At 28.4% G+C, this 144,179-nt stretch overlaps 2 protein-coding genes and 2 long non-coding RNA genes across 7 annotated transcripts; 2 read left to right on the top strand and 2 right to left on the bottom strand.

Moving 5' to 3' along the window:
• Positions 1-3,769: 3,769 nt before the first annotated feature.
• On the bottom strand, positions 3,770-9,058 carry LOC114128923 (uncharacterized). The gene is made up of 4 exons (XR_003592795.2): positions 8,801-9,058; positions 8,376-8,447; positions 4,901-5,003; positions 3,770-4,309 (listed from the first exon to the last, which is right to left on the bottom strand). It is a non-coding gene; the product is annotated as an uncharacterized LOC114128923 (long non-coding RNA).
• An 11,667-nt stretch (positions 9,059-20,725) lies between these two features.
• Positions 20,726-29,015, top strand: LOC114128764 (uncharacterized). The gene is made up of 5 exons (XM_027993350.2): positions 20,726-21,490; positions 24,140-24,284; positions 24,390-24,529; positions 28,262-28,447; positions 28,643-29,015. The coding sequence occupies exons 1-5, from the start codon at positions 21,301-21,303 to the stop codon at positions 28,819-28,821; spliced, it is 840 nt and encodes a 279-aa protein (XP_027849151.2). The 5' UTR covers positions 20,726-21,300; the 3' UTR covers positions 28,822-29,015.
• A 13,509-nt stretch (positions 29,016-42,524) lies between these two features.
• LOC114128847 (putative inorganic phosphate cotransporter) lies at positions 42,525-114,272 on the bottom strand. Of its 3 annotated transcripts, none has more exons than XM_027993441.2 (10): positions 89,508-90,356; positions 80,516-81,022; positions 65,787-65,977; positions 64,330-64,575; positions 63,038-63,125; positions 61,888-62,114; positions 57,729-57,878; positions 57,390-57,522; positions 50,604-50,845; positions 42,525-45,364 (listed from the first exon to the last, which is right to left on the bottom strand). In XM_027993441.2, exons 2-10 carry the CDS (start codon positions 80,922-80,924, stop codon positions 45,167-45,169), a joined length of 1,884 nt encoding a protein of 627 aa, XP_027849242.2. In that variant the 5' UTR covers positions 80,925-81,022; positions 89,508-90,356; the 3' UTR covers positions 42,525-45,166. The 3 variants fall into 3 exon arrangements, with proteins under 3 accessions (XP_027849242.2, XP_050054456.1, XP_050054457.1); XM_050198499.1 differs by having other exon boundaries at positions 80,516-81,018; XM_050198500.1 differs by lacking the exons at positions 80,516-81,022; positions 89,508-90,356 and adding an exon at positions 113,583-114,272.
• A 13,950-nt stretch (positions 114,273-128,222) lies between these two features.
• Positions 128,223-141,103, top strand: LOC126548927 (uncharacterized). 2 transcript variants are annotated; one of them, XR_007603042.1, is made up of 3 exons: positions 128,223-128,483; positions 128,814-128,967; positions 140,895-141,103. It is a non-coding gene; the product is annotated as an uncharacterized LOC126548927 (long non-coding RNA). The 2 variants fall into 2 exon arrangements; XR_007603043.1 differs by lacking the exon at positions 140,895-141,103 and adding an exon at positions 139,730-139,832.
• The last annotated feature ends 3,076 nt before the right edge of the window (positions 141,104-144,179 follow it).

The following is a 144,179-nucleotide window of genomic DNA, read 5'->3' as shown; positions in this document are numbered from 1 at the left end:
TTTAGATTTTTATATTATTAAGGAGTAGGTATCATACACATTTTTTTTTAGAAAATTTGGATGTATTTAAATCAAAATTTTAATTTCTGTGTTATAAACATTTATGTTATACAGTAAACCTAAAAATCGTTAAACGTGGTTTTATAAAAATACAAAATACAATATGTAGTATTAAATCTAGTACCTATTATTTATTATACTCGGAAAATTTTTACAGATAAAACTACTCGTTCAGATTTTAAATTAGATACATAAAAAATTTCCATTAATCATAATAATAATATATAAAAAATACATGGGAAAAAAGGAAATGGTACCGATATAAAATCCAAGTATTTGAAAATCTAACAATTCTATATGATTCCAAAAAAAAAAAAGTAAAAAATTCAGAATTTAAATAAAAATTCACCGTTAAAGGATAAAATACACATAAGGGTTGTTCGTGGGCAGCTATATAATATTATTATGATATGCTTGTGCATTATTATAACGTTTTGCGTTATCATTATATATCGGTGTACGAAATCTTCTGGTCGACGACGATGTAAAAATTTGCAAATGTGACGGATGTGTAGCGCGGAATGTAATATTAACGTGGTCCGGGGAAAGGCGTTTACAGTATATAATATAATATTATATTATATGACCGGCGAAAGTATGTCCGGCTTGCCGCTGCCGTGTGTGTGTGTGTGTGGTGTGTGTGTGTGTGTGTGTGTGTGTGTGTGTGTGTGTGTGTATGTGTGAGTTATAGAGAAAAACACACACCGGTCCGGCAATGGTAGGCCGGTTTTCTGGGTCAAAGAATGCGGGATAAAGACCTTCGGAGGTCGTTCACTCACACCGCGGCGCGCAGACGACGGCGGCAGACCGTACATAATAATAATAATATTATAATATATAATATATATCGCACATAACGTTATCCTTGCTCGGTATATATTATTATTATTATTATTTTAAATGTTGTTTTGCGCCCTGGCCAATAGCGTCGTCCGTGTCGCGGCTGCAGCTAGCCGCCGTAGTGTCTTCCTACTCCGCCGTTGCGTCTCCGTAATAATGTTCATTGAAATCGAATTTTGAAAAATACGACGTACGTCCACCGCGGACGATTGACGTCATTTCTAAAATTATACTTCTAAGTCCTGCCCGACGTCACTAAATATATCTAAAAAAAAAAAAAATCAATAATATAATATAATATCTAACTCGTTCGACGTCGTCGTCCGTGATGATAATAAATTGCTTTTTATAATAGGCACGTTGCGTGTTGTCTTAACATCACATGTATCATTAAGAACTATGATGTATGACGGGTGAATAATTAGTTCGTCGAAAATGAAAACGTACCATTGTTATCACCTGCACTTACCTGTAACATTCACAATTGATTTGATAGAAATACATCATATACATCTTGTATTATAATATCCCTACAATATGCATTTATGTCATGGTTTGAGACGTTTGAGTAATAGTTTAAGTTTTGTTTTTACTTTGAAAAATAATTTTTTCATGCAAACAATACATCGTGATGTTGATAAAATATTTTTAAGATATACATATATATTGTAGACTATGTAGACTAACAATTTAATACAATTTTATATCGTTTATAATCGTTTAAACTTCAGGAGTTTATTATACGTTTCTAAACTGCAAATAAACTTTCTTTCTGTATATAAATTTATACATTAAATAAAAAATACTTTCTTGTTATCTATCGATCGATACGACGAATTTGTTTTTCAGTATCGAGAAATATTGAATGAGAAAAATCGTTTGTAATTTATAATTGTGTTGCTATGTGATAAAAACCATCGTTTGGCTAAGTGCAAGTACATGCCGTGCTAAAAAATAGTTTTTCTTTTCCTTAAAATATAAACGATTGAGAACAGAATCGGAGAAAAATAACATACATTACATAATGACTAAAAAAAAAAAGAAAATTTTTCAGACATGAGATTATAATATAATATTATAATTACAAATGTTTTACAGTTCTCAAAAAGGATTATCAACATATTCGTTGTTTCAAAATATAAAGAATGATTAAAGTATAATATTATATACGAGTACAATCATCGTTTCTATGCGTAATAAACGTTTACGTCAAAGGTACGGACGTTTAAAAAATAATTTTTGAATCAGTTAGACGCTTCGAAATAATAGTACAGACACTTAAGACATTTTAGAGACTTGTTGGAAATGCCATTGAACGTTAAGATCAATCGGTGTTCGTGTGTGTCAGACATAAATGAAGTGGCCACTGAATTCGAGATTATTGTTTAAAGAAATCGCGCTGTGTCAGCAGAATGAATTAAGTGTACCTACGTATTTTGTTCCGGATGCCATGAAACGTCCTACTACTTTTCTCTTTCTTTCTCTCTCGCTCTATCTCTCTCTCGAATGAACTATGCATTTCGTGCGAACAACAGCTGTTTCTTGAAATCAGATTTATAACTGTTTCCATCAGTAAATGCGTATATCATACAGATAGATACGTAAACGTAAAACATTGCGAGTTTGGTATTAAAACGTCGCGTATGCGCATCACGTAGGCGGTATTCTCAAAACACTATAATAAGTAAACTAGTTTATTGCCTTTTTTCTCCGGCCGTTTCAAATTATTGATTTCCAAGATTCGTTGTATTTTTACCGGAAGCGAGGACACGTCGAAATAACGCGTGATGCATAATATTATTATTATTGTTTCTATATTTACATCGATGACACATCCCACGCGACGGCAGTCGTCTCATTCGTCTGAGTATGATATCATATTTTATACATAAGTTTCCTACAAAGAATATAAAAAGAAACTGAAAATGTCACCATAAATATATTTCATGACCTTTTATCGTTGATTTATTATCATGTTTTCGACGTCGTTTTATATTTCAATCGCGAAGTAGATCAATAATATTATGTCACAATATTTGACTTGGCATCTGAGCCAAAATATACAGTCATACAGTATATTATGTTATATTTCATAAAGGTAGAAGATAAAGCAAGGTACAATAAATAAATAAACACTACATCTATAAGTTATTATTTTAATAAAATAACGTGTTTTTAGTGTTCTCTGTATACGCTATGTACTATATAGTGTATGGGTATTGATTTTTCTTGAATATCCGACCACAGACAGTTTGATAAATTCACAACCATCATAAAAACTGTTCTCGGACTGTTTTGTTCACGACATTTCGACCATTTTTTTTTGCCCATTCATTTATTAAGTACCCAATTTGTTTTTGATCATGCCAAGCTGACATTAACAACAGCGCCACAACCCAAACATTAATCAATGCACTTAAATGTGTTTTTTTTTTTAAATATAAAGCATACTAGGTCATATTTTACTGTTATGGTAATATACCAAATGTTTAAATAGATAGTATGATTTATATACTCGTATTCGAAAATTTATTTTTATTGTAGTAAGTTTTTAGTTTATTATTTATAAAAAAAAAATAACAGTAAGAAATATTATGTAATGTTAAAAAATTGTTAAGCAATTCTTAAGCACACAATGAAACTAAAAAGTTATATTTAATTTCTTTTCACAATATAAATTATTGTTATCTAATATAAATTAATAAAAAGTTTGCTAACTTCAGTAAAAAATATAATATATACATATATATTTTTTGATTGATTAAATATTTCTATTTCAATAAACTGCATAAGTTAGAGAAAAATATAATGCGCAAACCCATGTATCTAAAAAAAAAATAATAGACTCAAATACACATAAGCCATTAAATAGTGATAAATAAAATATATTGTAGTTTATTCATGTTAGATTATGAGAGTATAAATCATAAAAATTGTTAAAATGAAACTATATTTATTTATTTCCATTCATATTACGCATAAGTCTATAAATATAGTATAGGTGTAATAATATAAATATGAATGTGTGTGACATACGTCTAAGACGCTTACAAAGTACGTATAGTATTATTAAACATTCAAAGATGTTTGAGCTTTAAATTTATAAAAAAAAAAATATATGTGTGACATAAAATTATTTTACAACAGATAGATAATACATAATATATTTCTATTATAGTTGTTCTGCACTCTAAACGTTACAAAATATGTTTGGTCGTTGAATAAATGAAACGTGATAACATTTGAGGTAAAATTAACACGATCATTATTATGTAAATATAAAATGAAATTATGATGTGTGTTATAAATTACAATAACAATATTATAGTGTACCTACTTAAAGAAGTATGTTTGATTACGAATTACTGTGTTGTTATCATTTTCAGTGAAAGTGCTAAAAAAATAAAATCTGAAACAAAAAACAATTATTATTGTATATTATTGAAAATGGTGAAATATGAACATTTTTTTAATATGATGCAATGTATTCATTATGTGAATTAAATCTGAAAATAAAAAATGAATCAATAGTTCTTCGTAAACCTATCTTTACCTGAATTGTTTTTTATTTCTCAAAATATTATATCAATAATATTTTTAGATTTTTAAATAAAGTATTAAAAAGTTATTTTCGTCTGATATTGTTAATAAGAGTGGGTACAAACAAAAAAAGTGAAGATTAACAGAAATGAGCAGTATAATAACTCATTTTAAAAGCTCAATATTTATATTTTATGTTATTCAGTTTCACGCAAATAAATAAGCTGCAGTTAAAATTGATTTTTTTCTAATTTCATAGGTATTTATTTATATATTTAAACAAATGACTTGTAACAAAGTTAATTACTGCACGCATAATTTATATGAAAACAATATGACAAGTGTGCATCATGGAAAATGAAAAATGTAATGATATATTATTGTGCAAGTACATATGTTTATTGTTAAAATTTTGACCACAAGTAAACGTATTATTATACTATTATTATGTAAATAATACCTTTAATATGTGAATATTGTTTTTCATTTTTCTTGTTTTTTGGTCTCAATACTTGGTGCTTTGGATAACGTTTTGTCTGATGATTTTTGCCGTTCTACTTTGCCTATAAAAAATTGATTTTTATTAAAATGCCTAAATTCAAAATCTATCTTGGCTTAAATGTATATACATATATAACATATATTAAATAAGTTTTTATTGAATAACCTACTCAAATATGAAACAATAAGTGAATATGTATGAGGAAAATAATATATAGTTCACAGAGACACAGAATGAAGAAGCCGTTCAATGGAGGAACTTTAAACGCATAGCCTATAATTTAATCATAATATTTTCGCAAAAAATATTACATTAGACTGAATATTTTATAAAAAATTGAATTTGTAGATCATTTAGAAATTTAAGTTAACATAATTCAGATAATCCGTTATGCTCATAAACATTAAATATATTAATATCTGATACATATTTTATTTATTGTATACAAAATATGCACTTTAATATTACTACAGTTTAATGCACTATTATATTCATACGATATTTATATAACATCACAGCGTAAAATAAATATAAAATACATGTATAAAAGCGTTATTCAACTGTTATCATAGTAATTTGATATGACATTATTCGAGTAAGGGTGAAAAATACGATGCCAGTGAAAATAACATTCCGATACTGATCGCTTAGGTTAGCGTCCAGTGCAGGTTTTCATTATTCATAATAGTATATATTGAATAATATTGACAGTTTTGTTTTATGGACATTCAAGAAATAATACTAGTCCGATTTATGGTTTCCAGCTGAACATAAATTTAGACGAATACAATAACAGTTTAAACTTTGAATCAACAACCGATTGACAAATGTTCCCACATATCATCCAACCATGTAAGCTAATTCAAATAACAATTATTAACAATGCACTCTAATGAAAATCCACGTTATTCATATAAGTAATTTTCCGTATAAAATGTTTTGTGTATAATATATTGGTAACATATAAAATATAAAAGATAAAAATAATGAATAAATCTACTCTTACAAATAGTAGGTAATATAACAATTTTTAAAGTGATGTCGAGTTGACTGAGAATATAGGTATTCTATTGTTGTCCATAAATCATAATATTATATTCTCGCATGTATATTTTGTGTACTTTGCATAAAAGATCTTTGAAGATTCAATACATTACAGATCAACAAATATATGTTTATCAATTATGTATTAGTATTGGGTTTATATTATATTAATATGATAATTTACTAGACATACATCCAACAATGCCCTTACCTATGTAAAAAAAAAAGAGTTAATTGATTTAATATGATAAAAAAAAAAAAAAACTATCTTACTGTAATGTTATAACTACTAAGACGTAAAGATTTTAATTTTTAAAATTTTATCATAATAATTTATATCTTAATTGAATTAATTAATTTTGACTAGATAGATACGACATTCTATACTTCATATGTATATTTGTGATAAAAATATTTGAGACTAATAATGCCCTATTGAATTTTAGAATAGAAAATATACATAAAAAATCTATTTAAAAATAATATGTTGTTATTAAATAATAATATTATAAACTAATATACAATATTTTAATTATGATCTTTTAAGTTTTAAAAAATAAATGTACATAATTCAATTAAGTACTTGAAATTATTTTATTCAAATTTGTAAAAAATTAAGCTATTTTTATTTTTTATTATAGATTTTTTAATAAGTATATGTATCATATATTTATTTATTATATATATATATACATGTATATATAATGTAAATGTATAGTATGATTGTTTTTTCACAATGAATCATTAATGTCTATAATGCCCATAGTTATTTTTATGTTTTTTTTTTTTTAATAATTCTGTGAATTATAATTTATTTCGTTAAACTTCAAACGATGACTGGTTTTGCTTAGTAATTATTTTAAATGTCAAGTACCTGTGTATAATTTTAATTTACTTCTAAGATAGGCACTTTTAATGTAATAATTTACACAAAAAAAAAAACATTTTACATTTATTTGTTTATAGAATAATAACTGCGTAATTAATAAATAATAATAATCTGAATTTCTAAACGTATATGAATGTGACATTCTTTGCACCCTGAAAAACATCAGTAAACATGCACACACACACGCACACCTGAATTCCACAAATTGCTCACGTTACCTTGACCTAACATTAAGAAATTACTTCACCTACATTATCATTACTACGCATCATCAAAATAAAACACATTACTGGATTATAAACTTCGTCGTTTTTGCAATATTTATACGAAACAAATCCCATTTTGATTCCAAAATCAAATCAAATCATTATAACTATGGTAGAACGATACCCATTGTAAAATATATAGTACAGATTAAATGCACTGTATTTAAAACTTTTACAGGTTTTAATATTTAATATTTAACATTATTTAAATGAATAAATAGTTAAAGTCTTTCATGTTTTATCACTATTTTTAAAATGCATGTACATAATAAAACATATTAAATTGCATAAATTATTTTAATAGTATGTTCATAATGATTATTATTTTTTTCGAAACAAGGATTTGATATTATAATAATATGTGGAAATTTTGTTTAAATGAGATGTATAACACTCCAGGTATAGAAAGTGTGTTAAATTTCTTATAGTTTGATAATAAATATGTATGGTGTTTCTTAGGAAGCATTGGGTCGTTTGTATGTTAACATTATAGTCCGAATGACCTTTTAAACGCATAAAATATGATTTTGAGTACGGATTTTTGGACGTCATGATCTTTAACATCACAACAAGGCAGTCGAGTATTAACAATATCACAATCACAATGTACGAAATTGTTTAACATAATGTTTTTCATAAGCGAAAAATAACTATCGTTATAGTTTTGTATTATTTTTCTACGTAAACATGACTTTGATTTCGCGAGTGGAAAACGTCAGCAATCTTCCAATCATATATGTATCGTTCAAACGGAGGGTGAGTGCATATTATAACGTGTTATTGTGACTGTATATAAGAACGCTGAACTATAAACTTTCGCGGTTAACGACTGTACACGATATTAAATCGCAATGAAAGCGGAATAACAATTATTACGAACCGTACAGCGACGTTAACTATATTATATTGTATTATAACGTAACAAAACGTAGAATCAGGGAGTAAGAGCGAAAAAAATTGACTAGTCAACGGGTATTGGAATTTAGTGCCCATAAGATTGATCTAACACAATAATAATATTAATATATTCCACGATCATCGTCGTTATAGTTGTTGCCATCGTCGTCGTGTATGTGATACATGTGTGTGTGTGTAGGTGGGTGTGTGCAGTCATGTCCATTTAGTCTACTTATAGGTATCCAATTTCGGCGAGACGTGTAGTAGGTAAATAATGTTAATATTATCATCGTGTTATCGCAACAATAGATTATTATTATTATTATTATACACTCACTGTTTTGTTTTTTTGCCATATGTCTAGCCTTGGCCCTCTCCACTTCTTGCATTGCGACGTTCGGGAAGGTGCCTGCAGCAAACAAACATAACAACAAGTCAACAACAGTTGCAGTAAGTTATACAATAGTATAGGTGATACTGTCATGAGACGACTATATCTCATTTCGATCTGAATTTTTATTATTTTTATGTTTTCCTGGAAAACAAAGTACAGTGGTGACACACTGCTGGTTGTGATAGGTTTGAGGACGAAGACGGGCTAATAACAAGTGTTGGTGGGTGTTTGAAGATGGAGAGGGGGTGGGGTGAAATATACGATTTTCAATAAAGGAAAGGGACATAAGGGAGAGCTATTTGTTACCTATACCTACATGTACCTATAGTACCTATATATTATAAATATCATAGCATTTCACCCTGTACCTCTCTTTCCACCCAGCGCTGACGGTCCATAGTTATGTCTCCCAGTGGGAGACGACGAGCTCAACCAACAGTAAATGGTGATGGCGTTTGTAGTATCGGTGGAGCGTTTAAACGTCCGCCACTGTCGGCGGATAGAAAACTCAAATGTCACGACAAAGGCCTACCGCAAGTCATCGGCAACGGTGGCGGCGGCGTCGGACGGTCGCATCTCGCAAAGCCTCGGAGTCGCACTGACCGCCGACGCCGTCCGGGGAAGGAGCTGTCGATATGCGCGCGAAACGCTCGTCGAGCGCAAGCGCCACCACCGCCCGCGCCATCGCCGCGAACGCAACCTCCGGACGGCGGACGACGCCTTCGTCGTGTGAGTCTCGTCGTAATATTATGTTGTTGTCGTAAGGCGAAGACGGTTTTTATTATTGTTATTTTTTTTTTTTTTTCACTCGACCCTTCAAATTTATGCGCATATAATAATACAATAATATTTTTATTATACGATTTCACAGTCAGACTATTTTTCAAGCAGTCTTACTGGAATATAATACGATATATATATATATATATATATAGCGTGCGCATATATACATATACGTATATTATACTCATGTTGCACGAGAGCAAATGCGCCGTTATGGTTTCGTTTAATTTAGTTTTGTCCATTTCCGGAGATCCTTACTCCCACTGCAGTAGATAAAAACAATATTATCATCGTAACAGCGAGTATAATACAACATTGACTCCACCGTTCACTGATATTGTATTATGTTTATCATTATTATTTTTGTTATTGTAAGTACCTACCAAATGGTCTCACAAATCGAGTTGTTCGTGTCTTTATTTCTTTCGTTGTTTTCCTTTTCCCTGACAGATCAGAATAAATCATTCTTTGTTCCGTTACATCTCACTACTGTCGTCAAAATCTAATCGAAAATCGTTTACTATATTATTATACGTGTAAACATTTTTTAACTACCGCTTGTGAATAAACACTATTATATTATGAAAAAAATGCATTTTTAAAAATATCACCCCGTTATTTATTTTTTATTTTTTACAACACTCTTATTAAATTTAAGTAATAAGTCACTCTGTATATGCAGAAAGTAGCTTCATCGCAATGTATATAATAGAGTAGACAGGGAAAAACAAATACAGTCGTTGAGGATCCTCTTAAAGATATTTCTTATCATTTGTATTACGTTCAATGATTTCAAATACTTTTGTGTTCAAGTGTATTTATACTTAGCAGCTATCAAAGAGGCTACTGAAAATAATCTCATTTCCGTACGAATTTCACTAAATTTCAAGTCTTAGAATCGAGTATTGTTGTACTTCTTAAGTACTTGACAATGCTTGTTTACCTAAAAACGTATCTACTAAGAGGGTGAAAACTGTGTGTTATTTAAGTGCCATCTGGTTCAAGGAATTACGAATATTATCTATTTTATGATATAATTGTTGTTCATTGCTAACATAACAATACAAGAAGTAAAAGTCTATACAAAATATTTATATCGACTTTAGTGATTTCATATTAAACAATCTGAGCCATCAAACTGTTTTATATTGAGTTTTATATGAAGTTAACAAATTAGGGACAAACTCATTTTTTATGTATATTTTTAACAGTTTTGTGTAACTTATTACAACTTAAATATTTAACTTAATATTGTTTATTTAAAGCTTTATCATGAAAATAATTTATTAATTTAACAAATTTAGACAAATTCTGTAAGAGAATTTTGCAACAAATATCTTATAACTCATCAGGCACCAACAATCGTTAAATAGTAATATTATTACCACCTAACCAAGTAAAATTATTTACAATAAAACATAGTAAATTATTACTCATAATATATAGAATCATGTAATATCCTGTCATTAGAAATTAACTTGAAATTGAATGAATTATTTTTTTTTAACTTGATTCCCGATTCTTATAAATAAAATACATTTTATTTTTAGTAATTCAATTATGACTCATTCGAGAGAGACTTAATCTACCGCAAGTAGCTATTTAAAAATGCTTAATTTCGTTAAATTGAATTAACAATTACATACAATATAATAATTTATTACTAAAAAATGTTTGATCGTTGTATAAATAACTAATTCATTCAATACAAACTGTGAATTTTATTACTAATAGCAAAGGAATTTTAAAAATAAATCAGGTAACACAATTTTCAAATTTTTATCAATTTTACGATATATTTTATTGAATGCTATTGTACATTCACATAGTTAGACAGCAAAAAACAAGATTCTAGAAAAAGAGTAAAGTCGAATCAAAATATGAATGAATAATGTGGTATCGTCGTTTTTGTAGATTAAATAAAGTTGGATAGTGGACGTAACAATGCTGATAAGTGATATTATGTTTATAGACATGAGGAATGACACTTTAGGCGAAGATAAACTAAAAATTTATAAAATTTTTCCATTAAAATGTTATTGTATTTTACAGAAACCTGATATTTAGAACTACGTTTATAGTTATCTAATAATAATGCAATAAAATTTCGGTTAGATTGTTTCTCTTTGAGTTAATAGAATTTTAAATTTTAAACATTTTAGTAATAATAAACATATTTGTATAAATTTATATAAACATATTTTTTGATTTATTCAATTCTTAGTAATTATATTATTATATTTATATTATGATAAAAATGTATTCAAATATATTATTAAATACAATTTTTTACAATTTTTTTCAACTAATTTTTTTTTTGTTTTTATAAACAGTTATTTCAACAGTTCAGTATTACTAAGAAATGCTAACGTGATTTTAAATATTATACAAAAACAATATTAATATTAAATACCTGTACAAAAAAACCTTGTATTTATGAAATTTAAATAAAAACAATTGTAATTAAGGTTTTAGATCAAACTAAAAATATAAAATAAACAAAAAGTGATAATTCATAGTTTTTCAGGAAATAAATTTATTTACATAAAAAAAGTTCTGTAGCTCAACGTATAGATGCATCGTTAAAATACTTTTGAAAGTAGTTAAATGTGTACAATAATTCGTCGTGCATGGATAATTTTTACATTTATTTATGAATAGTGTTGGCACAGTATTTTTTTTTTAATTTTCCAAAAGTTTTATTTTTTAAATTTAACTCCATTCATAAATGAATGAATTATATTATGTAATATAATGTACTGTTTTTGTAAGTAATCTATTTTAATACATGTTTTGTGAATTCTTAATTGTTTGTTTATACTATATAATGCAGAATATCAATTGTTTTTTATGTGATGCCTATCTATTTATGAATGTAAAATCCAATACATATAGTGCAATATTTTAAAATACTTTTAAACTTCTTTGGACATAATTGGCATAAAAAAGTGAAAATGAAAATATATTCTGTGAAAATGTAATTGATTGACAAAATCTAAACGCTTTATATTATTTTTGCACTTATACGCAACCTAATCAATTTTATCTGATATTTATTTGTTTTTAGAAAAATATTTTTTTTTTTTAATTTGATTTTATATGAATGATAAAAATATAAGTTAATTATTCTTAAAATTCACCGTCGGAATGTGAGAAGTCTATCACTCAACCAATGTTCATTATAATAAAGAATTGTCTATAGATAACTGATTAGTAAAGACCATGTTCTAAAATACTTTTACAATTCAAATAAAATAAAGAAATAATATTGACAAAACATAAATAATACCACATTAAAAATCAAAACACACATTAGTGTTGTAATAACGAGGCAGTTACATCCTGAACAAATTTGCTCAATATGATATTTTCTAGATTATGTCATAAAAAATATAAAATAAGTCAACACTAATAGATAAGTTATTAAAAACAAAAAACGTACTTTAACCTAACTTAACTTAACCTAACTGATAGCACAATTATTATGGTTGAATTTAGCTAATTATTCTCAGTGCATATAATTTAAATTGCAAAATTTTTAACGATCATAAAAAATTAACTATATTATATAGAAATTGAAAAAAAGTAATTAAGGTAATTGAAATTATTTATATATTGTTGTAACTAACGGGTTTTATGTTTATCAAATTAATTGATTTGGGTACTCAACAATTAAAAAAAGCGTTGAATTTTTACTAATACAATATTTTTTTGTTTAAAATATTTGACTAAGACTGTGATGAACTAATCAGTACACATAAATACTGCATATTCCTGCAATACTGTGTAGAGTATATAATATTATGATTTTTGTTGCTCCGTATCATTAAACCGTTAACCAATTTACCTGGGATATATGTTGTGTGAACATTTTACTAAGCCGCGAGTATGGCTAATACACGAAGGTTATTATGTCATTATAGCTTATTGTTTAATGTACGATTTGCAATGCTCAATATCATACTTTGATAATTAAAGATTTTGACGGTTGTCTAAACATTGGACAAGCAAATTGACAAGTCATGTTTTGTTCGTTTTGAAAAACTTTACTTAATCGACATTTCGTATAGCTTTATTATTGTCTGCAGACAAACACATTTCATTGGGTTCGCTTAATTGTTAAACGAAACTAACAATATTAAAACGTACATTGAAATATTATTAAGTGTATTGAATGTTATCTAGCGCTGAAGGAAAAAATGAATGCACATACAAATTTAATTTTTTTGGTAATTCAATTTTTTTTATCATGGTATTTAATTAGACATTATCAATTTTTTATGATCATTCATTCGTTAGATTCTTAAATAGAATTTTTTTTTAAAAAAAAAACCAATATCTGTTGCATGTACGAGGTTTTATTAAAAATAAAATTATAAAAACGTATATTCAATTTCATTATTATATATTTTACTGAGAAAAGCGTAAACAGACTTCTTACAGTAACAGAAATGCACCGCGACTACTGATTATTAATTCGACTATCATAATATAATTCATTAATACAATATGATATGATTTAAGATAAAATTCGATTTCATATAGTTATTACGAATATTTTTTTGTGTAGTGTAAAATTGTAATAATTTTTTTTCATTAAAATAAAATGTATAAATCGGTTGATTAGTTCAATTAAAAATTTTAATTCATCGTATAATCTATTTTATGTGATTTTATGATTATTTTAAAAGTAGGTATGTAATCATTAAGAATATATAAATTTCGTATCGTACAATAAAACGATAGGTATTATAAATGTTAGTTTATTAAACTTTTCAAAACTAACAAAATATATGTAATCGTTACATAACGTATACCTATATATTTTTATTAATTTGTATTCCCTCCAAAAATGTTATAAATTCATAAACTATATTTAATTGGTGCCATCATTACTTGATGTGTATTTTGTTATGTTTACAAATTATCAGCGTTGTAAACTTGTAAATATTCATTATTAAATAAGTATTTAAAAACAGTAAAGCAAATTTTTTCTAATACTAAGAATCAAGTGTATTCATCAAATATATAATATACAATTTTACATTTTGCTATTCACATTCTTCATTATTTTTTGATACTCATTTAACATTTACAAAGCTAATCATTTTTAAATACAATAACATACTCATCAAGTAATCATTGCATCCAAATAGATATAGGTTATGATAATACCACCATATACTTATGCAAATATTCATTATTAGTTTGCTTATATAGAATATCTTAAAATAGACATCTTAAATACATATAATACATATAAATATATAATACGCTATTCTATGTACTTTGGTTTAAGTTGTTCACATCTGTAATAAGCTTATTTTTATATTTAATATCATAAACGGTGTAGCATTATATATAGATATTTTATTGATAATATATTTTGCGGTTATGTCATACCCACAGGCGAAACTAGACCGATAGTTTTGGTAATGCACAAAAAGTGAAGATTTACAAAAAGCTGAAAATTTAATAGGTGCTTATTTTTCTCAATATAATAATATGGTTTATAAATATTTTAACGAATGATAATATTTACTTCAAAACGATAAAATAGAAATAGAAAAACTTTTTAATTTCTAAGGGTGCAGCACAAGTCGGCCAAACGGTTTGCACACTAAGAACCGTCACCAGTTTTATTAATGGGCATAATATTCCTAGGTATATCAATGTCGTCGAATCAACGAAAACCGATCAAATATTACGTATGTTGTGTGTCCATCTTGATTTTTGAAAAGCAATACTATACAGTCGTAGTTGCGTAACATTGAAATCTGTTCCAACGTTGCGCGCGTACGACAGCATGTTGTTGACGGGTGAATTCGATCTGTTGAACGCAAAACACTACACTAAATGTATAGGTGCCGTCGTGCACCGGTGTGGGTTAACTTGTTGCGCGTGTGTGGCGGCGATGCAGTGCACGGGCACCGAGACAATATTATTATTGTAATAAATTCTAAGAAAATAATATAATCGTGGTCATTGATCGTTTCCACCGGATTTCGAAATGTGCAGTAAGACACGTCCCGCGGATTTCCAACCGACCAAACGCGTCGTAACAGTGTCGGCTAAAATGAAAAGTAAAAAAAAAAAAACGCGCGCACACACACAATTCGGTGGTATTCGATAACCGGATATGATGTGGTCGCGTACGCCATACCGCTGGCTGTACGAGTGACGCAGACGTACGCGCGCCGTCGCGACCACGTTCTTTGAAGACTTCCAATCGCTTTCGAGACTCCTGCGGACCGACGATAATTATTATTATTGTTTTAAACTCCGATTTATATCGAGAGGTATAATATTATAATATGCCCTGTACCGGATCGTCGGTTATTACCGTATACCGTATCGGCGCAACGGCTGTAGTTGGTTCGGTGCTATGGCACAGACGACGACAACGAGACGATTCAACGACAACGCATTGCGCAATCGTTTTTGTCGATCGTCGTGTTGATATGTTATTATTACAGTGATCTCCGCCGGTAAGGATACGTCATCCAGTCGAAGTTATTTTCACGAAATAAATTAATATAAAATACAAATTAAACAATGTTCGAACGCCACGACGCTAGAAAACATCAATGTACGTACGTCCGTAATATCTAATTTGTAATGACATTTCAATTTCCATAATACGTAGGTATGTGTTATTACATTCGTAACATCGCACTCGCAACCTATTTGCATTCGAGTCAGATAATAATATAATATATGCAGCTATATAAGTCTATTAATGCGTTAAAGATGTCCCGAGAAAAGTATTAAATTTTTCAACCTGTTTGTAAGTATAAAACGATATCGGATTCCATGAATATTTAGTCGAAAACAAAAAACTTAGCACTTAATTTTCATACTGATATGTTATTTATGATTCGTTGAATGAAACTAATAATGATATTTAATGCGTTCTATAGTTGAATAATTTCACATTAATTGAGTTAGTGTTCATGCTACATAATATTATAAGTAATTATTTATGGTTTGATTTGAATAGGTTATCGGAAAGTATAATTAAAACCACACACACACACATACACACACATATATGTATATACATTATACGTATACAAAAATACATTTTTCTATGTTTCAACATTTTCAAATTTACATCAATAAAATAATATACAAAATTAAATAAATAATGCATTTTATTATGCTCACTAGTTTAAGAATGTAAAATAAAATAAAATAGCACACACAATAACTGATTTTTAATTATTTAATTATATTATACGTTATGGAATGTAATGGAAATAATAATTAATGGTTAAATATTTAATTATTACTAACATGTGTTCTAATATTAGTTTACTTAATTACACAGAATTTCTTTAAATATTGAATAACTTATACATTATAATAAATATCATAATTATATTATCTAAAGTTTAAGCGAATAGTTTAGGCCAGATATTATTATTGTTAGTGCAAAATATTTAGACGTTCGTATAAGAATATTCAATTATAATTGTTGATATATTGCCAACATTTATTGCACACATCAAACTATAATTTTATTTTTGATTTAATTATTTAAATAGCCATTTTAGTTGTAATAAAACAACGTTGACGATAAAATAATTGCTGTAACCTGTTTACGTTCCATAAATTCAATTATCAATGTACCCAAGTTGAGAACGTTAAATTTGTACAAATGTTCAAAACCTTTCGTATTGTTAGTATTTATTCAGGAATATTAAATAATTTATAGCTAAATACGAGATTTTCATCTATCTAGTAATAATATGCTTACACTGTATGTAAAATTTCTGTTTGAAACTCGACCAATTTATTACAATAAATCATAATTACAAGTTTCAACAAATCCATTGATTAATTGCACTGTGGGTACCACAACAAAAGTAAATCTGTATAATATATGGTCATTTTATCAAATAAATTATTCAGTATCTAGTAAATAAAAACAATTTTAAAAGTTAAATTTGTCCTATTCATTATGTATTGACCATAGATACGAAAATATTTTTGATACTAAGGGATCCATTAATAATTCACAGTTTATAAATTAATCAAAATGTACACACTGTTTATTTTTAAAAAAAAGAAAAAAGGTTGTTTGTATCTTATACCGATTATATCATAATAAATTAACATTATTTTTAGTATTTTTTAGTTTAACTACCTATAATTTTTACGTATTTAATTGGGTGTAATGATTGGTCTGATTTAAATAAAAATGTTTATTGTGGTTTTATACACATGATTGATATTCTAAAATATTAATTTAAAGTTTAAAGTTATGCAAGAAAATGATAATTAATACTGGTGATAAGTATAATAAAAAATGTTTTTTAAGTTTTACTTTCCAGTAGATTAAGCCAATTCATAAAAATAATAAATTAAAATAGTTTACAATATTATAATGATAAAAAACTGAAATCGTAGGCTACGCAAAACCTAATTACTTATTTCAAATTTATCTAATAACCATATATTACCTATAAAGTTGATCTTAAAACTAAAAACAAACGCCTTCTTACATACATTTAAAAAAATCAGATAAAATAGAAATTGTTCATTTGATTTTTATTTTCAATTTATGACTGAATTACAAGATTATAAAATATTATTATACAATACAATACTATGATAGTATGTTTAACATTTTAAAAATATGAATGGAACCTAGACTTTCAGTGTAGCACACCCGCTGTCGTAGTATAGGTATATAATCCGCTTGAACTCAATGTCTCGACACGTAGAAATAAAATTGAACATACGACACAACAAAAATGATTTGACACGTTTCAAAGACGTATACGAAGTAATTCATTATTTGCTCGCCTTAAATTATGAATTAATAAAAATTCTTATTTTTATAATCTTTTTTTGTACAATACCTACTAAAAAACTACTTTCAAATAATTTAATATAATTCAAAATTGAAACGAGCAGTTTTTTATTATTTAAATCTTTATACAAAGATTAAAAACCCTTAAAGACAGCAAAACAAAAATATAAGATTTATGTAATATCGTACTAGGTCATTTTTACAAATAATTAATATTGATAAATTATTAATTACTTAAATTTTGAAGTGATCACTATAACTCTCATGTATTTTGAATTCATTATCATGAATTATTGAACAACTAAAAAATACTAGTTCAAATTTGATTTTGATACGTCATCTACAATTAAAAAAATATTATTCATCAAATAATAATAATAAGTTGAAAATAAAGGTTATATAAATTGAAATAAAGACTTCATTGACATTACATTAAAAGACACTACTTAAGCAGAACAAATAAACCATAATAATTTGTATAATACGACCTTTAAGCAGACATTATATTTAAGAATATTCCAAAAGTCCGATTTCGAATTACTGCATTGTCGACGATAAAAAGAGATTAGCGTGCTTTGGAAATCATCTAGTACAGCGTATAATAGGTAGCTTCGCATAGCTCTATGACAGAAGCTCATTTCACACATAGGAAAACACAATATAATAAAAACAATAATAATAACATTATCAAACGACCACGACAATAATAATATTATGTCCGTCGGACGTATGCAAAGATCGTTACAATAATATTTATGGTGTCGAGTGGCGTTTTTTTTTTTTTCAAATCGTATCGAAACTTTGCGTCGTCGTTCAAGCCCCAGCCCGAGACGGGCGCGAAGAAGCGTCTTCCGCGATCACGTATAGAGTATTGTCTTACGGAAAATTTACCGGTATTTCCGGTATACGGTCGGTCGTTTTCATGCCGTTTTCGGATACGACCGACATCACGCACACGCTCGCAATACCGGTTGCTCGCGGTTTCCCCGCGGTATATCCGGCTGGGTATATAATATTTATATAGTCCGCGACGCGTTTGTACGGTCGATATTACATTGCACAGGAGTTAAGTAGTGGTACTAATAGTAGTAAGTCGTAGTAGTAGTAGTAGTCGTTGCAGTAGTGGCAAATATAATATAGTAGTAGTAGTAGAAACGGACTATAAACGGTCAACCAAACCGGCCAGGAATCGCGTACCTATAGCGAGTGTGTGTGTGTGAGTGAATGTGTGTGTGTGAATGTGTGAGAGAGTCGTAAGTGAGTGAGTGTGTAAGCGTGAGTTGTTCAATGAATGGATATGAGTTCAGTACGCGTATGGACACTGGGCACGCGCACACGACATTACACGTCGAACCGCTCGACCGACGTATCGCAATCGCAAAATCCATTACAATTTTATTTCAATGTACCTATCGTTATTTGATTCGATTTGATTTTTAATTTTAAATTTTTCATCGCAGTTAACGTCCCCGTACGTTTAAGTTTAGTTTTTAACTTTTCATTCATACAATATTAAAAAAAAAAATAATAATAATAATTCTGTCAATTACGCGTACGTGTTACACAACGCACGGCGACATGTCTCGAGTGCGTCACGGACGGACGAAGGTTTCATCAATCGTGTTACAGATAATCGTGTCGGTCGGTGGGACTTTCGTTCGTTTGGATCGCTCTCGCAATCGTCAGCAGAAATTTTGTTTTGTTTTATTCCGTTCTTCTCACTATCATAATGTTCAGTGATACGTAATAATGATATTATAATATTATATTCGCGTAAGTGTAAATCATTATTTCAACGCTCCACCAGTCGCCGGAGACGAAAACTTTCTCAACTCAAACGGATATTCCCAAAATATGTAAGGCGTCGAAAGTGTTTTGAAAAATTAAGTTATTATTATAACGAATATAACGCCACGAGATGAATTTTTGTTATTTACGACTATTGCTACTTAATTGTACACTGAATCATTAAGCTATATTTTTTTGTTTTTAGACGTTTGATTATTAAACAATGCACATATATTATTATGATATAGTAAAGTTGTAAACATAATATTATAATGTCAACAAAATGTAAATATTATGTAATTTTAAAAGTACCTATTTTTTAGTTTTTGGAACACAAGTCCAAATGTATACTATAATTTTATATTTTATGGCTTTCTATTTTTTAATTAAGTAGACACACAATATTTTAATTACTTATTCCGTTTTTACTTTATCACATCTTAATTTTACAACAGAATTCGATAAAAATATTACCGTATAAACGTTATGCTATCTCTTACTGTTGCCAGTGATGAGAGTCGTTGATTTCGAGATGTTCTTTTGTATTTTATTTGGACTTTGAATTTTTTGATTAGAGTGTTCAAACACGATGTACTTACTGTATTTAGTCTAATTATCTAATGACCTATTTTTGTACAAATTTCCATACAGGTATAGGCTCTAATACGAATTTGATTATTATCCATATCAATTACAAACACTTAAACTTGGAACACTTCACACGCATCGTTGAACAATAACCGTAGAATAGAAACTATGACCGAATATTGTTGTCTCGTGTCTACCTGTACATTATATTGTTATGATCGATAACGGTAATTATAATAATAATAATAATGATCGGAATAAAAATCGAGCCGTCGAATGTTTATTAGTTTTATCGATATTTCTGTGTACGCGTTTATTTTAACGACTGCACGTTACATGTATTATTATTACATTGATGCATTTTAATCTGCGGACGAGCTCTTGTGAGCGCGCGTGTGTTTTAGGATTCAATAATTTCAGCGGTTAAATAATGTTTTTTTTTATCTATTAAAATAAAAAATATCGAAATAATAAAACCACCCGGGAAGTTATGTCCCACCGTAGTTACGTCCGGGTCTGCGAGAGATACATAGCGATGTAGGCACGTTACGGTGGAACGCCGAAGACGGCCGCTGACGGAGGCGAAGGCATTCGGTTTATCGCGACCGGCATCGGCTTATCTGAATGTCAATGTCCAAAGACGGTTCTTCCACCGTCTTCACTCATCCTCTGGTCTTCTCCCACCCACAGACCGCCGTTATCGCTTCGGCCGGTGCGTCCGTTAACACCGTTGTTTGCGATCCGTTCGAGAAAGTCTCGAGTCGCCGACTGGCCGTTTACCCACATTCGCGGTACAACATTTTGATAATAAATTACAGTAATATTCCGTTTTCGTCGCAATATTATAATACATTATTCCCGTACGAGAAATTATAGGACGGCAGAACCATAATGGCACATTCACTGCGATTGATCACATACCTGGTGCCCAGCCACCCCGTCGAGTTGTACGAGTGCATCGCTCATTTCCTGGAAGAACAGCTGAACGTCAGCGCGACGCTCGTCTACGAATCCAGAGACCCCATCGACCTGTACACCGAAGACCGTCCCGATCCTTTTTGCTTAAAAGAAGTGGACATAGGTACAAAAATAACCATTAACTTAATATAATACATTTGAATGTATGTTATTAGTCAATCAATTGGAATATAATAATAATACCAATATAATATTATAATTAACAAAAAAAAAACTCAAATTTGAATCAAAATATGATCTTATATTAAGATTAATGTGTAGGTAGTTGAGTTATGTATATCATGTATTCGTATTTCGTTAGGAAAATGTATTATTAGTTATTACCTAGTTATTTATTTTAACGAAATCAGAAAAAGCTGTTTACGCTGGATGTCGTGATACTTTGGTTTCACCAGTATTATTAATGGCACGAATACAATATTACTTAGATAAAAACGTTTCGTGTTTGACGGTGTTCACAAAAATTTGTGATATTTAATTTTGCATAAACGCTAGTTTTTGATGAAATATTTTACTGTATCATACTGGTATTTTCCCTAATAATATCATGTTATGGTTTTTTTTTTGAATGAATGAATGAATGATGAATGAACAACTATTGTAGTACATAAAAATTTAATTATTTTATTATATTTTCACACACGCCTAGTTACAGAGCAATCGATATATTTTATTTAATGAACGCCTTGACGCAGTTTTATTGATAACAAAATGCTTCAATAAAATGTTATTATGTAAGGTTTATCACGTGTATCATAAATGTGCATTCAGAGTGTTCAAAAATAAACCTTAAATAATTGCAGCGATATTGGACAATGAACTTTAAAACTTATGAACTTTCTTATCGACATTATAGTGCTATTTGCACCTAATTTTAAGAAAAAAAAAACACTACACTTTCTAATTTTATTTATTTTTAGTGTGTTTCACACGATTAAACATTATTTTATTATCTTATTATTAGGACTTTACAGTTATAAATTATTTTGAATTAGTTATTAAAAATAATCGGGCACACTATTATCCGGGTAATTATCCATTAAAATAAAGTAATAATAATATTTAATGTAGGTATGCCAAGCAGTTTATCTTCGGCTAGTTTCACCTAGGTAGGTAGAACGTATCTTGTTTGTATTCTCGTACATATCGAAAATTCTCCATTGACAGGATTAAGATGTATAAAACAGAACTTGGATACGAAATTATAATACATTTAAATATTTGATGGGAAAATAATACAACATATTTTAATAGGACATTTTGAGTTATTGTTACCAACGCATTTTAATGCAAACTGTTCATACATAATATGTAGTGTGAACATTCGTACTTTTTATATACTTTATGATTGCACTATTCCAAATGGTTAGGCTTTTTGAATTAAATAGTTTTATAGGAATTGCGTTTTAATCACTTTACCAACAAATTGATATCAAAGCATATATGGATAACTGGCCAGCTTTTTTCAAATGACTTTGTTTTTGATTTTTTCATATTTTAATATATTATTATATCTTCCTTTTCATTCTAAATATTTATCATTATCATTTTAGTTCTTCTTTTTAAATATAGTACATTGATCATAGTTATTATGACATTTTGAATGTTTATGATAAATAACATTATTTATTATTACAAAATTTATTTTGTTTTAATCTGTTGCTATTAGAATTAATTTTATTTAAAATATTTCACATGAAAAACATAAAAATTAATGTATTTTTTAATGTCATATAAAAATTAATTGTTTACATATTGTATATATTAAAAAATAGATAAAAAAATAGAAAATTTAAAACTAAAAATTTTAGAATAATAACAAGAAACAAATAACAATAAACAGAAAATAAGAAAATATAAGATGGATATTAAAGAATTCTATACATTTGATACTTCTATATTATACAAACATCACCTCCTTGAATAATTTATTTAATTTTAATCTTTAATATAAAACAATTTGTATAAAAACACACTAGCTACTCAATGTTATAAATTTATATGTCTAAGATTTGTGTATTGACGATTTTTATCATTTCATAATTTACATTAACTTTGACAGAGAACACAAATCAATCATCAGTTTCTTTCCATAATTACAATCGTCATCATCATCTTCTTCGTTGTCATCGTTAGCAGATAATTTCAAATGTCTAATGATCTCATTAAAATAACCATTAATAGTGAAATGAGCCAAAAACAAAATTCTCAATACAAAACATATGTAGGTATATGATTGGTATATGCAATCGTTTTTAATTTTTTGTTTTTATGATCGACATTTTAAATATTATTTTAGTTACAATCGAACCGTTAAATCGTTATGTTTACAATATTACTGTACAAATATACGGGAGTTGATTAAGACCAACATATTAAATTTAAAAATTATGGCCATACAATAATGAGTAAAATATGTTTGTCAAAAGAGATGAGAGTTTTCGTTTAAAAACTATACTTATAACAGTCTTTGATGAGAATAATATTTTATAAGTATTATATCATATTGATACTACCGCCGACAAAGATATTACTGATCGAGATATATTTTGAAGTATTTAATAAATTTGTTATACGCTTAGTGAAATAATATAACACCTACTCACTGCGTCGCTTTCTCTAAATATAAATGTGCACGTAAAATTATTAATATATTAAAATAGTAACAGTGTACCGGTATTCGGTATACTATAATAATATATATTATGCCTATATAAACAACTATACCATTTCTTCGCGTTTTGATGTATAGGTTTTTTGAGCCCGACGCAGTACTTGAAAATGAAAATGACGAGAAAAATCGAATTGCTGCCGATTACACCTGTGTTCGTGCATCCCAAGAACGAGGCACAAAAACGAGGATACTACGTGGACATCATTATGCACACGGATGTCGAGTTAGCTAGCCCACAATATCAGCGGGACATATTGAAATATAAGCAAAGCAGCCACTAACCCTATTGTATTTGTTTTTTTTTTCATTCAAACAACCGAAAATATAGAAAAACCGTCAAGTCGTTTCTGGACCTGAGAGGCAGCAGTTGGGGATATACGGGAGACAATTCGCTCAGCAGCAGCCTCACCATACAGAAGTTGCTCAGGGCGCATGGCGAAAACTCTTCATTTTTCGGCAATACGATAAGTAACTATATGATTTTATTACAATTATTACAATATTTTGCACATTAAGTATCGATGGAACAGCATGCTACGTCTGTGTGCAGGCTGCAGGTAATACATATAGTATTATAGTGTGTACACGACAAAACGTTTAACCAACAATATGTTTTCCTTCCGCCAATTTTAACAAATTCAAACTGATAATTTAGCACAAAATATTTAGGTCAGATTTAGTAATTAAGTACGCAATTTTTTTTTGTTTTTCACGGAACAAATAATGATAATAAAAAAAAAGATACATTCCTCAACATTTTTAAACATAAATTATCCCACATTGAAAATATTTTTATTATTAACGTACTATCTATACAATAGTAATATATACAATTATGATGTCTTCATTGTGCATAAAAAAACAACAACATATATAACATATATAATCATAACAAAACAATGTTTGGTTGACAATAATATTATTAGAGTCATTACTTCAGTGCAGCTAACTCGACAGTAAAATAAATTCTGGAAAAAAATTGCGAGTCAAGACATTCCGATGGTCATACTATATATATAACAAGTCCAGGTAGCTCGAAAAGTAAAACAGAAATAATTATAAAATAATAAACACGCATATATTATTGCAAAATATTAGATGCAATTGCATGTATGAACTATACTTAATGAAATGTCTAAATAAATACGAATATGCCTGTTACATCTTAATTCCGTATAAACAAATTTATAACAACTAAGTATACAAATAACATATTATAATAATATGTAAAATAACAAAAAATCTATATAAATACTACTATAAAAATATAAAGTTATTATATTATTATTAAATTTAAATTTAAATTTTACGTACTTAATTGCATTTATTTTTCAAATTATTTACATTTAGTATTAAAAAAATATTTTGTGATGTTCAATCGTATTATTCTATTATTATAGAAAATATGTATATTATTGATACCTATTTAGTTACAATTTTATTTTCCATTCTTAAAATAAGTTTAATTTTACCATTTTTAAAATTTTAATTTCAATATATTAAAACTTTAAAATACTTACTGTATATAAACTATCTCAATATCACTACAAAATAATAAATGTCCTTTGGTCGTTTGGTACTTATGCGGTTTAAATATTTTTTGAAACTCAAAATATTTGTATATTAAATACGGGATTTATGTGAACAATGAACAAAAAGTTCAATGAAAAATTACAATGAAATAAAAGTTGATTCATTGGTTATTCACTAAACAATGAATGCATGTATAATGTATATCAAAAGTTAAAAAAAAGTCATTGATGATAAAAAATAACTTACTTTGAAACTAGTTATATATTTATGTGCAAACGTTTCACATTTAGTCCTCAGTGTGGTTTACATTTTAACAAATAATCAAAAAGATTTCACTGAATAAAAACCAACCTTACTTTGCACTATTTATATGTATAATATTTATGTAGTTTATCTTTTTTTCTAGCTAAGCAAACTAGTTTTAATCATAGTTTTAATCAAAATATATTTATATTTTATAAATCTTCATATAGAATTAAGATAACACGAATTGGAAAAATAAGATTTATTTTATTTTAAATTCAACTTTGTTTATCCGTTAATCATAAACTAATATATCAGAATAGATAAACAAAAATTTGTTTTTTTTTTATTCGAAAATATGAACTATGTTATTCCTAACGTCGACATTGTTTATTTTTATGTATTACTCATTGTACCTTGGTATATGAGACATTTTAAAATACATTTATACGATTGTTTTTCTCTGAAATATATATTATACATTTTTAATTAGATTTACTTATAGTAAAACTTAAAAGTAAGAAAATTTATTTTCTGATTTATATAGGAATATACCAATGTATATATTTTTACAATATTTTGGATAGAAAGTTCACTTAATTTAAAATAGAAAGTACCTCCAACGACAATGACAAACTAATTTATAAACACGGTTCTTTCACTCAATTGTTCATATCGATTATCTTTTTATTATAATGTGGTTTTTAAAGACAATGGGTATAATTAGTCGTCTTGGTAAGGGGGGGGGGGTAATTAATTCGAATTGTAAACAAAGTTTAATGCGGGAGTTAAATTAAAATGTTTATTATAAACATCCAAAAAACAATGAATAGAAAAATAATTAAACCATAGCATAAGAATATGTATTTATGTGTACATAAGTACATAGTATCTATTTTAAATGCTTAAATATAATTTATTGGAAATTAATAGCTTTTTAAGTTGTTTACCAAATCATCACTGTCGGACTATTGGTTGATTGATTTTATAACAAAAACCTTAACTAAACATTAAAAAGTTTGAAATTGTTTAATTGTATTTCTATTTTTTATAGAAAAATATAAAAGAGTACAGTACAATTTACATATTATACAAAATCAATAACAACCTATACCTATTCGGTTGGTCACCCTGAAAAACAATTATTTAGTCAATTAAGTTATTGACGATTATTAATATTTTTATAGTGTTCTTTTTAAAAAACTTGATGCATAATCTCCAAGGCATATTACCTATAATTTTATGTTAGGATGATTATCAGTATTAGTCGTATCTACTTATATATTTTATCATGGCACTTTACCTGTTATTAAAATACACGTAAAACGATTTGCTTAATTATTTTTTGAGAGTAGAGTTATTATACACAACACTGATAATTATTATATAGTTACAAAAAATCAAAGTGAGTTCATTAAATATAATTTTGAAAACATCAGACGTTTTGTATAAAATACCAAGGCTATTAGATACTCCAAACATGCAATATTAATTTCAAAACATTTTTTTTCTTTTTCAATTAATTTTAAGTAGCATGTTCATAACTACACATATATTTGTATATATAAAAATAAATATATGAAATGATTTACAAAGTATGCTCACCACCATTGTTTCTTCCATAATAAATTAGTTAAATATTTAAAAAATAAATTATTGGAATTTTTAAATACGTACTTAAGAATTATATTTTAAAATACTAAGATTTTTATATAATTAAAACGGTTTCCTGTTGTGATATAAACTTCTTTTTCAAAATAAAACTATGGTATTTTATTGTAAATTATCATTATTATTATTATTTTTTTTTAATATTAATGATATAATATTTAGAGCAAAATCAAAATTATTAGTTCCTAAATAATTAATTTTTAAGTGCTCAATAAGGATAAAGTGATTTCAAAATTGTAGTACCTAATCAATATTAATTTATTCAAATATGATAATTTTTGAAAATTGATAGAGTAAAAATAGTTAATAAACAAAATATTATACATATTACATATCTCATATTTTTAGTAAGCTAATAATTGTAATGTCAATTTTTCTTGATACATAAAGTTAAATAACTCGGAAACAGCATCGATATTAAAACAAATTAACTAATAATTTTGCATCATCGCAGGATACTAATTAAAATAATTAAAAAATCAGGTATAAGAGATCTAATCATTTGAAAATATGATTTTCAATAGATGTATCTATTTACTGATCTAAAACTTATAATTTTAACAGAACAGTGAAAATACGAAAATAATGTTAAAATAATAGGAGATATGGGTATCACTCTGTTTACACGTGTTATGACTGTAATGTACATCAAACCGTAACTACTACAAGTTAAGACTATACGACAAATGTGAATCATAAAAATATAGTATAATAAGTGTTTAACGACTGGTGTTGTACGCGTGCGTGTTACAGAGACCGGAAATCATTTGTTGACAATAGAGAAGGTGCAAGATAAACAAGTGACCGCCGCAGCCGTTGACTCAGTAGCCTTTTACAATTACAAAAACGTTTTGCACAAGGACTCGGACGACATAACCGTTTTGCAAAGCGTCGGAGCACTGCCACCATATGCGGTTGTTTGCGGAAAAAATTTAAACGGTAATAAACAGTTTGATCTGCCATTACGTAATGCGTGATATTATTAAAATATCGGTTTTAATTTCGGTCGTAATATCATAATATTATGATATTATTAATATGCGTAATACTCATATATATATATTTATTTTAATTAATGTCCAAGCGCAGTTAAAAAACATTCTAGTAATAATATTATGTTTATGTGTGGTTAAGGAGATCTGAAATCAAAAATAGTGAACGTCCTGTTGAAAGCCACAACTACTCGGAAATGGAAAGAAAAGTTCGAGAAGTTCGGTTTGATTAAATTCGTGGAAAACTCTCCCGACTCATACACTGAACTAGAATTCAGTGAGCCTCTGGACGGAAACGGGTTATCTTCAATCTATTATTGAGGAGACTTCGGTACTCATAAAATAATTACGTCATAATATTATCACAGATCCATTTACCTATTATCGATAATTGCCGTTTGTTTTGAGTTGGACGATCAATAGTTTTTTTTTTTAACATTATATACTATTATAAATTAGTTTAGTTTTGTTGTCCTATGTTATTTATAATAAACAATTTTCAAACAATAATCAAACTTTTAATTATTATTTTATTTAATGTAATTTATTTAATATAATAAATTAGACAGTGTTATAAAAAAATGAAAAATTAAACTAAATACAGATAAAACTTAAAAATAATATAAAAGTGACGTTGTAGTAAGTAACCACTAGATGGCACGACAAGAATCAAAAAAAGAAAAAAATACTAATGGTTGTAAATAATTGTAGATAATAACATAATATATACCTATATATAAATATATTTTTTTTTTTTTGGTAATTTAACGGAACTTCGGTAATTTGAGCACATCTATTAATTAGGGCAAACTGAACTTATTTTTAATTTAGTTTCATTAAATATATACTATGCGCAGTTCATAAATATTTAACGAGACTATTAAGTTGTATTTTAATTAATTGCAATAGAAAATAAAATATAAATTAAATTAAATCTCCTCAGTCCTTTCCATTAAAAAACTAAAACTAAACATCTATTAGTTACACAATATGTACTTATTTAAGATATAATTTTTACGTTATGTGTATAATGTTGTAAATTAAAATTGTGAGATTCACATAATCACATACATCTTATTATCACCATTGACTAATATAAATGGTTCATTAATTATCTAATGAAAACTCCGTCAAAATAAATAACCAGCTAGCTTAAAAATGTTATAATGCATTCTTTTCGAGATATTATTATTTATGAGATTAAAATTTTAGGAAATTGTATATTTGAAAAAAATTTAAAATAGAAATTTTGAAGTTAAAAACCGATAGATGGTCTTTTGAATTAAAACTCATCAAAAAAAAGTTTCAATTTTTTTTAGCTACATAGACTAAATAATGAATTAATTTTAGAGCAAAACAAAGCTTTTAATTAATTTTTTGATTATAAATATGATATAGCTAACATATACTTATAGGTTACAGTTTTTAAAGGATATATTATTGTCTAATATCTAGTCAAATAATATTCAAAAGTAAAAAAAACTTAAAAAACCGATTGCAGCCACGTAAAAAAAATGATGGGTAAAGATATAATATATAGCTTATTAATTGTGAAGTAAAAGTATTAAGATTTAGAAAAATAAAATGTATACGATTACTATGTAAATAATTAATTTTATTAGTTTTATTCGTTAACGAACGTGCGAATATTTATAACAAAGTATAATTAATAAAGCTTTAGAGTTATTACCAATAATTAACATTAGTGTTACTAATTAATACCTCAAATAACCAATTCAACAATGAAACATAAACATGAATGAAAGATTGCTGTTTTAGTACCTAGATGACAATATTGAATAACGACGTGAATGGGTAGTAAGTATTTAAATGTACGCTCCCGAGTGAATACAATATAAAGCAAGATTGATTTTGATTATTTAGAAAATAATTCTATCAAGTTGAGTATTATAACGATACTAAATAAATGAATAGTCGATCACTTAAAATAATGTTAAAACTTGTTTGTATTAGAAACTTCAAATATAAATAATATTTACTTACAAAATATTAGATAATATTTTAAGATTTTGAATGTTTTTTTAAGAATGCATTGATGTAAATAATTAAAAACGAATGATTTTAATGAGTTGTGGGTAATATTTTAATTAAAAATTAATTTAATTACACATTTATTTTGATATTATTAAATTATGTGATTTTTAAAAACATACTTGTAATTTATAAGCTTTAACACGGCGTAATGAATAGGCAATATAGGATCATACTATGTTAAAATCTACTATATTCATTGTACACACTTTTTTCTCTTGAGCTTTGTACATAATAAATGTTTAATATGACCCTTTATAAAATATATATATATTTATGTAAAATCTAGCACAATATTAGGTCTCTAGCTCCATGATGCTCAATCCACTTGTCTAGAAATTTATGCCAAGCCTGGCTGAAGTTGTGTAATGTATTGGATTAACATCTTGTTGAAATACATTATTTCGGTATATAGTGTGTTCACCAATTTATAGAACACTGAATTTCTCAGTCAAATTATCTTGGAATAAATCGATTTTTTTTTTTACAAGCTGGTGGTATATACATATATGTTTATAGATAAATTTAAAAATGTATATCATTTTGGTCTGCGCTTGCATAATAAAAACTTTTTAATGGCAACACCTATTTTGAATACCATATTCGGATAGAAATATATTTTTTTAAGTAATTTTGATGATTCAATTATGTTTATAAATTCAAAATTGACTAAATAAGAACCATGTCAATTTTAATAAAAAATAATTTCTACTGTCTAATAAAAATGTTATCAGTGTGCTCACCCATGACTTTCTTTGATGATCATTTATTGTAATGTTCCGATGTGAATAAAATGTTTAGTAATTTAGATATATACCATGGTACCAAATACAATTATATTATATTAATATGTATCTAGGGTGTCAAGTTACTCACTCCCTCATCAAACATTTCTCTTTATCTATTTCACTGTCCTATACGTTTCCCCGTCCAATAGTCTACATTGGAATTGACTAAGCTTTAAAGAATAATAAAATTAACTTAAAAACCGTACTTGCCAATATACATAGCGACGAATAGCTATTGTTTCATAGAGTACAATACTGTTAGTATGCAATTCAGTAACCAATACAATGAATATCGGAATTTTCGTCAAAAATGAGTCAAACATTAGCTATTACTGCATAATAATATACTCCCCCCTCCGACGTGACTTGCAATATAAAATAAAAATATACTCAATAATTATAATAATATGTATAACAGGTATATATTAGGTATATCAATATGTATATTATGCCCGTATGCTTGAACCTAATCACTAACGTCTTGTCCGCCATCAGCATGACGACGATAGAAGTATCGAGTGTGATACCTTTGGTGGCAAACTTGTTTTCAGGAAAAGTAAGACATCAATTTTCTTTTCAACTTCATTGTTATTGAATACTTGCACTTTGGTCTATACTATTCATTATTTATTATATCTATATTTACTCAAGTACGCGTTATATTTTATAATATTATCATGTAAGTATTCACGGGAACGGGAAGAACTCATATAATATCTACTATTATTAGTAAAGTAACATGTAATTATGGTTAAATTTAAAAACGAGGCTAGATTATGAACATCACAAACTGTTTTGATTTTGAAGTAGAAATAAATATTTACAAAATAGTAAATTTAAACTACCTAAAACAAAAATAAAAATTACTGTGCAAGTATAGGTACAACTGAATTGAACCAAGTCTTGAGCAATATTTGTAGCTCCGATAGTAAATGTTTTTCAATACAATCGTTAATTTTAAACAATGGATGCGTTAAATGCAAAAAAAAAACAACCAAAAGTACATATAGTCATGATTTTCACATGCCATAAATTAATTTTACCATAGTGTTTTGGAATTTTATACTATTTCACCTATATCAAATAAAAACCAATTAAATTACTTAACGAAATTATTTATTTATTTAACGAATCAATGAAATACTTTGGTGACCATGTGGCATAAAATACATAATTTCAACAACAATCAGCTAATATAGTTAGTATATTTTTGTGTTGTGCATCAGAGGTGTAAAGTGTTTGTTATAATATAACAGGCAGTTTTTTTTTTTTTATGGTTTACCTGTTATATTAAAATAAACTTTACACCTCTAATGCATAAAACAAAAATATACTAATTGATACCTATATTAGCTGATTATTTTTAAAATAGTGTATTCTATGCTCATGGCAACCAAAGTATTTCATTGGTTCGTTTATTAAAAAAATCAAATTAAATATTTAACAACGCGAAAAGCTCCAATTATAAAATTAAAAAAAGCGTGATCAAGTGTGTACCGCTCTGTTGTACAGTTGATCACTATTATTTGTGTGTTAAACTTGAATCCAATGATTATTTTAAGTTGTATAATTTTTTATCCATATTATGTTAGTTTTATTTTTAACATTTACAAAAAAATAAAAATAAAAAAATACCGTACAAATATTTAATTAGTAACCAAAAATAATTGATTATAAATTATTTTATACATATTTTAAAATAATAAAAATAAATATATCAAGTCAACAAGTTGGCGAACAGTAAAATGTCAATACAATAATATTAATATGTGATATAACGTGCTAAACGTGGATTTGAAAGTGATCGCTGAGTGCTGACTATCATTTACTAATAATAATATAAATGTAGTTTCAATAATAGGATTAGCTATCGTAGTTATACTGTTCGGGTGACGATTCTTGCTAGAAGACCAAGCTTGCCACCCTTTACGACGATATATTATATAGTGAATATTACACAGCACTGTTATAATATTCATTACGTCGTGTTTTATGTGACCATTATGTATTAAAAAAAATTTTTTTATTAAAGTTAATAAAATATTTTGATTTATTACTTATTTAATATTAATATACTGTGCATAATATTAATTTTAAAAAATATTATCTTATCCCTAATAATACTTCTATAACATACTATCTGTTGGTTAAATTTTAAACTTTTGTAATTAATAAAAAAATAATTGCATTCTCACTTAGATGTTTCATTATTAACTTTAAAAAAAGAACAAATGAATGGATTGGTCCACTAATTTTGGTCGAGTCAACTTTACGATTTTTGTTTTTATGTCGAAGAACACAAACAAAAGTAGAACAGTTTTTATGTAAATTCTGAAAGTTTTCTATTCAGTCAAAGATAAAATTAACTTTGCTTAATTTTATTTGTCTGTGGGATATAAAACTAAAAGTCTTGTAAAATTCATCAGTGGAAGTTAGGTTAAAATATATTTAAAAATGATAAAAGTGTAAAGTGTATAAATTATAAATATAATAATTTCAATATTATTTTTCGAACATCTTGAATCGAGCTACTCATTCTAACATGCTGTTTATAATTTAGTATTTACTGAGAAATACTAACTTACATAGTGTGAATATTTTATTCATTTTTATAAACAAGCCTATAATATTGGCTTGAAATAATAAAATATAGGCTATAGCCTATAATATAATAATAATATTATTATAGGCTTGAATATTATTAATTCAACTAAAAATATTGTAATATAATACTATAAATATGTTTTCCTCAATTTTAGTAAAAAAATAATTATTTAATTTTTTTTATTTCTAAAGTACAAAAACAGTTTTATTTATTCATTCTATATATTTTCATTATGATTTTTGTTAGTATTTTATTTTTTAAATTGTGATATACTTACCAACAATCTATGCTTTATAAATACAACAAACAACCATCGTAGACCATTTGCGTATATGTCATAATATAAAATGAGTAGAAGCTATGCACTTGGAGCGTTATATTTGTGTCAACTTCACGAAATATTCGATGGGACGGTTAGTTAATGATGTTTATTTTTTAGCATTCGAAGTAATGGGATTCGCCATTACTCCACCGGCTACACTTCACAAACCGTTAACCCTACTTATCATGGCGCGTATGCTTCTATAGCGTATTTGTTATACCGCAATATAAGTGTCACAAATTATTATTAGATTTGTATGTGTGGTTTTTTTTTAGTAAGTGAACTCTTTTCATCAAGAGGGTTGTAATGATTAGTTCGTAGTATAATTTGGCTGTCTGAGTATTTCATCATAAATAAATAAGCAACGTGGACTATACTACCTATCTGAGTGTAGCACGTGTACTGTGTAGTATTATAGTGAGTACCTACAGTTTTTAAATCGGGGGTTTACTTTTAAATAATTATTATTACTATTCAAATGAATCTGAGCGAATTTTAATATCCAAAAACTGTGTTCATATTAATTATATTATTATTCCGTGTGGGTTTTAAGCTGACGGAGGTTCCTAAGCGTATTGATTTCGCATGTCGACGACCAACTCAAACACCTTCTAAAAACATTTCATGCAGTATATATATATATATATTAGTTAACAACTAAAATCACGTCCTTGTTTGCTTTATAAAATCGGTTCATGTTTCTGTGTATAGCCGCATCTGCAAGAACTTTACTTTAAACCGTATTTATATTGCTATTGATCTGTAAAAACTTTACAATACTTTTATATATTGTTTAATATCAATTTGTTTATTTTAAAGTATTTTTTTCTTTTTTTTTTATCCATCAAGATTTTTATTTAAGAAAATATGTATCTGTCCATTCACCGTCTTGTCAGTTCTGAACAGTATTATTCTTATCCATTTCAACCATCAATATTCTTGAGTAATAATAAAATATTTTATTAAATGTCGTAAACATTTAAAGTTTTTTATTTACATATTATAATTTATTTACTCACATGCTGTTCTATAAACAACGTGTTTGTTTACTAAAAGTTCGGTTAAATATAATATGGGATGGATTTATTTAACGTCAAAACAGTCGTCATATATAAATAACACTATCGAAGATGTTATTATATTATAATGGTATACAGCGACAGTGTTAATATTATTTTAATTTGGTTTTCGTTTACATCAATTGAATTGTACTTAAAAATAGTTTATTTTTAACTAAATATATACATACATATAAATATATATATATATATAATATATATATATATATATATATATTATTGTGAGACCTTGCAACAATATAGTCAAAAACGAATAAAAATATAAAATATAAATCGCATTCACATGCTGTGCCCGTTATGACCTATTATTATATGATATTATACACAATACACGGAGAAAATAACGATCGACCACGTATTATGTTGCTGAAGAACATAAGAACGACGATTGAGTAGGTGCTAACAATCGGTGTCATTCGCAAACCGACTCATGACCAGATGGCGCAAACGTAGTTCGCACTGAAAGTGCCATAATATTACAGGCGATGGCGAAGGACCGATATAGTAATATGCGTACGCTCAAATAATAGGTAGGTTAGGTACATATCATTTTTATTCCCAGTATTCCGTGTATTATATTGCATACACAATGCACCTCGTCAGCTTTTTAATTTGTTCCAATAGTGTGGTATTACGACAAAAGAAAAACGTCATAACACAATAATAATACACAGTTCTGCGCAAAGCGGGAACGGAATAATTTACCATCAAACGAAGGAACAAACGCTCGACCGCCCTTATTTTTCGTTTTTAAATGTGAAGGTCATTCAAGCTAAACGCATTAAGGGAAATGTATTTTTTATTTAAAATTGTATTTTGCGCGTAAAAAGAAAAAAAAATGAATAAAACGTGAGGTCATAATATGACCCGAGAACGCGACGGCGACAGAGTGTTTTTAATACGGCCGATTTTTATTTAACAGAAAACGTTTTGATTTATTACAAGCAGTCACGAGCAGTGAAATTTTCCAAATCTGATTGCAAATACCATGTTTCTTGGGCACGCGAAAAATATATGCAAAAATTATAAGGAAATACAATCTAACTCTAACGTTTTAATTTTTCTTTTTTTTTTTTACCCTCTTGAGAAGTGTAATACAATTTATTTTAGTGATTAGTTTTTCAAACCAATTAAAACTTTGATTAGTAGGTATATAATAACACATTAGGTCATACTGGGTGGGTTTTTTGTAGTTTTTTCCGCGATATTAAACTTTTTTCATTTCATTTTTCCGCGTATATGGACAGAATATTCACCGATAACCGATAATGTTTTGACGTTGCATGGAGTGGCGGAAATAATATTCGCAGCAAATACTACGAGCCATTGGTGGGTAGATGAAGGTATACGTTATACTTTGCACAGTGTAAAATAGTTCAAACAACAGTATTTATAAGTCCAAGTACAGAATAAAATAATATATATATATATATTATATGTGTAATGATAGTTTGTAAGTCACATAACTTTATGTCGAATTTAGCAATAGCCTACCACGCGTTTGTATATTTTGTATAAGTATGGCTTTTGAGATTTACCATTTAATACCTCTAGAAAATAATATGTATGATACCTATAGTGCATGACGTGTCTTTCGAGCGCACCTAGTAAGTTATGTACTGTGCTTCATTTTAATAAATGTCTGCAACGCCAAACCGTTTATCATATTTTTTATAATATTATAATATATTATTGTTATAATAACGCTATTATATGATATATTTTTCTGAGCAGTGTATATTAATAGACACTGGAATACGAACAGGAATTGAATTATGCTCAAAACGACAAACGTTTTTGAAACAAACGGTTATTATTTCGACGAACTCGAAACAATCTGCAGGAAAAAGGAAAATAATATTATTCAACGCGAGTTTGTAAAAACACTTATAAAACGCGTGCAACTCACTAAAGGTGAACAAAATTATTGAGAGTGGTAAACCTTATGTTCCACACACGGTGGCCAGCGAAACGCTAAAAATGTACCGTCAGGTCGGATCGCACGGTTTTAATGCGAATCCCGAAATGATTCCCGCGGGAAAAACAGCAGCGTCAGTGGCGGGATAAACGGATTGAACGGAAATTACGTTTCATTCATATATCACACGAGCGCACACACTGGCATAAGAGAGAGTGTAAGGGTCAGTGGCGGAAAATCGGATTTCCAGTCGTTTTCGGGTTCGTACTTTCGCCGGCATCTGTGCGTGTTACACAGTATACACTTTTCGGGCGTAGAAAGGATAAACGACGTGCGCAATAAGTATAACGGCGATAATACTGTTGGATCAGACGAGTTTGCCAAACCGACGCTCATTCGAAACCCATACCCATACCTGTATAATGAACGGTATACACACCGCCGCCGTAAACGTTCACTGATCAAATTTACATTATCCGTCTGTTCGTTTTGTATTGTTGTCTGCATTATTAATAACTCTGTTGCAAATTTAAGAGCACCTACCCTACGTACGTCGGTGTAGTCGTCGTTATTTATATTATTGTAAAATAAATGAATCAAAACGATTATGTTTCACCATTCGCCGAGTTTTAATCAAACGCTTAAAAATGTCAATATTAATTATACAAATTACTGATACCTATTCATATCGAGTAAACTGTTTGCTACTGATCACTTTTAATCAGTTATAGCAACTTTAGTTAGCATATAAATCGGTGTATTATTCGGTAATACGTTTGCATATCATTTTGTTATTAAGTGTAAGAGTAAAAAAATAATAATTTTCATTGAGATGAAAACATTGAAAAAAAAAAAAAAAACTATATTGAATAATCTTTATTAATTGCTATATGTTTATATTATATAAATTATTATATCTATCATAGATAGGTACAATATTATTGTAAAAACTATTATCGGAATATGTAACGAATATTTAAAAAAATTGTATTGATAAATAATCAAGTAAATACCATATACTTTTTTATTCAAAATCAGTAGTGAAATACAATATTAAATAATATTGATTAGTTTTTATCAATAATTTATTATTTTAAGTTATTAAATCACTGAATATTATTGATTATGTTAATACATAACTAAATACATTTTTTTTTTTTTAATAATATTAAATTGATTAAAATTGTGAAATACAACATAAATATAGTATTATTCAGTTGTGTCCATTAAAAATATTATTAATTATTGTGATTAATGATTAAACTGATTGTTAGTACTGGTTCAATATATACAATACGTGCCTTTCCATATAGACTTACATAAATATTCTGGCTTCAGTATTTCATATTAGCTATTTAATTAACAATAGTTTGGTACAAATATTATTATCGTAGCAATATATCGAGAAATAATGATGGAGCATCAAACTATTCGTTCTCTCATGTATGATTTTATATTATATAGGTACCTATTATGTTCGTAAAAAGTTTCTATTCAGCGTTTTAAATTTGTAAATGGTTTCTCGATAAGCTGACTTCCAACGAACAATAATGAACTAATAAAAATGCAGTTGCATTCTATTGATTAAATGATAATAGTATACCGAGTTGACCTAGAGAATCGATATCCAATGGTCGTTATTAATAATGAAAACGAAACAACAAGATCACAAAAAAAAAAAAAAAAAATAAAAATTATATACATTTGCATAACTCATTAAAGCCAATGGATCTCAAAACCATTTTGTGTGTTAGTGTTTAAATTTTTGGCAGAGAAAATAGCTAAACATGTATAAAATAAGTTAAATGTACTTAGGTATTGGAAGATGGGAAGATTTCCATTTGCTATTAATTTTTATGATTTTAGTTGGAATTACGGGAATGAATCGGGTGGTTCTGGGTATATATTATAATACACTTAGGTACCCAAACAAACGTTATCAAGCGAACAAAAATAATGATTTGACAGCTCTGACGACAATTACCTTTTTGTATACCTATATTGAATCAAAAATAAGCGATACAAATAGTGCATGCAATAATAAATGAGTGTTCGTTACTACGCTTGATACGCAATTGATTAAAATCTTAGTGATTTTAAATTTCAAGAGAAATTCGATTGGGATCTTTGTATTATTTTATTATTTATATATTTAATATCACTAAAGTTATCTGTATATCTGTATTATATACTTGTTTAATTTTATTTTTCAAAACTATGTAGGAATTTCCTTCAAAAAAAAAAAAAAAAAACACTTATTAAACAATGGATACCGATAACTAAAACAAGAATAGTACCTACGTTGAAATTCTTAAGGACCCAATTAAGTACAGTTAAATGTTTATGTTGAAAAGAGACATACGAATAGTATTTGTAGTTGTGAAAGATATTTGAAAAAGTATAAGAGCTCAAATACCTATTCTTAAAATGAATTCTTTGAGAAGAAAATTTATCAGTTAAAGCTTATTACACATTACTCTAGGAGCAGAACCCATATATGTAGGTACTTACCTTGCTCTTCCTTCTTGTATCTTAAACCTCTGGAATTAAATTCTCTGGATATAATTAATTATTATTTACTATAATATCTTTGTATATTTTATTCTGAATAAAGTTGTATTGATTTCACATTCATTTTCGTGGTTTGATTTTACTATAATTATTAGTAAAAACACCTTTTGACGTTGCAATAACTCACTTTATTATAATGGAAATAGCACTTAAAAAAATAAGTAGAATATATTATTTACTTTTAAACAAATCAAGTAATGACCAACTATCGTTAAAAAAAAAATTATAGCAATATATATTGTATTATGTAAGTATAGATACAAATTAAAATTAAAACTTCCAAATAATTATGATAATTATATAATAATATAATCTTTTATATTTCATAAAATCGAAATAAAAATACTCGAAAGCTCGTTTATTACCTAATAATAACAATATCGATTTTAAAATAATTACAAAACGTGATTTGAACGGATAAGCGTGGACAAAAAAAAAGAAAGGAGAAAAATCGGCAAGTTTAATAACGTTTCGGTAACAATATTATTTATTTACCATTATCGTTCAAGGAGTATATATTATACTGGGTTTTGTGGCCACCGGCGGCAGTTCAGAGTTCTATATAATAAACCTTTTTTCTTCTTCACATTTTAGCTCTACGCGCACCCGTCTTTAATTTCAATTACGTTCCAATACCTTCGAGAGAATCGTATCAAGTCGTCTGTACGGGACAATCGATTTAAAAAAAAAAAAAAAAAAAACCGAACTGTTCTTCTGTCGTCCTAAATCAAAACGGATAACGTAGTTTTATCTAAAGTAAAACGACAGGTTGTCCAGTGGTACAAATATACGACTGAAAGAAAAACTACTTTCTTCAAAAGGTTTCAGGTGTGTGGCCATCCTCGTTTTAATAAGATATTGATCGAATTCCTCGGCCGAATTAAAACGGCCAGAAAAGAAAATCGAATCATTTCAGTTGATAAATTAACACGTCTTACACATAGGCACACGGCAATAAAAGCATAGAGATATTTCAGACCACTGCCGTCGCACCGCTAAAGGTACTGCAGTCAAACATAAGCGTAGTAACGAATTATAATATTATAGTATGGCTTAGTACCAATTAATCTTTATGTGACAATGATTAGTATAATCATTAGTAATATGGTTCTCGCGGTTTCCTTGTTATAGTTATATTGAACAATAATTACAATAATATAATGTTGCAATATCAATCTCGATGATCATTAAAAGTGACAATTTGAATTTCAAAAAGTTTTATTTAGACCGATTGTAATGGATAACGTAGGGCACTCGTGATTTACATAATTGAGAGATTAAAAATCACCAAAATAATACTTGATTGGTGTATAAATTATTAGTGTCTAATAATCATGAAAATTTTTCAAAACTCGACATCGTTGATGATCAAACTTTGATTCTCAACAATAAACACATGTCATAGAGTTAGAACATAAGTATAATAATATATATAAAATGTTAGAATCAAATGCGTTTTATATGTTCTTTGTATATATATATATATATATAAAGATGAAAATACGAAAATAGAAGTTAATGTTTTCCGAGATTCAAGACAACAAAATAAATGTTCCTTGTCAAAATCTTATTTATTTTGATGTAACAGGCTAAATTTGAAAATCGATTCGTATTTGATGGTTGTCGTATATTATAATATTATTATAATCTTAATATGGCCCGCACCAAGAATGTGCAAAGGAAACAGGAAAGAGAAGGATATACGCATCGAAGGTATGTTTACAATGTTTACATATTATATATTATAATAATCTCTATTTATATTAAAAACGATAATGTCACACGTATGAATTTTACGCATGTGAAATTCACGTTGCGTGCTAAGCAAACGCACAGCGTACACGTGATTATTATGTACAACTTATACGTATAATATTTAATATAATATTCTCCATAATCGTTATAATACATACTTATATACGTTGTCGCGGTTTTTATAAATATTTTTAAAATACCTACGATTTTGCGACTTACATATATATGGTATCTTATTCTCGACTGCATATCGGATTCAACTATTGTCGTAACTTGTATGGTAGACTATTCGCCAATTTTACTTAATTATATAATACGTCTAACAAGTATCGAACTTTAAAGCTTACCATCACAGTCTATGAACAAGTCTCGTTGAATACTTCATTGGTTTGCGCATATAATAACTTGTGTCGTAATTGAAAACACGAATGGGATGAATTCAATCTTTAGAGTTCCTACGTTTGAGTTCAATTATTTTTTTTTTTTTTTTATCAAAAATCATATTTCATTAGAGAAGATAATATTATCTGTACAGTCGTAAGTTGAGTTCCATTTCGGTAATTTTTCTTCTTAATTTGTTGGATATTGTGACAAACAAAATGAAGGTGGAAAACTTATTTCTACGCCCACACTCCTATCTCATCAATCTCACTATTTGGTGGTATATAATATGTCAATTATGAAAAGCACACGCATGTATTGACTGTCGTCTTGTCGTATATTTATATTATATTTCGGGAATATTCAAACCCAGTGAGTGATCACGATACATATCTGCAAATAAAACTCATTTATCAACATTGTATTTAAAATATTCTCAATGTTTTTTCAAAAGGGTACATTTCACTCAGCTTTTCTTTAAAACAATACAACAAAATAAACCAAGTTCTTAAAATAGGGTGGTTCTTTTCAGGATGCAAAAAAACAACAATAATAACAGTTATTGACAACTCATGTATTTATTTCTAGAATAATAATTGACAACCTAAACAATAATAAACACATAATTTCCACTAATGAACAGTCATTTAATTTTATTTTTTTTTTATATCAATATAAGTACAGTAAAACGTACGATACAGCATCGCACGCAAGTGGTCACGGATTAATAAATATTCATTTAAATTGGGTCGCGCTTTTTTTAAAATACATTAATTGAATAAATAATTAGGTATTCCTTTAACCCTTGTATTTTGTTTGTTTATCTGTTATTATTTAAATTAAAGACTGGGTTTCTTTCTCCGAAATAATGCCCACCTTTCCTTCTAAATGGACCCCCGTTCGAATTGAACGATATTAATTAGTAACCAGAACATACGCGAATTGATGATTTCGCCTTCATAGAATATTATAAATTAATATCATATTATATCATATATTCATATCAATGCATTTGAACGGGGAGGCAAAAATATTTCTGTTTTCATCGTTCTTCTCAAAATACAAGGGTTAAAAAAATAATCAATATGCTTGCTAGTAATAAGTAAAATTTGAAAGTCAGTGATAAAAATTAACTGTGCTTTAAGTAACGTGCGAAAAATATAAATTATAGGTAAAAAAAAAAAATAATAATTATAATAAATAAATAAAATTAAATAAATAAATATCCTACTTAATAATAATAATAATAATATTATCATCATTATCATCAGACAATGGTATGAACTTAAGTTAGGTACTATATAATAATATTATGCCTAAATTTAAATAATACTATTACCCTGTTAAATAGAAGGATAAGGTAAAAACAAATTAACATAACGTTAAGATAATAATAATCTATCTACTAAATAATGAGCCATGTATATTATAAATAAATATATAAATATGTTGTTTGATAGTTTGTTGTATTTCGATAGAGCAGTGATTTAAGGTAAATTTATCGTCATATGTAGTTTATTGAGTTTCGTTTCAATTATTATCATTATTATTATTTTTTGGTTTTTGATTTTTGGTAACTTATCGGCTCAACTATATTAGTAATTTAGAAAAAAAATTGATACATTTTTTTATATTCTATATATATAATATATATATAAATATATATTATCCTATAACATTTATTGTACAAAGAGTTTTTTTTTAATGGATTTCTAATAAATAACTATCATAACGTATTTTTTTTTTTTTTTTTAATTAAAAAATGTATTATAATTATTAATATTTGTAACAGTAATATTATCATTCTCACTAAACGACAAATCCTAAAAATGAATACAACAATAATATATATAATCAGAAACAGACCCTTAAACATAAAATTTAACTTTATTACTATAATAATAAATCTTTTAACGAATAATTTAATAAATATAATAACTATCACATTGGAAAAAAAATTATGCAGTGATAATAATATAATTAATAATTTTATAATATATATGTGAAAAAAAAATACTGACAAAATGTGAAAGAAATGAATGAGAAATGTTTGCATAATTTCCCCTTTCGTGAAATGCCCAGTTCACCGTACACGCTCTCAAAAAATGTCACCTACAGAAACAAATATTACGAACTATTTTATTTATTGCTTAAGATTATTTAATTTTTTAGTTACATTTCGCACATCTTTTATCAAAACATGCATGTCTAAAACAACGAATATATTGAGCTAGTCGAAGGAACACAAGATCATATAATAATACTCAAATTATGTTTTTTTGGGTTTTCTCTTTTTAATTTACATAATTAATCATATATATTTTAATCTTATTGCGTTTACTCGTTTTTACTTACAATCTATCGAAATATAATCGGAAAATTGAGAGGGATGAATTAATGTTTTTAAATGGGGAAGACATAAATTTTGAGAAAAATCAAGAACACATCAGGCTATGTACTTTCCAGAGCAACAATAACTTCTAACAATATCACAATTTTTTCATATATATTTTTATTTTTTTTTTTTTTAAAAAGCTAAATAGTCATATATAGAACGCAAAATTCAACTTATTTTCATATTTTATCCATTAAATAAGTTTATTTTTTAAAAATAGATAATAATGATCTAACATCGACTTTTTTTTTATTATTCATTAATAATTATTATAAAAAAATATAATTATAAATATAATTAATAGAATGTGCTTTCTATGATGTCAAGATTCGACACCCAAGTAAGTTTAATGTAAATCTAAAAAAAAATTAAGTTTTTTTTAAAACGAAATAATAAATAAAGTGTGTATACATTTATCAACAATATTATATTATATAATGTACCGTTACGAAGAATTATCCTTTTTTTTATATATATATTTCAAACCTTTTCACAGACGTGCTTTACTTTTTGTTTTGTTAACCAACACAATATTCACTATTACATAAACACACCCACGCGTAATATGCAAATTGTTGTATCCATCGTGCTCGGTCTCTCCTTATATAAACTTTTACACAAAAACGCGCGCGGGCCATATGTAGATGCAATATACATGCAATACTCGCGCGGTTTGGCTGGGATGATAGTTGATTTAGTGGGAAATGGGTGGTTGTATGGCTATTTTGGGTAGGGGTTTGGGGTATATGGGGTTGTTGAGTGTATAGGGTGACAGTGGGTATGACGTCGGGGGTGGCCGTTCATTGAACGGTGTCCTCGATATCCATGGCCAGCTTGTTCTTTTTTTTGTTTTTCTTGTGCTCCAAGTTCATTTGATCGTTGGACGGATTGTCCCACGGCTGACGAGTGCCGTTGCCAAACACCAAATAAATCGTACAGCACACTATGTACACGACCGCCGACGTTATGAATACTACTCTCCAAGCTGCTTGGGTAGGCTAAAACGTTTAAAAAACATAAAAGGAAAAATTAGTTTGACGGTGAAATATATTATACAATCATGTTATAGTAATATTATCGACTATCGCAACATATTGATAAAATTAAAATATAATTTACTATTTGGGTTGTTATATTATGGTTGGCAATAGCATCGATTGATATTACAATAAAGTATAAGCTATATATTATATTGTATAAAATATTATACAGAATTATATAGATTGTATTAAGCGTCCCGTGCGTTGCGTTTTTGGTTTTAATACGACCGTATCAGTATCGTATACATTAAAATTTATAATAATGGGTACATATAATAATTATTACACATTATAGGTTATAGTATACCTATTTCATGGTTCGGGTTTATATTCGGGTGTTATCCAGACGTTTTTAATCCGGATTTAACGGGTTGTCATCGTTTCGGGTTAAGTTTCTTATTTGCTATGGTAATTCGGGAGAGATCAGATTAACCATCGTCCTAATTTAAATATTGAGTAATATGTCTTATATATATATATACATCATATGTGATAACAATATCTTGTATTAAATTATAGTATATGTTGATGAATTAAAACTCGTCTCAGGGTCATTTGGGCTTAACGATATCGATATCGTTTTTGAAAACCCGAATGTAACGTGGAAAGGTTAAAATCAAGTCATATACTCGCACGCGTGAGTCTTACAATAAAAATATTATTTGGTATCTCTACAAGATGAATATTTTACTAAATTTAATCCATAGTTATAATTTTTACCACGAAATTGTATTTAAATATAATTTGAAAGATTGAAGTTTAGACAACTCAACTTTGTGAACATACATTAAGAGTAAAGAAATGTATTTATTCAACACCCACCTATACACAATATATTACTATTAATCGAAAAATAATTGATAAATATATTTTATGTTTAACAATAATATATTACGCATAAAACATAATTTAAATCACAAATTCACAAATGTGGATAAAATAAGTTATTATTTTTATCTTTATTTTAGTATGTTTAATAAATTACTAAACTATAATGCCAATGAAGATATTCATTTAGGAGGATGTCATTTGTTTTTTCTCATAAATCTATGTTCATTAAAATAAATACACTCTTGTCAGATCAATTTTTTTGTTGTTAGATTTAATAAAAGAGTAAATTCATTGATATATTATTTAACTTAAGGGTAATGTAATTATCTTAACTATATTCCAATACAATATACCCCTTTTATTGTCACAAAATGATAACATGTGCTGAATTATCAAGTGGTTTTATCAATAAAATAATATAATAAATCTGAATGTAATTATCAGTTTTAACCATATGCAGGGATATTATCACAAAAATAATGACCAATTTGTTACTTAAGTGATCGGAGAAATAAAATATTTTTAACTAAAACTTTAAGGGGAAATGCAACCGATTTCTAGAAATAAATTTGTGTTTGACAAAAATAGTCTGAATTTGAAAACTTTGAATAAAAAAACTAAACATTTTAGAAGTTAATATTTTATAAAAGCTTTTTCTGTTAGAAGTGTTTTTAGAAATAAAATAATGTTTGTACGTCTAATGCAATACAATTATTGGCATATATATCTGAATGATTTAAGACGACAATTTATTGTCAGTAGATTGTAGTAATATTAGTTTTACAGCCAATTTAGTTGTTTACATGATTTGCTGTTTTTCTCAATCTACTTTTTAGTCTTATATAATATGATCTTTATGTCACAAAAATAAAATAATTGATATTAAAGTAGATGACATCAAAAACTGGGTTACTGCCATGACAAGTGATTGTTTTTTTTTTTTTTTATGTATAAGAAATAAGTTGATGATTTAAAAATAATATTAATTTTACCTCAATTTTTTCAACGAGATATTTTTAAAATCTGTATACACATAAAAATTATATACTATATACTATATACAATATAAATCTGTTATTAAACAGCTCTATCGTTTTATAAATATACATTTTGCTATAAAAAAATATTCAAAGTAAAGTGCTTTTGAATAATATAACAATAGTAAATACTAATATATATTTTGTACAAGGCCTTAATATTTCCATTAGCCCATCAAGCTATTGTTAAGATAACTTCATTGTGGTAAACAATTATTTTTTTGAATAAAGAAAATATTATTAATTATTATTAATGCAAATAGCATTTTACTAAAATATGGAGTTTCATTAAATTAATTATTGAAATATATTAAAATGACTAAATATAATGCTTAATTAATCATAGTACAGAATTTAATGTTAATACAAAATAGTATTAAGTTAAATATACTATGTGTATTTATATACATATTCATATCTTTATAACAGTTGATATGAAATTATTATATTGTATTTTGAAAGTGCGGTTACTATATTATTATAGTCAAATATTTTGTGGAAAATAACACAACAGAATATTGATTTATATAGGAACAAATTTTTTTGCACCGTAAAATATGTATAGTTCTATGAGCATTTTTTTTTTTATATATATTTTATATATTTATGATTTATTAAGTGCAATAACTAATAAATAAATTATCTTTTAAAAATATCTGTTTAAATAATTATTATTTATGAATATTATAAAAGATCATTACACTTTTTGACTACCTACATCATTTACCCCAAATCTAATACCTATTGCATATCGGAGTGTGTATTATTCATATTTTATATATGTACAATGTTTATTTTATAGATAATATAATATTATTTTATGGATTTACTTGAACTTTGTAACATACTATAATGTATGCCATACGTATATTGTGGGTCTTATAAAGTTCTACGGTAATCCTTGCTAATTTGTATTGCAAAATTTGAGTGTACTGTTTAAATAAACATACACACACAAATATATACAGATATATAATAATATATACAATATACATATATATTCATAATATATATCGTATAAAATATTTATTTATTATCCAAGCAGATATTCTCCAGCCACCGAACAAATTATTTACTTATATAAAGAATAAATAAGATGTATTTTAGATAAACTTAGTATTATAAGAATATACTATTAGGTACATTGCATAAATCTATCCAATGAATACCTAACCTAACCTATGATAAATATTGTGATCAATCGTGATAGAAGTTTTAAAAAAGTAATCAGATCAGCTTAACGAAAAGGTATGATATATAAAATTCATCATTCATTCTTCACCTAGTTAAAAAAAATTGTAATTTCATTAAGTATATAAAATTTGGATGGAGGTTTATATGAAAACGTCGTATAAAATACATATTTGAGATACAAAATTTAAGTTTATCATCATACATTTAATAAAAAAAAAAAAAAATACTTTTAAGAACATATGCCTAAAAATTTATTTTTAAGTATTCAAAACTTTATTTGTTTTACTAAGGTAATAAATAATAATATAATAAAACAATCATAATATTTGTAAACGGCATAACAAAATTAATTATAAAGAACAAATTAAACCGAGATCTTATGACTATTTATTGCAAGGTTTTATTTTTATTATGTTCATTTTTATTAATAAATAATAAAGCTTGGGTCTATCGAGTTTTTATATGGTTTCTATATTTATATTTAAATATTGTCAAAGATGCACAGGAATTATCATCCGGAATTTTACAATAGCTTTTCTGAGAATATGAAAAATAATACTAATCACGTAATACATCCGATTAAACAGAAAACAAGATAATAATATAATATTTAAGTAAAAATTAATAATTTATCTAAATACTTTAAAGTTAAGCAAATACTATTTTATTTTGTTTTCTAGACGTGATAATAATAATATATGTGGAAATATTCTTGAGGTTTAAGAATTTTTAAATTATATATTTTACAGTATTCATTAAAATACAACAATAATTGAACGATGTTCCATGGATAATTAAGAACGATTTACACCTAAATGTGTTTATAATTAGTTTATTTTTTTAGATTTTATCAAGATTAATTTTTTATAAATTATACATTTATTTTTATTGGTATTACTAATTATTATGTGTAAGGTTTTTTATACACGTTTAATTAAATATCACGTTTAAATATTTTTATTAAACTATCTCGTTGAATATCCTAATATTATATTTTTACATATTCTATTACTTACTCCTATGACTTACAAATTCGGGATATAATACCAGTTATATAAGAAAATTATAAAAAGAAATAATACACCTAAAATATCTCTTAAACATTATCTATACATTTTTTTATACAAACATTTTAATAAAAATATTTGTTCGATATAATAACTAATAAGCTACTCATAGCAGTAAGAAATTATCATGCTAATGATTGATTATGAAAATGTACAGATATTAGGTGTACCAACTAAATACCGTATCATTCGTTACAGGAGATATACAAGAACAACTTATTATTGCATTATAGCTATGTACTTTTTATATAATATGCTTTAATATTTTATGACTCGGTTTTTTTTTTTAGCAAAAAGTTTTTTAATTTAATACGATAAATTAAACGCAATGCTAAGAAAAAAATAGTATCAAGAACAGCAACTAAGAAGGTATTATATATTTTTATACGACGGAGACATTATTATACGATGTAGATTTTTGTATTTTTGTACTCTTCTCATGCATATTCATTTTTGTTTTAAAAAAAAGATGTTTTTAATTAAAACGTTGTTTTTTTCAGAAAAACTATACAGTAATTAGTCGAAAAGTATACTTTCCTCCGTGTAGAAATACTCATATACCTTGAGCACCAAACGTGATCATTATTTTTTAAACATTTGTGTTCGGTCATTGGGTAAAGTAACAAAAACAAATGAGTAAAAAACAAAACAAACAATAAAATTGATGGCTCAAAAACTTAACTGAAAAGAAAAATATAGAGAATTGCGTCTTCGTTTTCAGAGTTAGATGGATTTTTAGGTTAACGTTTTCTTGATTATTTTTGACTTACTACTGGAAATTAGTGGTAAAAATCACTACCGGAAAGGATAATAAAAGTAATATTTGGGAATGCGTTGATATCACGGCATTTTTTTTTCAGAATTTTATAATAGGTACTATTAATTACCTATTAGTTGAAATTCAATAAAAAATATCAATAGTACACTAATCATGATGTTTAAATATGCCAACCAGCGAAATAATGTTAAAGGTTTAAGACTTAAATTAATGCAAGTAATAAAGTTGTATGCTACAGACTACTCTCGTTCGTCAGCCATCATCTTTACAAAATACGATTTTTCACTTACCCTTTTGTCGATAACGTAGCCGGCAACGATCGGGGCCAACAGACCAGCTAAGTTGGCCAGGCAATTGGTCAGGCTCATCAGTATTCCGGCGAACCGCGGCGATATGTCTAGATGGTTGACTTTGAATCCCGAATAAATGGCGCCGTTGAGACCCACGCCCACGGTCAGTATGGCAACAGTCAGGTACGGATCGCAGCCTGTATATGATGCGGCGATCAGCGCTATTGCTGGACCGAATTGACCTAGAAACAGAGAACGGTGGAGAAGAAAAATTAACAAAGTTCAAATCGATCATTTATTAGAGCTATCGACGTATAGTACCGCTGTTGTCGAAAAATGATCGATGTACGTGTCAATAATAATAATACGTTTATCATCACTGAGACTATTTTGGGGTCGACTGTCGTTTAGCGTTTTTGTAAGACTAAAAATTATGAGAGGGGGAATGTACGAGGAGCGGAAAATCGTTTGCCTAAGTATGCGGTTGAAACACTCGAGTCGATCCGGATTCTCTGATTGTGATAATAATAATGATAATAATAACCGTTGTCCGATGGTATCATACATAATATTATACATATTATTGTATATATTGCATACTCAGCAACATCAACAGAATCTCTTTATACACTAAAATGTAATTTATTTTCCTATATAATAATAGTTGTTACACAGTCACTCCAAGGTTTCCATATCCATCGTCGATCAATGTGTTTATTCTGTTAATCAGCAATATTAGTAGATGGCTCGTCGTCGAATTTCGATCCGTAATCGGAAATCATAAAAGCGACCTCCGACCGGAAATTAGCTTTACCAACGTGTCGCTAACGACATTATAAACTCGGCGGCGGCGGCTGCTGCAGTTATAATAATATTATATAACCCACTACTTTATTTTAACTCATATCTATATCTTCTTCAACCGTATAATATCGGTATTTTAAAGTAACAACAGTTTTGCATACCTTACAGTGCCTTACTTAAAATTGTATACACAATATGCGAAAATAATCTACAAGAAACTAATGAATTTTCTGAGAAAATATTCATTATTATTATTATCACTATTGTATCTATTTTATATCTTATTCAATGTAATACATAATATCATCATCCAAATATCCTATTTAAGACTGATGCATTTTCCTTATAGTGATAGAAATGTCGTAGACTATAATCAGAGTTTTTGAACGAATAGTATAATGTATTTTACAAGATAATTTGATCAAAACGTCTTTTTATCGTTAGTTAATGCATTTATTCTGCTTTTGGGATTTTTAAGTACACTTTAGTATCATATTTTTATTTAGTTAGATTTTTTACTAAAATAACACTCTTTTTATTTTAAATTAGATCCATCCTCTTTTGCAGTTAATTGTATATCAAATATTTTTAATGTATATTTTGACACATTTAAATCGTAATTTGAACAAATATTTTCTGAGTTATACTAATGATAATATTATTATAGTACTCATTTCTATAAAATATAAAATACATGTAACATTTAGTCCAGTTCTTATTGTACTTCGATACTCGGACAATTTTTACAAATTATGAAATTAAATTATAGATGTATTAATATTTAATGCTATAATTTTTAAATCATCATCATCATCATCACTAACATATGTTTTCTGTCAGTTATTGCGAACTTTTATCAACAGTACATTAAATTTAATAACGCATGAACTATTTGTTCAAATGTTGATTGAGATGTATTATTTTTAGAAATATTATCTGATTTGATTTATTGTTTGAGTGTAAAAAAAAGACAGTTTTGTTTGAAAAATGTAATTACTACAACATGATATACTTCTCAAAATCACATAAAACTTAATATTTAAAAATATGATTATTAAGTACGCGTAAAGTTCTAAAGTTTAAAATATCAATTAATTCATTAAACATGTTTGGTGAACCGACTCGTAGGAAGTACAAGTATGAATTGGGGATATGATGGTTAATTATGCAATTTTATTTATTAATAGTTGATTTAAATTTAAAATCATGTAGTTAATAACGAGTCATTGTATTCAAATATTCTCTTTCATTCGTATGCCAATGTAAATATATATAATATTTATTATCCTTTTGATTATAATACTTTTTGGAAAATAATAATTAATAACAAAAATGTAAACACATTAGTAAACTATTTTATATTTAGTTAAAACTATACATGTATAAAATAAACAAGAGGAATTTTTTTCGCAAAAAAAAAATGAAAGTTGCAAAAAAATGTATTATTTGAAAATCAGGCACAATATATTATTAAGAATTTAATTACTTTTTGAAATGATGGGCTAATTTGATTTATTAAATTCTTGAAAATCATTAGTCTGTCTTTTTTAATAAACTTCTATTTTTTTTTTTATTCTTATACAAACTGATTTATTCATTGTCAGCTCTAAATGAGCTCCAATTAGAATCTTTTATCAAATGCTATAAAAACATAGTCAAGTAACCTACCTAAATATTGATGACATAAAATGATTTAATTAAAATATATTATAAATGTCCATTACAATAGTCAAGTTAATAGTAAATAAATGAAATATTATTCAAATTTATTTTTAAAAATGTACTTGAGCGGTTGCATAAAATGTTAAACATGTCAGTGTTTACTGTAGATTATCTTTTTATGTATAATTATCATAATATCTACAAGTAGTAGCGGTATATTATAAAAAAAACCATTATAAATTTATAATAAAAAAATAATAATGAAGGAATTTGCAATGGTTTAAATTTATGTTTTATAAAATATAATACTACGGTTAAATTTAATTGAGAAATACAAAAATATACGGTACTTGTATCTTATTCCATCTTTATAATTTGTTTAATATATGTGTTGCCAACAATTTTATTTATTTTATTAAAAGAAAAAGAAAATTTGAATATATATTTTTTTTATTTACAGTTAATAAATATTTTAATTTCCAGTTCACCAAACGTAATGGGGTTAACAAGTGTGATAATTATTTTTCGCGATTCAAAAGAAAGAAGAGATAGAAAGAGAGAGAATACTAGAGAACATTCGGTCTAAGTACAAATAAATAAATGTTACACCCTCAAATAAACAACTATTAATTAATTTAACGCCTCGGAAACAGTCTTGTGTTTGGATATTGTGCACATTAATTAATTGAAATACTGAATAAATTAATTATGTTAAATGTGTATCATTTAAGCAAAGTATATAATATAATAACATATGTTATAAAATACAAAATTTGCTGATAAGATACAGAAAATATAATAAAAAAGGAAAAATATAAAAGCTTAATTTTTTTGTGACATTACACTAAATATAAATTGACAATGCAACAAAATATGATGTTAAATTAAACAATTTAAATTGGGAATGCTAAGACAAATCAATATGACTTATACATGACAAATATGTCGTCATATGTCATTACTCGTTAGTCATTATTAATCAGCTATAATTTGTGATAATTTAATCAAAATCAAGTTGAATCGATGAGTTTCTAATAGGAACGGATCGCTAATTTTTAATAATTAAAAATTAATATTCATGTTAACATTTAATATTATAGAAATTCTACATATAATATTATGAATTATGGTGTTTTTAAAATTGTGCATACATAATACATATATTATGTGTATTGTGTTTATTGTTCAAGACAACAAATATAATATGGTAAAAATAGAATATTTCAGAACGTGTATAATGATATTTTATTATATTCAGAGTATGATATGACGTCAAATTCATCATATATATATTGTAGATAAATTAATAAGTCTCAGTTACCAGCAAGCACAATAGTAGACCCGGATTAAATTATAAACTTGAACTCTGTAGACAATTAGAATGCTTTTTCAAACTTTAAGACTTCAAGATTATAAATTTCTATTATGATTATACTTGTATTCCTTATATACTTGATAAATTCGTATATTATTAAAAATCGATTAAAATAACATTATCGTAGAAGGAAAAACCTATACCTACGACCTACCTAATGTATATTGTTGATACATTTTTTTTTTTTTTTTTGAAAATATCGATAAATATTGTATATTATAATAATTTTTGATTTATTAATGTGATTTGATAATATTATGATTACAAATTATTATGACTAAAAATAATGTAACCATCATATAAATTTAATATAATATTATCGTACAATCGGAATAAATATCTCAAGTATCCACGATTTCTCAGTATTTCTTTCCATCGCTGTATTATTGTGGTACTATAATATATAAGTAATAAAAATATCGGTATAAATATATATATATACTTTTTTAAGCCCATCTATTTAATGTGAAGTATTTTTTTTCTGCAACATTAGCGATTTCCCTCGGGCTCCACTATTCTAATCAAAATTTCAAAATTGCTGTAGAGATTACCAACAACTATAGTTAGGTACTCCTTTTGACGTTACAGGACTAGTAATGGACAAGACTTATGCCGATTAATATTGTGCAAGGAAACTATTTATTTTTATCTAGTAAAATCTTTTTTTGAAATATGACAAAAATTGTATCTTGAAAATAACCGTATACCCCAATAAAATGCAAGCTTATCTATTTTTATAAAATCAATATCTGTGTATTTAAATGATCTACGGCTAAGTCTAACGCACTCGTGGCTCTAAAATTTGGTGCATAAGTACTCCTATATCAAAGGATGTGCTACTTGAAGCCAATTTTTAAATTTTGTTCTTTAAAGAGACGCTCACAAAGGAATTTTTTGATTCACGAAAAACAAATATATATTTTTGTTTATATTGGATTACCATAATTTAAAAAAAATAAAATAGTTTAATAATTGTACTTAATTTTATATCAGCATTTTATATTTGTTCAAAACCAACCAAAAAGCTTGATTAAAAATACGAGTAATTTACTTATTACTTTTAACAGAGTTTAAGATAGGATAAATCTACTAGCATTATTTAATTTGTCATGGGCAACACTATATAGGATTAGCTTATATATATATATATACAAAAACATTTAAGAACTCTATTTATTTTTATTGTTTCTATATGGATTACTTTTTCCGTTTGTTTTTACATGGCTATTATTCGTGTTCTACCATTCGACATTGGGTCATTACAAAAATCATAGTGACAGTGCAAATTATATTTATAAAAACTTCAATTGATACCTTCAAAATGTATTTTAAATTAGTCAGTAACAAGAAAAGTTTATTTTATTTTAATATACAAAAATGTAAGTTTAAATTTTATTTATGTTATTTATTTTCATTTAACGAAATTTATAGTCGTCTTATATAAGTAGTTAAATAAGTAAAAATAATTATAATATTTGTTATTTTGAACCGATTTAAATAACAATTCGGGCGTGGATAGATAAATAAATACGTTTTGCGGATAGAAAAATGCCATTTATAGGCGCATCGTTAGATAACTACAATATGTCACGGAATGGCGATAATGATACCTTAAATGCATGACTATTTTTTACAAAACCACATTCCCCTACTTGAATATGGTATGCACGTACGCATATATGGCTGAAAGTCGAAATAATATCTCAAAATAATATACTTTCTTTATATAGATAGGTTTGTACGAAAGTACACGAACGCGTTATAGTATAATAATACAAAAAATACCGTATATATTTAGCTATGGTGAATACTGAGTCATTCACCAAGCAGGATTTGATTTAGACGCATCAATATTATTAAAAATACTATCTGCTTAATAATGTGTAGTTAAAATTTTTTTTCTGATTTGAAAGAAGAAAGACGTGTACATCGTCGACGCTTTTTAAGTAGTATAAGAAAATTCTAAAAATTTAAATATACTATTTTAATGTACATATTTATCAAAAAACTACAAAAATCATGATTTGAATAAACTCGTTATTAAAAGTAAAAATATGGGTGAGCATGCTTGAAGAATCACATTGTATATGGACAAAAACAATGATAAAAAAATTAACTCTATTTTCGACCATTGACGTTTAAACTCTGTTGCATATGAATATAATTATATAATAATATAATATCGTATTACTTATATTATGTTTAATTTGTTATACATTTATTCGTACCAGGCAACAGCTATAATATCCCATACTACGGACAAATGTATTATACGTCATTAAATTGTGAACGATCGTCAACTAGGTATTAATATTTTAGAATTTCAAACCTGGTAAACATTTTTTATTTAGGATTGTGAATTTTTTACCAACCTTGAAAATAAATTAAATGCAAAGACGGTGAACTTACAATTCTCGTTTTTCCTTGTGGCTACACTATTATATTATTTTCCGGTCTAAACATTTTCCATGTGCTTAACAAGCAGAATGTATTGTACACGCGCGCATTATAATTTGATGAGCTCTAAGACTTCAAAGCCTTTAAAAAGCCTTGTTCTTTACAAAGACTCTTCGATACGTTCCGCACTTTACAAACATATTACAATATTGACGGGAAACTCTTTCCGAACGTTTACCTATTATTATTTTATTTATTTAGTGCAAAATCGTGTTGAAGGTCATAAAGTGCAATTCTCCGTGAACACTCGGTTGGTTAAATTAATTACTACCTATATGAGACTCTGTATGCTGATATTATGTACCTACCAACCCCATTGTACATTACCTCGATATCCGTGATCAAAAATATCAATATATTCAGACATAACACCCGTCATCTAGACATTGGTTCGGCGTCGCATATTATTATCACAAGATAGCTATCGTTTTAATAACCTTAAACCAGGTATTCGCGTGACCGGTAAAATTAATTATTGAGATTCTTACCGATAGAGTTGACGATTTTGCGCGTGAGAGTGTGCGAGAACCTTTCCGAGGAGATCATCATGTCGGCTATGTGGCTGGCCACCATTGAGAACACCCACATGGCGAGGTACGGCAGTGACGAGTACGTTCCATTCTACAAATATAAATGTTTATCGATTACCGGAGATATAGTGTACAGGTAAATCAATAAAAAAACGATAATATTATAGAATAAATAACCCTTTCCCCCTCCCATTGGTAATATAACTCTAGTGTCCTATAATATTTATATAACATAATAGTGTATGCACACATACGTAGATAATATAATAAAATATTATTATAGTATTATATACTTACAGCTTTTATATTGAAGTGCAACACTTGTTTCATGAAAGTCGGCAGCTCGGTCATGAGAGTTTCGTATCCGTAATTTTGACCCATGTGAGCGACCAATATGGCCCAGAACGGAGCCGACTTTAATATGCTTCTCCACGGCACGGGGGGAGACTAGAAAATAAAAACAAGGAGTTCAGAAAAACGAGATTGCGTTTCTAAAAGTTCCGCCTAACAATAATAACATATCTATTGTGTTGCACTCGTTGTTCGAGCACAGAACGGCAAAAACCCCATTGCCTGAGACGTCATTTACGATTGCATATTATACGAAGTACTATAATACCGTACACTTGCGCATGACTGTTATTGCGTGTAGCTGCTAAACAAGAATAGTATTGTTTTTATGTTTTTAAATAAGGTTAAATAAAACGATCCGAATTTCCGAACATCATGATTTCTACGATGCTCTAAATAGTAACTACAACCATACACCTATACGAACACGGGTCAACAATAAATGTATGTTTTATACGTCTTCGCGTATTTAATAAGAAATTTATTGGATATAATTTAAAATATTATTATTTTATTATTATTATTATTTTTTTAATTGGTATAAGCATAAACGTATATTATACGATCAGTTATTTTCAGTGAAGATTGTATAAATACGTATTCCGAGGTATATAAACATATCGTATTTATTTAAGGAATATATTATACCTTTTTATTTGGTTTTCCTTTTAGAGTGCACTCTTATTTTTATGTATTATACAAATTAATAGTTTAATTAACATTATACATAACTTTGAATAACAAATTTCTGCATAAACGAACGTCTCAAAGGCATATTTTATGTTAAAAATTATGCATAATAATCACAAAGCAAAAACTAAAAAATAAAACAAATGTATTAAATGCAAATAAAATGTTAATTATACAGACATCATGATTCATGAGAAATATTGAGATACTAAATATGCTAAGAAGTAAATTGTTTTTTTTTTTTTTTAACAATCGTTTTTTTTTTAGCCTATAACGTTTATCATTAATATTTTATTATATCAAAAGTTATAGTTGAAGTTATTTTTACAATTGTAATAAAAATATTTTGGGTTACATACGAGTAATATAAATTTCTCTTTAATTTCGTTCAGTGACCATATTATTATAATCTTTTAAAACGAATATAAAATAATTTATACAACTATATTTTTATGTATATTTAATAAAATAACACTTTAAAGGGTATTTTTTTTTTTGGTTTAACGGGTCTTACACGTAACTCGTGATGACTTATACACTACTACTATTATTATTATTATTTTTTTTTTTGGAAATATTACTTTTATTAATTTTATACCAAAAATATTTTTACGCCATATGTAAATTGAAAGATTAATCAATTAAATTATAAAAATAATGATAAATTTAATAAGCTTTATTTTAATTCATAAATTATAAATTAAAATCAAGCATTGAACCAATATAAAAAACGATGATCGCCAGAAAAAAAAAATTGAATAAATAATCGCAAGAATTGAAAATGAGGTAACAGGCTTAATTGTATAAAAAATGTTAAAACATTAAATTATATTTTATTCATGAATTTCGTTATTAGATTCGCTAGTGGAAGTTCAACGATATCGAAATACGGAAAATTTGGAAAATTAAATTACAAGCAAAGATAAAAAATTAACAATGTGATAAAACCGCATAGAAGCTGAAAACGAAAGAAATCATAACTCAAGAAAAACATAAACAATATCGTTATTTAAGGCACTGATAAATTTAACCCTCTGCAGCTAGCGCTTAAGTTGATGCCAGGGAGCATAAATAAATAATGAATAGAGGTGTTTCTCTTACCGTTATATCTGTCGGAGTGTTTGTATAATGTATACCAAATGAGTTACGGCAGAGAGAAAGCTCGGAAAGGAAATTTCATACTTAAACGTGATATCAAAAGTAATTTTTTGTTGATGTAAGGGTTTATCATATTTTGAAAATATGTAATATTAAGTAAATAAAAATAAAAATAAAGGCACTTGTGCATTAAATATTTAAAATGTAACAAAAAAAAATTGGTGAATTTAGTCGCATGAAATTTTTATATTTTGTTTGAACACATCTATTATAGAAAACTATAATGGATCAAGTAAATTAACTATAATAGGTATTATAAACGGATATATAAACGTTACATAATATCCTACTAAACGTACCTTACTAATTTGTTTAAAAACATTCAACAATTTATCAATATTTAAATTAAATAATAACATTTTGCGGGTATATTGGTTCAATATTTTCAGCATAATTTAATGCCCTCAGCATTTCATTTCCTAACATAAATATTGCCAACGGTAGTTTTTTTATTTTACGTGGAAAATAGTAATTATTATGATAGGTGTTTTAATTCAAATTCATTTTGATAAAAAATAATTAATACACGAATAATATGATAAATAAATAACTATCGTATAGCAAGGGATTCGTTAATAAGACATAACTAGCTATAATTCAAACTGTACATTTTGTTCTTATGTAATGTAATGTAATGTATGTTATGTAATGTTTTCAAATGTGTAAATTCCGAATGACAGTTCCACCTAGTATAAGGGGTTGATTAATTTATAGGCTGAAATCAATTCATTAGTAGGGATATCGAATTATAGTGTTTGACGTCATACAGTTATAAGGCCATCATCAAAACATTATCAACAATTAATATTAAATCTTAACAAAATATTTAATTGAAATCCAAACACGTTTATACTCAATAATACATATTTTAATAAGCAAATTTATGACAATTTTTTTTAATTTATAATATATTATTAGTTTCATATTTTTTTTAGACACCTTATATATTTTGTGAAATGCGAGGACATAACAACAACTATTAAAAATATTATCAAAGCTTTAATAAGGCGACAAAAACGTTGCAGAAACTGTCAATTACAAGACTTCCACTTCGAGGCATTCTTTATTTTTTCAAGTATGTCTTAAATACCCTTCAACAACGGAGGCTAGTTTTATTAATTAATGTTATCTTAAGACTTAACATTTTGACAAATTATGACTAAAGCGAGTATTTTATTTATGTACACAGAACAAAATGATAAGTGAAACGCGAAAAACAAAACCATACAATATTCGTATAATCTACTTTGTGTAATATATTGAGTGAAAAACGTTAAGCTCCTGTCAAACTGAATACCGCAATAAAAGAAATTTTATTCAACACTAAAAAGTTACTGTTTGGTGAACTCGATTATATTAAGCACACAATATTGTAAATGTCTATATTTTATTTATTCTCAACACGTTTGATCTTGTTTAATGTGCATTTTTTTATGGATTTCGTAATTAGGCGTAATTTAATTAATTTATGCTTGCGATGTAATTATTATATTTCTCGTAAATCGGTTATTTTTAGAATTAAAAAAAAAAAAATGATAAGATATTCGAGCCAAGAAAATATAGAAAGTATAAACAACAATAAAAATTGCAAACTGAGAAATATTACCACCAAACTAATAACGTAGTGTTTATTCATAAATAGTGCCGCGTCGAATACGATGTATAGTCCCGTAATCTAATACGTCATTAATAATAATAAAGAGAAATTGTGTGCAGCAATATCTTATTGCCAAATTATATTAATTGTAATATGTTATTCAACAAATTATACGTACATTGTAATCGTAAATATATTATAGTAACGTAATATAGGCACAACGACTATTAGTTCTATTTCGAAACGATCGCGATGCATTATATACCTACCTACACGATGTATAACATTTGGACAGAATACTATATTGTATAGTATTAATTATAATATCGTGTTTTGCGAGTAAATAATACCTACGTCCGATGGAATTTTAATTAATTATTATTTACACGTCGGTTCTTGTGTTCAGCGTGTACCGTACCGACACGAGTTTCATAAATATTCCACAACCGCCCCTGATATAGGGGAGGGTGAACGGACGGGGTTGTAGGTGCGGCGCGTCAGAGGGTCAGTGTTCAAAACTAGGGTGTGTGTGCTCATTGTACCTTGTGATCTGTGTGTGCGTATGATGTATATTTTATCATTTGAAAACCAATAAATTCCAGTCGTTTAATTGTTATTACCGTTCTACCGCGCGCGCCAAAATAGTTGTAATACACTCACGGATACACCGGCAGCTCCCCAAACGGAACTAATAATGTATTTCCTCTCGTCGTGCGGTATGGTGGGGTGAGATTCGGGGTCCTCGTGTACGAGCCACAAAAATGCGACAGACCACAGTGTGCCGATTGCACCAAACACATAGAATATCGACGGCCATCCACCGGCAAAACCGTACTCCGAGAGTACGCCACTCAATGGCATGGAAATGACTGTGCCGAATTGAGCCCCTGTGAAGTAAAAAAAAAAAAACAAAATTTTTATATGACTATGGTTTGATAATATTTTATCCTTGAATACTGGAAACGGCGTACTCGCATACCAAATCCATTGTTTAATAATATCCTACACTAAGTTACTAGTCCGTCATGTATTCTACGATTCTTCGTAACGGTGTATTGGAATATTATGATAAAGTTAAAATTTGTTCATAAGATAAACTCATAATACATTGTGAAAAAAAACTTTACGAAAAAATGTATTACATTTTAAAATGTTCAGTAATCTACGTATGTGTAATTTCTTAAAACTCTAGATAAAAAATTGAAATATTGCCTATAAAAACACTATAGGTACCTGTGTGTCGTGATAACCTTTTTTGTCGAGTCACAAAAAAATAAAAATAAATCAAATATAAAAATACTAGTTATATTAGATTAACCAAAATACAACGCACCTATTCAATATAGAGTACGTTAAGTATAACTATAGGTAGCCATAAATTTAGGATTAAATAAACACGACTTAAATTGTATACGCTTAAATTAACAAGGATGACTCAGCAGGATATTTCAATGTGTCACTTTAATAAGTTTAACTCTTTTAGGGATTAAGTTATAATTTTAATGTTCGAAAAAAAAATAATAATAAAACCCCGAGAATAACGACCATATTATACTTGTAAAGGTACTACTACTAACGTTTGTAACGAGATTACCTACAAGTACTCATTGTTGTCCCACGCGTTTAAAAAATGTCGCTCTCTTTATATTATCATTGATGTTTTTTTTTTTTTTTTTATGAAGACACAAAGAAAACATTTTTATAAAATTCAATAAAAAATAAAAAAAAATAGGATAGGTCATGCACTCCTGTAGAATTTGGTCGTACTTAAATTGGGTTTGTGGCATAAGCAATAAGCATAGTAACTAACCTGCATAAACGAATGCTCCCATTCGGCTCCTCTCGTTCGGAGGGATCCATTTGGCAAGCAAGGCGTGTGTGCAAGGAACTATAGGACCCTGAAAAAAAACAAACAAGACAAAACAACCATTAGAGACTATATTATATATTTGAAAAATAAAATACGGTTTATATAGTTAAAGAGTAGAGTAGGTAATGTGTACACGGTCATTAATCCGTTTTCCTGACTAAGCTAAATTTTTGCGCACACCATTTTCACGAAATCAACACCATATGTGCTATCGGAGCACGATAGCTCGAAATTTAAGGAACGTTTGTTAATCCTAAGTTCCAAAAACGTCAAAAGCAAAAACTAGGTCACGTGTATTTCGTATAAATGAACGTTCACCTTCTCGCAATTTGTGAACACCTTGGTAATTGAAAAATAAATTTATTATTATTCGGTTTAATATCGGATGTTCGAACCCCAAAATAGTATACATAATACATGTGTGTATAAATAAGATATAAGTACATACTATCAAAACAATAGTTTTAATTTAGTTTTTAATTAAAATAGAAAAATAATAACATTTCAATGTGGGTATTATTTCAAACGTATTTTCAATGTTTGTTCGATAGAAGAGTAAAAATATAAATTTAAATGTGAATGTACAGGTGTTATGCAATATATAAATGTATCATGATTTCAATCATCCGGCGGAATTAGGGTAAAAAACTCGTTAAATTTATCACATTTCAATATTTAATACCCCCGTGGGAATCATCCAGAACATGTGCGCCATCTAGATCTTCTGCTAAATCCTACCCACATCAATTATAGGCAATAGTGAAAAAAATCCACCTGACGCATATTGCATAAACACGTTAAACATATTTTATATGGTTTGAGTGTTTTCCATAATATTTTATAATATTTCATGTCCAAACCTAAGGTAAACGAATACATTTTTCAAAGTGTTAAACATTTATTTCGACCAACAACTGCTGTTGGGCGCTCGCTTACATCCACTCTTGGGATTCTAAAAATTTATGTACCTACTATCCTACTCCTATATTTATTTGTCTTCCTTCGCCTTGTAGAAAAATAAATCTCATCTCAATAAAAACGCAAGTACAAAGGTCAGTATAGGTATATATTATAACTAACAATATGATTTCATCTATTTTTACTCTAACCATGTCATAGACCGAATGCACAACAACTATGCTTTGAACATTCTAAATGTCGATATTTCCCATAAACATAATCTATTTCTGTAAATAAAATACTACCATATAATATTAAATAACGACACTTACTTCTCCGAGTCCCTGAATGAAACGTATGGTGATCAGGGAAAATATGCCGAAGTTGGCAGATAACGGCACCAAGAAGCCGAACACCGAATTTATGAGCATGCCAACGCCAAGGAAATACTTGGCGCCATACTTCTTCGACAGTATCCCAAATGGTATTTGCGTTATAACGTAGCCGTAGAAGAATGAACTGAGCACATAGCCCTGTTGGGACGTGCTCCACAAGAATGATCCTTCGTTGGAAATGTTCTGGAATAATATACATAGTATTATAATAATGCATGCAGCATATTTTGTCAATGATTTCAAAGGAATTATATGGGTTGAAAAAAACTTTGTTTATAATTATAATATTAATTGTAAATTATTTTTGAATGATATTAGCACAATTAAATATGATTATACATTCCTACTAAAAATATACTAAAATCATAAATAACAAAAATAATAAATTAATTAACGTATAACACTACGTATAAAATGACTAATATTATTTAAAAATGAGTTTAAGTTATTTTATATGGTATTATACAATATTATAAACAATATTATTAACTATAGATGCATGTATTATAATTATTTTTCGGTACAAATAATTATGTACAGGTATAATATGTGTATAAAATAATTAATAAATACACAATATTTTATTTTAATTACATTATTATAGTTTATAACCCTCCCCACACCTTTGGTTTGTTTATGTGGTGTTTGGTGTACTTTGATTTTTTATTTATATGATATATTATCAAAAATAGTTTTATATTTTATTATATATGCACAGCAGTATTAACTCGTCCCGCTTAAATAAGCTTCATATTCATCACTGGTGTATTGCAACTTCCAAATTACGTACTTTATTAAATACTTTCAGTACGTACAAAACAATTTTAAGATAATTGCATCGGTCTTAAATTAATTTAAAAATTATATATTTATTTATGATAAAAAAATAATTGTGACGCCTCTTTGAGGTTAATAAAAGCTACATTTTCAAAATAAAACACGATTGTTTTCATTAGTCTAAAATACAAATATCTTTATGAACTAGAATGTATAGTTAAAAATTGAAATATTGTTCTTCGAAAAATTGTGCTAATAATTTATTCGTTCAGCGGCTTACGAGTGAATTACGAAAAGTTTTTACTCCAGCCACCGGATTTTCGTAAGTAAAATTTTTCTTCGGTAAAACTTTTTTCGACTTTTATTAAAAATTGTATAAGACTATTCTTTTTTTTTTTTTTTTTTAATTATTTCGATTAAAATTTCTATCCCGTTATAAGCTATACTTCATTGTTGTATTAAAAAAAAAAAACCATTATTTAGACGTATTTGACGTTCACTTTTCAACGGCGAAATTGTAAGCGACGTAAATAACAAATTAAAAATTCCAACTTAATGGGCGTTCTACAATTTTTGATTCAGTTACACCTATTGTTTGGTGCTGGCGGTATACTCACATGTACGGTTGTGTTAGCGGCTGGTGTATAGTATCCTTCGCATTCGTCGTCCGGAATGGTCGGGTCCCTTTCCAGCGCCGTCTGGTTGACCATAGCCACTATGGCTACGGACATATTGGTTCTCATTATATAAGCGTTGGCCATACCGAGGAACAACATGAACGTAACGATGTGACGGGAGCCAATCCATGCTGAAAACGAAAAAAAAACGAATTTTAAAGTATGGTAAATGTGTATACCCGTGACATTAATTTATAATAAAAATCGTAACGTTAAACAATGTTTATAAAACCCTTTATTTTTCATTTTTTAGGTATTTTTTACGAATACTATAGGCAATAAGACCTACTATTGTTATATAATAATTAATGTGTAAATTATACATAAGCACTACGCGAAATATTTTTACCCGTCCATCAATAATTTCAGTTCCATGAAAAGTTACGTTATAATAATATAATATGAACTACCTTTTAAAAATGGTCATAAAAATTAATGTTTTATTATTGGCAAAACTCAAATGTTTACACTACCGGTAATAAATATTAGAAACTAGAGAAATAAGTATAGTGAAAAGAGGAATATAAAAATTTCCGAGTAGAGGTAAAGAGAACATTATGAATGGGAAGTTGTAGAACAAGTAATTCCAACAAATACGAAGTGTGTAAAAATATAAAACTTTTATTAACTTAGCCGTAAACCAATAATTATGAACTTAAAGAAATCAGTTTTTTTTTATTTTTAATTAAGCTCTTTAAATAATTTTCATTGGCGCTTTTCAGCACAGTTTTAATAATTTAATAACAACGGAAGAATAAACAGTATTTTCTTTATTTTAGATAATTTTAGACAAGTTTAAAATAAATTGAATTTCGGAGCAACTTTTCACATTTTAAATTGTTCCGGGAGAAAATTTCAATCATTATTGATCACATATCGTCAATCGTCAGACTTCTACTTAAACCAACGATTTTATCCGAAATATGTATCCATTTGGTTAACAACTATTTGCTTTTAGCGTACTCTACTCCAACTTCAAAGTCATTAATAAATTAACAACACCGATTTTCCTTTAACTAAACACGGTTAAATTTTAATGAATATAATATACGTAAAAATATGTTTTATAAATAAAAATATGAGCTTAAAGTCGACTTAAGTAAGCTGGTCCAGTCAACTTTAGACTTATATTTCAGTTAAACATTTTATCAATATAATATTGAAGCGTAAACTCGTCGCAGATAATATTCGTGTACGTCAATACTTATAATTCCCAAAATTCAAAACTACATTATAGTCCATCGTTATCATTAAATAATTGGTTATTTGTTATGTATTATTGTTGACTATATTATAAGGATTTTAATATTTTATTGAGCACCATTGTGTACAGACAATGTAAATAATCGTCATTAGTCGGTGAGCAATATTGTCACGACGTTTGTAAATATTCCTGGGAAAAAAAAAAATTATATGGCACGCTTACATTTAATTTATGACTACTTGAAAACAGCTACTATACGCGTCATAATAATATAATAATGCGCAATTTATTACAATCAGATCCATCTTGCACTTAGATATCAATAATATTTTAACGAAATAATTTTTTTCCTCTAAGATTAAATCATCGATACGTGGAAATACGATCCTCTGTTCATTTGAATTTTGCTGTAGTTGTATCTATTACACCACCCGAGATAATGATCGTCGTGTTTTAACATGGTCGATTTTCAAAATATTTAGTTACACCTTATACCTATAATTAATACGAAATATCACCCACCGCATCGCTATAAGATTTAATGGTGCAGATTATTATGTTTATTACTTCTGCTGTAATAAAATCTGGACTCACAATATGTGGGCCGTCCGAGAATCAGTGTTACTCCGTTTACGCGTGTTTGTACATCAACGTATTATTATGATATAGCATCAAAGCAATCAATTGACATGGCAAATTAACATTCTAAGCACAGGACTAATTGATTATGGTAGTAATTAATTGTGTCGACTATGGTTTAAAGGCACGCTTATTATTATTATCAGCCAACTGAATAACCGACGTAAATTGCCAATTATCTGGTAAATATTTTTCTACACAAATATTATGATACATATATACATTATATACGATTTATTTATAAAAACAGTGTACCGGGATCCGTACTTATAATTTAACAACATTTTCGATTTAAATTGTTTTCCTTTCACTCGTTCGCGGCCCGTCATTTTCTATTTTTATTCAAACAACGCCAATTGTTAGGTTATGACTATACACTTAAAACTGTTAAAGAAATGTTAAGGTGCTGGAAGAGATAAGTCGTGTAATGAATTGCCTGGCTAAATGTACTGAAATTAATTTTATTCCGGTCTACCGGAATATTTGGCCGAAGTTCAAAAATGTAATCTGCTCAATGCGGTATACGTGGGATAATAAATTGACATTTATTTATTTATTTTTTACTTTAAAGAACACAAAATAGAATGAAAATCGACATCTAGATCCATCAAACATCTTTCTACATTCTGTCTGTTTTATTATTATACTATAAATCGTATTACAACACGTACACCAATAAGCTACAGAAACACATTTTAATTAAGTATAGCAGTACACTACAATTTAACTCAAAAAAATTACATTTCATAAACCGTTGCACAGCATTATTGTGGTTAAAGTGTTTTATAATAATATATATTTGTTAACATGGACGGCTGGCAGTGTTACAGTGTTTACTAACAACCGAACGAACAATGATAGTACAAAACCATATAGATATATATATAATACTTAAAATAATTTACTGTACGAGCTAATTACGCTTCGACGATTTTAAACATATAATTAACGCAATAAAATAGTTTCAGAACCAAGGAGAATGGGAAATAAGATTATGAATGTATACTAACTAGCGACGACAGACCGTACCTAAATGTATTACAAATGTGTCATTATTATTAAAGTTTTGGACGATACATGTTTAGTCGAGTTGAACGTTGCAGATATTGTCAACAGAGTAAATATAAATATCACTATTAACCCAACCTGGCCAATTTATATTATAATTATAATTAAATTATATTCGACAATTTGTTCTGTTGTCGACTGGCGTAATAAAATATATAGATTCGTACAATAAATTACTATATACTGTATAATATTATAGTATATATATAAATACATAAAATCGAGTAATCATGTGCACAAACGGAATTAAAACGATGTCGTTGTATATATTATTATTATTATTATTATTACGTATAGCTGTTGTATGCATCTACCGGAGGCCGACGGATATCCGTTATTAATTACAATTGCAGCGTGGAAATATACGAAGCGGACGTGCGGTTTTCGCGTTTTCAGAACCCGGAATACGTGCAACCCTAGTCCCGGATTGAGAAGCCGGTATTAGGTCACGACCTAGGCGTTACTCTAAATGAACTAAATAAATTTATACGATCCCATTCAATGGCTGGCTATTTTAATCATGTACTATAAAATATATTGCTTAAAAAATAATAACAACAAATTCAGATATAGGATTTGTACGGGTCACTGGGACAAGTGTGTATTATATTTGAAAGCAAGTATTAATCATTGTATTTCGATTGGGTTAGCATTACTCAGAATTTGTCAAAAGTATAAATAAAAAAAAAATAAAAAAAATGGATAGGTTATATTTCGAGAAATTCGAAAACTTGAATTTTTAATGCGCAATCGGCTATAATCTATATAAGTATAATATATTTTTAACACTATGAATATATACAGTTCTAAGAACAAAACACAATTGTTATAAAACTAATATACATTCATAGATAAACACTTTGCTCGACTGAGATTAAAAATAATAAAAAAAAAAACCAAATCATCGGGTGGTTATTATTAATACATTTATAATACAATAATCTACGGTAAAGTAGAATCCGTGCATCGATATTCTGAGTCACTGAACTAACGACTATGTATATATATTAATATAGCCCTCATCATCTTCTATATTATTATCATTCGCCAATCCTTTAATCCTGGATTAGAAACGATCAATTGGGTGACGATAGATCGATAATAATATATTACACACAACAGAGCAATAATCATGGCGATCGAGTACGTATAACACGATTTAATGAACGTATATGGTCGAGTATTATCATTAAAATATTATTATTGTTATATTCGAGAGACCGAAAAGCCGACCAAGATTAGGCTTAACGGCAATATTATCTAATGTTCAATAATACACTCTAACGAACCGATGTATACGCGTACTTAGATCGGGATGATATTGTGTTCGCGAGAATCAAAAACGTCTTTTGGCCTTTGTGTGACGGGAACACGACAACCGGGACGCGGTTTGTACGCGGGTTAACGACGATATCATTGCCATGTCTCCGAGCGCGCGTGTTTCCCCTTTGGCAAACGTTCGATTCGGGATAAAAGAGAAGAAAAAAATGTGGCGGCATGCTGTTATCGCAAAGCTCGTATAAAAATACGCGCGCTGCAGACCTTGCAGATGTAATAACAACAATACTATAAAATAAGTACAGATATTATACACAATACATTATATTACATGGCATCTATATTATAATATAGTGTACATGTATGTAATAATAATAGCGTTGTAAATTTGAAACATTACAATCGAGATAGCAACGTTGCAGCCGTGCGCAGACAACGCACAGTATTGTAGTAAAATATTATATACTATATTATCGTTATTATATAGTAACTAGTAAGTACCTGTACCGTATAGTATAATATATAGTAGTGCGTAGCTCAAACCTATTTAAACCAATGGCTATTGAAGCCCAATATTAGTTTGTAGCTTAATATTTATAAAAATAAAAATAAAAATAATAGAACCTATTGTTATAGTTTGCATGATTTTATTTCTCGTTTTTTTTTTTTTTGTTTTTTTTATTCTGTTATGAACACGAACTTTGTAGAAACCGTGAGTAAATTCACAAGATAAATATTAAATATTATACATCGTTACGCAGCCGGAGTTCAAATTCTAAAACAACGCTTCATTTTTTATTTAATATCGCGAGTTGATGCTCATTTAATAATTTTCCGCGAAATAATTTAAAACCGAATTACATCACTGCTTAAAAATAAATATCCATCCCAACGGATTAAGTTGGGAAACAAAAAAAGTAATAACCTCCCACAATAATTAATAACTCATGCAGAACTTAATTGATTTCATTTTTACTCAAATGAAGTCTCAATATTTAATAACCATTATCATTTCGCCGTCGCTTATTTCAGTTATTAATTAAACGAAACGACAACGGTTTAAGTAGTTTGTAATAACATTTTATGGTAGATATATATGCTAAATTATATACATTATAATATTAATCTCGTGAAAATAATAAATTAAAAACAATCCACGATATAAACTACATATTCCAACTTTATTCCACTAGTATAGGTAAATATTACTTATGAAAATAATAATGATATAGCATAATCAACGCAAAACCAAACATTCTTATCAATCTTATCAGTTATTGCAAAAATAGTTAAAGACACATATGGGTAACTAGGGAATATACGGTAAAGTAATTATTTGAATACAAATTATCAAATACTCTACAATGTAGAGTTTACATCGTGGAAATAGAGTTCACGTTTCTTATAAATTATTGAGCAGCGCAAAAATACACATGTGCGATGAGAAGGAAATGTAATTTAAGTTTATTGTGGATAATTCAAGTGTAGTTTAGTGATTTTATTTTGCTCCAATATTAAAGTGTGTTTCTAAATGAAAAATATTATATATACTTTTTTGTAATATTATAAATATGGACAATATGGTTTAAATAAAAACCAATAATAATACAGTACAACTTGCCATACACGCATTTAAGTGTAAACAATATTGAATTGGATGTGTACTACAATTTATTAAAATATTTTATTAACCGACTTAGTTGTTTTTGTTCCCATGTTCAATTTTTTAAAAATATTCATCACAAGGTACACTACAATATACACGCATACGTGTTTTTTATATATACATTTATATTTATCTTTTTGTATATTACTAATATAATATTACTTGGTAGATATAATTACTATATACCTATATAATATATATGAAGAATATACTGTCAAAATATTTTATTTTATATACATAATTGAAATTTATATCCCGTAGATAAATAGATCATTTTATATATTATATTTTAGTGTATTATCCCATAAAAATAATCAGTAACTATTGCAATGCATTTCAATCACTTTTTCTATTTCTTCTTCTTCTTATTTTTTTTTTTTTTTTTTTTTTTTTGTCTCAATGTCATACCATAAAATATCTATAACAAAACAGAACTAGAAAATCTGATAGGTTTATTGCAGGACAATAAATCGACGGGACACATTCATTACAGAGTGTCAGTCCAGAGAAGACAAACAATTAATTTATTGCTGATTTTCCTTATTGTAACGTCATCGTTTTTATAAAAATCTGATACTAAATAATTTTTACATGGGTCTCCACTGACGAACGTATCACTGCATTGAGAACCTAACTTTTAATAGCGAGGTCAACCGTGGTTTAAGTAACCAAGTAACCCTGCCGCCACCACCATCTAAACAAAAACTATACACGTATAAAACATGAAAATTTCCTTTATTTTACCACGCCTTGTCCCTGTTTTTTTTTTTACCACCGATCGAAACACAAAATTAAAGCAAAAACTATAATTTATTCTTTACAGTGCTGTTGTTTTTATTTATTTATTCGTTTGAAACATCAGCAACTAGTGCCAACTACGCAGGTCGTGATAGATTAAGTTCTTTTATGCAGGATTAAAAAAAAATTCAACTAATTACAGAGATGTACTATTAAAACAATGTGTCCTTTCATAGATAGTTGAAAAAAAATACGCAAACTAGAATTTTGTCATAAGGTGCAATTATAACAAGCCAACCGAATATTTGCGGTGTACAAAACAATATGCGTCACCATGGATTTTTTTGGTTTACCACGAACAGTTGGAAAAAATAGTTGTATTTTTTTTAATTTTTTGTTTTGAATAAAAACTTTGCGCCCACCGCGAAGGCTAATGAAGTTTTTTTACGACACCATTCATTTTTAATTTAATTTCAATTATTATTTTTTTTTTTTTATGACACTCATTATATGTATAATGTGTACTTACATATTGCTGCATTTTTATCAGCTTTTAACGTCTATACGTTGATTTACCAACTAGTTTTTTAAAAACTCAATATTCAACGTCATACTGAACCTTATAGGATTTTTTAAACAGTAATCCAATCCATGAAGAATGTTATCAAGACTACTGTCTATAATTAAGGTTTTTTTTTTCTGCAAAAATACTCATTAATCAACTCAGCAATAAAACATGTACCATACAAACCCATATTATTTTTTTTTATATTATGAATAATTTGAGGCAGTAAAAAAAATATTTCGAACAATAAATGTACACATAATACTAAAGAAAGAAACAGTACATGGTTAAAAAATAAAACAAAAGCTATATCATGTATAATGTATATTGAATATCATTTTTACGTACAATAGTATGATAAATATTCAACATAATTATTCGTTAATACAACCATTCATTAAAACTTTTACGGCAATAAAATATGTTCATATGTATCGTATTATTTACTTGTTTAATATATTTACACATGTCAATAAAGATTTCTTATTTGGTAGTTTTTTTTTTTGATCTTATAACAGTTATGAGCATTACTCAAATTGCATGATGAGTTAGTTGAAGTGCATTTATAAATTATATTAGAATAGTGTAGTACTAATTACATTGATAATAATTTATAATTTTAAAACAGATTCAAATAACATGAATGACATTGAGAAAGTATTTGGAATAATTTTTATAACACTTAAATATGATTTGAAATGATAATGATCGTACAGAAATAGTTATAAAAATAATAATCGAAATGACACTCCTGAAAATTTAACTATATACTAAATTATCTACTTTGAGGAAATAATGTGATTTTTTTTAATTCAAAAACGCTGATTATTTTTTTAACGATATATTTTTTATTCTAACCGACCAATAATCATGTTTTTAGGATTCAATTATATTGTACACCTATACCACCAGTATGTATTTTTATTCAAATCAAAGTATCATTTATATTACCTATGCGAATTAATAGTGAGTTAACAATTTATTAAATTAAAAATCACCACAAACCCGATAAGTCATCAGTGATGACATTATGGATTACGTTCTTATCATTTCTAAACGCCTAAGAAAGTATATAATTTAAAAATAATCAACCAATTAAAAATTATAATCAATAACAAACACCACCATGTATCATGTTTTTAAAATTTTATTTTTACGTAAACGAAAATTGTGCCTTTTTCCTTTTAAGTGAGAATGATCGATATTTTTTTGGTAGAAAAGGGAAACTTTTTCTTTTTCACCAAATCTATAATAATTGTAATTTATTTCAAAGATTTATATTGAGCGCATGCAATCTGTTTGTTTAACATATTTCATATCGGTATTTAATTTACTGACAAACAGTAAAACAAAATAAAGGTACAAACTACACATATATATTAAAGATTAGAGAATGAAACAAAAACTGTTGCTTTTTTATGAAAATGATAAAACTTAGCACCGTGTTTGTTATTTATATAAATAATGTATCTGTGCATAATACATATACAAATACGTTTATATAGATTCATGCGGATAAACACGTAGAGCATATACTAACAAAATCAATTTCAATAAAGCGTACATTGTCGTTGTAAGCAAAAAACTATGCCATCAAAGTTGCAGCATAAAAACTATCTATTTTAAAATTGGCAATAACACAAAAAATTTCAACTAAAAAATTTAAATCAATTGAAAACTTTTATACATAGTTTAAAATATGTAATAAAGGTACTGAACTTCCATTACATAGGCTAAACATAAAATAAAAGTATACAATGATAATGCCTACATTAAATATTTATTTTAATCATATTTTCATGTCTATACCTTCGTTTTAAGTGTTCACGAATTTAAATAATCATCATTTGATGAAACTGTATATAGTTCGTTGAATCATATTGTTAATAATTTAAAAACAACTAACAATTTTTTTCAAATAAAAAAATAGATGTTATTTCCTATTTATTTTTTTCCCCATATATTTTATTTTATAAAATATGCTAGTATAATTTGTAACAATTTATAAATTTAAAAATCTGCAGTATAGCAAATCACATAAAGTTCATAACATATACATAAAATGTTGTAAACAAATAGTTTAAGGACAGTAGCAGCAATTAATATTAAATAATTAAAACAAAATTTACTTCATTAAAATCTGTTTATGTGCACCTTTAAATTCTCGGACATGACATTTCATAATAATTATTCGTTCCACATATAATAGGTATTATTTTATGTAATAGCATCGTTTATCATCAATTATTATGGTAACAGTTTACAAGGTTACGTTTCATAATAATTTTAATCAATTAATTAAAAACTAATATTTTAGGATAGATACACGCTCTCTTGCTTGGCAAGTAAAACTTATATAAAGGCTATCAATTATTATTTGGATAAAATAAGTTTTTTTAATATGATTTATAGTTCAAATCTGTTCACTGTATCAATAATTCAAATGTTTCTTAATTTGTTGTTAAAATAATAAAATTGCATATTAAATAATACGAATAATAATTGGTTACAGTATACATTATATTTACTATACAAATTTACCATAATCTTAATAGAACTAATATATATTTTGATGGCATACATCAATTCATAACAAATTACTACTGAATGACTGAATATACTTCTAAATAATATAATATGTACCTACATGATAGATATTTCGTATATGATTGGTGTAACGTATTTATTTATTAAAGATAATTACCTAATTTTCTACAAATGTTTAATCTAATTATTTAATGATTAAAATGTTTGTTCATACCACAGCTATATTATACTTGCGGTACTTGCAGTTTTAATTCTTTTTTATTTTATGGAAGGTCGAAAGCGTCTATTATGTCCTTCAAACTTTAATGACGATCATTTTAAAAAAGATCAGTTTAAAACACAAAAACCGTGCATAGTAATTAAATAAAGTAATTAGAGGTTGAATAATAATAAAGTGTTTTTATGGCCTTAATTATGAAAATTATGATGTCATGTGAATGAGTTACAAAAAAATATTTTTATTTCATTAATATATAATAAGTATATCAGGAGTGGTAAGTTTTAAAGGGTTACATAATGTATAATATATATAATATATTAATATTGTTTATGTTTTATGCTTTATGCTTTACAAAATTAGTTTGTTTCAAGTTATTAATAGCACTGAGAAAACTTTAGACCTTATGCAGCACCTAAAACTGGTAGCATATTCTATTATTATTATTATGCAAATTGATGAAACGGATTTACACTATTTACTAGAACGCCAGACATGAACAGCCAAATTATGTATTTTACATGTTGTATTTAAAATTGAAAATATTAAATTTGGTTATTAATAATTATTGATGATTATAGTTATTGAATCTCTTCTTATAACCAATCAAAAATCAAGTTACTACTCGTACAATCCAGTATTCTGACTTCTGAGTACTGCATTAAGGTTATTGGCCTTCCTAATAATATAGTTACTATAAATTTGTGTCGATAACAAATTTATAAAATAATATTAATATATTTGAATTTGTTATTTTAAATTTACCAATAATAATAACAATCAAAAATATAGTTTTAAGTACCTAATGGAAAAATGATAATATATAAATATATTTTTTTTTATTATATCGTCCAGGAAAATGAAGATTTTAAAAATAACAATGTCTAGTATTCAACTAATTTTATAAGTGTAGTGTGTGGCATAAAATATTCAATTTGCGAAAATACGAGAAAAAAATGTTTAAGAAAAATATATCACTTTGATTCGTTTAGTGATATATTTTTCAAATACCAAATCAAAGTGTAAAATTCTATTTAATTTTGTATACAGTAATATAGTTGTCAGTCCTTGAAGTTTACTTCTCTGAATTTACTGGAAACTTTTAACAAGTTAAGTTTGTCGGAAGTCTTGAACGTTATAATTGTATCCGCTTCATCCTCGTCTAAAAGTCGCAAAACGGTGATCTATATCCATATTATACACAAATGTATCTATCAATTTAATCTATTAGATCATACCAAAAGCGACAATGAAACTATCAATTCTGCAGTATAACTACTTTTCTGTAGCTTTGAACGTCCAATTGTTTAATTTAGACCAGACTTAGCAAAAACAATTTTTTTTAAACTGATTAAAACGTAGCTGCGTTCAACTTTAAGTTCAAAATAGGTTTATATTTTATCCGAACGCATACCTATATACGTTAAACACATTATACACGTATAAAATCAGTATCAATATATAATAATATATTGAATTATACTCGGTTGAACGTCTAAATATGAACAATTATTGTTTACTTATATGAAATACGTCACAAGTAGTTACAGAAATAATTTTGATAACCTATATACTCTATCATATAATTAATATGACAATATAGTACGTCAAGGATTATAACTTTTAATTTAATATAACTATAGAACTATAAGCTATTAAACATGTATATTAAACTCATTTAAGTTGTAACTCAATTCAATATGTATATATATATATATATATAACTAGGGTTAAGTTAACGATAAAGTAATTTATTATTTTATGAATAATAAAATGAATAATTTTACGGAGTTATATAGTAGAATTATAAAAAAAAAAAAAATGTTTAAGTTGGAAGCGGCAGATTCTGCTATTAAAGTTTGAGTTTGATCGGTTATATACTTATATACTAATATATATATAAATGTTAATGGAATACACATTAGGATAAAATTTCAGTCGTTTGACAAATGGTTCGAAAATAATCTAGATAAGAAATAAGAAAGAAATAATAATGATTGGATAATAACGAAAATATCTCCGTTGATCTCAACGATAAAACGCAGGCATTTATTATTAAATGTTAGTATTTTTTTTTAGTTTATGATAATATATTTTTTCAATAATAAAATAAAGTGAAAATACAAACATTGTCCACTTGAGAAGCTAAGAATAATTTGAGTGTATGGATACTGATATGATTGTTTATTATTTATTAACATTGATACTATGACTATAATATTATATGTTCATATCTATAGTTGTATTATTATAATATTACACAATATAATTATTATTGTGATTATAGTTTTATAGTCATCCTCTATTTTCACTTATATACTAACAAATAACGGTTTCAATTATTATATTTAAACGTTGAATTAATAAAGTTAGATAAATTATATAAATATATATAATATGTATATAATATACATACACCTAATACCTATTATGATATAGTTAAATTTAATATTTTTTCACTAAATTAGCATTGATATGATACATAATAAAATGTTTTTTGTTATTTTTACTAAATGTTTATTTGTTGTATTGTATTATGTTGAATTGTATTTTCTTTAAATCCAACGTTAAAAAAATGTAAACTTGAAACCATACTCATTTCTTTTGAAAATAAGTAATAACTAGACTAAATAACTTCAAATCAAAATACTGTTCAAGTAATTTAAGCTGATGAACTGAATGGAGAATTGAGATTTATATTGGTCTACACAAATTGGCAACACGACGACGGCGAAAGTGGAAATACGTTTTAATTGAACTGCAGCATTCTGGGATTATTGTTTCCTCACAAATCCAATTTTATCCGAGTGCCAAATGTAATTGGATAATAGCGATAGGCTAGAGTAATGTTGTAGATAATGAGAAAGGAAAAATGGGATTTATAATAAACACCATTGTTAGGAAAATGTCGAAATAAAATCATCAGGATGCGTACACACTTTAGATGATCGAGTAGTTATTGGCCAAGTCAACATTGACAGTGATTTTTTTCAAAAAAAAAAAAAAAATTTGGCACAACGTGAAACTGTTTCGAGGTCGTTTGCACATGACCGATCATCGCTTCGCTTCGTCCGGCGGGCATAAGTCTCTCGTACCGAAATAAACTTACTTATCGCGCGCTTTATAATAATTAATATTCATACTATTACGCCATAATGTGATGAATATCAGAATATACGTCAAAATCAAAATAAATAATGGCAAAAGACAATACAGACGTACAGAGTACACATATGACTGGTATCTTTCGCCGTGTTCTACTAACTTATAATATAGTTTTCATCGACCGAGCTTAAAACTGTGGCATTGGTGACTCCAAGACAACGGATTTACGGATGTATGTTGTTTCAGTATGTGATTTTTTAAATAAGCATCAGAGGAAAATAAAAGATTTTCGATTTTTCTATAACAATGCAGGGTGTGCATATTTAATGTCTGCTCTAGTTTAAATATAATAACATAACTATAGACAATTTTAACCAAAACTGAAATACTCTGGCACTTTGCGTGAAATAGGATTCAATTTTATTATATTACCTCAACTTAATAATAAAATTTATTATACGAATTTCGAAGCTCCAGAACATTTCAGCTTTGTATAAATAATACGTATAATATCTATAGGCACTCTATTATATAATATTTATTATAGAACAATCAATGTTGAGTGTTGAATTAATTTCAAAGAATCATTATAATTATATAATATTTCACCTGAGTTCAACAATAATATTTGTCTAGTTGGTGGTGTAACACATTTTTGACAAGGCGTCTATATAGGAATAAGAGGTGTACACGGTGTACTAGTAAAGTTATTTAATATATATTCATAAAAAGATTTAATTTGATATAACTTAAAATTGTTTCGATGCATTTTCCGAAACCTCGTCGAGCGTTGGAAAATTATATTATTTAATATTAAATACATTAATGAAGTAAACGTTAAGGCGAGTACTCAACTACTGTTAAATATTCAGCACAAGATTTCAAATTTATCGGAAACGAATGTTGTCCAATGCTGAATCAATTCAGTGAGAAGATATAATATATACAGATAGTAACGAATAATTAATTGCACGCTGGTCCATCATCATAGACCACATTAATTAAACAATCATGTTTTGTCTTACGATAGATTTACCATATTATTTAATTTTACACTTAATTTGATTTCTATACCAGCTGTTCTTTCATTAAATAAGTTGGGCGTGTCTATAAATAAAAGCTTAAATCGGATCTTACCTATAAAAGGTATAAATAAGAAATATTCATAGTAACATATTTTTATCTCTTTCTACTTTTTTAAGATAAAATCAGAAACACTTGTTCTCGTCCTTCCCATCAGCAAGCGATAATTGTTTGATTAGTTTAAAATAAAAAAGTCGACTAAGCTACATAATATAAAGTTCAATAATATAATTATCGTATACGTAATCAAATCATTACATTTGCAATACTATTTAGTTATCTCACTTTTGTGTATAATCACATAACATCTATACCCTTTTTTTTAATCAATAGCATTATTCTTCTTGAGAATAATTAATACTAAAAAATGTCATCGCTGAAACGTCCTACTAAACGGTTTCAAATCTGCAAAATTTGCAGTCGATAAACATATTATAATATGTAATATTAAAATACCGATCGACTAGAGTGAAACGGGAGGAACTCAACTCGAACGCAGCGCAATCATATAATACATTAATAACAATACTACGAAAGACGTGCGTAGATATTAATATACCTTTAGCCGGCACGGGCCGGTGGCTGTACCCGTTGTGGTCCGCGGCCGTCAAATCGTCCAGTTCCGGCTGACTCCAGACCAGCATATGCTTGGCACCGGAAGTCCGGTTGTTGGGACAGCACGCGGGCGACGACGACGCCGACGACGGTCCGGGACACCCGCCGGCACAGCCGCCGCTGCCGCTGGCGCCACTTCCACCGCGGCCGCAGCCACCTGAACAGCTGCCGCCGGCGTATTTGACGGACGCCGGCCGGCCGCCGAACGACGATTCCTCCTCCTCCTCCTCGACGACGACGTCCCGCCGGTGACGGACGGCCACGTGCACGCCGGACATGAGGCCGACACCGGCCTCCTCCTCCTCGGACTCTATCCCGCAGCCGCCGCCTCCATCCCATCTGCGGCCGGACATCAGCGCGGACCGCCGCCAGACGATGGCCAGCTCCTTCCGCCGAATCCGTTACAGCGCATTGGTCATCAGCCCGCCATCGCTGTGCAGTACAGCGCTGTCTACATACACACACACCACACGCACGCACACACACACGCCACACAGTCTGGTCAAAAACTTTGCAGGTCCGACGTGAAAATGCCCCCAAAGGCCGATATGATATTATGTGTGTACAGTCGACGTCCGACGGGTCGGCACTTAAAACCGTTCACGGCGGTGCGGTCTCTACATGTAGTGTGTAACTAATCGAAAGTACAGATGTACTCGTCGTTATGAAAAAAAAAAAAAAAATCTTAAACGTCATTATTGCTTAATACTGTCGCGGTTTTAATGGTTAAACAATATAGGTAATCGGTAACATCCGATTCCTGGACGACGTACTTATTATTCGCACCGCCCAGCCAATCAGTCTGACTCGTACTGCACACATAATAACGGATTGGTCCAGATCGATTTAAATTGGTCACACTCATTTGTCGATACATTTTTATGGGTTTTGAAAAAAAAATTCTCTATGCACCGCACGTTTGCGGGGCCGTTCACTTGGCACCTCGACGTGGTCTGAACTTTCTCTAACGTTGCGATATAAATCAACAAACTATACACGAACTGTTAGTTTTTCAAACTTTGAATAAAATATATATTTTTTTTCAAAATCATAAATATGTACCGATAAAACTAGTGTAACCGCCATTTATATTTTATTATAATATGTGTGTGTATCAGTGCGCGCACGACTTAGCCAAATTCGTGTAATTTTACTAAGAAACCTCCATTCCGAGTTCGCTTGAAAATTGTCTCGACGAGGACAGTATGCAACGCCTTCGATAATTAACTTAGTCTACGAGTTTAAGAATCTGATTTTTAAATTGTATGTCTACACTAGAATCGTAACTCCTTCGTCCGTTGTCGGCGAATCTTAAGAATTCGCGTTTATTGTGCTCGTCGACGTTGGTTTATGAAAACAGCGAGCGAACCCAAATAATAATCGGAAACTTACGAATTTGTATAATATAAAGTGACAAATTTCGCGGTAATTCAACATATACTGTGAAATAAATTGTAGCAGAAAACGCAGCAATGAAATATTATGAATATATTAAATTGCGTATATTATTATTTCGAGTCGTGCACATTTGTAAAACTCTGATTAAATTTCCGTCTTGACACAACTCGTTTGCCACGTATTTATTACCTCGTATACCTTACTGCGCCCGGTTTTCCAATGCAAATTCCACAGCTGGGGATTGGCGACGTGCTTTCACATATTATATTAGTCGTCCGATATTATTAATATGTACCTACAGCACGACATAAAATGTACGTAGTTAACTCATTGCAGACGATGTGTTTAAGTCACATTAATGATGGACGCATCGTACACACAAACACACACAAACATATTATTTATATCATATAATATAAAATTATTACAATCGATACTATAAATTTATTTATACTATCTAAACAATGTTATTACGGCACAACGCGCACTGAGGAAAAATATGGGTATATTAATAAGGATATTACTCTTATAAATCACGTACAAGACATAGTACACTCCAGCATCGGGAAATCCAAATACGCATTCTGACGTGTTGTCGCTAATTTACGCAATATGCGATAATTGCTCAGACGGTAATTACACGGCTGAATTGACAATTAGAGAGCTGGCAAAACGTCGGTAATATTATAATTATTATATTATCATCATCATTATCATAAATTTCACCGTACATCATTGCAGATTCAGATGATTATAGATTATATTTTAACGGTGTTTTATACGTGGATAAAACATTTCGGTTGCAAATAGTCACGCAAGCTTAGAAAAATAAAAACATAAAAAATATCGATTTAATCGAAAATTAACTAATTTATTTCCTTGTATGCACACGATATTTAGTTTAGATTCATCGTAAAAATATAAATGAAAAAACTGTACTAAATTTTCATCTGAATATATTTCTATACATGTTTTGTATACATTTAATTCCTGTGAAAAATAATGGAATCGTTTTTGCACGTTTAGGTGTAAAAGTGTTTATTAAAACGTCGAATTCAATTATTCGCACAGTAGTAATAACATTATACACGAAAATCGAATACGAGAAAGAATAAATAGTCGCCATTTTTTATTTTTATTTTGTAACTTTAAGTTGCGTCATTTGATGTCATTCTACTCTATGACAAATATAATATTTTATTTATAAAATTTATTAAGATGCGGTGTAAGTACGATATTACCACCATCTCATTTAAATATAATTTTTTGAAAATGTACCAGCATAATAATATTAAGTGCATTTTTTACTGAAAAATATGTATATATTATGCACTTTCAACAACCACGCGTTTACTCTCTGTGTATTTATATTTTGTACAACAACCAACTTTTTGTTTGCGGGATAACGATTTTAAATTTGTTAAAATTAAATTTTAATATGATACAAAATATTGTTGATGAGTATTTTATACATGTAAGACAAACAATATTGTAATTAGGTCAAATTTATTTCATGGATTAGTAATGCGCAAATTACAAATCCAACTAAATCAAATAACTCGGAAAACTGAAACATTTAAAATCGTATAAGTGGGAAAACAAAAACGCTATTACGAATATTCAGAAGCTTATAGCCTACACTAAATTATATGTCGTATAATTGCGAGACAAAACTACCGCTATAAATCCGTATGACAAACCGTTCATATCGATCATAATATATAGCGGTCGTCAGGATTATTGGTCAAGTCTATAACACAATATTATGAGAATATTAGTGGTAAGGACAACTCTGACCTGGAGGTCGACCCAAGAACAAAAATCTCTCGCCGGACACGATTATTTGCGCACAGAGCGGCAAAGTTGACCCTTTGAGGAAAAAAATAACACGTCCGGCAAAACAAACATTAGAGATATATTGTTATATGGTATACAACAGGGGGCCCGCGTAGTTAACGAGGTACACGCGGAGTGCAGTGGCGAAACGCAATTAAATTTCGCCAGTCCGACGCTTAAGAAAACAAAACAGTTGCTGGCGATTCCTGTGGAGGGGTAGGTCGGATTTAGGGTAAAAAAAAAAAAAATAAAAACAGGAAAAAACCGTATAATATATTATATTTGTGCGGAGCCGAGAGGTTTTCGAGACACAAAAGCTCGGATAGGTGTAATTACCCGTTGTCGGAGGGCGAAAAGCGGTTTCTTTCACGTGCATCGCAAAATATGTTATTATTAAAATATTATAATTATTACGAAACGAGTTTTTATCGGACAATAATAATTATTATGAAATAAACGTTAATATAATTAACGTTAAGGTAAGGTCGCGGGTCGCGGCGGCGGTGGCGGCGGGGGCGGTCAGAGCGTATTTTGTTACGATATAAACAACGCATATCCGCACACGTCATTATCGCAAACAAAAGCTTTTGAAATCGGCCCCCGGTCGCGGATCATTTGACGGACAGGCGAAAGTCTCGCGTGCAGCCCCGGCAACTATGCGAGTTCGACGGCTGAAATTTGATTTCCGGCCGAGCTTTTCGGTTTCGTTATCGACCGAAATCTCGTTCACGGGGCCCGCGCCCGACCTGCACCACAGCTCTCTCTCTGCTACCGTATAAAACGCGAACGGGTTAATGTGATATTGTAACGTAAGCCGCCGTTGTATATAACATACATTATATACGAGGAGACCGTCGAGGGGTGTTGTTTTTTTTTTTGCCTTCTCCTCCGACGTAGTTTTCTTCGTGCTCGCGTTCCAAATCGCACGATTTGCATATACCTAGCAAGCAATGCGCGGCGTCATGTGCCTCGGTGCCCGTCGGCGGTGTAATATTATATAGGTACGGCCACGGTGTAATTATTATAATATTTAAAACGCAAAAAACCAATTATTGCGATTCCCGAAGGGGAGCTGTGTAATATTATTATGTTTTTAAGTATAGTGTGTGGTGTGTGTGTGTGTTGTGTGCATTGTAATATTTTATTGTGTTTGGCCGATGTGCGAGTGCAAAGATTTTTAACCTTGAAACCGAAACGCTCAGTTCAACGCGCCTGCTGCACGGACGCGGTAATCATATTAATCATATTATCATTATTATTATTATTATTATTATTATTATAATCGCGACTCGAGAGATAAATTCGTCGCGAATCGACCGTACAGTATACGCGATATATAAATATAGGTGTGTGTGCCTATACACTAATTCTGTGACGCATAACATTATGATAATATAAAATAGTATACGTCGTATATACTATTGTTAATATTATTGACGAGGTCCGACATCATATTTTTACACGACAAACATTATAATATATTATAATATATTATTATATACGTATAAACTACGTAGTACATTGTGGCCCGAACGAAATTCGTCACGCTATTACAATATTCAAAGTCGGTCGTTTGCCGATGTATCGACGTGCGTCTCGCTCGACCCGAACGTCGGTAATAATAATAATAACAACATCATATTATTATATTGGGACCGTGTAAAAAACCTACGCGGTTTTTTTTTTTTTTTTTTTGTACATTTTGGAGAATATTACACGACTGAGATGTAAAATATAATATCACAACAGATACATCAATATTATAATTATTCATAATTATAGAGGTAGCGCGTGTGACAGCGTCACCGACGATGGATTTGCAGTGCGGTGGGGGCAGGCAGGTGAGTTTGAAACGTATTGGAAACATTTTTTTCGCAAACAGCGGCTTGTCGCGAGGGCGTCGACGAACGCGAGATGTAAGGAAAAAAATATATAAAGGCGAAAGGCGAAGTATGAAATCACAACACCAAACGTCACGCGCCGGTGTGTAGACCTGCAGATCGCGGGGACTCTGATGTATTTTTATGATGGATGAGTTGGGAAAGTACTCCCCTCCAACCCTCGTACAAGCCCACTTCCTACACACCGAAGTTGCGCGTTGCCAATTGACACTATTCGGTTCACTCTCCCCTTCGTCTAATGAATATACGTGCACGTGATATTTTCGTATTACAGTTGTATTTTTGTCACGAGTTCTACAGACCAGACAATACATAAGCCTGTTCGATCTTCGTCTTTAAGACCATACGCTGTATATAAATAATAATAATGCGATCAGTCGCAGGTCTCGCCGGGTCACGAAATCGATACGCGGATACGTCAATCGTTGTTCAAGTTCACAGATATTAAATTTCCCATGAAATATTCCAAAAAAAAAAAATAATAATAATACATACACACACAGATACTATCAACTCTACTAAGTGCTTGATGAGGGAAAAAATTAAAAGTAGGATGTAAAAGTATATATATATATATATATACATAAAAAATATGCGTACCTCGATATTTAACTATCTTATCAATTAGGATATAATTAGAAGCGATACGCAAAAATAATATTTTACAAGAAGAGAGACTCCGTCCTCTTGGGCCCCCCTCAATTTGAGCACTGTGATCTTATGCTCCCTAAAACACTCAAGTCACTATGAATAATTTGTTGTGTACGCAAATCGTAGATATGATGTAGCTACGCGCGTACCATAATAATATCAAAATAATAGTATGTAGTCACGTCGACGGTATAAATAATATCATCCAAAAAGACTAATACTATGCCATAAGCAACAACGTGTTTGAGCACATCCCTAAAACACGTATTCGATTGAAATAATCCCTCGGTTAAATCCTCGACCCCGTTGTTTGACTTAAACAAACACAACATAAAAAATATGTATAAAATAATAACAATGCTGATGTTGTGAACATGCATAATAGTATTATCAAATTTCTACACAAAAACAAAAATAATTATATTATTATTTATTATTTTACATTTGACTATCATTTGGAAATAAAACTTGGTCTATTATATTAATAAGTAATAATAACACAACATTTTCGTAAAACTTTACTTGTTAAGTTAAATTTAGTGGTGCCAAAGTCCACAACAATGTGTCTATTGAAAATGCAACTTCTCCAAAGGATTAAAACAAATAATAACTTTGCTTTTGTGTTCCTTACTTCCCAGAATGTAAGTAAACAGAATTCGTAGTATTATAAACAGTAATATACACAGAATGTGTTTAATACATTAAAATATTATATCAATGTGTAAATTGATTTTAGCTAATCAAATATAATTATTCTTTTTTTGTGAAATTCAAATTCTTAATAGACAGAAACGTAGAGTACTGTCTTGATGAATAATTCTATTGTAAAATATCAAAACTATTGCAGAACAAATACAAAAATTCATCAGTTTGAAGTTTAATTTAAATTTCTGTTCATAATAACATAATTACCCATCAATTTTTTTTTCTTTATAAACTAAAATAAACTCAAATTATTTTAAAAGCAACTTAAACGATGTAAATAAAATAATATTAGTTTAGTTGACAAAATGTTGAGTTAAGGAAACATATAAACATTTAAATAATAACTTTTGAGCTTTTTCAGAATTAAACAGAGCTTTAAATGCTATATCTACCTTTAAAAACCTTAGTTGCGTGACGTGAGCAATTCATTTTTTACTTTATGAATCCTTTGCAACTACAAGTACATACACGGAACGTATCATCAAAAAGAAAATCATACAGAATTTCACAATAATTATTCATCGTCCCGGGAAAGATTTATAAAAAAAAGTAAGTAAATTATTTACTCGGTTCACTATTTTTCATACTGAAAATGTTTTGTCATTGTATATTTATAGAATAATTATACATGTGATAGCAATAACTTTTTAAACAAGCTCGTAAATTTATGAAAGTATATTAAAATTAATGTGAATTATTATTTATTACAAAAGCAATAAATATTTGAATTACTGTTTTAGAAACAAACGAATTGGTTGCTGTACCTATATAGTGTTATTATTCGAGAAAAATTTCGGTTACGTGTTTAATGCGTTATGAAAATAATTGTATCTAACAAATGTTAGTAAATTAATTAGGTAGCTCATTGTTTAGGTGACAACGGCAATTTGAAATATTCTCTTGAATAATGGTAGGTAAGTGTTGTATCCATTAAAATTACACCTAAGTAATTTTCTAGAAAACAATGTGTACAATGTACACGACAAAGGAGTTTTCTTTTTGTAGAAGCACGAGAAAAAAAATAAAAACATATTTGTGAGCGATAACGTTCTATGTGCATACTTTAACAATTTTTTAACCTAAAAATGTGGAAAAAATGGAAAATAAAGAAAATCGTCTTGATTCCAACCGTATCTAAGTTACATCGAAAAAATAAATAAATAAAACGGATGAGTGTTATTTAGCAGGTGAATTGTTTAACACTTGGCAAGTGTTCAATTTTCTACGTATAATCATCATGCGCCAGTCAAAAAGACGTATTTAAACATATGATATAGTATCTATGTACACTTTACCGATATTGCAGTAAACGTTTAAACGAAAATGAGTTGTATACGAGCAATTCTAACTAATCTAAACCATTAAAATAGTATAATAACTTGTATACCGAGATTCGGGGTGGTGAACGTGTTTTTTTTTTCACGGCGGGTAGCGAGTCGTAAAGACGCCGGAAACGATAGTGTAAATATATTATTATGTCACTCGACGAAAATGCGCGCGTGACGACGATTTACGGATTTTTTTTGTTTTTGCAAAACGTGATATTTTGAGTTTTGTCTGTTAGGTCGGTTCACAGTGCAACAAACCAAATCTATGTTTCAGATCGTGGTAAAAAAAAAAAAAAAACAACAGACTTCTTTGAAGAAACTTTAACAGAAGAACAAACAACAACGACAACGACAACGACGAGTGTAATTAGTATGAAACTCGAACGATATCCAAGTTTCTAATGTATATATATAATTTTATTATAAAATCATATACGTATAAAGTTCTACCGCAACTCGGCAAAACGTTACAATACTGTATTATTAAACGCGTAAATAATGTGATAAATATTATAATTCAGTACACGCGTCATAAAAATATAGTGTCGACAGCGCGAGACATACACAATATATTATAATATTATTTTATAACAAAATATAAAATCGTCTCAAGCGTTGGTATGTACTTTAAGCCCTTTGTTTTTTTTTGTGTGTGTGAATTGTAGTATCGGGTCCTCAACCCCTAAGTAAATAAATATCGTGTGCATTAATAAGGCGAGTATCTCCTCCAAAAACGTGTTTAATCGGAAACACCGCAGTGGGGAAAAAGTAAACAAAAAACACAATATAATCATAATAAAAATAAAAGGAAATATGGGCGCGACGATCGATTTGAGCGGGCTGGGCGTATGTTAAACCACGAATATAAATGCGTATAGGTACCTATAATACATAAGTAGAAACCCATCTATGTAATGAGTGGCGCGAGCCGGTTGTGCCGTAACAACAATATAGTTAAAAAAACATACTTATCAATAAAACTATATAGTTAATAACATTATGTGAACAACGTGGAAAGGCTGTGAGGTGGGGAGACGGTGAACGAGAGAGATAAAAAGAAACACAAAAAATACAAGAGGAAGGAAAACGGCAGAAAGAGGAGATAAAAACGACTCACACGTGCTTGGTCGGGAAAACGGCCGTCGGTCGTATCGAGTGGCGTTCGGTGCGGCGCAACGGTACGTGCAGCAGGAGACGGTGGTACGGAGTGGTACGGTTTTCCGAGTTTCGAGAGACGACACTACCTGATCGGACGCGTTCAACAGGACGACGACGACAACGGACTGTGAGACCTTTGAGCCGGACACACTACTGTGCACACGTCGATCGTGTCGGTCAGCGGCAGACTTTCGGACCGGCACCGGCCACGGTACGAGCACATGTCGGCGGCACAAAGTGTGGTGGTTGTCAGCGTCGTCGGCCGGCTGCGCTCAGCTGTGTTGCACACACACACACACACACAGGGGAGGGTAATGAGCGACCGGGCGGCGCGCCCGCCACACGCGACGGCACACGCGACGTCGGTCGGACGAAAACGCGGAAACGACAACGACGACGGCGGCGGCGGCGACAACTCGGACGACGGCCAGAGGGACACTGCGCGCGCGAACCTTACACGACGACGACGACGACGACGACGGCGACGGCGACGGCGACGACGACGACACCGCTGTCGTTGGTTGGTCGGCGGCTGCTGGCTTGACGCTCCTGCCCGCCCGTTCTGTGGCGGCGCCCCGTTGATGCTGGCCCGCGGACGGGTGAGACCGCGGAGCAGGGAATTCGCGCGCGCGCGCTCCCGTGTCCGCGGCGGCGGCGGCGGCGATGGACGAGCGCGCGGGCGCCGCCGGTCGACGGCGACCGCGGTGGTCGTGCTGCGACGCGACAGCGACGGCGGACGTCCTGTCTGCCGCAACGGAGGGCGGGCGGGCGCCGGGGGCTCGGCGGCGGTACGGCGGCGGGGCGGTGTAGCGCGCACAGGGCCGCGACGGACTGCTCGCTGCAGCAGTGGCTGTCTGGTCGCCGGTGCGCGGCCGCCGTCGACGCTCAGCCGCCGCGCGGCCCCGGCGGCGCTTGCGTGCTGCCGGCGTATCGATCGGCGGCCGGCTCGCACACACACACACGCGAGCGCGCGCCGCACCGCCAGCCGCCGCCGCCCACGCCGGAGCTGCCGTAATGCATGTACCGGTGTGTGTGGCCTCGCGTGTCTGTCGCCGACAGCGGCGACGCTTGTTCCGCACACCGCCGGCCGACACCTTTACACGCACATACCTCCACACTCTTTTTTTCCTCCCCGTTATGTGTTTTTATTTATTTATTTATTTATTTATTGCGTACGACGACGGTACCCAACTACGAAACATAATATATATAATATACACGTATACGAGCGTATCGGTATAATGACGACGCGGGCGACGGATTGATTCCACTCTCTGTCCTCGTCCGCAGCATCGTGTCGGCGACGAGCACATGTGCTTATTTTTTTTTTTTTTTTCACTTTTTAAGAGGCGTCGTGCGTGAGGTTGAGCACGAGCCGCCGCCACTGATTGTACTACGCGCGAGGAGGTGCGCGTCCGGGCCGCTCGTCCTCGCCGCCGCCCCGTCGTGCCGCCCGCGGCCACCCCGCGCGGACGAGGCGTAATGGGATTTTAATGGAAATTCGTGTACCACCTCCTCCGCCGGATCACGCGGATCCCGCGATGTTTGGTCGGCAACGGCAACGAACGACAACAAAAATTTAGAAAAATATATTTTTTTTTTTTATTCGACGGTTATATTACGGTACGCGTAATAACATATATTTTTATTTACAATAATCTAATTATACGCGATTATGTTTAAGACGTAAATTAGAATATTGCGACTCCTCCGAAAATATGTCATGGTCCATGGACACCGGCTGGAGAACGGTATCGGTACCAGCTTTACACCTTTGTCCCGATGGACTAGAAATTGCGACGTAGAATATTTTTAACGTTATTATTCAGACGCACATTGAACCAATGATTTTTACTGATATAATATTTGTGATTATTTACGTTAATGATATAGCCGACGTTATTGCAATGGTTCTGCGTATGAACGTTTATGTTTTTGTTAACTTACTCCCAACATCAAAATCGCAATAATTATACTTTTTAAGCGTAATTAATCACGGATCACAATTAAATTATATGTTTCATATTATATAATATCCACTGACAATTAACAGATCTTGAAGGTTACAAGAGTATTATCATTAATAATTTTTACTTGGATTTTACAAATTTATCTAATTACACACATACAAAATACAACTTATAATGTATAACTGGTTCTTAACTGCGGTAGCACAGAAGCGTATAGGATGATATATTACTGTGTATACTCTATATCCACAACAAGGAACATGTGAAAAATCTAATAATATACATATGACAAGTAAATTGCGTCTTATACCTTGACACGCCACCTTCGGATTGTAATCTTTGGTTAACGTTTGACGGATTTCATCGTACCTTAAGTTATGATTGGCGTGCAAATATACGTATGTGAGAATTGCGGTTCGTAGGTAATGTATATTTAGTCGCAATGCGCAATAATTAACGCACTCGCGAACAGCGATTCGAAAAGAGTTGAACGATAAACGCTTAGAGTCGAACGGCTTGCTCACTGCGGATAATAGGAAAAAGGTTATCTAACTTGATTTTCATCATTTTTTATTATAAACACGGACCAACTGAAAATATCAAAATTTCCTATATACAGGTAATCTAATGTCGTGTTTATACTATAACGCATCGTAGGTACACAATTGAATATAATTCAATATATTATTTAGCTTATAATTTGATACCAACATTTAGATTAGGTTATTTATAAGTATTAAATAAACCCTGTTTAAATCAAACAAAATTAAAGATGATCACTAAGACAGCGATATAAAGTTAGCCGTCATGACCGCGAAAAACAACATATCTATGTCGGGAGTCCCTTCCACAATATAAGTTTGATGACCATACATAGACTGTACTCCATAATGAATCTTAGTAAATGGGTAATCGAGATATATTTTCCACCACCCGGTAAATCTATACTTGATACAGCCTTTTTCTTCGCACATTTGATACTCGATCAAACCGTTTTTCACATAATTGATTTAAAGTGCGTTTTTATGGTAGTATGTGCAATGCGGCAAAGTTATAGATAGACGCGTTTTGTATAAATTATAAACTTTAATTATAAAATAAATCAATTTAAAAAAGTGCCATCCTTAATATGTCTCTGAATAATGGATATACGTTATTGCAATACTGTTTGGACAACGCAGTGCAGTCACATCACACAAACGTACAAAATAATAATAATTTATACGTGTCATCCGCATAATGTACAAGTATAAACGTACATCGTACAACGAAACTCCACAAAGACAAAGTAAAGTTCGTATCCATTATACAAATCGAAAAAAATATAAACTTTATTTATTATGCGTGAGGCTTTTTGTGTACATAATATATAATATATATCATTTATATACATATAAAACATTTATAAAACCCAACTCGTTATTGAGAACATATCCTAAACATCACCTAACCTATTTGGGTTGTTTTATCACTTACCATACTCCGGTATCTATAACCCAAGTAATGACAGTGTCTTGTTTGAACGATGAAATAAATAATGATATTTACGTAAATTTGGTATTCGAATATACGTGCAGAAACTTTCGTCATCATATTATACACCCATACGTATCTTGCCAATTCAGAACAGACGATTGCAACAGTATGATTCATTTGGTGTACTCGACTTGATTTATTTTTCCTTTTAAAGTCAATTTATTTAAATTCATTTTTTTTTTTTAATTTTAAGTACATTAAAATTAAGGCCAACATTTGAAATTATTTCGATTTTTATACCGTTTTCTATCTTACTAAAAACAAACAAACTGGTATGAAAGTCTAAGTATTTGAAAATATAGTGTTTAAGTAGATAAATTTAAAAACTCTGAAAATCAGGGTTCGAATAAATTTAATATCATAAAGAAAAAAAGTGGTGAGTTTCCTTGATGAATCAATCTGTATAATATGATATAATATTATATGTATAAACACTTAAGTAACTTTACCCAGAAACAACCATATACTTGTTGTTCAACTTATATATTCAGCAGTATCTTGCAAAGTTGCAAAGATACTACCAACCGATATGTTTACCGATTCGTTAGATAAAACGACACGTATAAACAAACCGTTTTGCAACATGACCCTGCTATTTTATACAATTACTGGTATAGCACTTGTATAGAGTACTGTAATATTAGTTAAACAGTAGTATAATATGCAGTCAAGATGAAAAAATGAGGCTCAAAAAGAATAGTCTTCAATAAAGGGTCACACCATCATTTATTTTAATTAAACTTAAACAGCATAGTTTTCGATTTGAGACAAAATTATAAAATATTTAATCGAATTGTTGCTGCATCTATCTATAATAAACTAGATATTATGTAGATTGTTCACAATATAGATGAAGCGAAATCGTTTGAATCACAACAGTTACATTTTTACCAAATATTTAAGCAAATCCCCATCATAGTAACGATTCATCAATAAAACATTATACATATCTAATATTTGAAGTTAAAAAATAAAAATGATTTTAAATTTAATTAATATTTTTACATACAATCAAATAATACGACACAGTGTTAAATATTAAAGACTGTATTTTCGTAGACTTATTATAAAATTATCGCAAAACTCAAAGTGTCACCAGTTCACCACAATGATCGCCTCTCAAAACACATAAATCCACTCATGAGCAATATCTCTGCTGATTCTATCCCTAGTAATCTCTCCTTCATACTTCCAAAACTTTAGTGTAATTTATAAGCATAGTGATCTTCTGATTATAAAAGGCAAACTAGTAGATAATTTATCTATTCATATATTCATGTTATACCACGATAGTTATAAACAAGAGCTTAAATGCTCATTGTAAAAACCAATTTACAAATTATATTTTGTCCGAGAAAAATATTAATAATAATGATTTATTGTAGAATTTATGTCTTGTCATATAAAGAGGAAATCGTATCAATGGCAGTAAATGTATACAGAGATGGTGGGAAATGTCTACAAATTGATAGATATATAAGTTAATAAGTTGTCACCGTTTTACAATATAAAGTACGGTCCACGCGGTATGAAAAATGTTAATTTAATGCCTTCTTTAGAGCAAAGAAAGTCTTCTCTAATACTTAATACATTATTATTAATGTAATTAATTATGTACCTTGATTATCATTATGAAAGAATATAATTAAATGGTATTTTTATCGTAAAATATGGCAAAAACAATATTATTATGTTGGAGTATGTTTGAATCTGGCGTTGTTACCTGAATAATATTACCGATATAATTTTTATTAGTAAAGTCACTGAAAATAAAAACGAAAAGGTGTGAAACAACGGATGATACATTATTCTGTAAATAATATATATATATATATTACAATTGTTATTTTTGTTAAAGTTCACAAAATAAAAACCGACGCATTTTCGGTAAAATTCTAGATCCGATTTTATTATTATTTAAAAATTAACTCACGTGTGAACATGATAAAACGCATGACAAACACGAACAACACGTGACAAACACAAAGAACACGTGACAAATACAAAGAATACGTGGTAAGTAATATTATACAGAGATGTTTCACATAAAATAAATATTATATAAGTCATTATTGTCCTAACTCCTTAAGTAAGTACTGTGAATCTGTTCAATACTTTTTTTTTCCGCGACTACAAGTATTTTCCACTACAAGATTGATAAACTATAGTGAATAACGAAAAGCTCTCGTTGTATTAATTTACAATGAACGTAAAGCCCAAGAGTCACTCATAACCGTGAAATATACCGAAGGGAACTAAGCGAAACCGTGAAAGTCGCGCCATACGTATAATATTGTACGGCGACAAACTCATTTCGTAACATTTTCCAAATTATATAAATATATTATAATATTCCCGTGCGAAAAACACTATTCCGGCAGGCTATTATTTCCGATGTACGAGGACGACGATGATGATAACGGTCACACTTAACGGGTGCGCCTCTGCATCATATTTCGCACGCTGCAGTCTCTGGTTGTCGCTCTATATGATAGTCATCATGTGTACCCGCGACCCGCTGTTTAATAATGTATACGCGTGTGTACAAATAGCATACGATATAAAGTTTAATAAAACACTAGATATAAGAGCATTACGTTGACGAGGACGCGTGTGGGCCCACTCACCCACACACAGACACACATTAATCACCTGCGTTTTGTTCGTCGTCGTATATCGTTACGAACTGAAATAGATAATAATACGTTTCTCGATGTGTATCAGTTGCGATATGGGTTTCGTTTCGTCATTGTGCATTCGTCTCGGTCGGAAACGAGCAGACCATATAATAATATCTCGAGACTATTATAATAAACGTGCGCGGCTATAAATATGTATATTTATATATATATATATTTTTTAATGACCATTATTGTTTCAGTGCATCTTCTGCCATTTACAATAATAATAATACACACACACGACCGGCTATTAATAAATCTTTAGGTTGTCTAAATATTAATTCCTGAGAATATTGGTCGCTCGTATCACGCGTTATATTATTATTATTGTACTGTTTTAATTACGTTCCAAGGGCTTTTGCTGCTACAGCCACCGCCGCTGCCGCTACCGTCGACGATGACGCTGCCGTTCCTGCTACTCGAGTCGTAGTCGAATCTGGTCCATACGAAATAATAATTGTATTATGTGGGCACATAGTACACACCGACGCCGATTGTTCACAGCATTCGTACGATATTAATCATCGGAGGAAGCGGAGGAATTAAAAACGTCAAGAGAGATTTACCCTCTACCGCCTGGGATATATAATTACAATAATTATAATAATAATAATAAACACGCATGCACCTATTTAATATACTGCGATTGCGCAATAATAATATTGACCTGCTGAAGTAGCGACAGCTGTAGATAACAGTCCAAAGACTGCGCCGCGTAGTTTTCAAATTAGAAATAAATTATTATTGTTGTTGTTGTTGTTGTTGTTAAAGAGCGGTCGAAAGGGTCGCGCACGTTACATTAGCTCGGACGGCGATAACTGAATTCGCAACACCGTCCGCTGAACAGTAAATAAACGATTGTGTACTTTTTTTTTTTTTTTTTTAATGCGAAAAATCATCGAATTAACGACAAAAGTACTTTGAAGGTCAACGTTATGGGCGCGTCAACACTCGTACAATAATATAATATAGTATAATAATTATACATAGATTAGTGACGGAACGAATGCAGACCGGAGGAGTACACCTCAAAAAATACTGTTTATAATACAACACCGCGACTGCGTACACACATGTACGTTTAATCTAGAGATCATTATGCAGCGTAAAGCGAGTTGACATGCTATTAGTAAAAAAAAAAAATCTCTTAACGATGATTATGAGATGATGAGAAGCCGCGCAGAGAACACAAATACAACGATTAAGGACACAGTATCGTATTTCGATTACAGATTTAATTGCCCGGCAAACTCTGTGCGAGGCTATAATGTCGTTAATCAAAATATAAATACTTTGGGTACGTCGAATGAGAATAAAAATTATTATCGGTGCACAGAGAGTCCTTACAAACACACACACACAGAGTTATTAATACAAACATTTGGATTGAAGAGCACCGCGATTCATCACCAAAGACCGAAGCTAAAAGTCGTAGTTCTGACATAACCTTAGATGGATGTCAGCGCACTACTTGTTTTCTGCCAACAGACCCACTAGTGACATAGAAGATTTGTATTCATCAGGACCGAAATTTGATTGTATTTACTTTGTTATTATAATATACTGAATATGACTATACATAAGTGTGTATAATTATTATTACATTTAAATACAACTCGCATTATGCAAGAATTTCGCCTATGACATTATCTCATAGGTTTTGATTAATAGTTTAATTCTAAAATAAATAACGGTTATATTTTTAAAAAGTATTTTGAAATAAGAATATCAATAAAACCCTTTGCGATGCCCTTAACAATAATATATTATTTACCTTAAGTTTCATAATGGGTCAATTCAATCTAATAATAAAGCTTAAATTTTCTATTTTGCACGTGGGTTGAAGGCAGAAAACAAATATTGTGATGACGTCCTCTTAACGTCAAACCATTTAATAAATGAATACACGTGTATACATTTTGCACATATATTATATAATATTACAATTTTATTATTACACGGTATGTCTGAATATTAATCGTACAGTCGGTTTATACAGACAAACGAACGGAACTCAATCAGCTATAGGTGTGACAGTCAATATAAATAAACGTACAGCTAATATTATTAGCGTGTTATGTTTTCAAAAAGAAAATATATGATGGCCATTTGAATGGCTGCGAATTGTAAATCGTAAAACTGCTATATTACTTTTTAATTGATTTACCATTTATACAATAACGATGCGTCGGTTCTGTATACATTTGTAGTTGGGTCGTTAATTTATAGAAATACGAATTCGTATTATATTATTATTACTATTATGCACATCGAGTGCCGCACGCGCCATTCATCTGTGCGCGTATATTTGATGCACTGCGGGTCAAACGTGACCATCGTCGTCTGTGTAAATTAATATTTTAATGCTAAAGGCACATGTTCGGAAACCGTTTAATCGTATTCGAAATTATACATGTGAGTGCTGTGTAGTGACCGCCAGACGATAGGCGCATCCATAATTTTATTAAATATTATTACAATATAGTCATATATAGATGTGATAATATTATTCTGTACAATATACTCGTATTCATGGGAATTTTCACCGACCGGCATATATTAACACAATAGTACATTATTGAAATAATTTCAGTATTACGACCTACACGATGCACCAGAAGTGATCAAATAGAAGTTAGATGGGTTAGGAATACCTACATTTTTTTTTTTTAAACCCGATAGAACTATTCACATAATATTATCATAATATTTTTGATAATGATTAACAATAATTAACTAACGACAAGAGGGGGGAGGGCGATGAACGGCGAGAATAAGGGTCAAAAGGAAACCCTCATCAATAACGACGATAATTAATAATATTAATACATAGATTGATAGATTAATACCCAATGTATCTTTATAGAGACGGTTTTTGTTATCTCGTTTTTCAATATTACAAATCGTATTGTGATACTTCCATGGCCTATATAAGTGTACAGATTTATCTCAGCCGCATAGCAAAAAATCATTGTTACATTGCACGCAATAGCGTACACACATACTCCGTTAGAATGATATCAGCAGATAGTCTATACCACTTCGTCTAATAACCACCCTGTATATAGCGTATATTATTATTACGTGCTGTCCCCGGCATGCGATGATTACTATTATTTGTTCACGTGGGTTGAAAGTACCGAGCATTGCCATGAACTACGTAGCAACCACGTACTAACGGTATATAATAATACCGATCGGTGTGCGGATAAACTACGGAGGTAGGTTTATTTTTTCAATGCATTTCTAATACTGCTGTACATATTACATACGAGTTTTTTTTTTTTTTGCGCATGTATCGCATCATTCGTTGGCTGTCTGTCAGCTCTAATTTATGTCCCAGACGGCTACTCGTATTATCAAATATTGAATCAGCGAGAAAATACATAAAAAATAAAAGTTTTCTAGATAACTGAAGCCTGCTGCTGGGTAACACACATAAACGGTCGAACAATCTGATCCTCTACCAAAATATTTTTCATAATCTTGATCAAAATACATCGACAAAATATCTCGAAAAAGTTTTCAGTAATAACTTTGAAAAAAAAAAAAAAATTTCGTTATGATTTATGTTAAACGTACAAATCATAATAATAATAAAAATTAAAAACAATGTTAATAATTAATTCTGATTATTATTTACTCGTATAGGTACATTGGCGTGATGTTTATGGTTATGATACCTAATAAGATAAGGTACCTAAGCTATTTTTTTTTTGTTATGTACAACTTTTAGATATTCAAATTAATATTATTTTGTAAATTATATATTTTGTCATAATTAATCTGTTGGTGTTCTTTAAAATGTATAGAAAAAGTGTGAAAATGGTTTTTTTATAAAATCAAACTTATTACTATGACCACATCATTTTTTTTTCAATTTAGTATGAAACCGATCGGAAAATCAAAATTCAACTGTGCCCAATATAGTATAACTGATGTCATGACATTGGCTATCATTCAAAGTCACAATTTTTGTCGATAAATGTATTGCTGAATAAAAAAATACATAAATAAAAATCCGTACGACATATAAGATCAATTGATCAACTTTAAATAGACAGACATAATATTTTTTATAATATTGATGTAGCTCAAACTTGTACAAGTTATATTCGAATTATACAATTTAAAAATCATATAACCAACGTCATAATATTATATTACATGTATTACGTTCGGATTTGTCAATTTATATATCAACGCGAGAATGAATACGTGGTGTACCTATAATAAGTGTGTAGTAACATCTTCATTTTAACGTTAAACTTGATACAAAAATACAATATGTAGCTTATGATAAGATATTGAGCGGTGTTACGACCCGACTCCAAAACACTAATAAAAAAGACCGTGAATGGTGTTACGACCAGCCTCTAAATGTCTTCTATATCTCTAACCGTCTACCGAGTTCTTGTCTCGGTCTCTTTTTATATGCTCAGATCACAAAGAGTGGGTACCGTGGTTATAGCGACTCTATTACACGAAGGGTCTCGCAACATGTTTAAGTATGTTTGTTCGTATATCCTTATCCGTGGAAAATCGAGTTTCAACTTTTAACAAGAAGGTACGTGTGATTTTACTTTAATGGTTAAATTAAATAAAATACAATATTCACGCTCTTTGTCCTGACATCGTATGCGTGTGTTAATAATTTATTTAATAAAATGTGTCGCCATACCATGCGTACGGAGAGTGTGTTAGATTTCTAAAAAAGTATATATGAAACACGAGTCCGTAACACGTGAAACAGATATCTTCCCTTAGTTAATTAACTTTCTCCGTGATAATTGTGTAGGCAATATAAACTCGTAAATAATTAAACAATAATAAATTAAATTAATAGATATACGGGGGTGCCTAACAACCTAATTTTTTAATTTTATTTTGTACGAAAATAGATGAATTTAATGTTAATTATGTTACAATGAACGGCGCAGAGTTTGTATTGTTTAGGTGCAGTCGGCGAAATCTCGATGACTCACAAGCACTTTATAATGTGAAAAAAAGACAATAAGGACTCACCTAACCTTTACGCCGTTAAATATAAGGATTCTTTTTTTTTTTTTAGCAGCGTTATGGCACGCAAAATTATTTTTCCTTTTTCCTTCATGTACAATATATCTAAGTGAAACACATACCGGTGCATATGCAATTATTTGTATCCGGAACTTTAGTGCATTTTAATTAAAAAATATTCGATAGACTACACGAGGGCGGGGGCGTTGGCGTCGAGCCGCTGTGCAAGAGTTGTGCTGGTGCATTTATTTTTACCGCACCGTCAACCCTCCGTCAACGCTCCCGAGCACGATAAGGGTCGTATGTGGGTCAAGTGCATCCAAGGTCTCTACTATGGGCGACAGTGGTGCCGCCCGAGATATATTTGAAGAGTAAGCAAGTAAATCGCGTTATCGCTGGAGACAAAGGGAACTCACTCACTCGAACCTAACATGGTAGTAAAAAAAGGGGAAAAAAGACCACCAACAATTTTTTAAAAACCACTCGAGACCGCTGAAAAAGCCGACTATATATAAAATTTACTACGTATATTATATTTATAATGCATGTATACTCGTACGTATGTGTGTATAATAAATCCCGCACCACGAATCCACACTCCGATTCTCTCTGGCCCCGTTTCAGTTCTATATTATAAGTATATAATATATATATATATAAACACTATGACTAGCTAGGTAACTGCGCGCACCCACGTGAGCGACAATAATTTAACCAGGAAACATCGAAACTACCTTATGATTTCGCCTTCAGATCAAGGCTGAACATAATTAAAGAGTTTTACCCGCAAACATGTATATTATATAACGTTAGTGCGTGTGCCTGAGTGTTTCTCGAGTAGTGTGCAAAATAATAGACGGACAATTATCCGAACAACGCCATCGTTTCAAGTATTCCTTGTGACTGGTTTTTAATTGCTACGATAACACACTGTATATTTTACGTATACACAAGTAGGTCTATACCTATTCCGTATTATAATAAAATACAATTCGAGCCACTACAACAGCTTAAAGCCTGCGGTCTCAGTTCCTGTGCACAGTTCAGGTGCTTCAGCGTATTTAGTTGTGGCAAGAAACGCATATTATTCGGAAGGAGTGATAGAGAGAGGAGAGCAGTGAATATGCAAAATGGTTTAAACTAAACAATAAATAAATAATCATTAAATATATATATTATATATTGTTTATGCATCCAGTGGCCTCTTTAAGGTAGGAGGTAAAGCCATATAATAGGCCATATATTATGATATAATAGGCGTGTTACACGTCATATTGTCGATAAGATGAAAAACCGTATAATGTGCTGAAAACCGATTTTTTCATTACTTACAAAAAACATTTAAAAATGTTCAAATATTTCCTATACCATGTGTTATTATTAAGTAAAATTCCATCTAGTCTGAGATAGTTTTTTAAATTATCCTAAATACGCATCTGTAATATTATAAAATTTTTTAGACTGATCTACGATTTTTTGGAGAACAATTTGTCGCCAGTTACTTTATAACATATGTGACAATACTATACGTAACATGATATTGTACGTACGACGTTATGAATTTTTTGAATCAGATTCATTTTTAGTTCACAGTTTTTGCACTCCACCGCAGCTAAACAATTCTTCCGTTATTTTTGACTTTCTTTTCGTAAATAACTTTGAATTTTTAACGCAGAAATCTATCACACTGTGATCTGTCTCTCTCTATCGTTTACTTATTCTTTCTCATTCACTTATTATTTTTCCCTGTTTTTCCTTTTCCCTTCCACTCATTGTGTATACTGAATACATTTACATCCGGTAGGTGTTTGCGATCCATTAACGAAGGTTCACTACAGTAATGATACTCAGTCAAATGAAATGACACCGAATGTTTGATATATCGTTTGCGCACACCTATTGTTGAAAATAACCCTTTTATAACGCTGCAGCTTTAGATCCTAGGTAATTTTATTACCAACAGAATCTGTATAAACGGCGAGAGATAAAATAAAATAAAAAAATGCATTCATCGCCATGCTCAGAATCTAAACACGTGATTTAATTCCTTGTATTAGAATATAGGTATGCATATAACGTATATTCGACAATAACGGGATTATTGGAACGCAATGGTTAATATCGGTATAATAGAAACAACTGTTTTGTAGGTTTATTAAAAATTAAATCCAACGTATTGTATATTTTAAATTTTAATTGAAATCGGTTTATACTATAAGACAAGATTTTATCTAACTCTACTAAAGTAGTCCGGTAATATAATTTTCAATTCAATGATAATAATTGTTTCGTTTGATGCAATTAAAGTTCAAGTATTCAAGACAAAATTCTGTACAATTTAAGGTTTTTTAAATTGTTTAATGGTGTTTTCAACTTAAGCAAAAAGAGACTATAAGTTATATTGTATTTGCAATTAATTTTAATAATTATATAGGCTAATATTAAAGTAATCAGTAATTTAAGAACAGAGATAATTAAAAATTAACATTTAGTTTAAATATAAAACGAGATAATATTATTTTCCTATAACTATGTTCATTTTTAATATATATTGATTATTTTCTCAGTTAATATAGCTACAAATTTAAATTGTAAAACGATATATTATAGATAGGTTTTAAACACAAAACATCAATTACCAGCAATGCCTTCTAAATCCAACTAAATTAAATCATTAAAAAACTATAATATACATTATGTATAGTCATGTGTTTTTCATTTTAACGTAACTATAGTCAATTTGTATAAAAAGAATAAAACCTTTTTTATTTAAATTGTCTAGTATTATATATTGATCAATCATAAGTTATCGTAGTATTTATACCAATAGTTAAATTATAATTATCAATGAGGGGAGGGGGGTGAATTAAAACAATAAATTAGAGCAATAATTTTATAATAACGAAAGATAATAATTTCATAATTCAAATTTAAAAAAAAAATGATTTAAGGAGACGATCTAACAACTGTTTACCTCTATTCAGCTACCATAGCTGTAGCAGGCGTAGAAAATATTTAGTAGAGTTATTTATTATGACGGTATAACCTTAATCAAAAAAACAATATAAATAAATAAAACGTCTCATGTTTAGTTTTAGACATGAGCTCCAAAATAAATCGTTCTAGTCATATTACTCAAGAGAGGATGCTTGTTATTTTATTACCGTAAATATTTTTTCCAAAAGAATAACTTATGAATTACTTAAACGAATTTAAATGTCCAATTTCACATGATTACATAATTACCCACAAACTATTTGAACTAGGTATTAGAAATACCATTATGGTTTCCAATACATGCACACACATCCTATTATTTTGAATCAACTTTATTTTTACTATATAAATACGCTTTCGATAAAATATACCATACACTAAATAATTGAAGTATTTTGCATATATAATATATATCACCAATAAAAGTTTTTGATATTATTTCGAAGTTTTTCAGAAATCGAATAATATTAAGTTGAAAATAAACATAAAAAGATTATTAAAATGGCAGTGCAAAATATGTTCCTTAAATCAAATAGTTGTCGTCAGATTGAATACAAAAATATAATATAAACAATAAAATATAAGTTAAACCGAAAAAAGTGTAAAAGTTAATAATAATGTAATTATTAAATGAAAAATATTAATCCAAATATACTTAATTTCAACGATACCTAGTATACAGAATAAATAAATAAAAGTTTAAATAAGTTATGATAAACATGAATTTAATTTAATTATGATTTTAATAAATTGATGCATCGACGATGGGTTGTTGTATTACTGCCTGTAATGAATACGATTTAAATTAAAATTATATTTATTCGATCAGCCATGTAGATCTTTAACTGTATATACCATAATATTCCAAATGAAAATTATACAATAATAATATAATCTACGTATAGATGGTTCTATACAATTCTAAAGTCCTGATTGAAATAAATAATATACATATATAATTGGATATTCAATAAATATACATTTCACAGCAGTTTTTTAATTCGAATCGGTATTTGAAAATATATTTAAAGAATAAATACGTGCATCATTGTGAAAACCCAATACAAAACGTGCAGTGTTAAAGAATATATAAAATACGTGTGATATATTCGACACAGTATTGTGTGTGGAAAATGCATTTATATAATTTTTTATTTACCCAAAATAAAATGATAGGTGTATTATATTGGTATATATATACACAGATATGTTTTAAATTCAAACTCTTAAATGAACATATGATATTCAATGTATTTACTAGAAATAGATTATTGATTTATTGATAGTACAGAAAGACACAAAATATATTCATATATAAATTATAAATACATTTTTTTGTTCAAATAAATCTATACTTGTTAAAAACTTAAGATTTTCAAAATGTACTGTTAATTTAAAACTATTAAAATCTAAAATTATGTTTACATACTGCACTTTAAGTTACGTTGTAATCTGTATAAGAATTGGATGGTTAGAAACAAGACAATCGATTTTTTTGTCTACTTCCCATCTATGAATAATAATATGTTTTATATTATAATAATTGTTTATACAAGAACGTGAAATAAATGCTGTAAAAAGTATCACAGTCTATATATACAAAGTATTCCTCGAGAATTTAATAATTTTAAGTGGTATACAGAGACTAAAGTGTGGCAAATATACACATACACATCAAGAACTTTATTAAATAAAGAATCTACATTATCCCAAACCTTTAAATTTATTAATTTTCACGGACCTATACTATACATCACGTATATACACATACAATTTTATTTTTTTTTTATTTTTCATAGCATATATTACATAATATTATTTTATTTCAAGTGTCAACATTAAACAGATACCGTGTAGGTATCTTAATTCAGTTTTACAATCCATGGCTTAATATTACATATATATGATATACATCATTTTTTCAAGTCAAAGTTTTAATAATACGCATAAATATATATATATATATATATATATATAAACTCGTATACTGACCCAGTTTAGAACATTAAATTAAAACTTTAAGACTAGAAAAGCTGTGTAAGACAGCATAATGACTCTTTCATCCCTTTATTTTAACCCACATAAAGGTACTGTTTATTATATTCAGGTGTAAATTATAAGTAATAATCAACTAATCTGCATTCATTCAATAATAAAAAAAAGGAAAAGAATTAAGAACTTCTAGAAAAAAAAATCCAATAATCTAATTACACAACTTGAATGTGTAACTGAGACAAGCTCGATTTATTTTTAAACATGACACCAAAATCACGGTCCTGATGAAATAATAATCCAACCGAAAACCCATTTAGTTTCTAAGAACCAAAAAGGTTGGGATGAGCATTAATTTATTAAAAAAAAAACATATTTTTTATGAATTATCAAAAAGGCTTTATCAACCTCTCTAAATTTACATAAAGGTTTCAATAGAATACAAATTAGTGTAAATTATGTCAAAACCAAAATCTCCTGTAAAATATAATTAGATATATATGAATTTGGATTGGCTATAAAATAATAAGAAACCATATTATATTATTTAGGTGGTTCTCAACGCGTGTTATCTATAACAATTACAATTCATTACTATTTACTTATATAAGTATGATATTTAATAACATGTATTGCTAATAAGAGATGTCTCTCAATAATCATATCAAATGATTTATTAACATATAATTATTTAATTATACTTACATAAAATTACGCAACCTGAAATGGGCAGTAAATAATTTAATAATCGTTTAACAATGCGCAGTTAAGTATAAAATCGATGTGTTTGTAAAATTAAAAAAAAAAATTGAACCGCAAATAATTGAGCTATTTCAAGATATTTTAATCATATTTATTTCGTAATTTTAAAGGTGCCTAAAAAAACATAAGCATACAATTTTTTTTTAAATACAGATATTGGCACAATGGCAGGGATGCGTAAGTACGTATTATATTGGCGCGCATGACTGATAAAGACTCGTTATTCCGTTTCGCTTATTCTACGTACCTATATAATTATAATACAAAATACAATAAATAAGGGGCACCTCCTAACTTATCGTATCGGTGTATTATATAATTTGTTCCATTTTTTTTTTCTTGGAAATTCCCTATCCCCTCGACAAGAGCACTTTCGCGCATCTAACGCATAAATTAACACACGGAATAATTAATAGAGCAGCTAGGCATAAACACTCGAGGGCAATGAAAAAAAAAAAACAAAAAACAATAATTAGAAAAATAAATATGCGTCTCTAGTACATTCAATTGACTGTTCAACTGCGTTATACAAGTACTTATTTGTATATATTATATTTATAATATATTTTGTATAAGATACACGCATGTCTTCTCCTATCGCACGTGTTCGGCATTTTTGTTATAAACGTGATGCGTCTGTTGTTTAATCCCACAAATTCGCCGAACCGTAATTGTCGATATACGCAATTCACGTACATGAAGGTATATACGTATATAGATATCGATACCGCAATATAAACTCGAGGCCTTGAATGAAAATTCGTTCGATTTATAGGCCGTAATCGTAAACGATTATATTGTTTGACGCGCGGTCGTAAAACTATTCGCAACGTGTCGCAAGACTGCTGCAATCATATCATAATACATACACCCAATAATACGACGATAATGTTGAAGTATGATATAAAGTATGTACAGTATGGTCCATATAGGATCCGCCATAAGTCGGACCAGAGTCTATCTTTTTTTTTCCACCATGTTATATTATAAAATCGTGAAAATCTTTTTATAAATACGCATATTTTTTTTTTTTAATATCTCAACCCCATTTCGACATGTTTGTATACACCGAGTTGTCCAATGCTGGAAAATTGAACTAATCAAAAATATTATCGTAATATTTGTATTAAAAATACATTGAATATAGTGATATTTATTGAAAAATTACCGTTAACAAAAAAAATAATTTTTACGAAAACCACGCACAAACTCAAAAACTACCCTCTTCCCTCCACGACTAGGTAAAACAATATTTGATGAGACTACACTGTGTCTTGCTTAGTTGTAACCTAGTTTCCCTTACACGCCGGTTTTAACTGGTAATGGTTAAATTTTAAAATATAATATCGTATATATACGCGAGGGATGAAAAAAAAATGGCTAATGGGATTTATTTGGAATTCTTCTGGCTTTCTGGAGCGCAATTATTTGGTCACCGAGGAGTTTAAAATATTCAACGTTGTCTAAAAACTGTCAGTTCTTTAACGTTGTTTTTTTTTTTTCAAAGCAAAACACAATGAATACGGATGAATATCGTACTGCGAGAGGTTATAATAATAATACATACACGAATTCATTTGTTATATTGTTATTTAATTTTTAACTGTAAAACGTCGGAATGTAATCGTTATAAACGGGGGTTGAATGTCTTTTGAAGTGACCAAACCCTTTTTCAGCAAACCAATGCAACTGTTGTAACAGATTACTCCCCAGGCAGAAAAAAATGTAATAATAAAACCTAACCAACCACCACATCCACCAGTCTATTGTCGTTACCCATCCTCCTAAATTATTATCATGATGTTGAAGTCTCGGTGGTGTGCATTTGACCTATATACTCGTACACTTGAATAGTCGTCGCCGCCGTCCGGGGTCAGTGGTACGCGAAATCAACTGCAGTATTTGTAATACGTATACAAGCAGGGCACTAAAAGTAAACAACATTATCCCGCTAGCCAATAATATAGTTTCCCCAAGACAAACTCTTTTATTTCTCATTTAAAACGACTACTGGGAAAAAATAACACCGAGAAAAATCTGTTATTAACTTTTTATAACGAAAAAACTTTTTCAAAATGGATAACAAAGTAATGTAGTTTTTTTTTTAAATTTATTTTTATGTTTATATTGTGCACCTCTTTATTTTCTCAAAACAAGTACCTGCCGAAATAAATACGAATATTTTTAATTTTATAACATGCTATATTACTTACTGACATTATTAGCATTTTTGATATTTATTTAAATGTATTTATTAGTTTTATACGAAATCGTTACCATACTTAGGTACCTAATGAATAATTTAGAAAAATAATAAAATATATCACATATGCAAGAATGTCACGCTACCCATTTATTTTATCATATAAAATAACAATATCAGAAAATACTACTCAATTGCAAATTGTAACCCAATATATATAATTTAAACTTGAGCCTAGATATTTTATCGGGAAGACTTCGTTATTTTTCTTTTTCTTCTTCTTTTATGTCTAAATTATTGAACCACATTATCTCTTTCCAGGAACTTTTATGTCTTGTACAATCCGTGTCCCTTCAAATTTCTCACATTCATTCCAATGTTTGCCTACCCTTTCATATAAATTCTATACAACTGTGCTTTTAATAGGTACTCCATTAAATATAATTTTCTAAAAACGTAATAAATGAATTTATTTTAAATTTTTCAAACCAGATAATCAGGAATAATAATAATTATAATATAATAATTTAATCCATCAGGATAAGACTAAGTTTTTTAAATAAATAATTTACTATTATCAGTTACAGTTTTTTTCCTTTAACGTTAATGGAAATTATTCATTCTATAATGTATCGTTATATTATTAAGTTATATTAATTATTACAGTATTCTAAATTACTGTACTTAAGCGATCTGACGCTTACTTCATAAATAAATAGAATAATAGTTAACTAGAATCATGAATTTCGTTGTAGACTAGTATTTTCAAATAGTGAAATCTCATAAACAAAATATGAGTAAACCCGTGACCTTCAAAATGTGAAAACCTATAGTAAAATATTCAAATGTATGATTTAAATGTATTTTGTTTCATGATAAATACTTTTATTATTAGTAAAGTTTGTGAGCATTTATTATCAGAAATGGTTTCTACTTTTTTACACCGTTATATTTTCACGAGAGCATGACAGTATGTAATTTTGATAAAATATTTAGTTAATAAATCATATACCTACCTACCAAAATGTTTTAATTAGATTCTGAACAATTTTAATCAAAATTATTGTAATGAATAATAATAAATTCAAATGGGTACATATATTTTTATCTATAACTGAAGTTTGTATTTTGATATTTTAACAATAAATTAGTCATGTTAATTTTAAATATTGTTCTCAACAAAATTATTTATGAATTTTAATACATATAGAATAAGATTTATATCAACGAAATTGATAATTATGTGCCTAATTTATTAGTCATTTTATTAGTAAATATTGTTCAAAAAAAAAAAATATTTATGAATCTTAAATAAAATAGATAAAATAATAAGATATATGTCGACAAAATTAATAATTAAGTAATTAATCACGTTAGATGAAGAAGTGTTCAAAGAAAAAAAATACATAAAATGAACAAGTAGGTACTTACCTATAGTAACTAGAATTATATAAAAAAAAATATGTATTTATTATTTCTGATTACTGCAAAGTTAATTGTTATATCAAGTTACAATATCTTAGAAAACTATGAAAAAACTAGATGTAGATAAAATAATATGAAATAATTTATAATTGAATAAAATAAAAAATTATTATTTAAAACCTTAATTTAATTTTTTAAATGTGAACTTTTATGCGTGTAAAACTAAATGATGTAATCATTTATAATGTCGTATAGAAATAACCAATAAGTCATAATACTTAAATTACATTTTTTTATTACTCGTTTATTTGATAAACATCAATATCTATCTACATTAAGTACCTACCTAATTTGTAATTTATATAAAATATTTGAATTCTTAAGTTTTCATTATAAAGTCCATAGTACATGTTGAATAGCAAAATCTTTAATCATTTTTTAAGAATTATTAACTTAATCATTAAAAATTTTAACAGCATTTAAAAAATATATGTAACAATTTTCGAGAAGAGAGGTACCGTGTAGGTATTGACTGTATTGAAATTAAATACATTTGATATAACTATTAAGACTGCAACCTTGAGAAATGTTGGTGCAAAAGAGCAATATCACATACTCATCTGCAGGAAATTAAATTACGTTATTATTTACTTGTGTTCTCAACAACATAATATTAATGTGAACAAGGTTTTTCTAGTCTACTAATAAGAAACAAAAAGAGAAATGGCTAGCACGCAAACGAAGACATATGTTTAGCTTTGAGTAACAGTATATCTATCTTAGAATTCCAAAATTACTGAGAGTAAGCCAAATTCAAAAATGGAATTAAGCAATTGCAAAATAATAAAAACATAACATAATAATATTATGTTATATTATTAATAACTTTTAATAATTAACTATAAACATCAAGTAATAATATTAATCATTAAGTATAATATAATATAGGTACATCATTTTTCAATTTTTTGGTATGTTTTTATTTATGTGCAAAAAAATTCTCTGTAGATTAACTATAAAATTGAGGTGGTCCATGACCTATAAAAAGTACTCAGAGTGGTCCGTGATGGTAAAAAAATTGAGAAACACCGATCAAATGATATGTATATTCAATGATTATTTTTTATTTATGTTTTACAAAAAAATATCTGTTTACTGAAAAATTAACTAAAAACTATTACACGATAATAAATGTTAAATTACCTACTCGTAATATTTTAGTCATCACAATAATTAGATAATTTTAGAGCACCCTTTGGATCTGCTAGGGTATTTCGTAAAAAAAGATAAATTATTATAAGCATTATTTAAAAAATATATTTATCTAATAGGACCTATTATATTTACCTATGCTGTTAGATATAAACAAATGTTTTAGTGAAATAAATTGTAATTTTTATTTATTTTTATTATTTATAAAACGCATTTATTGAAATATAGATTATTTCGTATGTAAACGAATATATTCGTTTATTAATTTATCAATAAGAGAATAATAATATTATACTACATAATATACAATAGTAACTTCCAAATATAGCTACTATTTAGAATAAATAAAAAAACGAGGGACTATTAAATACTACAGTATTGTCATTTGTAGTAAAAGGGCAAAAACCATGAAACACAAATTAAAAAAAATAAATAAATGTTTGTGCTAAAACTCTCTGAGATTGAGTACTAACACAATTCAAAGGCTGACCTCAAAATGTTTTTAAGTGTTTGTGAGGAATTCTAAAAGTGTTGTATAGTATAACGTCCCCGCACGGTAGGTCAGGTACGCGGTTGGAATAATAATACAGCAGTGAGCTCCTCGTGTGCGCGCGTATTTCAACAGCAGTACCTAAGTCACACTCTCGACTTTGACTAATAATGGAAATTACCAAGAAAGATTGAAAGATTTATCGTCACGATTTACGAATATATTATATATTATTTTAACATTTCAATCATTGAAAAATTTAAAACGCGATTTTGTTTACGAAGATCAGCTCATCGTTTTCACCGTTATGACAAAACTCGATACATCCGTAAAATAAGCGTATACTACACGGTACAACAATAGTCAATAGATAATGATATTGTACGTAGAGCGTCGAATCCATTCTAAATGTATCATCACTGTGTTCTAGGTCATGATCAGATATTAACCACATACCATTAATCTTCATCTGATCGAAATAGTGTACGTAGGTACAACAACAATAAGAATAATATATTATTATTATTAATCAACTGCGATAATATACGATCGGTATTACACGCACAGACAGCGTTAAATATTACCGGCGAACGTACCACGTGTATTGTGTGTATATTATTTGACTGTGGAATGTCATTCAAACGAAGATTACGGTTTCATAATTTGAGATTTGTCATTTTGGACAATAATCATTATTATTAATATTATATAAATATCCGCGTACGAATTAGGTATATACGACAAGTACCTATTTTAAGCCCACGGACATGTCCATTCAAGTGTACAATATACTGTCATCAAAATACCGAATACTACTCTATCGAACTACACGATACGCGATTATGATAATAAATAATCGCGTCGTCGATTACTAACAATTTAATAACTATATTATATTATATTATTTTAATCGTAAGGTCGGAGATGGCACAGTAACGAATTAAACCTGTTTGTGCGTTATTATCACAATCATTATCTAATATTATAAATTATAATAATAGTACTATAATATCGTATAGTAGGTAGGAATCGTCGGCGACAACGGTGACGAACCGGTGCGGCGTACCTTTTTGGCGGAATCGTCTATTCGACCTACATAGATTTAAGCCCGGCAAAATAGTGTTCCATCACAGTCGTCTCGTGTGTAGGTGACCGACTGGCGTACATTACGAAAGCTGGGTAAAAGCAGTCAAGAGCATGTGCCCATAGTTTAAATACCACCTACCTACTTACTATACGAAAACGAAATGGAACAGAGCACCGGCTCTCGGATGTTAAGGTATAGAGCCGCTTTATCGGCCTTCTGTTTTAGTAGTCGTTCTAACCTAAAATCAAGTCGAATTCGCCGGCGAAATCCGACCGGGTGCCGGTATAGCAACACGACTTATACCGACGTGAGAACGTGTTTTGATATCGTTTACCCGTCCAGTGCCCAAAAAAACACAAAACCTTCGGGTGATATTTTTACTTCGATCGACGTCTCGTTTTCAAAGTCGTTACATTTTAAATTTTAAGTTATAATATATTATCATTGCGACTCGACAGCATTAATCGAACTTTCATTATCACAATATACATTTCGCTACAATATTTTTTTAAAATTCCAGCTTTTCACTATCATTAATAGTGCCGTCATCGGACTTGTACGTACCTCGGGAGTACTCGTGGGGGTCAGGGCGAGAGGGTTAAAATCTAAACTACACATAGCGTAGGTACATATAATATATACAAGTATACAACAACTGACCTCTGGGCGTCAACAGGTTGTCTTTGCTGGACATGTCGGCGGCGCCGGCGGCCGGCGTCCCGTAGTTCATCTCGAACTGGACCGGCGTCAGCGTGGACGGCGGCAATTGGTGTCGGTCCGGCGCTCCGGAGTGTCGTCCGCCGTTCGCGGCTGTCGACGTCGTCTCGCGGCGACGGTCGTCCGACTCGTCGTCTCCGGCGGAGTACGCGACGTTGTCGGCGGCGGTCGGCGACATGTCGGCGGTCGCGCGTTGGCCGTCGGCGGTCGTACAGCGGTCGGGCGTCGCGGGCCGGCGGCGGTCGGCGGATTCTTCTTTGGGTTCTACGCGCAGCGGCGGAGGCGTCATCGGTAGGACTTGCGATTGCTGCGGCGACGGCGGTGCGAGTGCGGCGCTACGAGTCGGCTGCAGCAGGCCGCGGACATTCGAACGACGACGGCGGCGAGCGCGATACGGCGGGCTGCGGTCGGACCACCGTAATGGGAATATTATTAATATATATTAATAATAATAATAATATACGACGTTTTCTATCCGACGACCTGTTTGTGGTTTGGCGGGCGCGGGTTGCGATTTACCTCGCGATCCGTGTCGGCGACCGTATTATATACAGCGACGCGATCGTATGCCGACGGCGACGACTCGAACAGAACACGCGGACGAGAGATCCACACGATTGAGAGAGCCGTCCGGCGTGGTGCGAGTGCAATGTGCATACGCTCTCCCCCCCACCGTCTCACTCCGTCCACACGACACCCCGCCCACTCTGCCGCCTTCCCACCACGCGCCGTAGTGCGCCACTATATTACTACGACTACTACGGCTACTACTACTACTACTACTACTACTACTACTTCTACTACTCTACTTTCTACCTACTACTTCTACGACCGTAAAACATGTTCTGCAGTGTATGTGCTGTTCGTAATAATAATGTATACAGTGCTTAATACTTATACTTATTACTACCACTACTACCACTACTACTACTACTTTCGACGTGACATTTTTTTTTCCTCGCCCTTTATCGTCGAGTAAGTATCTCTGCGGGTTTTCAAGGTCTGCGATGCGCGATCCTCGCGGAATATAACCACCCCCGACAGCCGCCCGCGCGCGACAAGTGCACTCGACGAGCCGCGTAGTTTTTTCTCACCCTCCGCCGCGAGAAATGTATTTTATTATATTATTATAATCAAATATGATAATATTATATTCGCGGCATCGTCCGCGACCGTTTACCGTTCGCCGTCGGTGTAATATTATCGTAGGGTGTATAGCTCCGCTCGCAGTACTGACTGATGTGCTGTCGCTGAAAATTTTCATTTATTACCTTCTTACTTCTCTCGCACACGTCTTGATTTATGTGCCGATATTTAAGGAAAATACGTCATTTAGCCGGTGATATCGGGTTACGAAACGCCTAGAAGTTTTATCGAATTTCTAGCCGAAGGTTAGGCAAATAGTTATTATGAAAAACAGGTTTTGAATTGGGCGATCGTAGAGTTGTAGGTAACCACCGCGAAGCGGATAGGTGGGTGTTTTTTATTTTTCAAATAGTATTTGTTTTAAATAATTGTGCCCGTACGAAATATCAACTTACACGAGAATGTTTTTCAGCGACGTGTTTTTATTTTTTTAATCATCGTAAATGCTGTATTAAATGAATTCTTTTTTCAGACAGTCATTGTAGCTATTTTCCGTCTACGTCGAATATAACGTTACTTATAACGTAATTATTAATGGACATTTAGTAAATTGCTTACGTCTTCTAAATGACGATATAATGTATTACATTATATTATAAAGAAATGTTATATACTCCCATACACTCACTGACCATAACGCATTATATATCGATGATAATAATACTATACCTATAGAATATTATATCTACTGTTATATTGTGTATACAAGTTGATAATAATAATCCATGGGCTACCTGCTGCCCGAATTGTACAAACACAATCGGTCGCCTTTGGGTTTCCAATCACCACCCCCGCGTGCGGTCGCCGCCGCATTTCTTTCCGAATTCTTTACCAACATCGTATTGCGCCGCATTTTTTTACAGCTACCCATACACACCACGTTAGTATGTGCGTCTGTGTATAAACTATATACTGTGTATTGTAAAGATATATATGGGACATGGATGTTCGGAACATTCCGTAGGGCAATCGCGCACTAAGCGATTCACCAGACGATACTACACAATATATATTTATATATATATATAATACACCTATATATATATATATATATATACACACATGAATACATGCGAGCACGACTAAAAACGTAGCAACAATATCACAAAGACGGGTCTGCGTGATTTTCGTGTTTCTGAAACTGGAATAATCTATACAATTGCGTAAAGATTTCATTTCGATAAAGATAATTAGAAAACAACAGTCGCGTATAAAGTTTTATAGTTTTAACAAACTTCGAAACGAAATATTGTCGCACAATTAATTTGAAGTTCAAATAATACTCGCGCTACTCACTGTATGCGTCTGTTCGGGTTTAAGTAGTGTTTGTAAAAAGCATACTTATTTTTTAAAAAAAAAACTAGGGTATCTTTTTTTTTGTCACTTGTACTCGTATATTTTTACGTTTAAAAGTATTTTACTTGATTATATCCGTTTTAACATGTTTTATGTCTGAAATGAACTTACCTTAAAAAATAAAAAGCATTTCATTTTTTTAATTTAACTTCTGATGTAATAGTTTTAATTTAATCAATAAGCCAGTTCAAATATCTACGTAATACGTGTGAGTCATGTGACATTAATATTATATTTATCTATACTATATTATTACCTATTAATAAAATAATATGTAACAATTTTAGTTATAATTTAATTGAATGGGTAATATGTATATATCATACATTTGTGCCTACTCACCTACTATTATATGTGTATGTAGTTTTCAGTTATAACTGTTATAAGTTAATTAATGCAAAGTCTACATTTAAAATTAAAACATACAGTTAATATTTTTATGTTTATGATAAAAGCCACGAACACTGGTTATAATATTATAACCATGTTTTAAAAGATTCAATTAACAGGTTATTATTGCGTGTTAATATAAATTGTTTAAAATTGCTAAATTTATTTTTTTTCACTTAAATATACCTATCATTTTTGTGACACAAAATATCGATGCTATTTCAGAATTACAGAAGTAAAGTCTTACATGATACCGCAGTACAGAATTACCCATGTCATAAACATCAAGGTACGATCGAAACTATTTGACGATTAAATCCTTTAGTAAGCACGTGAATTAGTATAGCGCATAGTTATAACTAATAACAATTTAATTGCAATATGATAACATAGATAAGTAAATTATGTGTTGCTACCGACTTAAATCTAATCTAGACATTGCAATCATATCATGTTGTTTGAATTATAATAATATTACCTTTAGAATACAACTAATGAAAGTATATTCCTTTAACTCGATAATACGGTGTACGCTATTAACTATAAAGGTGAAATAAAATATCACTTAACATAAATTAGTGATAATTTATAAAAAATATATATGAATAAATTAGTATAGTAGAGTTTATAAGTATCGATTTATGGACTATGGAGTAGGTATCTACAATTTTCAAACCTCACATTTCATCAAACATAAACAGTAATAATTGTCTAATAAAATTAGTTGTAAAACAATTATTAATGTATATTTTAGCGTTTACTAAGTACCTACAAAATTATTTTTATTGTTTGAAAAATCTTTATAAAAACCATTGTTTAATTTGTTTTGTCGTAAAGTACTTCCAAGGTTTTTTATTATGTGTTAAAAACATATTTTAAACGTCTAATTAAAACAAAATGTTTTAAACTTAAGTGTATAAAGCTAAAAAAAAAAAACTCACGGAAAAAAAAATTAAATCAGAAAAATCTAAACTCATTTTAATTTTTGATTTTATAGTTAGCATTTGTTATAAAACATAAATTAAAATAATTTTAATAAATCAAGATTTTATTATTAAAATATGTAACTTTGTATCTAACTCAATACCTAGATATTGAGATCTTAATGTACATCAGCTATTCAGATCTAAAGTGTAACAGTATATTTTTAACTATTTTACATTCGAGGTTCCAAAAATTTAAAAATGCATGTATTTAATATTGTTTTTCTTCTATTTAAATATATTTTAAATATAATATTATTTTGATCAACAAAATGTAGATTACAATTTAAATTAAAGATAGTGATAAATTATGGTAAGTATGATGATTATGTTCACGTAATTAATCATATTATATAGTAAACCAAAAATTACTTGAAGTTGTTTAAAAAAATCTTCTATGAAATGAACGGATAAATTACAAACTACTATGTTCAAAAAAAAGACTGTATAGCACCAATATAATATAACTTTGTATCAAAAAATTACCAGGTAAATGTGCAAATTAAGACAATGTGCTATGAAAGAACGTTTCATAATTAATTATCTAAAGTCTCTTTCCTAGTACCGTGTGTTTTTTTATAGTGGTTTTTCCCCTTAAATTTTTATCCTGGGATTATATTATTATTTTACCGACTTCCTTATAGCCACAATATTAATAATATTATGCAATATTCTCATTTATAAAACTTCTTAGTACTTACACATAATTTATATATATGCATTAATACAATAACAAGTATACAGCTTTTACTTGTAAGCTTTCGTTCGTTTTCCAATATATTTTTCTGAATATTGCCCATGGCAGTATGGCACACTAAATGATGTTCGTATGTTCGGAAGTGAACTACTTATTTCGTCTATCCACGCCTATAGACATCTTTGCACGTAGATAGAAAATAAACCAAACTCGTGTATTTCAATACGAGAACATCGACCTATATATCCGGATATCCTCTAGGGCCACTTGCATTGAAAATGTCATTTAAAACATCTACAGATTGCAATAAAATCGACGCTTTTGAAAACTCGTAGGTAGTCAATTGGCAATTGCGTGCAAGGAAAAAACACTGATTTCTATACATTTCCACTCATCGTTATAATCTCAAGGATAATAATATATGTGTATCTATTTAGTGCATCACGCAAGTATGAGTTTGAAGCATATAATCGATTCGAAGTATTAAATGAAATGTTTATAACTTATAGGTATATACCTATTTTTATTTCATATTAGAAGGAAATATATTATAATAATGTCTCCTTGTTTATTCTTATACTCGTAAAACTGTTTTTTTTTTTTTTATTTTATTTATTTTAACTTTAAAAAATTTACTTTATTTATAAAGTCTCTCTACCTTTAATCAATTGAATTATTTAATGTTACAGATATTAAAAAAAAATAAAATACAAATTTCTCAAGTGAGAACATAATATTCAATGTGGTAAGAGAATCAATTATTTTAATTTAAAAATAATATACCTTCAACATTGTATTATATAGAATCTATATATTTATTATTGCCTTATAGTATATTATTATGAAATAAATTATAACAATATATACGAATACATAAATTTATATCATGCAGTATTTATACGGATTATACGGATGTGACGAAGAAGCATAAAGTTAGTTATTCCTTTAGACTCATTATACATAATAATTCTTACATTTTAGGGCTCTATTTGATTCATTACATGTTTTTAGTATTAATATTTAATGTTATAAATATTTGAAGACAAACACTTGAATAAAGTTATAATATACGTACATTATTATTTATTATTAACGTTGGTAAATAATGATGGTATAACTTTAATTTAAATTGTAGATACTGCAAACTAAAAAGTATTATATTAATTAAGCGAGTAGAGCGATTTTAACTATTTTACAACTCAGTATTAAACTTATAAATAAAAACAAATCATCTGACGTTTCACTTTTAATTTTAGTTTCCTTTAGAATTGTTTTAATAAACATTTTATTCCATTAATAAAATCCGTATTTACAAAAAGATTTTAAATGTAGATATATAATATAATGTTAGATGTTGAATGTCTAATATAAAAGTATTAATATTATAGTTAACAATTTTTTTAACCCTTATTGGCTACAAAAATAACCATTATTTATGATTGATATAGAAATGTTAAATTTGTAATTTTCGTAAATTTAATTTTTAATTTGTATATTGTAAAATTGTATGCAAAACTTAATTTAGATAGTTTTTGGTTTAAAATAATTTGTACTCTGAGTATAGAAAAAAAAAATTAAAAAATGGTTTTTTTCATAGACATTAAAATCACTTCCTGATACTCGTTACTACTCGTTATTGACTGCTATTTTTGGTTGGGTAATTTATCAATGATAATAATAATTATAAAATTTAAAAACTAACTTATTTCGTAATAACTTAAGATTAATTAATGTATTTGTTGCAAGAAGTATTAAATCAAGTAGTTACATTTTAATGTAGACTGATCATAATATTCCGTAGACAGTGTAGACTGTATTATATTATTTACCGATTTGATTTTCAAATTACTATTTAATATTAATATGTACATATGGACCATGGAGTAAATTATTTAAATATATGTGAAAACATAATTCATACGTTTTCCTTAGGAGTAAAAAAAAATGTTTTTATTGTTACCAGCCGTATAAATACAAATTTGTATTTTATCTAAGCCATACATCAAGTAAAGTTGTTCGCTATAACTAATTTATATTCAAAAATATTATTTAAATAGGTATAAATTATCAATCATTATCGTACGACCCTTTTACGTAGATATAACTATTTCTAAATGAATTTTGTATGGTGAGTATCATATTAATATACAATAAACATTAGTATGTAAAATTTATTCATTCTTATCCAATCAATCAGCCACACGCATAATAATATGAACAACAACTAATAAGTATATTCAATATAATTTAATTTAAATATATATTGTTTGAACATAATTTTTTTTTTTAATCTCAAAAATGAGTAGCACACAGTTATCTGTAATAATATGTATGACATTATGCATTTTTGTTAACTTTAGTATAATAATTAAGATTTAAGAATAAACAAATAGTTATTAATCTCATTGTTTTATTAAAGTACAATAATGAATATTTGTGTGAGATTTGTTGAGTTTAAATAAATAACTGATAATTCAAAAATTATAAATATATTGTATCATATAATTTATATTTTATATTAATAAAATTGTATAATATAAACAATAGTAGGTACTACTGTTTTAGTACCAGTGTTAATAGGTTTTACAGTGTGGTTTATCATTGTCTAGCATGATTTCCGATACAAAAGTATAAATAAATCATAGAGTAATATGAAATAAATAAATAATAATATGCGACATGTAAATATATATAAGTAATAAAATTAGCTTTATTACATTCTATAATATAGTTATAATGTTTAGTTTATAACTCATAATACCAAAAAAATTAGATGTCTTGAACAATAAATTCCTTACAATATTATAATTTAATCAATATTATAAATAATAAATATTATAGTATAACAAAATTTACAGTTCATATATTAATTACAAATACATTTCAAAACATAATAATATATAAAACATGATTTCTGCATGGTTTATGTAGAAATAAATATAGTACAATAATAATTAAGTAGAGAGAAAATTAAATTTTACTGTCGTCTTTTAAACTAGCTTTAAAAACTAAATCGCTAGTGTTTTCAAAATAATATCTAAGTTGTGTGTTATTGGCTAATAATTTTAAAATAATTATCATTCCAATCATTTTTGTGGTTTGTCGTAAATGCAGACATTTGTCTCATTTAATATAATCAATAATCAAATACATTTATTATTTTAATTTTAATAAGTAATACAGAGAGTAGATACTAAATACTAAAACACATAATAAAATAATAAACATATCACAATAACCATGTTAATAAACTAATGTTTTAAAAATAATTTCGTTAGTATATGGAATTTATACTATACTGTTCCGTTAACCCAATCTATTTAAATATTAAGTGTAGAGAAAATTTTGGTTTTATTACTGATTTTTTGATCGAATTTATTTTTATTTAAAATCCATAAATGAATTACCTTTAATTTAAAAAATAATTTTAACAAAATATCTAATACATATTTAGTGCATTTATTTTACTCTGTAAAATATTAAAATGTATTCATTGTTATTTATTACCTACATATCTTTGGTATAATAAATAATTCCTTTTTAGTTTTTTTTTGTACATTTAATAGTTTTTGAAGGTCACATAAATTAATTAGTATATTTTAAAAATTCCAAAAGTCAAATTTTATGCAACTTTGTTATTAAATCAATCTCCTCGAGTAACGTAACTTTCCGGATCTACCGGAAATATATTATGTATTTATTTATTTAATTATAACTTATTTAACTCTACTATAGGTAATAATATTATAATATAATATTATAATACTAATAAAATGTATACTTAAATTAACGTTTAATTATAATGAGTATATTCTATATAGGTAGTACATATAGATATTTAATTTATTAAATTTTATAATATGTTATTAGTTTTTAATTAAATTAGTTGTTAATTGCTTTGCCATTCATATAATTACACATATATTTTAAAATTTAACTGATAATAATAATAATAATATTAAAAACCTTAATATCTTTTATTTTGTGTACATTGCAATATTCTCTTTGAAAATTCCAAATATATTATTACATTTATTTTATGTATAATATACTTAGTCGTTATTGATTACTTCCTTCTAACTAAAATAACAATGTTTACTGTAATCAATTTAAAATTAAATCCAGTTACTATTCAATACAAATTTATTCTCTTTAAAATATTCCATGTATTGATATAACATAATAGTTAGTATCTAATAGTGTAATCATTGTTGTAATGGAAAAACCTACTATCTATTAAGTAAAAAATATTTATCGTAAAAAAAATTATAACGATACTAATTGAATTAAATTATTTTATACCTTTTTTTATATTCATCCAACATTATCACAGTTAAATATAATTTTGAAACAAATAATTTCCATTTTGTCCACTTATTACTTAATAATAACAATAATAATAAAATTGATTCAATTATTTGATTACATTCGTATTTAAAACTTTAAAATAAATAAAAGTTATAAAACAAACTAGACTGAGCAGTGAATATGCAGGTACTTAATATTATTTATCCACTATATCCAATCATTTAACGAATAACTTAGTCATTGGAACATAACATTCCTTCTGGATACATGGCTATTTAATACACTTAGATATTAGTCGTGATACTGTATTAGTTTGAAACACAGACAAAAAAGTTAGTATAAATGTGTAACTATTTTTAAGAATTTCATATATTACATATTTTTAAATTCAAATCAGCTCCGTGACGGTAGTCCACTGATACGTTTGCTCTCACCTTTATTATACAAGTATTAAGTTATTATAATATATTCATATTTTTTTTAATTAAATGTCTACTATTTTACTGTTAATCATTAAATAATTGTCATACAATTTGAAAAAATATGTACACATATTTATATTATAAATAATATGAATATTTAACTGTCACTGACAAACATTGTCTGGTACTCTGGTATTGCATAACGAAATATTCACGACCCGGTTCGCGTGGCCACCTTATCCATGGAACCGTCGACAGCGGCTCAGTCAATCTTAATAACCTAACTACTATAATGTAATCGAATTATAATGATAATGTTCAACATTCAAATCACTCAAATAAACCTTTCTTTTCCAGTTCCAATAAAAACAAACACATCAATGTAATGTCTGTTAATGAAGTAAATAATACAACTATTGAAAATAATAACTGGCTCATACACAAAAATGAGAGACGTAATTCCACATATTAAAATTCAGCATCTGAACCAGCATCACTTTGTCTATGAAATATAAATAAATAAAAAAATATATGTTACATCCAATCGCTTTGAAGTTTCTGAAAATTCGTAATTTTATATTAATCTAACGAATATCGATACTACAGAAAATGCATCTATTAAACCTCTTCCAATATTTTTTTAAATGCATAGACGATTTCACGGAATTGTGCTTGGGTTTAATAAAAATAATTGGTGTTGACAACATAATGTGTAAATCTACCACTCATCGCATAAAAATTCAAACGAAAAATCCTATTTTATATAATAGAGATCTCGTAGATTTTTAAAAACTGAAAATGTGGAATATCATAATTATAAACTCAATGAGTAGGTAGCTATTCGCAACATTTATTTCATCTAACCCAAAAGACCTGAATAAATGAGTTAGTAGCTCGTCTCTTTGAGGTTAGACAAATTACGCATGTACTTCATAAAGTCAACAAAAATTGACTTCCGCTCTTTTCTGTTGACTTTGAATCAACACCAAGACCGAAAGAAATCGTCCAACTTTCATCTTTATCATACACCAAAATCAAAGTTTAAGAGACGTGTAAACCAAAAACTGTTAGTCAGTGTTCGAAATGTCAAGAATTCGGTCACAGCGTATTGTTGCTATCAACCCCGCTGTGTTCGCTGTTTACAGGATCACCAGTTAGCTGATTATTCACACGCACATGATACTCCTCTAAAATGTGTAATTTGTACTATAATTATTCAGTCAATTAGAAGGGTTGGACATCTTACAGATAATTCTGACATCAAAATAAACCCAATCAGCATGATTTTAATAAAATATGAAATCAGCAATTTTGATAGAATTGATATTTTTAATGTATTTGTAAAAAATTTAATATATGCAGTATATTATACTAAAAGTTCATTAAATGTTTCTGTTTAGTAATTCTAAAGTATATTTTAGATCCCCCTACTATTTTGGAAACATTTGAGATTATATTATGTAATAAGTATACTTATTAGACTTTAAATATTTTCATAATAGGTTGTTAATATTTTTTATTCTACAATTTAATAATGTATTTAAGTGTTTGAAAAATTATAAAACAATTTTTCTTTATCGACATACTTACTATAGTTTATTTATTTTCTCACTACAGTCATTATCTATAACTATAATTAAAAGAAACTTAAGTGTTAGTTTAAAAATTGTTTTATTTTCATCGAAAAATGTCATAGATCAAGGTCTATCAACATAATATTATGTCTGTCTATATAGTTACCTATAGCTTTAATACAGTTCAAAATTATACAGTAAGTATAATTATAATAACAAGGAGTAAATCGGTTTGGTATTTTTTTTTTTTTTTTTAAATACCGATTGTTATTCGTAGTGTGAATGTTCAATAAACAATGATAAGATTATAAGACTTCGTGTTTCGAGTTAGAATAGTAGAACATTATTAACGAACGAATACGTTTCAAATTATTGTCATCTCACTTTATAGGTTTTTACACGACGTGAAGCTTGACATTGGTGGAACGAAATTGCTTTTGCTGTGTACAGTAAATGAATAAACGATTATTTTCACGCAGTAGATTCTTCTGGAAATTACCAGAATCGTTCGTCAAAGGACTGCCATTGTATTAACGTTGGTATTCGTTCGAACGGGTTGTTTTGGGGGTACCTAATCTTTTTAGTTTGCTCGCTTTGTATTTGAATAAAATGAATAGGAAAATGATAAGATTACGGTGGCGGGTGGGTGACTGTGTCGGTATTGGCTGTGTTGGTGTTGCTAAGAGAAGTGGTAGCGGTACGCGCTTATGGTGTAGCAAAGCGCTAAATTCGTCCGACAATCACGACGGAACACTTCCACACGACTGCTCTTATTTTATTGACATTTATTCGGTAAATATTGCGATTGAGACATTGAACAACCAGGATGGTTGTGCCAGACCTAATCATTGGTTGGTGTATATACATTATATAATATTTATAGATGTATTATATTATATTACAGTGAGCAGTGACTGTGTAAAATAATAATAATGGTAATATTTACCATCCGATGATTGTTGTAAACAAACACAACGATCCGCGTAAAATGATACGTAATGAGATAATGCTTATATGAGAAAAAATGTAATAGATTTTTAATTCATCGGCTATATTATTTTACGGGAATCGTTTTATTTTCCAGGATGTTTGTTTTTATTTATTTATTTTTATTAAAGCACGCTAGAGTAGGTTTCTATGTGATATGAAATGCGTTTATTAATTTAAATTAAAGAACAATCAAATAAAAACAAACATCTATTATGATTTAGTAGTTACACGCGCAATAATATATTATTACACATTTTTTATTTAAACTGAATTAAAATAACCTATATTATATTATATTATAGGTACTCGCTAATAAATGTAATTATTATTTTTTAATCATCAACCACAAAAGTTATTAGCTTAATATAATTATTATTGTAACCCTTATAATCGTACAATTTTTGTTCGCTTCAATTTTAATTTGTAATTAATTTTATGACACTATTTACAGTTGATTAATAAAAACATGTAAATGTGATAATTCAAATGAAGAATAAAATGTTGATTTCTAAATTTCCATTTTTGAATTTTCCATTTGAATAAATACATAAAATATAATATAATTTATAAATCAAATTTATATTTGTGGCGCACTTGTGTGTTGATTGCATTGAATATTCATAAACTATAATATATTATTAAACTTAATACGTTTTATATATTTTAAGTAGCTTACGCATAATACATTACTATTATACCTAGTTAAAATTTAATTTTAAGCAACAATATTGGTAGTTGTTAACTCACGTGAATTTATATTTTAATACCTTAACAGATTGCATTAAGTAGTATTCATTTATTTATCCAATTAATTTAATTATTCATCGTTTTCAATATTTCATTTTAAAATATTAACTAAGACAATAGATATATTTATTTGTTTATTAATTTTACATATGATTTTATTGAATATTTATTTTGTTGAAATGCAGTATTATATTTACAATAAAATATGAATATCCAAATAAATTATAATTTATAGTAATAACTTTTAATAATTTCATTAAATATGTATAATGATTTTGTTAATTATAAGTTACATATTATTTTACAATAATTGAAATAACCATTGCAATGGCCAAGAAATATAAAAAAAAACCATTTCTATGCATAAATAGTAAATAGAGTATCTTTTTATGGCCACTCTGATTCATATTATTGTAGCTGTTCTTGCTCATTTTTGACCTATTTAGTAAAAAAGTATACAATTACTCAGACATTTTCAGTCCCTGTATTCAGTAATGTCTATGATAACTTATTATAAATTAAATTAAATTTAGTCGTATTTTTAACTCTCCACTAATTTTGTACATGTCATGTATATACCAAAAAAAAAACTAATGCGCTTGTTCGATTGACCTCGAATCCACTACAAGTGACTTGTTTTACAATTACCCGTCTTTCGTTTATATCTTAATATAGAATTAAAAAAGGCACTCTAAGGGGAAATGGTCCTTCTGTTTTTCAGATATTATTTATTTAATCAATATTTAAATTACTTTTAATATGAGTATAAAAAAATTAAGCATGTAGTAATAAATTTAGTAGTACTATCTAGGTACTCATATTTGTACAATCACTTATAGATAATATACGAGTATTTCTATTCTTGATAAATTGTACATCAACGATGAATATATTAGAATTATAAGCCTTATTAATAATAATAATAAAAAAAAATTCATATTATTTTTAATGAGGGTAATACACGAGTATTTTCTTAAATGTAACAGAATAGCCTATTAATTAATCCTTAACACATAGTACATGCACTTTTAATATAAGAGTACTTCTTATAATATGTATATCTGCACTTGCGTTATTGTACTAGTTTACATCTTACACAAATATGAGACAAATAATATAATTTATAATGATTGCTTATTTACTTTTATTACATGAAACAACATAATGACCACATAATATTACCTAAAGGTTTTACAATGTTAAACATCAATACAATATACAGTATTGACTTGCAGTGTATAATATTTTTATCTATAATATTACAAATAAATCTTCTAAGAGAGATTAGGTATCGTTTTTTTAAACATTAAATTTACAACTTATTAGGTACTGAAAATTTTTTTGTACTCTGTTGAAACAGTTGAAAATATTAGCTTCCTATTTAAAACATCACCTAGATTTGATTTTAATGCTATTTTAAATATGTGAAATAGTCCTTGTGCTCTAATTAGTGGTCACAGAAAAAAAAAAAAAACATAATTATAAAATAATTGCAAAATAAGATTAAAATGAGGTATCTTTATACTCTGCAAATATTTTATAAGTGGTTTTTGATAAAACTAAAGTACTTACAAATCATAATAATTATATTTCATGTTATTAAATTGAACATGGTTTCTTAAATTAATTTATGGTTGATTATTATTTATTTATTTTTAATTTGTTTTAATTCGCTAAATCGTACCTTAGGTAAAATATTTATAATGTAAAACTTGTAACAAATGACGTAGGTAGGATATAATTATGTGATATATCAATAGATTAGTTGTTACATATATTCATGAAATAGTATTGCTGTGGATTTAAAGTTTACTTAGAATTTATTAAAGAAGGTACCTATTCGTGGAGTAAAGTACCAATTTAATACATACCAAATACTACTACTATTATTATTATTATTATTTGCTTACGTTTTACGGTAGTGAGATATCCGTGGCAATAAAATAAAGCTTGTTTGTAGATAAGGAATGAAATATGTTCTTCTTCATCTCGAAGAGTTGTATACTCATATATTACCTAGCAATATTTTATTACACAACCGATTAATGTAATATTATGCCGATGCGGTAAGCATAAAAGAATACAATATTACAATTATTAACATATTTGTTGCATTTTTATGGGGTGAACTGTGAGTGCCTACTTGAAGGTTTCCTGTAAGAATTATCATGGTTATATGATATACCTATTTTATAATGCAATGTCGTTATATGCACCATTAATCTTCAACGGTAATCATACTTTTAACAATTCATCGATCAATATAAATTTATGTGTACCTACTAATGCTTTATACTGTTTTACCATATATGGAAAAAAATTATGCGATTTACTATGTAAATATAAACGATTGATAAGTCATTTGTATTTATATTCATTTTTAAATTGTATAATAATAATAATAATAATACGTATATAATACATTTGATTCATACAAAATATGTTCTGGTTTTAAATAGCTATTAATATATTATTCAAATGACATAATATTTTACAAACAACTTTAGCATGTTTTCAATAAATTTAAACGTTGGATTTTCAATCTATTTTATGTTTTTCAGTCACCTTGTTAGCACTTGTGAGCCATAAAATGTGGATAAATGTGATAGTTCAAGTGCGAGGACCATAACCAATTATTACAATAACACACTTGCTGTTCAAGATCGTTGTATAAAAAAATAGTTACTCATCACAATAAATATATTACTGAAGCAGGTACATTTTGATTATTATTATTTCAATGAAAACATAATGAGAAAATTATATAAAAAAAATCATAACATTTATGTTAAGTATCGACTAGTTTTTTTTTATATAATATGTAAAAAAAAATATTCTCTTAATATATTTTACCAATGTCACACTGACAATTGATGACGACTTGTAACATAATAAGGCGCACTATTTTCATTAATTTATTATATTATAATACATACAAAAATAAAAAATGCAGTAGGTAATTAATAAATACGTATGATACATATAGGGACCGATGAAATTTTTTTAAGCGAATGGGCAATCGTTTATTTTTATTAATAAACTGTGAATGGGAATGTTAATAAGTTTAATTTATAAATTAAAGATTATGCATACATTTTTATTAATATAAAAATAGAACTAAACACAATAATTACTTTGGTAAATAATGGTTAGTATATAGTAAAAAAAAAAACTTGTTGGTACCACACTGTTGTATTAAGTATCTCAGCTCTTATTAATACAACATAACTAATAATAATTAATTAGTAATAATACAAATAAATTATGAAATGAGAGTTTAACTAAGTGGATTTATCTATTTACATTAACTAAGCTGCATTATTGCACATTGTGTGTTCATTTTCACTATGACGAAATTTATAATTGTATTTTTAAATTGTTCGAGTATATTGTACTCTTGAAAAAAAAATAATAATTAAAACCTTAAGTCGACTTTAAATTCATTATCTTTGTGGATTTATATATGGCTATATTTATAATATTTTATAGTGGTTTATGTCTGTACGAATTACGATGCATACATACAATATTAATTTAATACCTAATTAATATATATTAGCATGCTCATTGTACTTTATACTACCGTAACCGTTACTACCACAATACTATTTTAATAGTTAAATATGATTTTTTTGTTCCTACACTCCGATCTGTTTTTTGCATACTATTTCCAGTATAATGTAATTATTGTATTATCCACCTCTTATTTCAAGTTTTATACATTATACATTGCCCATTATCTACCATAGAATGTGTATTTTTTAGTTTCTGATGAATAACAATAACAATTATAAAGTATATCCTTAGTTATATTATTTTAATTATTTATATAGATAATGTTATGCATGTTGTTTTATAAAATTCAACTATCTGATATGAAATAAAATCAATTACGTTTTATTCTTTTTTTTTTATGCATTTCACAGTGACTACGATGAATTTATTTATTTTTTATTATTATTAATTTTTAATTAATATAGCTAATTTTTCATTAACAGATATAGTCGTAGAAACTTATTCGTAAAAGTTATAATGCTAAACATATATTTAGAATACCTCATATTCCCTTTGTGTTCGTTAGTTATCTTAACCGGACTGCACACAGTCACGATTATTTGTATTATGATTGTATAACGGTTTTATTATTATAAGTAAATTCATAATTTGGTTAAACTAGTTTACTAACCTTGCTTTGTATACACAGGTACTTTTATTAAAACGTTTTGAAACCAAGAGTTTAGAATGCTTGCAAAGTGAGCTTCCTTAATTTGTTTATATCTATTATGAACATAAGTGCTTAATATAATTGTATTTGTTATTTGTACTTACTATTGTTTATTATGATAATTGAAATGTGCCAAGTGCCTAGTTAAAAATATTCATATATGTATTATATATAAATTCTAAAGATCGACAACCTAACCTTGTTGAAAAAGCGTCTTTAAAATTCGTCAAGTAGGTGAAAACATTAGTATTTTTAAATTAAGTTATAGGCGCATGATAATAATATACTGATACCATTATATAATATATGCATGATTCAAATAATTGACATTGAGTGTTTTCAAAAATGATTCTTCTTCATTATTTTATTTGTTTTTAATTGATGATAGTTTTTATGTCATACAAGACTCATTAAAATTGTAATTTATTTAACTCATAGTTTCGTTATTTGGTTTTTAAATAAATTATAATTAAAAATTTAAAACCATGACTAGCTATTCCATGTCGACATAAGCTTTATGTTTAAAAATATATTACATTTTGTAATTATATTTTTATTTCATGTGAATATTTTATTTTTACGCCCAATATTTACAAAATATATCATGAAGTGTGGAAACCGCCAATGTGTTAAAATTAAATATGTTTTTCTGCAATGAATATTTAGTTACAAATTATAAAAATTAACATTAATTATATAGGTACCTAAAGGCCACAATGTTTATTCAAAAAACTACCTACCGAGTACCAATTGCAAATAAACCTACTAATAAAATAATAAATAAAATATGTTTTCATAATATTTACCTGCACCGAATCGCCATGCGTTTCACTTATTTCTTGATGTTTAAAAAACGAATTTCGTATTTAATTATTTCACTTCGGTTTTAAATAAATTGAAATTATGTACAAGTAAAAAATAACACACTTTTGATACTATTTATATATAGTTATATAATATATGACATTTCATGTATTTATTTTGATAAATAAATATTTGGTACAGCAGGCATCTATCTAAGGCGTATTTTAATATTTTATTTGAAAATGTTCATATTAGCAAACAGTTCAAACAATAATGTGTTCAAAAATAATGTTGTGATACGTTGATTTGATGAATTCTTACTTCGCAGTTTAATAATAATAATAAAAAATTAACATAAAACAATTTCACCGAACAAAAGTCTACGAGAGATCTGTCCAATAATGGCGTTAATTTATTCAAATGTATATTATGTGTAAGCACTTAAATATTGTATATTTTTAAAAAATTTTTACATAAATAAACATTAGCTAGTAAAAAATGCACAACTATTATTTCTCAAAATATTAGTACCTAGTTGTAATTATTATTTATCTCTTGTGTAAACATTTATTTAAAATGTGCAGTTTCATAAAACAGTGTTTTTTAACTTCAAAGTGGTACGTTCGCAAGTAGAAAACACTTTTGTGTCAACACAACAATAATTATTAAAATTGCTACTTATGATATTATATACTATCGTAGGACTATTTACAAAATTCAGACGTATTGAAATATCTAGTAATTTTTCAACACTGGTCTCTGTAAATTGTTGTATTATAATTTCTGTGTTGTGATCAGTTAGTGAACTATCTGCCAACTCTGCCATGTCAAGCTCACAAATACTAATCTGTAGAAATTTAAAATATTAATAGGTAGATAGATGATATTTAGTATTATAATTTTGTAAAGCTACGAAAATGAAAACTATTCGCAGTAAATACATTTATTTTCTACCATAGATGAACCCATTTCCTAAGATATGGTATAGACCAATAAACATTATACTCATAGTTGTGTTTAAGTTTTAGTCGTTACATATCCAATCGTTACTCGGAGTTTTCTGCACAACAGTGTTTCCAATAACCGTTTTCAATTATTTATCTGTTCCTCTAAAATGTGTCTTTTGTCGGCAGTTATGAATATCGAATATTCATTGAATGTCGAACCATCGGTTATTATATGGCTTTTAAAAATTTAAAGTTTTAGAATGAGCGTAGGCACAGTAGATACCGTAACTACGTAATAAAATGTCTCCGTGTGTGAATTCCACGTTTTATTCAAATCTTATAAGCTCTTTAATCCTCAAATAATTTACTGTTTAGTTTTCTGCATTAACCTTTCTTGAAAAAATACGATAATCTACTGATTATGAAATTCAACAAATATTTATTTTTAAATTATAAAAGCTGCAAATTATCAGAGATATTCAAGCTCAAATTATCACCATAATATGTGTGTCTGTGTGGCGGATGTAGTTATTGTTGTTGTTGTTGTTGTTGTTGTTGTTTTTGTCGTCGTTATGTGTGTGTGTGAATTGCGTGCAGACCTCCAGTCCTCCGTGTGTATGGTGAGAGGGGTGAAGAGAAGCGGACCTAGGTCAACATATGAAAAGCGTAGTCTTCGTCAGGTCAGGTGTGCATACCATTTCATTAGAAGCGCCTCGTTTGAAAAACCCGAGAAACCGGTTCTTATGACGACGCGGTTTTTTGACGATCATTCGAGATGGTTAGCGAGAGTGCGATCGAATTATCATCCCTCCAACTTTTTTTTACCGGAGAGGAGATGGTCGTGTCAAATATATCCTTTCCCTGACTGAAATACACGTTCACTACTCAAAAACATGTAGAGTTTCTTCCGTCATTATATATGTTTACCATTAAAAAAGGTCAAATGGTCAAAACAAAAAAATAAAAATAAATAAATTATAAATTTTTAATAATAATCGTATAGTAAACGAGTATCTAACCCTTTCTTAATGTAGGTTATTCGGAAAAAATACTTATAACATTTTCGATGAACCTACTTAATTCGAAATTCAAACGAGTAGGTAGTTTTTCAGTTATTAAAATGTTTATAATGTTAGGAATTAGGAATAATGTCCACAAAATCATAAAATAGGTATAATAGTGTTGAATCATTTTTACAATTTATGAATGATAATATGATGGATTAATATCAATGAATAAAACGTCGGAGTCACTATAACCAGCATACCTTTCAAATTCATTGTCGTGGACTTATTATGTTTAGTGCACAAAAATCTCAAAAAATAGTAAAATTTTAATTTTGACACGTCAACGTTTTCAGAAAGGTTATCCGCAGATTTTGAACAACCACGTTATTGGAGAAAAAAGGGGGAACTCGTTCTTATGGTGAATCACTATGTATTATAGGTACGTAACATGTATAATAGTATCCCTATTTATATAGGTACTTCGGATCGAGATCGTGATATTGTCAACTGTCAAGTGTCCGTCAGCCGTTAGTTTCGTGCAGGGCAAATCGACACGTCTTATTTTTTTAGTGTATCGCTTTCCACACAATATAATTTTCCATTATAATGATATGAAACAAATTTTAGTGTAAAAACATTATCGCGCGTCGATGTGATGATAAATAATTGCAGGCATAGTTCATAAACCACATATTTTCATGATGTTTATATCGTCGTGGTCCTCTTTTAGCTCAACGTCATAATAACAGTAATATATCTTTATAACTCAGGTCAACGGCTTCATAAACGTTCGATTGTACATATTTCGATTATTTTATGTGACAACCTATATATTATAATACAATATTACGGGTGAGCCGTGGGCGTCTGAAACGCGGTGTATAATATTGCTCGTATATTTATACATACAGCACTTACATTACCACGACCGACCTCGTCCGTTATTCGGAAACGCTGAAAATTTCTGCGCAGAGTATGCGCGTTACAATAATAACAATAATAATAATAATATTATTATGTTGGTTCGACGAAAACCTTGAAACCACAGAGAGGTAAAATAATATAATATTTCTATCACCGTCGTCACGAAGGCATTAATGGTGAACCTATACCTAACTTAAGCTAAGTATTTTAACGATGACCCACCCACTAGTCACTACTCTCTAAAACATAACACGTGATTTAAAATTGTATGCTAATTTAGAATTTTTTACATAGGTCACCATCAACTTAATATTAAAAAAAAAAAAAACAAGTACAATAATAACATACATTTGTCCACACACATGTTTTAATTTTTAATTTTGAGATAAATTCCTAAGGTCAAGTAGTTATAATTGTATTGGCAAACGTCATTCACCATGCCACTGATTGGATTGCAATGCGCTAGTGTATGTACTTATAATAGATACCATTATTTCAAACGAGATCTTTTTACCCGTACAATATAATATGTCTTACGAGTTTCTGGTTTTTTATGATCAAAGTTTCGTTGTTTCAAATTAAGAACTGCTGCAGTATAGTGTTCAGCCTGAAGTGTACGAATAAAAGTATGAACCAATATTATAGTTAATGATTTAAAAACCCGTTTGGGATTTTATCGATAATAAAACTGAAAAAAAAAATAACACATTAATCATACGTAATTATACGTTTTATTTAACTATTTTTCTAAGTACTATTATTATTCGTAAATACTCGAAGAATTCCATCATTGAAGTTATGTTTAATAAAGGTATTTTGTTATTGGTAGGTAGTAAGTATAGTATCTTTGAAGTATGAAATGGCTGTTAAAAAGAAAAAAAGGTTTTTTTTTAAGAAAGAATTGCTTTAAAATAAAAAAAAAATAAAACATTTAACTGCGTGGATATTATTGTTATATATCTCAATGTTCAAATGACAATGAAATGTTCTTTAGCATTATTTCTTTTAAAATGTTTGTTGAAAACATATTAATGGTCTTCTTTATTTTTTCAAACACATAACTTATTCGATCGGCATAAATACATCGTTGAAAACAAAATGTTCGTTGTCAATATAATATTTATTTGTATTTTAATTTAAGGACCTAGTTAAATTATATAAATAAAAACATTCATTTTTATACCGTGTCAGATCAATTTTTAAAGTTACGATAAAATTATAAGACCCCATCATAGTTCGACTCTCCATGTCAACTTTTATATTTAAGAAATTCTTTTTAGATTCTTTTTTTAGATTTTAACGTCGTAATAATAATAATGCCGTATTATAAAGTAGGTACTTATATACACATCACGCCATTTAAAACGGCAGCAACTTTTATATTGCATTTTTAACATTGTATTCGACAAACTATGTGGAAATGGCGATCTCCAGTTGAACAATATTTTCATGCCGTGATATGTATGTGTATTACGTACTGTCAAATATTCTAGTTTTTGATTTTACGTATTATTAGGAGAAATAAAATAGTCTTGAATAAAAACATCAACTGTAGATTATGGAATATAATATGTTTTAAAAGAAACATGATGTAGGTATTAACATATACAGTACATCGCGTTTGTTTCGTGACTAGTTACACTTATTGTAAATTATAACGTATTATAGAGGAAATAATCCATATTATATTAATTTTTTTTTATTATTATTGTTACCTTTTTCTATGATGTATGACATTACATTTTTTTTTTAAATATATAAGAAAACTTTCCATATTATGAACTAAATATAAAGATTTTATAATAATTTTATAATAATTTTAAGAGTTTCGTTCTCCTAGTAAAATACAAAAATTATGATGACGAATTATAATAGCATAATAAAATCACAATAAAATATTGCAAATAACAAAAACCTTAGAACAGCTAGTAGGTACTTGGTGTACTGTCGACAGTATTAATTATAAATTCAAGATAATATATCTTGCATTTCTCCAAGACATTATCGTATTCAGAAGATCCTTCCTAATGTGTTTTTCGATCTCTAATCATCCCTCACGCGTACTACGCTAGCTGATAATTAAATTCAATTTAATAGTAACTCCAACTCTCAGAGGCGGATTAATTATATTTAGATTGGTGAAACTTGAACGTGTAGTTTATGACTGCATCCGTATATAATAATGATAATATACCAAGCAGAGTTATGATCGATAAAAATTCTGTTCTAAATGTATTAGAGCGTATAGTAACTCAGAAGTTTAATTAGAACTTTTCGAACCACCACCCCAATCAAGAGAGGTAAAACAGTTAAATTATATCCGATCACAAGGACTTATTTCAATGCTTATAATTATAGATATATGTTTAATATTTTTGTATTTTAAACACAATAATTTCGTTTCGTAATAATTAATAAACCGTGTTTTTTAGTTTATATTTTAAATTAATGAATTTGTCTTATATTTATCTCTTCATAGAACAAAATAATTTTTGACCGTTACTGACAAAGCTATTAATGCTTGTCGAGGATTATATTATTACTCTCTGACAAATTTGAATTTCGAAATGAAACTTCGTACCTTTTTTGTGGTTATTCGTACCCCAAAAGTTCTGAAAGTTGTGCACTCCGGCTAACCAAAATTCAAGCTAAATTAAGGCTAATTTTTCGGTAAGTGCTTGGAAAATATCTGTCGCCAATTTTGACAAACGAAAGGCCATTGGTTTTAGCTTCGGTTAGCTACGTTTATATCTGTTTATGATGTACGTCCTAATATTTGAGCTGTCACGTGTATTGTCAAATTCCACAATAGGAATAATAAAAAAAAAATATGGTACAAATCTTTATCAAATATAAAAATCACAAGTGTTATCGTGAGTTTTTATCAAAATAACAAAAAAAATAATTTTAGTTTTAAAATTCAAAAAGAGGCGTATTAAGGAAAACGAACCTTGTGTTTTGTTTATTTTACAATTTTAAGTACTACAGAGTAAATATTATTATACACTTAGATCATTTAACATTGATAAATAAAATTATCCTTTTTTAGTACGAATATATTTCAATCTGTACGTCTAATGCGTGACGCATTTCATAACAATAGCACGTTGCGTGTTAATCGGATTAATACAATTTGTTGTGTTCAATTTATCAGTGACTAAAAATATGACGCAGAGAATATTATAATTTTATATATTTTTTTTATTTTTTTTGTAACATAATGTTTATCCAAGTGTAGTTCATAGTATTGTCTCAAATTTAATTTTAGATTGATTAATAGAAATTATTTAACTTCTAATTAAACGCACATGATATTATTAAACGACACAAGTTAATGATTCCGGTAAACAGTCTGTGTTTATAAAAATTAAAAGTATGTATTCTAACTAACGAGCTTGGAAATTGAAAATTGCGTATTCAAAATTGGTACTCTTAAAATCTTTGAAGTAGGTGAGTAGTGAGTACATATAGGTTAGCCGTAATGTTTAAGTCAACTGTCCATTGCTTTAAAGTACTTTTACGTACTTACGTCAATGGGTAGGTAACTTGCGCACTTGTCGTTCAGACCGTTCAAAGTTTTGGCTTAGAAAAAAAAAACGTTAAGGTAGAGCCTTGAGGTATGAATAAAAAGTGTCTGCAATGTAAATGAGTGAATACCAACGACTTTTTTCACCTCCACACAGTTAAATAAAAGTTTTGTTAGAAAAACCACTTGAGCGAGATAATTGCATCGTTTCAAGGGTTAACATTACAGTGTTTTTTTTTAAATCCAAATATTCATTTCCCTTTTTAACTGCATATAACCACAATTTCGTGTGGAAGTTTCCGACAAAGAAAATTTTAATCAATATGTGTATGTGTGACTATTACAATAATATAATCTACGGTTGATTGCTCATTAAGCGCAGTATATTTTTGAACCTTATACGAATAATATGATTTTCATATGGCGTATGTCTTATTTTATGATAATTTTACTTATTGCAGTTCTTGGAAAATGTTTGATTTTCGTACTATTACTCGTTTATATTATAAAAAATATCTTTCATAATCATAATTTATTATATTTGATTATTTTGATAATAATATTCTGATTCATTGTATTTTTTTTTACCTATTATAGTCACTTGATATTATTTTGTTTTGTTCTATAATGTTATCTGAATTCGGTTTTATTTAATCGAGAATCAGCACATATAATTTATTTTTACAATAATATTTTGTTGTGTATATTATTATTTTTATTGTATAGTTTTGTACATTTGATAATTTGTAAAGAGAATTCCACACCAGTGCGATGGCATATTTTGATGTTTTTGTAATTCACATATACGCAACATAATAAAATTACGCTCCATAAAACTAAAACAGTTACCTAAACCTAATATAATATTTTATTATTAAGTGTACCGAACTGTTATGCAAATCAAAGGAAAAAAAAAACAATTTCTTTAGTAATATCTACATTCTATGTATACTGCATAATATTTGTTTTTTACGTTTAGACCATTTCTAGAATGATTGCTTTTTTTTTTTTGTATTTAATCAACAAAAATAATATTCATGTACAAGTTCAAATATAATTTCTATTGTACCGGTTTGTATGGAATATCATTAACATATGTGGGTCGTGCGCATGATGGACTAAGATAACAAAAATATAATGGTGTACAATATACTTGGCGTTCATAACATTTAAACGAATTAAATATTAATTTTTGTCAGTACTTTAAAGATGTTTCTATGAATACAGAAAAGATCCTTGGATCTTTTACACAATATTCTTATGTCGACCAAAAAATAACTATAAACACGATATAATATAATATATAAGTTACTTTTTTTATTATACAGACAATATTATTCATATGATAATGTCACAAAATTTCACTATTTAAATTAGAATAGCCTTAAATTTCTTCGAAAAAAATAGTGGGGCTTAAAACATTACTTTGATTTTGGATATTTTTTTATACATGCCAGATTATTGACTCTCTTATAGTACAATTAAACAATGGGTATTTAGTAATAATACTATAAAATAAATATGACTAACAATGATATATTGTTACTAGAAATAAAGAAAATAATTAACACATTATTACCTATGACTTATGAGTTATGAGTGTAGGTGAACGGCCAACTTAATATACATACCTACTTTGTTATGTACATTCATTAGGTAATAATTTCATTACAAAATGTAAACATAATTTGTGCTATATATATGTGAGAAGTAAATATTTTTAAATACGCATTAAAATAATTTTATGAATTCGTACAAATTAAAAAATAAAAATGTTTTCGTAATTTATAGATTTTTTTTTTGTTAATTTTCAAAATACAGTACCATCATTATTATCAATCATTTTAAAACAATAATAATAAATAAAACAAATATAAGATACAAAATAAATCAAAGAAAAAAGTATCGAGTCACAAAAAAACTAAATACAATATTTATAAATGTCAAAGATATAAAATACATATGTGTATAAGATATTGCAAAATTCTGATAACATAATATCATATTATATATTATTATTATTATTATATGTATTTTTTAACAGTGTATTATGATATCGGCATGTGAAAATTATTTTTAAATCACTCTTAATGACCACTGCAAAAAATCTGAATCATAATTATTATACTGGTACAGCACTATTTTTACTGTATTTTTATTCTATAAAAGTGTATAGTGAAACAAGATTTTTTTAATAGTAAGTGTAAAATAGAATAATAATTGATAAAATAAATTAAATAAAACAAATAGCATTTAATTAAATCAATTTATCGTAATAATTTAAATAACGTTATATTTTAATTATTATAAAAAAAAGAAGTGGTCTGTGAACATAATATTTGGCAGTCGTTCAATGCGTGACTAAAAAATGATAATAAATTATTGTACAATTAACCGCAAAATAATTATGTCGTCAGAGAGACCAATCATCATTGAAATACAAATAAAAATAATATTTCACAATTTTTATAAAACTAACTATACATAAAACTATGTAATATTACTAAAAATAATTTATTATTTATCGAGATTGAAAGTTTTTAAATAATTTTAAACTCACGGAACGAACAATTTATAGTACTTTAAAAGGAATCTGTTAGCAAATTTATTGAAAACTTGTATTTTTTTTATTTTTTTTATTTTTGATGTTTTTTGAATAAAATCAACCAAATGTCACATTATATTAAAGGAGTAGGTATAATAACATTTTTATAAAAATATGTATAATATAATAGAAGGTAATTATTAAAGGACAATATTATATACTACATTAGTAGATATTAAATCACTAAGATGGAACAATATTTCCAATAGTTAAATAAAAAAGTATAAATATATAAATATAAAGACTAATGGTATTTGTTACTCTCGTTTTGTTCCATTCACTCGGCGCCAGATAGTGGTGCCTTGTGACATTAAGTTTGAAACCAATGATAAATCATCGCGTTCAAATAACGATTCGAAAAAGAGTTCGTTCAAAAACCATGAAGTTTTAATGCCGACCTTTTTTTAAAAAATCTTTGATATTTGTTGCTTACTTATTGATATTTATAACTTACTTCCGTTTGTGGAAAATCAAAAAATGTCATATTAAAATAATTAACCATATTATATTTCCGATCTTTTGAGTTTCTGTCGTGAAAGCTTTTGAACATGCGTCGTTCTATTCTATAGTAAAGTCTTTAATTCATATTTTTAAAATGTTTTAGCTTTATAATTATGAAAAGGTTGTAATAAATTACAAAATTATGTATCTACTATCTATGAACTTTGTTTACAAAAGTTTTTTGGATTTACCGAATACCTTCAAAAATAAAATATTAACTATGTTGAATTTATGATTTTATAAATCGATATATTGAAAATGATCAACCTGAAAAAGAACTAAATGGCCAGTTGAAACAGAAATCTGTTGATGTAAAACGTATGTTTCCAATTGTTTATTACCAATAAATATCACACAGAATATAAATTAAATACACTTGTTCACCAACAAATACTTATTCATACATTGTTATAATTTATAACACTTATATTATTTTAACTTATTACGAATTTGATAACTAATGACAATAAAATGTTACTGACCAATGTAATATTAAAGTATATCTTCTAATTGCAGGGGCATGCCTTTATTTAATTTATTGAAATTGACTAAATGAAAAAATGTTTATTTCATCAATGTTTTCTGTAGTATATTCTTATACATTTTTCGTTTTTCCACTTGACTATATAATAAACAAATGCATACGGATTTTACAGTGATATTACAATACATTTTATGTAACGTGTAAAGTAGTCGTATTTCATAATATTATTGAACATTTATAACGCATATAATATGAATAAAAATAAATCTCTGTCACAAACGTTGCAACATCTTATATCCTAATAGTACCTAACTAGAACACTATTACCTGAATTACAATGAAGAATTTTATTTATTATCCTTTTAAGTTAATAATTTATTTATACCTATATTCTTTTTTTTTTTTTTATCATTTTATAACACTGTTAATTTTATTTAGTACTAGTACTTAAAATAATAGTATATAATACACATTGTTTTCAAAACAGTACAGATTCATTCAAGAGTACCAAGTTTCAAAAGGTCTCCTAGTTATAAACAAAAATACTTGAGTAGCTAATGTTTTTAGATTTTTAATTTATAAATGAAATTTAAAATAGTTTGCTGTAACAAGTTTTTGTATTGGACAAAAAAGAGTTAGTGAGTAATTAAGTTTTTTTACATCGTTCTGGACAACGTTTTTTTTATATATTTATAAAACTACAGTATATTAATGATAAAATAATTAAAAGTTAATGGATCTTTTTTTTACATTTGTTTAAAATCACCATTATAATACATTTAAATGTTGGGCTATTTTTCAAGTTCTCTATGGTACTAAGCTACCTACCTACGTATTAAATTAACATAATGTAATTTAATTTAATGTCTATGATTTTTAACATTTTAGATTCCGAACGAGGAGATTGGTTTTTTATATGTGTGTATCATGTAAAAATTGATCAGATATTGTATTTACAATAGAGGGTTCGCTTTTAAAGGTTCAATTTATGTTTCAGATTGCTATGCCGCATACAAATAAAAGCTAAAATTATGATAATCAAGACATTTTTAACGAAATCAATGGCGCTGTATTTCAGAAATTATTTATATTGGTTTTAAAAGATTCACTATAAATTTACGTTTATGATAATCGGTGTTATATTAATATAATATTTGAGACGTTTAATTTTAAGGATGTATTATACAAATATTGTACAAATGATACAGATTGTAAATATATATTTTAATAAAAAAAAAAAAAAGGATGTATACTTACGTGTTATAATAATTATATATATATATTTTTTTTTTTTTTATAACTACTTGTAAGTATACTTAACTTTATTTTTTTTAAGACTGAAAAATGTACTCACATAATTATTTCTTTCCAATACATGTTTAAAAACTTCAACCTTAATTTACTTAAATGAAAACTACCTAACAATTTAAACACATTTTTAAAACATCCCATTAACCAAGTTTCGTTCAAAATCTTCTTTTGAATGGAACGATAAGTCGTTGTTTTAAATTTAAATTAATTATTAATTACTGAATAAATTACTAACTTGGCTCACATCGGCTCTGGTTGAAGCAAAACCAGAGCGTGGACTTATAAAGTTTTTTATTATGTTCAAATTGTTTTAAGCTTATTAATTCTTTATCTTTATCATTAATTAATACTTTTTATTAAAATATTTTTCATAAATGTAGTACTTACCTAGTATATTTCTGTTCTTTATTAAGAAATATATTTAATTTTTTTATGATGACAATTTTGTTTTAATCTTAATTACCTATTCCAGTCATAACACTTCTCAGAATTCATCAATTCAATTGTTTGACATAGGTAATGTTTTTTTAATTAATTTTAATACATATTCGGAATTGTATTATGATTATAAGCCACACTTTTTTTTTAGTCAAACAATTTCTTTTTTTTGCCATAAAAATTAGCATATTAAAATAGTTTTCTGTTCTAGAATAGGTTATGCTGGTTCAAAGTGAGACATCTAGGTAGTGACCTAAGCTGAGTTTGATGTGAAGATTATAATATATTATGTGGGATTTGGTTAAAATTGTTGGTACTGTTAGGTTGATACCACAAAATTCACTCACTTGATTATTTGAATTTTTTCTTTTATTTTTAAATTTAAATTTTCACACATTATAGAATTATCATCACCTGAACAAGTTTATTAATCGGAAAATTATGTATCCAAAGCAATGTTAGTTTTTGATGTATTTTTATTGCGACTAATTTATAGCTTACAAATTGCAATTTTTGATTGGTATATTTGTCTTTTCAATTTATATTTTTCTATTATCTTATGTTTGTAATAATATTGTTGTATCATTTTAGTCATCTGTGCAATTATAAATTGACTAACAATTATTTAAATATAATACTTATAAATATACTATTATTTATAATTATTCAACTTAAACGCTGATAAAATATTTTCAGTCTGTCAAATAAGTGTCATTATGTGTGCGTGTATTTTTTTCGTGTTTTCAAACACATTTTTATTGAAAAGCGACTTCAAATAGTGTACATTTCTGCATCAGCGGCAACAAGGTCAATAAAAAGTCGACAACGATTTAAGGTCATGTGTGTACAGCCCTGTGTTTGTTTAATGTCTCGTGGGAGTAAATTGTAGTAGTAGCTGCTTGAATTCCATTTTTAATTATTGGTAAAAGTGTTTCCCCGTAACGTGTTTTAACTATGAATAAATAGTTATATAACAATATAATACAAGAACCTAAAGGTTCCTTGAATGTATTTCCCATAATTTCTTCACAACTTTCCTTTCGAAATTTTTACTCCAAAAACAAACCCTCAGTCACGCTGTAAAAGTTGAGCATCGATTTGAAAAATTGTTTGACGACATTTAATTTTCATAAATCGGACCAAGCCTACTATTAT

The sequence above is a fragment of the Aphis gossypii genome, chromosome 1, assembly GCF_020184175.1.
Source record: "Aphis gossypii isolate Hap1 chromosome 1, ASM2018417v2, whole genome shotgun sequence".
NCBI lineage: Eukaryota > Metazoa > Arthropoda > Insecta > Hemiptera > Aphididae > Aphis > Aphis gossypii.
Note: the sequence above shows the minus strand (reverse complement) of the source record. Positions and strands in the feature narration are given on the sequence as shown.

Excerpts from the sequence above, each read along its gene's own strand:
- LOC114128764 (XM_027993350.2), top strand. The coding sequence starts at position 21,301 with ATGGCACATTCACTGCGATTGATCACATACCTGGTGCCCAGCCACCCC. Across the intron at positions 21,491-24,139 it reads CTTAAAAGAAGTGGACATAG|GTTTTTTGAGCCCGACGCAG; the intron begins GTACAAAAATAA and ends TTTGATGTATAG. Across the intron at positions 24,285-24,389 it reads ATTATGCACACGGATGTCGA|AAAAACCGTCAAGTCGTTTC; the intron begins GTTAGCTAGCCC and ends CCGAAAATATAG.
- LOC114128847 (XM_027993441.2), bottom strand. The coding sequence starts at position 80,924 with ATGTCCGGCCGCAGATGGGATGGAGGCGGCGGCTGCGGGATAGAGTCC. Across the intron at positions 65,978-80,515 it reads CCGGCCCGTGCCGGCTAAAG|CATGGATTGGCTCCCGTCAC; the intron begins GTATATTAATAT and ends TTTCGTTTTCAG. Across the intron at positions 45,365-50,603 it reads GCTACGTTATCGACAAAAGG|CCTACCCAAGCAGCTTGGAG; the intron begins GTAAGTGAAAAA and ends TAAACGTTTTAG.